The sequence below is a fragment of the Lissotriton helveticus genome, chromosome 4_1, assembly GCF_964261635.1.
Source record: "Lissotriton helveticus chromosome 4_1, aLisHel1.1, whole genome shotgun sequence".
NCBI classification, from domain to species: domain Eukaryota; kingdom Metazoa; phylum Chordata; class Amphibia; order Caudata; family Salamandridae; genus Lissotriton; species Lissotriton helveticus.
The window spans coordinates 1892524298-1892668476 of NC_136063.1; positions in this window are offsets into that span (position 1 = coordinate 1892524298).

Below are 144179 nucleotides of genomic sequence, written 5' to 3' on the forward strand. Positions count from 1 at the left end.
ATTACTTCTCATTCTCGTTATTGAATCTCACTCACTTCTTCAGATGCTTCAACGTGGCTTTCCTGTACTAGTGGTATAAAAGCATGGGCAGGAGTCCCTTTTAGTGGAGGCCCACTATGTTTAGATTTTTCAATACCTTTCACTGTTTCTTTTGCTTACACATACATAGAAAACAAGTAAAAGTCTCTGTTGGCCTTGTGGCCTGATGAAGGAGGGCAGAGAGAAAAGGTAAAACGGGTTAGTGGTTTCCTCAGTCATTTCCATAATTGATCTAGTAGAGGTGGGAAGGAAAGGTATTGTACGCTCATTCCCAAAGATCATTCGGACGACTTTCGATTGAGCACCGGTCGAGGCTAGCAAAGGAGCTGCTGCAGCTGGATTAAAGGGCCTCTTTATCTCATACATTCATCCTTTCAGAGCCTATGTTTTGGATCCTGGTGTTAATGCCTATCTTCCCTGTCTCTGCACTATTTCCTAGAGCACACTCGCTCAAAATCATGAATTTACACACACACACACACATATGCACCCATGCACCCACGCACCCACACACCCACACTCACACTTACACACACACACAGAGTCTCTGGTTTCCTCCCATTTCTACCTACTCAACTAGTCCAATATTCAATCATCTCCTACCCAGACAACTTCAATTGACCATTTGTGCACCTTTAACACATTACAGGCAGTGCAAGGAAATACGTGCACTGCAAATAAGCAAGCAAGTGAAATACAACAAGTCTTGTTAGACCACCTACATTTGTATCATCTTTCTAATGCTGTTGGAACCTCTTCTCATGTCCATTGATTGGTTGTACTCCACCCTAGTCCTCGTAGAGAAATTCTCCCATACCTCTGGTACTTGGTGTCATCGTGTAATGTTGGATTCAGCTCTCCCCTGTTCACCAAGCGAGTCAGGGGCTTATTTACAAGCCTCTTGCATTGTCAGTGTGTCACTATTTGTGATGCACCAGCAGCAAATTTTCCTGCCCCATATTTACAAGTCAAGTCAAAAACATCTTTATTCGGTTTAAAGAATCATAAAAGAATAAACAATACTTTTGTTGCATCAAATCAAACTAATACATTAATCGTCCAAAGATGTTAAAATACCATAAAAGAGTTTGCAGATCTTTACATTTGGTAGAAGTATATCATTCTGCTCTGAAGTGCAAGATATGAGAGAACATTGTCATCAAAATCAGCATAGAATTCAGTGCATAATTAGAATGGTAAAGTGCATAGGTGCCTTATTACATTTTCACAGTAGGTACCTGAGCCCCTTTTTCATTTACATAAAATCTATTGGATAAATAACTAAAATCTACTTTCACTAGATATGATAGACTTCAGATATAAAGTGCAAAGTGCAAAGTGCAACGAGCAAGTTCAACGAAATGATCCTACAGTACAAAATTAATAAAATAAAGTGCTCTAGTACAAGTGAATAGTTAAAACTTCAATCCTTTCTTCAGCCTCATAAAATTAATAGCCAATAAGAATCTACTGGTTCTGAATACAAAGAGCTGTGTGTTGTCAGGTTTTAGGATGCGTAGCATGTCATTGTACTTCCTAACACCCAGTTTCCTGCCCAGCGGTTTTATCCACTTCCTTCTGGCACTAAGGTAAGTGGGGCAGAAAAACAGGACGTGTGCTACGTCCTCCTGTTTGCCCAAATGGCACATTGTACACTTACTGTCTTCCCCCCCATTCTGTAGCTTTTCCCATTTGGAAGTAAAAGCTTTGACTGGGAGAATACCGTACTTGAATTTCAGATAGAGTATCTTTGCGAGTTGGGGTTCTATTTGATCTAAGAATATCTCAAAACGGGGAGTTGGCTTAAACATTAAAAATTGGGTTGTAAGTGAACCAGATGCACAACCTAAAATGGCTTTGTGCATTATAACATTCCAGTACACGTTTTTGATTTCCCTTTTTGATTCAACAGTCAGCATGTTGGGATAATCCCAAAATCTACTTAGGCCCAGGTCCAAGAGCCATTTACGTATGTTAGCCAACCAGGTAGAGGTGACATGTGTATCTAATGCAAGTAATTCATCCAATGCCTTCCTGTAGGTGGAGAGCTCATCAGTGACCCATATCCTTATTCAGTATGACAACGTCATCCAAACTGCCCTATGCTCAATACCTTTTATCCCCAGATCTTGCATAAAGGGGAACACTGGTGTATTTTGGGGGAGGGGGACCATCCCCCTTAAAGCCCTGTTTTCTCCCACAATTAGGGCCGAGAGCTGTCCCCCCACCACAACTCTGAGCCATACAGGGCGGCAGTTTGAGCCTTGGCTTTATACTACTCCAGTGCTGGTGTAATGGCCTTTGTTCCGGTTGCATGGAGTTTTTTCAGAATGGGTAATGAGTTTTGCATTAAGATGGTTCTGGATTTTTTTATATGTGGGTGCCATGAAAGTTTAGAATCAATAGTTACCTCAAAATAAACTAACCCTCTCTAAAATGGCACCATTCAACATTATGTTGTTCTTAAAGCTTTTGTGGGGCCTGATAGACATGTTTTGTTTTCACAGGATTTATTTCCAAGCCTTTTAGTTTGCAGTACTCGTCAAGTTTTTTCAATACATTTTGTACTCCCCTAGGTGTCTGTGACAACAAAATAGTGTCATCTGCAAATGTCAAGGTGCAGATATGAGTTCCTCCTAACTTTGGGGAATCGTGGTTTGTCTTTTGTAGGAACTCTACCATGTCATTGATGTACAGGAGGAACAAGGTGGGTGCCAGGACGCACCCCTGGCACACTCCTCTCTCAACAGGTACTTCTTCTGTGTGCTCCCCCCCTTTTCCCCAGCGCACTTTAGCGAACTTATCTTCATGGAGTCTGATGAGTTGGACCAATATATTTTTTGGGACCCCTTACTTCAACAGATTTAGCCATGATAGATCTCTGGGAATTGAATCGAATGCAGCCTTTAAATCAATAAAGGCCACATGCAGATTGCCCAAATTTAATCTGGTATATTTCCAAGCAATGGTTAGTAGCCTAAACACCTGGTCTATGGTGCTGGTTCTCTTTCTGAACCCTGCCTGGCACGGGGAGAGTATTTCATTTTCAACTAACCATTAATTTAACTTATCCAGTATCTGTTTGGAGTAACCCTTTGGGTAATATCTATCAAGCTGATAGGCCTATAGTTAGCGGAGTCGTCCCTGTTGCCGTGTTTGTATATCGGGACGATCTCCACGCCCTTCCATGATGGGGGAACAGGTTGCCCTCTACTTATTGCATTACATAAAAGGTTAATGTATGGGGCCCATACCTCAGGGGCATATTTAAAGAGATCACCAGGAATATTATCTGGATCAGGTGCTTTAGACGACTTAATAGTAGCTATAGCCTGCTCGGTATCTACTATACTGAAATGTAGCGGTTCAATCTCAATCGACATTATCAGCTCTTTGATGGTACATAGATATTCGTTTGATGGTTATCCTGGGCATGCATATAGAAGAGGGAAATGTCTAAACCATGTGTTAGGGTCCAGATTGTAAGGCTTACTTAACCTATTACCATTTGCAATGATTCGCCAGAATAAGGCTTGATCTCCTGCCTTCGCAGTAGCAATCAGATCCTCCCAACTTGAGTCACCCCATTCTCTGCGTGCTACTTTTAGTACATGGTTATAGTGTTTCCTTTCTTGCCTGATTATTTCAGGCTTTTTCAACCTTAAAGCCTTAATTAAACGCTTTTTTGCTTCTGTGCAGTCTTCATTAAACCATGGGTTAGACAATGGTGTATTATTGTTGTTGTGGGGCCCTTTCCTCCTCCTTGATTTAGTGAGATGAGGTTTTATACTTTTTTGCATCATCATTTTGAGGAGGGTCGCCTTCCAGAACCCCATTCTACATCGAGCACTAACTGCGCACCAAGGTTAAGAGCCGATAACATCAAGTACTAAAACAAGGAGGGACGCCCTTGAGACCCCCTAGCGAACATTTACATTGGCGAGGAAGTTAGCGCAACAGCTGACCATCACCTATCGTGGCATCAGTTTTTAAACGTAGAACCCAAGTACGGTACACTATGCAGCCCATTTATTAAGGTTGCAACTGTAATTTTCGTGCGGCGCCCTCCTGTTGTTCTCCAAATGGGATAAAAACATCGCTGCCACCCCAACAGGGTATGCAAAGATCTTACTGAGGTGACTGAAGACCTATATTATTTTATCAACCCCGTGAACCCAACAAGAATAATAAATATAAAATATTCACTATATGCGAAGAATCTCTTCACAACGCCTGAGGGCATTGAAAACAACGATTGATGAGTTGTAGTATCTAACCAAAATACCTACTATAGAAGAAAGTTGTGCCCACCGTTTTTTTGTGATGTATATGTTTTATTGCAAATGACGGACTCCTGAAGAAGGCAAATGCCGAAACGCGCGTAGAGACTCCACCCACCGCTTTGCTTACTCCAATAGCCCTATGTACCATCATTGTCATTTGAATATGTGTATTCTTTTGTTAATAATTCTTTCACTCATATGTTTTTTTGATTAGCTGTTTTTTTGTTGCACAATAAGTATAATATGAAAAGAAAAATATGAAAGATGTATCAACCCACAAGAAAATGATTAAAATAAAACAAAAATATATTTTTACATAAACACAATAGTCATCACTTTTGTTGTCTATATATATGTGGATTTTGCCTGTCAGAATAGTTTCCTAGGCTGCATTTGGCTCAATTAATTAGCTCACTATAAGGCACGTTACCAATATAGTCTAAAAGACTCTTTCCCTACAAATAGTGAGTCTATCATTAGTAGGGGTCCCCTTTTTTCTAAATTGTGTTTATACTTTCTTCTAACATTGAATGGATCTGGGTAATTGGTGTGGGATTCGAGTTCTCATTTAAAAGGAAGAAAGATAAAAGGTCGCTAAAAATGTTGTAAATAGAAGTAAGGGGTTCAAGTTTTCCTAATATAGATGGCCATTTGACTGCCCTTCTATTTTTACTCATTATGGGCTGTAAGGCCTCCATGCCTTATCTGGGTTCGTTCTGGAAGTATTTCCCTTTAAGGACTAAACATAGAGGACAATGGTCACTTTCTCTCCTGGTATCCACTCTAAATTCAATCACATAAGCCCAATATCATGATGTAATCCTTACGGGATGACGATTAGCCCCTTGAAACGGTATTTGAACATGCAAGATCAGAAGGGTATCTACCATTACAGGGCAGTAATCCTTTCTCAATAGTGAAATCAAGGATCTGTAGTGCAGAAACAGAACACCCCATAGATCTTTATGTTCTAAGTAACGGGATGCCCAATGCCTGATCTTCCTCCTCAAATATGGTTTCTAGGCCCATTAATGGTTTATAGCAACAATTGAAATTGCCACCAATTATAATAGGTCCATTGGGTGCAGAATTCCTTCAAACTGCTTAATTAATGGCGATTTTTTAGAGCGATCTCTCGGTCCTATGTGTATTTTGAATAGAGATATCATAGTTTTATTTGGGAATTTCAAACATAATCCCTGGATGTCATCTGTATTAGTAGGTAATATTTCACTTGAAGCATTTACATGATTTTTAACCCATATTAGGAGACCACCCGATGGTCTTCCTCTCTTTGGTTGTTGGGCCTCTATGACAAATGTTCTATAACCCACCTTATATAGTGGTTCCAACGCCCAGGTCTCTTGAAAGAGACAGAGATCATATTTATCTGTAAAGTCCTGCCAGTCAGGTTCCTGGACTGGATTTTTTTTTGTGAGCCCAGCTATGTTCCAGCACAACATTTTAACAGTTTGTTTTGGGTTCGCTATTCTCTCTAGTATTGGTCCCTTCTACCTGGGATTTGTTAGCTGTTTGGTTTGCACTGGGTCCAAACCCTACAATAGGAGCATCATTGCTATTTCCAATACAGCTAGATCCTGTTCCCCAGGCATACAATGCTGCATCTCTGTTCTTATCGAGGGCAAATCATTCCACGGATTTAGTCAATCCGCAGCTTCAACATTATTTTGGACCCCCAGAGAATCTGGGAGAGCACCACCATTATATACACCAGTTCTGTTTTGTCTAATACAAATGTTTTAATCGAATAGGGAATGGGTTCTTAAGTTCAGGGTTCTTAAGTTATCAGCAATAGTTTTTGAATTGAACGTTAATCTGACATCATCCAAATCCCCTTCCTCTTGCCGCAACCATACAGCACTCTTTATGTCTGTTCTGATTACAGAGAGACATTGTCGTTTAGTTCTTATCCAATGTATTACCTTATTAACCAAGTAGTCCTCTTCCTCCCTTGTACCTGCTCTTAGTCTTGGAACATTGGTAAGGAAGACATTATAAGATGTAGAACTCCCATATACCCGCTGGTAGAGTTCCCTATGTAGTTCCTGTTGCCACACTTTGTCCTTCTGTCCATTCCCATGGCCCCATTCTGCCTTTTGTGATCTAATTAAGGGTAGGCTATCTGGGTACCTTTTGGTATAAGGCAGTGTTTACGGTAATCTGTGGACTCTGTGATGTTCCTGCAGGTTAGTCACAGGATTCCCCAAGTTTAATCTAGGGCTGTGTACATGGTCTGTATTATTACGCAGGAGGACGGTGTGGGTTTGTGGATGATTCAATGTTCCTTCAATCTGTTCCTGGGCATATCAATTCTGGTGTTAGTATCACACAACCTGTTCTCTATCGGTTTGCTCACTCCAAATTGGATGACTGCACCCCTTTGGGCTGTATGCTGATTGCTGGTTAAAGCTTCCATCATCTTTTTGATCGCTCTAACCCCTTCCTCGATGATATTAAATTTTATAAACAAATCTAACATGAGTCTATGTTTGTCAGTAGAGAATGCCTGTGCGTGGGCATCTGGTGGAGGTAAAATAGGTAGTCTTTGCCTAACTGTGTTTTCCTCCATCGCTTTTGGCACTGGTGTTACTTCTGGGTTTTCTGCTAGCACCAAATACTTATTAGAACACTCGATAGTTATAATCTCCTCTTGCCGATCACTCTCATGATCGATATCTACATAGTCCGTGCCTTTATTATAGGGGTAATTATTTTGCTTGTACTCATTCCAGTTTTTGGACTAGGGGCAGCTGTTATGAGTGACAAGACCTTTTCATGGGTTTGGTGGACTATGACTATGGAAGTATTAAGCTCTTCAATAATCGCTTTATCCTTTTTCCTATAATACAATGGCATTTTGGTTCTCCCCTTTAGATTAGTCTCTTTGCCTTTTGACAACATATTTTCTACCTCTTCAAAAAGGTTGTCAATGGCGGCTAGTGTACAATTTTCAGCTGCTGATTTAGGTTGTTTCTGGGTTCTTGGCATCTTTTTCCTGCCTGTAATAGCTTCCGCTGCTTTCCTTTTCCCCATTGTTGCCCACTAGACACCCACAAGCAGGTTTTTTTTTCTGTTTAAGAACTAGAAGAATGCTATGTAGGCAGCCTAGGTATTCAAATGTAAAGAAGCTGTCAGTTTTTATCATAGACTGGTGTTAGTGCCTGTGCAACAAAAAGGAATAAAACACTACGTACCATTAATAGCAGCAAGGAATAATAGGGAGAGAGGGCTTATGTTCAATAGTTCGACCTGAAGAACCGGGCCTTATGGGCCTGGCGGCGCAGGGCACGCCTTAAATCTCCGAGTTCACCTGCCTTGTCGGACAGAGACACGAGACACTCTGTTAGGCGTAGAAAACCAGGTTTATTAGCTGCAGCTAAGCACAGTTGTCCCAGAAGTACAATGTAGGTTCTCATGAGACTGCCACTTTAATTCGTGGCGCACAATCTTTTATAGCACACATATTTACGATGTTTAGTCCCAATACATACAAGGCTAGCCAATAGGAAAAGTTGGAACACAAGCTATCAAATGTCTCAAATACGCCCTTCTTTCAGACCCGGCGTCTCACCCCTCCCCACGAGTTAATCAGTGCTAGAGCCTACAATCCAATTTGCAGGTGGCTGGACGTGTTTGTGTGCCTCAAAGGATAGTTGTGTAACAAGAGAATACAAGGACAGAATAGCGAAGGCCAGTCGGTTAAGATAAAGTGAAGAGAGAATAGAGAGAGCCAAACAGTCAGTCGAGACAGGGATCAATCAGCCTAGACATGGATTAGTGGACTCGGCCAGACCCTGACTTCGGTTTCGTAAAAAAGGGCAGGGGGTTACTTTTTAACAGAAGAGACACGTAGCAGCTGGAAAAGGCAAAAACACTCAGTTCGCCGTGCTGCCTGAGTGAGGGCAACACAAAATGGCGACGGGACACAAAATGGCGGCCCAATACGGGACGAAGTCAAAAAATTAAAGAACCTCAGACCACAGTACATTAGTGTTACAGAACTGATCTAATACAATCCTGGGTGAAATAAAATAATAAAGTGTCCGTATATTCAATCAATCAATCAATCATAACATTTGTATAGCGCGCTACTCACCCGGAGGGTCTCAAGGCGCTTGGGCGAGGGGGGGTCCGCTACTGCTCGAACAGCCAGGTCTTGAGTTGCTTCCTGAAGAAGAGGTGGTCTTGGGTCAGACGGAGGTGGATGGGGAAGGAGTTCCACCAGGTAGGAGAAGGATCTTCCTCCCGTGGTGGCTCTTCGGATGCGTGGCACGGCGGCGAGGGCGTGGCTGGTCGATCCTAGCTGGCGGGTGGGAGTGTAGAAGGTCAGGCGGTTGTTGAGGTACCTGGGTCCCAGGTGGTGGAGGGCCTTGTGTGCGTGGGTGAGGAGTCGGAACGTGATTCTCTTGCTGACGGGGAGCCAGTGCAGGTCTCTCAGGTGTCCGGAGATGTGGCTGTGACAGGGGATGTCCAGGATGAGTCATGCGGAGGCGTTCTGGATGCGTTGGAGTCTTTTCTGCAGTTTGGCAGTGGTTCCGGCGTAGAGGGTGTTTCCGTAGTCCAGTCAGCTGGTGACGAGTGCCTGAGTGACCGTCTTCCTGGTGTCGGTGGGAATCCATCGGAAGATCTTTCGGAGCATGCGTAGGATGTTGAAACATGATGATGAAACCGCGTTGACTTGTCTGGTCATTGAGAGGGAGGAGTCCATAATGAAGCCCAGGTTGCGTGCGTGGTCTGTTGGTTTGGGTGCGCTGCCCAGGGCAGGGGGCCACCAGGAGTCATCCCAGGCAGAGGGTGATGATCCCAGGATGAGGACTTCCATCTTGTCTGAATTCCGTTTCAGGCGGCTGTTCTTCATCCGCTCGGCTACGTCTTTCATCCCTTCGTGTAGGTTGGTTCTGGCGGTGGCGAGGTCGTTGGTCAGCTGGGTGTCGTCGGCGTAGGAGATGATGTTGAGGTTGTGTTGGCGTGCGATGGCCGCGAGGGGGCTCATGTAGATGTTGAAGAGGGTGGGGCTGAGAGATGATCCTTGTGGTACGCCGCAGATGACGTCGGTGGCCTTGGATCTGAACGGGGGAGGCGGACTCTCTGGGTTCTTCCGGCGAGGAAGGAGATGATCCACTTGTGTGCCTTCTCTTGGATTCCGATGTTGTTGTGGCGCTGCACTAGTGTGTGGTGGCAGACAGTGTCGAACGCTGCGAAGAGGTCCAGGAGGATGAGGGCCGCTGTTTCCCCGTTGTCGAGCAGGGCTCGGCTGTCGTCAGTGGCTGCGATGAGGGCAGTCTCGGTGCTGTGGTTGGTTCAGAAACCGGATTGCGAGTGGTCGAGGGATCCGTTCGTCTCGCGGAAGGCGGCAAGCTGTCTTCTCGATGACTTTGGCAGGAAAAGGGAGGAGCGAGAAAGGGCGGTAGTTTTTGAGGTCGGTGGGGTCCGCTGAAGGTTTCTTCAGTAGGGCGCTGAGTTCGGCATGCTTCCAGCTCTCCGGGAAGGTGGCAGTGTTGAGGGAGCAGTTGATGATGGCCCGTAGATGGGGTGCGATGACGGAGTCGGCCTTGTTGAAGACGTGGTGGGGGCATGGGTCGGTTGGTGATCCGGAGTGGATGGTATTCATCGTGCGGATGGTGTCTTCGGTGCTGACCGGGTTCCAGGCACGGAGGGTGGTGGTGGGGGGTGTCGGTTCAGTGGTAGGGTGCGTGGGCTGTGTGCTGAAGCTGTTGTGTATGTCTACGATCTTGCTGTGAAAGAACGAGGCGAGTGAGTTGCAGAGGTCTTGCGAGGGAATGATGTTGTTGTTTCCGGCGCTGGGGTTGGAGAGCTCTTTGACGATGCTGAAGAGTTCCTTGCTGTTGTGGGCGTTGTTGTCTAGTCATTCCTTGAATGCTGTCTTTTTGGTGGTGTGGATCAGCTGGTGGTGGTTGCGGGTGGCGCGCTTGAGGGCGGTCATGTTGTCTGTAGTCCGGTCCTTGCGCCAGGCTTTCTCGAGGGTGCAGCAGTTCTTCTTGGAGCCCTTGAGTTAGTCGGTGAACCAGGGGGCTTTCTTGCTGCCGGGTCTGCTGGGAGGGGTCTTCAGTGGAGCGAGGTCATCTGCGCAGATGGTGATCCACTGTGTGCGGTTGTTGGCTGCTTGGCTGGGGTCCATTGAGCTTGCTGGAGGGTTCTGGCTCAGGGATGTGGTGAGCTGGTCGGTGATTATCTTGTTCCAGCTCCTGCGGGGAACCTGTTGCGGGTGGTGGTGGGTCGTGGTCCCTTGGAAGCTGAAGTGGACGCAGCTGTGGTCTGTCCAGTGAAGTCCGGTGGCATGGCTGAAGGAGATGTACTTGCTGGAGGAGAAGACTGGGTCAACCGTGTGTCCGGCGTAGAGGGTGGGGGTGTTCACCAGTTGCTTGAGTCCGAGGTTGGCGAGGTTGTCCAGCAGGGTGGTGGTGTTGCTGTCATTGTTGTTCTCCAAGTGGAAGTTGAGGTCCCCTAGGAGGATGTAGTCGGCGGAGGGGAGGGCGTGCGGGCTGATGAAGTCTGCGATGTCTTCGCTGAATTGTGTGCGTGGTCCCGGGGGTCTGTAGATGAGGGTGCCTCTGAGTGTGGTCCTGGGGTCGGTGTGTATCTGGAAGTGCAGGTGTTCGGCGGCTGTGAGGGTGTCTTCGGAGTTGGTCGTGACGCGGATGGTGTTCTTGTATATTGTGTTCTCGTATATTGTATCTCTATGTTTAAAAAGATTTAAAGACTTAAGATGTTTTTGTATAGGATTATTGCAGAAGGGTTCCTTTAATCAAAAGTCTGTAAGAGTCACAATGTCTTACCAGTTCAGGAGTGCAGCAGGCTACTTTGGTAGTGGGAATGTCAGGGGGGTGGCCCAGCCTAGCCTTATCCGGGCTTTGACGGGCAAGGACGGGCCCACCCTTGGCCCTGGCTTCGCCTGGGCGCATCCCGCGCTGCGGGGGGCGCTTAGATCTTAAATAGCTCCTGTGCCCACGTCACTGCTGCAGGACTATCTCCTGAGGGCTGCTGGGAAGTGTAGTCTATGCCGTTCCCCTCATTGCGCGGTGTAGCTAGAAGATGCCGTTTCTCTCATGGCGCACGTGGCAGTGGCAGCAGCAGGAGACTTGCCGTTCCCCTCACGGCCCCAGTATTGCACTGGAAGAAGCAAGGTGAGCTGTTACAGTGCGGCTTGTTTGGGACTGGCGCTGCGGAAGGCTCTTAGATCTTAAATAGCGCCTGTGGTCGCAGGTGCCCACGTCACTGCTGCGGGACTATCTCCTGAGGGCTGCTGGCAAGTGTAGTCTATGCCGTTCCCCTCACGGCGAGGTGTAGTTTGAAGATGCCGTTTTCCTCACGGCGCGCGTGGCAGTGGCAGCAGCAGCAGGAGACTTGCCGTTCCCCTCACGGCCCCAGAATTGCAGTGGAAGAAGCAAGGTGAGCCGTTACAGTGCGGCATGTTTGGGACCCGTGCTGCGGGGGGTGCTTAGATCTTAAATAGCACCTGTGGTCGCGGGTGCCCGCGTCACTGCTGCTGGACTGCCTCCTGAGGGTTACTGGGAAGTGTAGTCTATGCCATTCCCCTCACGGCGCGGTGTAGCTTGAAGATGCCATTTCCCTCATGGCGCGCGTGGCAGTGGCAGCAGCACGAGACTTGCCGTTCCCCTCACAACCCCATAATTGCGCTGGAAGAAGCAAGGTGAGCCGTTACAGTGTGGCGCGTTTGGGACCCCTGTGTGACATTTCTTATCCTTGTAAATACAGCACTTTTACACGCAGCACTTTACGTGAAAGAGGCATTCCATGGGTGTGGCTGTGGGTGTTCCTACAAAACACCCATGGAACCTGACATATTTCCAGATTTACGATAAATCGTAAACCTGAAAATGGGTCTGAATGCTACGCCTCATGAGAGGCATAGGAAGGCGCAACACGGAGAAATGTATTTATTTCTCCTCAATTTTTCTTTATTCTAAGCGTGCTGCATTCTGCAGCACACATAGAACCAGGAAATCACCTCTTGTGATTGCTCATAAACAATTATTAAAAAATTAAATTTTGTAACTTCTATGTGCACTAATGCAGCACACATAGAAGCTGACAAACACCATTTCAGATTGTTTATGAGCAGGAAGGAACACCTTCCTAAACATAAACAATCATCCCCATGACGCAGGTATCCTTGCACCATGCTGCAAGGGTGCCTCCATCGGCGGGGAATGAAGAATCCCTGTGCTTTGAAAGTTCCATAGAGTGGCGCAGCCAAACGGCTTGCGGTGCAGCGCTGCAACAGTTTCTTGTAAATGAGGCCCTAAGATTCCCAGCATCCAATGCAACAGGTTCTGGAAAGATAAATACTCTAGGGATAGCGAATAGAAGTCTAACATGTGTTTAACGCAAAAATATCCAGCAAGCAAATGCTTCATTTATAGACTTTTTCTCCATGCAGGTGAACAGAAGCTAGAACATGTGACAAAATTAACCCTGGACGGTGAACTATGAGCCGCTCGCTGAGTTTGCGTAGTTTTGGTAACTTTGCGGTTCGCGCAGAACGCGTAGTTACCGAATACTACGCAATCTACAATGTAGCATAGCTGTTTTTCTTCTTCGCGTGCTCAATATGCGTTATCACTGGCGTGGTAATGACTTACCTTGATTCTACGTTTTCTGACTCGATTTTCTATCCGTTCGCGCTCTCCACGAGATTTGGAATCCAGTCGAATGATCCCGCGAGACTGTGCGAACGCGAACACGTCATTCAGACGCGCTATCTGCCTTCCGGCGGCAGTGTTGGTAAGATCGCAATCCCAAACATGCAGAAACTACAATCTGGTGAAGAATATCTCTCAAGCATCATAAAACGTTCTCGAAAATTATCATTCAGATTGTGATTTGGATATGTATGTGTGCTTGAGGTGTAACATTCCAACCTTTCGTAGTCCTGTTGATTTTCTTTTTTTCATTTTTGTATTAAAGCTGTGTTGTTTAACAGGCCTCCTTTATCTGGTCATATATAGGCCTGCTTCAGTTCATTGTTTTCCATGGCCTGTTGTGACTGTGAGTGACCATGTGGCTTGGGGCCATTTTGTGGTGGTAGTTTAGTAGTGTGCTACTTTTTCTATATAGGCCTGCATGTCTTTTCTTTGTTCCCCTTGGTTTATGCTTGTTGTTGTTGTGGCCTAGCCATGTGGATGGTGGCCATTTTGTGAAGGCAGGCAGTGTGCTTTTGGCTTAGGCTTGCAATGTCTGTCTTCAATTTCTTTTTGTTGTGCGTAGCTAGCGGCCATTTTGTGGAGCTATCCAGGCAGTGTGCTTGCTTTTGCCATAGGATCAGTTCCAAGATTGTGGCCTAGTCTGCCAGTAGGCCCAGAGGTATTTTATTTATTTTTATTTTATATGCTTATATAGCGCCTGAATAGACCCCCAAAGGGGTATCTCCGCGCTTTTGCCATAAGAAGGGAACATATACTGTACCAGGTCATAACAGGGAGTTACTGGGGAAGGAAGAGTGTTTAACTACTAATACAAAGGTGGGTTTTGAGGGTTTTTCGGAAGGATAGGTGATTAGTAATATGTTTAAGTGTAAGGGGGAGGGAGTTCCAGAGAGCAGGTCCAGCGTGCGCCAAAGCACGGCCTCCTTGTCGAGATTTTTTTATTTTTGGAACCTGTAATAACTGGAGGTTACTAGATCATAGAGAGCGGCCTGGGACATAGGGTAGAAAGGCCTTTGTAAGATATTTGGGGCCCTTTCCTATCAGACATTTGTGGATAGTACACAAAATTTTAAACTTAGTGCGTTGCCGCACTGGCAGCCAGTGGAGTTCAGCCAGTAGAGGTCGGGAGGGAGTCCTGGATGGAACGTTAAGGACTAACCTCGCCGCCGTGTTTTGGACTACTTGCAGTTTGTTAAATTGGCCTTCATTGGTTGATAAAAGAAGGCCATTGCAGTAGTCCAGTCTACTGATAACTAGTGCCTGGACTAAGGTCTTCCTGTGGTTGACAGGAAGATAGGGAAACACCCTTCTCAACAGTCCAATGGCCCTAAGGCACGTGCCGGCAACTTGGTTGACATGGTCTTTAAATGTCAGGGTTTGATCGAATAACACTCCCAAGTTTTTCACGGTCTGCTTTGGGATGGGAACAGGTCCCAATTCTAAGGGCCACCACTCATCAGACCATAATGTCACCGCATCCCCAAACAGTAATACCTCTGTTTTGGCCACATTGCATTGTAGGCAGTTCTCAGCCATCCACTTTGACACTGCCCTCATGCCTTCTGCAAAAGATTTTTGCAGAGCAGGTGTAAAGGTTTTAAAAGGGAACAGAAGTTGGGTGTCATCGGCGTAAGACACCGGGGTAAACCCAAAGGACCTCACTAAGTCAGCCAGGGGGGCCACATACACATTAAATAATGTGGGGCTTAGGCATGAGCCCTGTGGCACACCCCTGGTTAGCTCCCTAGAGGTGGATTTATGGGAGCCCATCCTGACTTCTTGAGAGCGGCAGGAAAGAAAGCTTTCCATCCAAGACAGGGCTACACCTCCCAGCCCCACATCCCTCAGACGGCCGAGAAGCACTTCGTGAGACACCGTATCGAAGGCAGCGGATAAATCCAACAGCACCAGAATCATAGACCCCCCACCATCCAGTGTCATCCTGATGTTATTGGTCACTGCTAGTAGGGCTGATTCGGTGCTGTGATTAGGCCTGAACCCAGATTGTGAAGGGTCCAGGCCTTCCGCTGCCTCAATATGATTTGATAAATGGGTGTTCACGTGCCTCTCTGTCATCTTACTGATGTAAGGTAGGAGGGAGATGGGCCGGAGGTTGGAAAGATCTGTCCAGGGGGAGGCCGCTTTTTTCCTTATTGGGTTTACCACCGCAATCTTCCATTCCCTTGGGACTTGTCCCTTAGCCAGTGAGATATTCATAACTGCCTGGATAGAGGGTCCCAAGAGGGAGATCAAAGGGGCCACCATTTTTGCAGGAAGGTAGTCATTGGGAGAACCGGTTTTCATGTGGTTGATGAGGGGTGGAAGATCTTGATCACTGACTGGTGGGATGGTAAGTAAAAAGTTTATATTCTGTATGGGTTGGTCATTTGGGAGAGAGGTCGTGGTTCCTACATCCCTAGAGGCCATAATTTTGTTGTAGATGAGATTAATTTTGTCCTCAAAGAACATAGAAATCTCATCACAGAGTGTTTGTGATACATCATTGGGGCTCTCACTAGCTGTGGGTTTTACAAAGCTCTGCAAGATTTTAAACAGTTCCCTTGGACAGTTGCCGGCCTCTGCAAGTTGTTAGGAGAGGTTATTTTTCCTCGCTTGCTTTATATTTTTGTAATAAATTGACTGGGCCTCTTGAAAGATTTTCCTTTCCTCTTCATTTTTTGATGTCCTCCATGCTTTTTCTAATCGCCTACATTTCAGTTTTTCTTTCCTAAGATCTAGAGTATACCATTTTTCTTGTTTGGTTGGAGGATACTGCTTATGAAGTTTTAGAGGGGCCAAGGTGTCAATGGCTAATTTAAGTGAATTATTAAATTTTTCCAATGCTGACTCTGCTGAGTCTGCATCTGTAAATGACGGTTTTTGCCAGTTTTCTCGCAGATTTTCCACAGATATTTTATGCCATTGGCGGCGGAAAATTGGCGGGGGCGGTGTTCTATACAGTCGTTTAGTCGGTCCAGCCAGATGGAATTCAATCAAAAAATGGTCTGACCAGTGGACTTCTTTGGCGGGAAAACATTTTATTTTAGTGCAGTTGGTAAATATAGAATCCAGGGTATGGCCACCTATATGTGTAGCACCATTATTTATTGCTTTTAACCCAAGATTAGACAAGTCAGCTGTTAGTTGGGTTGTTTCAGGATGTGCAGGATTATCCATATGTATATTAAAATCCCCAAGGAGGATAAAATCCTCCTTGGCTTTAATGTGTGGGGCCAATAGCTCAAGAAGGGACAAAGCAAAATCTGAATTGGGGGCTGGGGGGCGGTACACCAAGGCGCCTTTCCAGGAAATGTTACCTACCAAGTTGATCTTAAAGGTCATAATTTCTAGTAAAGGACTACACCCTTGTTCTAAAACTGCAACCTTATATGTGTCTTTAAATATGATGGCTAATCCACCTCCAGTTTTATTAGGCCGATCAGCATGTACGATCTTGTAGCCTGATGGGACCCCTAATGTGATTGCTGTTATCGTATGGGGTTTCATCCACGTTTCAGTAAAAAAACATATATCAGGCTGTTTAGTGAAAATAAGATCCCAAATCTGCAGTTGATGTTTAGGGAGGGACCGTACATTTAAAAGGAAACATTTAAGTTCCGTAGGGGATGTTACTTTAGGAACATTGTCGTGGGTACTATTCCTTACCGCATCCGATTGAAAACGACATTGAAGGCACGAGAAGCAGCCCTCGAGCTGTTTACACGATAACCGAGTCAAGTCAAGTCAAGTCAATAGATTTGTATAGCGCGCTACATACCCATAGGGTCTCAAGGCGCTTGAGGAAGGGTGGGGAATTACTTGTCGAATATCCAAGTTTTGAGTTGCTTTCTGAATGCTAGGTGGTTCTGAGTAAGGCGAAGGTGAGTGGGAAGTGAGTTCCAGGTTTTAGCTGCCAGGTAGGAGAAGGATCTACCTCCCATGGTGGTTTTGTTGATGCGAGGAACAGTGGCCAGGGCTTGGTTGGAGGATCGTAGCTGACGGGTGGGGGTGTAGAAGGACAGTCGTGTGTTGAGGCATTCGGGTCCAAGTTCGTAGAGTGCTTTGTGTGCGTGGGTGAGGAGGCGGAACGTTATCCTCTTATGTACGGGGAGCCAGTGGAGGTTTTTCAGGTGACCAGAGATGTGTTCTTTACGCGGGATGTCTAGTATGAGCCTGGCTGAGGCGTTCTGGATGCGTTGGAGTTTTTTCTGGAGTTTAGCGGTGGTACCGGCGTATAGGGTGTTTCCATAGTCCAGGCGGCTCGTGACCAGTGCGTGGGTGACCGTTTTTCTAGTTTCGGTGGGGATCCAGCAAAATGTTTTTTTGAGCATGCGAAGAATGTTGAAGCAAGAAGATGAAACGGCGTTGACTTGTTTGGTCATCGAGAGTGAGGAGTCCAGGATGACGCCCAGGTTCCGTGCGTTGTCCGTCGGGATGGGTGCTTTTCCGAGGGCCTCTGGCCACCAAGAGTCGTCTCAGGCGGAGGGGGAGGTGCCTAAGATGAGGACTTCTGTTTTGTCTGAATTCAGTTTCAGACGGCTGTGCTTCATCCATTCGGCTACTTCTTTCATTCCTTCGTGTAAGTTGGTTTTGGCGGTGTTAGGGTCTTTGGTGAGTGAGAGGATCAGTTGAGTGTCGTCAGCGTAGGAGATGATGTTGAGATTGTGTTGGCGAGCGATGGCCGCAAGGGGGCTCATGTATACGTTGAAGAGGGTGGGGCTGAGTGACGATCCTTGTGGCACGCCGCAGATGACTTCAGAGTAAGCATGGGCGGATTTTGCGGATCCACGATTCACGAATTTGCGAATTCACGGATCGGCGGATTTGGGGGCGGGGCTTCCTCGAGTGTGTGGGCGGGGCCAAACGGACGGGGCTTCCATGCGAGCGCACATGCCTCTTGTGTGTATACAAGGTCAGAGACCGATCAGAGCAGCAGATTAAGAGACAGAAGCTCCTGCTCACAGGAACAGCACGGGGATTGCGCTCGTGAAAGTCAAAGATGCAAATGCCTCTGGCCAGCATCACAGCGGATTTTCGATGGTATATTTGGGAAGAAGGCACACCTGCCCAGCCTCCACAACGCTCACGATTGTTTTTGGGCTGATGAATGAGTCACTGAATTTAAGCTTCAACTAGGGCACATGCTTTATTGATATCTGTAAGTGCTTCCTGTTGAGGTTTAATTTTTGTGCCAGGACCGTCGTGCCAGAATGAACCCTGCCCTTCATATTTATTCAAGAAGACACCACCGTTTTGTGCCTGCTGTAAATAATTTACGATGGCGCCGGCAAGCTGCCAGCGCCATCCTGAAAAAGTTACTTAATTAGCTTCAACAGGAAGCTCCAATTGGTAAAATAAAGCAGGCGCTCGAGCCCCTGCTTTATCTTATCTATTAGAGCTTCCTGTTGAAGCTAATTAAGTAACTATTTGAGGATGGCGCTGGCAGCTTGCCGGCGCCATCGTAAATTAGGCTTGAACTTTTGACCGCGGAATCCGCCGCTCGCGGATTGCGGATTTTCGGTAAATTCGCGAGAGTTCGCGGACCGCGAATTTACCGAAAATCCGCAAAATCCGCGATCGGAGCGGATTTTGCGCTCATGCTTACTTCAGAGGCCTCTGACTTGAATGGTGGGAGGCGGACTCTCTGGGTTCTTCCGGTGAGGAACGAGGTGATCCATTCCAGTGCTTTTCCTTGGATTCCGACGTTTCTGAGGCGCTGTAGAAGGGTGCTATGACAGACTGTGTTGAAGGCAGCGGAGAGGTCGAGGAGGATGAGGGCGACTGTGTCTCCATTGTCCAGTAGAGTTCGAATGTCGTCTGTGGCTGCGATGAGGGCGGTCTCAGTGCTGTGTTTGGCTCGGAAGCCAGACTGAGAGGAGTCGAGTGATTTGTTGGTTTCGAGGAAGGCGGCGAGCTGGTTGTTGACAGCTTTCTCGATGACTTTGGCCGGGAATGGAAGGAGCGAGATGGGGCGGTAGTTTTTGAGTTAGGTGGAGTCAGCTGTGGGTTTTTTCAGAAGGACGCTGAGTTCTGCGTGTTTCCAGCTTTCCGGGAAGGTGGCGGAGTTGAGGGAGCAGTTGATGACATCTCGGAGGTGTGGTGCTATGATGGAGTCTGCTTTGTTTAAGATATGGTGAGGGCATGGGTCAGTTGGGGATCCTGAGTGGATGGAGTTCATCAGGCGGATCGTGTCCTCGGTGGAGATTGGGTTCCAGTCGTTAAGGATGTTCAAGGGGGGTGAAGGTCCTGCGGAAGGTTGGGTGGGTTGGTCTCCGGGTCGGTTGTCGAAGCTGTTGTGGATGTCTGCGATTTTGTTGTGGAAGAAGGAAGCTAGGGAGTCGCAGAGGGCTTGGGAGGGGGTGATGTCGTTGGAGTTGGCTGAAGGGTTGGTAAATTCTTTGACGATGTTGAATAGTTCCTTGCTGTTGTGGGCGTTGTTATCTAGACGATCTTTGAATGCGGCTTTCTTGGCAGATCGGATTAGTTGGTGGTGTATGCGGGTGGCGTTTTTGAAGGCGTCTCTGGTGCTGGTGTTTGGGTCTTTTTTCCAGGCCTTCTCAAGGGATCGACAGAGTTTCTTAGATTTCTTAAGATCATCGTTGAACCAAGAGGCGTTTTTGCTCCCTAGTTTGCTTTGACGTTTTTTCAACGGTGCTAGGATGTCGGCGCTGTTGGAAAGCCATTGGGTGAGGTTAGTGGCTGCTTGGTCGGGGTTTGAGGAGTGGGCGGGGGGGTTTAGGAGAAGCGATGAGGAGATCTGGTCGATGGTGATTTTGTTCCAGTTTCTTCGCAGGGTAGGTTGAGGATGGTTGTGGATTGTGGTCTTATTGTAGGTAAAATGAACGCAGCTGTGGTCCGTCCAATGAAGAGCTGTGGTGTGACTGAATGAGACATGTTTGCTGGAGGTGAAGATGGGGTCGAGTGTGTGACCTGCAATGTGGGTGGGGGTAGTGACAAGTTGTTTGAGTCCGAGGTTGGCAAGATTGTCCAGAAGGGTGGTGGTGCTGCTGTCATTGCTCTTTTCCAGGTGAAAATTGAGGTCTCCAAATAGAATGTAGTCCTCGGAGGGGAGGGCGTGTGGGGTGATAAAGTCAGTGATGTCGTCACTGAATTGTGCACGGGGTCCTGGAGGCCGGTAGAGGAGGGTGCCTCTGAGTGTGGTCTTGGGGTCGGTGTGGATCTGGAAGTGGAGGTGTTCGGTGTTGGCAAGGTTGACGTCTGAGCTGGTTGAGATGCGGATGGAGTTCTTGTGGACGATGGCGATGCCTCCTCCTGTTTGCTTGATGCGGTCCTTCCGGATGATCTTGTATCCTTCCGGGATGGCAATGGTGATGTCTGGGGCTGAGGAGGCGTTCATCCATGTTTCTGTTAGGAAGGCGACGTCCGGTGATTTGGTGTCTAGTAGATTCCAAAGGTCGATGGCGTGTCTGTGGACCAAGCGGGTGTTGAGTAGGATGCATTTTAGCTGGTTGGTGTCAGGTCTCTGTTTGGTGTTGGTGGATGAGGAGTTGGTTTTGGTGCCGTCGAACTTGCAGGAGTTGCAAGAGAATGGTCCATGGGTGTGTCCAGGAACGGCTTGGACGCAGTTGGGGGAGCGACCGTGGTTAAGGGCTAGGAGGGTGTTGGCATCATAAGTGATGCGAGTGGGCTGGGACTTATGGGAACCAGGGGGTCTGGCGCTGGGCGCGGTCTCGGCGCGGACGGGCGTAGACGGGCTTACCTTTGGCGCACCTTCGGCGCAATTGGGGCGCGAAACGCTGCGCGTGAACGCTGCGCGCTGATGCATTAGTCATATATGGATAGTGGAGGGGCGGAGCGTGGGAGGGGCAGCAGGGAGGCGGGAGCGAGGTCCAGGGAGGGTCAGGGACGGTCAGAAAATCAACAAAATGGCAGTCTGGTAAACAGACGTTGCGAGCGTCTCAACCAACAAAAGCCACACTGAAAGTGGAGCGCTATGCAGGGCAAGACTATCTGAGGCCAGCAGAGGAAAGCGCTATATCAGGTGAAGCTAGAAAGCGCTGTGCAGGGCTAATAACTAATCACCACACTCGAGATGTAATTCTATTAGGCAGCACCACACTCGAGATGTAATTCTATTAGGCAGCAAGGCAGCAAGGCACAGCAGTGTCACAAAGCGCAGCGCAGCTTTAAATTCCAGAATACAATGAAAATGAAATGAAATGCGAGGCAGAATTCAGCATCAAAAATACGATACCAGCCAGGAGAGGAGAGGAGGGGGGAGCGACCGTTTCTGGTGTTAGCAGGGCGGTCACAGTTCACTACGAGGGTGTGGGCAGCCGGTAACTCTGTGGGTACCTGTGGTGTCAGGGTCCATAGTGATTGAGACCACAGCCCCTATGCCTCGTACTGTCATCATCATGGGTGCATAAAAACTGTTTCTGTGTTGTCTGTTGAATTTTAACATCATGTATGGCATAGATGGCATTGGATTGAATTGCAAAATGTGTTTTTTGGGGTGGAATTTCAGTTTTTGGGTGTGTGTTAAATAAATAGTTCAGAGTAATAAGTGTCTACAAGGGATTTCACTTATATTAAGTATCTTTTCTTACTTCGAATATTTTGAGTCAATTGTGTATCATCAGATTCCTAAGTGTCCAACCAGACAACTTAAATGGAAATAAATTACAAAGGATCAAGGAAACAAAGCACACGAGAGGTCCTATTCGTACAAAATCAATGTATCTGAAAACACATTGAAAATTAAGAAGGGTACATTTAGATAAGGTAAATATCAGCAAGTGATGTTGTGAGAAAGATGTACAAATGAATTTAGACAAACTGTTTGTCTAAATTCATTTGTACATCTTTCTCATAGCGTCACTTGCTGATATTTACCTTATCTAAATGTACCCTTCTTAATTTTCAATGTGTTTTCAGATAAATTGTTTTTATACGAATAGGACCTCTCGTGTGCTTTGTTTCTTTGATCCTTTGTAATTTATTTCCATTTAAGTTGTCTGGTTGGACACTTAGGATTCTGATGATACACAATTGACTCAAAATATTCGAAGTAAGAAAAAATACTTTACATAAGTGAAATCCCTTGTAGACACTTATTACTCTGAATTGTTTATTGCCCAAGCCTACAAGGGTATATTGGGTGTACCACCTTTCATACACAGGTTAAATAAATAGGGTTTTTCAGCCTGTAGGTAACCCTAGGCGTTCAGCTCGCGTAGTTTTGGCAACTCTGCACAGCACGACAATGCAGACTTACAGTTTTTGTCTTCTTTGCGTGCTCAAGATGCGTGTTCGCGCACGCAATAACGTCTTTTTGTAAAGATCGCGATGCTGAACACGCAGAATTTGCAATCTGGCGAAGAATATCTCTCGAGCAGCATAAAACCTTCTCGAAAACGATGATTTTGTTTATTTTGCTAAACAAACTCCTCAGGTTATCATTTGGCTGTAGTTTGTTTTAGTATGGAGTCATTTTTCTTTTTTTATAATATTTTAAAAGAGGAAGGAAGTTCCCCAGAGACTCCAACTTCCTGTTCCTGTCCTTTATATTCACTTTCTTGTTTTTGTGGGTGGCCTGACCATGTGGGTGGTGGACATTTCGTGAAGCCAGGCATTGTGCTTTTGCTGTAGGCATGCATTGTCTGTCTTGTCTTTCTATTCTTGTTTTTGTGGGTGACCTGGCAATGTGGTGATGGCTATTATGTGGGACCAACCACTGTGCTTTTGCCATAGGTCTCCAAGCTTGTGACATACAGCCAGATTCATCAAGCCAAAATCGGCTAGCAAAGGGCCAGATTCTCAGAATCTGGCCCTTTGCAAGTGCAATTTTTGCATTTGGGATTCATCATCCCAAATGCAAAAATCGCAATTCTAGAAATCGCTAAATTGCGAATAATTGCATTTAAGGAATCTCAATTTGAGATTCCTTACATGCAATTCATGAACCATTTTAAAATTGCGAATTCGCACTCTGGGGTCGCTATTTACCGCGAAGTCTAACTACGTGGTAAATAGCAAAAACTTAGAAAAATGCACTTTAGTGCATTTTTCTAAGTTGTATGTTACACACACACATGTCCTTTGGACATGTGTGTGCGCAACACCAGTGTACATAACCATTTCAGGGGTGCTATAGGGTGTCCTTTGGACACCCTGACACCCTTGAATTTGCTTCCTTATTTGCGATTTGCTAATTGCTAATCGCAAATAAGGAATGACTCCCCATTCATTCCTATGGGCCTTTAAGCCCATAGAAATGAATGGAAAAGCTATTCCTTATTTGCGATTAGCAATTAGCGAATCGCAAATAAGGAAGCAGTAGAAATCGCAAAAAATATTGTGATTTCTACATGCATCCCGTTTTGCGAGTCAGTCCTTAATAGCGATTCCTTAAAAATCGTTATTAAGGACTCGCGAAACAGTACTCTGATGAATCTGGGGGTTAGTCTTCCAGTAGGTCCAGAGGTACTCATCAATCATCATGGGTGCATGAAAGTTAAACAACTGTTTTTGTGTTGTCTGTTGAATTTTAACATCATGTATGGCATGGATGGCATTGGATTGAATTGCAAAATGTAGTTTTTTTTCTGGGGTATATTTCACTTTTTGGGTATGTTAAATAACTGCCTTTTTTGCATGTATATGTGTTGTTGCTCGCTGATGCTGCATCCATCCCATGTGATGCACAAATTTAGGGCAAACAGGCTCCACTACATTTAAGTTTTTGTTCTTTGCTATTCTTCTTCTTCCTGAGTGTACACAGTACACCAGGAAAGCCCTGGCCTTGTTGTCAAAGTCTCATAAATGGCTACACTGTTGTTGTTCACTGAGTTAATAAAATTTAATAATTGTGACCACCACACACAAAGAAGTTATATATTATATTAGTTTGATTGTACTATCGTTTGACTGATGTTCTTCTGGCTTTTTTGCTTTTAGGTGCACAAAAGACTGAGGAGGAGGTGTGTCATCATCGCCCATTGTGGTGCCAGACAGATGTCCTGCTGCTGTACACGACGTGACATGTGAGTGACCTGACCAGACATCTCTGCAACTTGTGCAACTGAGTGCTGCTGACATCTGAAGAAGATGCCCCCAAAGAAAGAAGGTACCAGGTCCTCCAGTACTAAGAAAGTTGCTTTTGAAAAGAAGGAACAGAAGAAGGAAGTGACACTTAAGTCTGGTGTGCCGCCCAAACCCTTTTTTGGGAAACCCAAAATGACGCCTCCAGCAGTGGTCCAGGGGGCAAGCTGGGGTCAGCACCTCCACATCAGTGGGCCCAACCCTCCAACCCAGGCCTAAGCAGATGAGTGTGGAAGAGGCAGCCCGCCTAATGGTGGAAACTAGTGATGCTGAGCCTGACCTTTGTTTTACAACACTCCATAGGGTGGAGAAGTGTGGCTCAATGGTTAGAGCGGCAGACCCTGATGCAGAGGTCTAGCCCGGGACCAGGGTTCAATTCCCCACCTCGGCGGGTCTTGGGCTCAAAAATTCCACGGACCTGATAATTCTCGTCTCGGTGCCTATTCCAATCATGGAGTCCCACTCTGCAACTCTAGGCAATAGCTTGCTTAATCTCCACAACGGCCCCCACAACGCTAAGGATGCCTGGCCTCCACCTTGGGGGTACCCAGGAGTGGACACCTCACAGGGAAAGCCAGGATGGGTTCCACAGCGGTATTCGTACAAGCGCCTTGAGACCCTTGCGGGTGAGTAGTGCGCTATCCAGGTATCAATTTACAATTTATCAATTTACAATTTACCTTAACTTATCGCTATCTTAAAGTAGTATACAATCAACGCAGGAGGAAACACAGCAGATAAGTGGTTAACAACAACAGCCGCAACCGCCACCCGCAATAGTAGTTGTTGTTCCTCCCAGTAGGGGCAGTTCAGGAAATTGAGCCTCATGGTTGATGTAGAAGAGCAGGATGATGATGATGAGCCAGTCATCACGAACATCACTCCCGGCCCCGGGGAGATGGAGACCAACATTATTACCCTATTAAAAATGGCTGTGAGGGATGTAGCACGCATACCTCCAACACAAGTAACATCAACACGACCTCCAGCTTCCATATTTACATTAGTAAAGGCCCGGCAGTGGCTACATCCAGCACAAGCACAACCTCAGTAGAAGTAGGTAGAGGTACTGCACAGAGTCAATTTCAACGCACACCCTCCGGTTCATCCGACAAAAGTTAAGCTCCCCAGTGTGGGACTTCTTTACGGTTAGTGAAAAGGAGGAGAACATTGCTATATGCTCAATTTGTAATACCTCTGTTAGTCGGGGTAAGCTTGGACAAACTATGGTACCAGAGGCCAAATGACCCATTTGAAAAAACACCACTCAATCAACTGGGAGGACCACCTTCGCCGCATAAAAACTGGAACCATTGCTATTAGTGGGGATAAACAAGTAGAAGGTGCGATCACGGTGCAACAGGAAGAAGAGGGAGACATTCTCTCTGGTAGGGATACACAAAGTAGCCCTGTCCCCAGCACTGCAGTGGTACCGCCCACATCTTCAGCAACATCTCAGTGGCACACAAGTAAGAGTCAGCCTGAGACACCAAGGAGTACTGCAATGCAAAAAAGTATGGCGTTGAGCCTAATAGAAAGGAATACCACACAGCCTACCATTATTAGCATGTTTACTAGGCCAGAGGGGCAGTACAAACGCAACCACCCAATAGCACGTTTGTACGATGCGAAGCTGGCTAAAATGTTAGCACTGGACCTTTTCCCTTTTTCTTTTTTTGAAGGGGTGACTCTCTCCCATTCCTTATCTGCAAGGACCCTATCCATGTCCCCTCCCAGGCTGTGCTGAGCGGTGACAAATCAACTTGTGTGTAGGAGCGGATTCCCACATATAACCCCCTTATGAGGGATGGAGGGGAGGAAGCTCAGAGTAGCACCATGACTCAGGCGGCGGACATCCAGAGCATCCTGCTGGAGGTCAGGCAGGGTTTTGCCACTGTCGTGGACAAAGTTGACCGTATGTCCTCACGTATGGATGCTATAGTACATAAGTTAGATCGCCATGCAGAATAGATAAAGGACACAGAGCAACGTATTTCAGATTCTGAGGACGTGACGTCTGGCCACACTACACAGCTGGCTCGCATGGATCAGTTATTGCGGGTTATAGCAGCCAAGAATGAAGACTTGAAAGCGCGCAGTAGGCGCAATAACATACATGTGATTGGAATCCCGGAATCCACCAATACGGGGAAGATGGAGGAGTACATAGAAAGACTGCTGCTGACGACGATCGGAACTGAGTCCTTCTCGAGCCAATTTATTATAGAGCATGCCCATAGGTCACTAGGGCCGTGCCCACCACCAGGCGCCTCTCCGCGGCCCATTATAGCCAGGCTCTTGAACTATAGAGATTCCGACGTGGCCCTGAGAGCAGTTCGCAGAAAACAGTCACTGTCATATGAGGGGAACAAATTCTCCATATACCCGGACTTCATGCCTATGGTGCAGGAGGAGCGGAGGAAATTCCTGGATGTTAAAAATAAACTACGGAAGGCACAAATTGATTATGCATTATTATACCCGGCCGCAACAGGTGGAGGACTTCCTCAAGCAAATAAGACGCACGAACCGGTCGGAAGGGGCTGAAGATGCGGCCCAACTGGCTCGATCGGAGGAGGGAGACGACGGCTCGCAGTGAGATCTGAACTATCTGCTTGGACATGATTGTAATGTTTGCTGTTCTTATTTTATTTGTATGGGAACTGCACAGACATAAAGCTTGAAGCTCGTTACAGTAAGAGGAATGGTTTGGTGAGGTTAATAGATCATAATTCCAGCGCACTGGGCACCCCAGACTTCCATGGGGCCCGTGCACACTGGTTGCATTGGGGCTCTGTGGGAGGAGGGTTTCTGTGGGGCCACCTTGTAATGACCCCCATAGGGTATACCCCAGGTGATGTTTGTTGCGGGTCTCGAAAGGGGTTTATGGTCCGGGTTTGGATGCACGCTGAGTTAAGGTTAGGGAGGGGAGGGAGGGATACTTATACTGGCAAATTGGGTATGCTGTAGTGGGAGGAGGGCAGGATGGGTGTGGTGGGATCAGGGAGGCAAAGGGGTGGGAGGTGGGGAAGGGGAGTTTTTTGGTTGAAATGTTATTTACTATGTCAAATTCAGAAAGGGCCTCTTGAAAGAGGTGCAAATCACACAACCCAGTTGTTACACAGTGACCAGGAGAGAATTCCAGGATTTTGCAATAACGGTACAGGTGGTATAAGTGTTATACACTGTAGGTTGAATCGACCAGGACGAGCCCCTTCATAGCAAGACTAATCGGGATTTTGATGCACTGAACATTCTCACCTGGAATGTTAGAGGCCTGGGAGACCCAAGAAAAAAAAGGCACATTTTGGCTTACTTGGACAGACACCGAGTACACATAGCGCTGATACAGGAAACACATTTCCCTTCGCTGAGGTCTACCAGCTTCGCCAGTAAATGGGCGGATTATAGGCTCTTTTCATCTTAATCATCTTATGCGAGGGATACAGCGATATTGGTGAACAAAGGGGTTCCATTTCATCCTGCGGGTTCTGCAGGAGATCCACAGGGCCGTTACTGCTTGATGTGGGGGAGACTGGGGACTGAATCTGTTAAGCTGGCCTGCTGCTATGGCCCGAACACTGAAGACCCGGGCTATTTCATCTAGCTGTGGGCCAAGATTTTTGTGCTCGGATCTACCCATATACTATTGGGAGGTGACTTTAATGTCGCACTCAACCCCAGTGTTGACAGATCGCAGTCTGCACCACAACACTACACCAAGGCAGGCACGGTGCTGACGGACATCATAGACACCCATCAACTGATTGATGCATGGAGATACACACTCACCCTGATAAACAAGAGGGCACACATTACACTGCCCATGCAGCATCATGTGCAAGGCTAGACTATTGGCTTGTCTCTCGGGGGCTATCCCCGGCAGTACTACAATCGCGCCAGCTGGCCAGGACATACTCGGATCACGCCCCCGTTTTACTTACGGTATCCTCCTGTGATTTTGCTACGCCGTGAAAAAGTTGTCGGCTCAATGCTTCTATCCTATTAGATACTGTGTTCCAGGAAGAGATGCGTTAAGAAGTGCAGGAGTTTTTTGCACGCAATAAGGGCTCGGTGAGTAATGTTGAGACGATCTGGGAGGCATTTAAAGTTACGATTCGTGGGTACTGCATCTCGAAAGGTGCGGGGGTACTTAAAGATATACTCAACTCCATATGGAAGTTGGAGCTAGAACTTAAGGCTCTGGAGGGGGAAATGGGGGCAGGCCCGTGCGAAGAAGTCCAAGCCAAGTTTTGGACGACACTCACAGAATATATGGATGAGGCACTAAGGGAAGTATGATTTCGGGGTAGACACTGGGTAGCTAGAAGTTATGGAGAAGGAGGACGTCCAGGCAAAGCACTGGCACAAATAGTAAGGAAACCCCGCTGCGCTAACTATGTCTTAGAAATTGAGGACCTCGATGGGAAAGTCTATAGAGACACGACCAACATTCTAAATGCATTTACACCCCATTACCAGCGACTGTACACCACAAATAGGGTGGATGTAATGGATCTTGATACATTTTTGGGAGACGTGGCACTGGGGTGGCTTAGCAATGGCCAGAGGTCATTTCTATGTGCCCCTTTTGAACTGGATGAAGTCAGAGAAGCGATCATGAGCATGCAATCCGGGAAAGCCACAGGGACTGATGGAATTCCGGTGGAATTTTACAAAACATACATAGATCTAATGGCCCCTGTATTACAAGAGGTATATGAGGAATCTTTAGAAGTGGGCAGCCTCCCACCCTCTATGAGGGAAGCCCTTATAATTTCACTGTTGAAACCAGACAAGCCGCCACAACACTGTGACTCTTATAGGCCGTTATCTCCCCTTAACTGTGCCACAAAAATATTGGCGAAAATAATTGCCACATGGCTAAGTCTGCTAATGGAAACATTGATCCTTCCTGATCAGTCGGGATTCGTGCCCGGGAGAGCCACCTCCCATAATGTGAGGATGCTTTTTACCATTTTAAATAACGTATCCCAGGAATTAGCAATGGCGGCAGTATTCTTGGACGCCGCCAAAGCCTTTGTATTGGGACTACATATTTGGTGTTATGCTTCGGATGGGCTCCCCCCCTCTTTTTCTCGTGGATTCAGCTTCTATATCATCTGCCAGAAGCTAAAGTGCTGATCAATGGGCAGACTTTGACAATATTTAGAATCTCTAGGGTCACGCGTCAAGGATGCCCACTTTACCAGTTGCTCTTCGCAATTGCAGTAGAGCCGCTGGCGGCAAAACTGCGACAGCACCATAATGACAAAGCCCTGAAATGTAACCTGCGTCAAATACTTATATCTTTGTATGCAGATGACATCACTCTTCACATCCGAGACCCGCAGCAGAATTTAAATCCAGTGCTGAGGGAATTTCTAGTGTTCGGGACATTATCGGGAATCCAAATGATTTGGGGGAAATCAAGCATTTTCCCGCTGACGGCGGCCACGGTTCGCTTCCCACTTGACTATCCGCTGGAATGGTGTGAAGACGAGCTGAAGTATCTAGGGATCAGAGTTTCTAGAGACAGGGACGGGCTAAGGAGATTGAATTATGGTACGACCATAACCCGAATCACGGAGTGCATTACAAGATGGATCGCTTTGCCGCTCTCAATGGCGGGTAGGGCATCATTGATTAAAATGGTAATACTACCCCAAATGTTATACCTTTTTCTAAATATCCCATTTTACCCCGGAGCCTTCTTCTTCAAACATTGCGATCTGAACTGATGAGACTCGTATGGGGTGGTGGGCAGCCGCAACTGTAGTGGAATGTACTGACCAGGCCCTACTCACAGGGGGGCTTTGGGATACCGAACTTTGAACTGTACTACTTGAGTGCGCAAGCACATTATGCCTAGTTTTGGGTAACACAGCCGCAATATATGCCACAAGTCGCGGCAGAACACTGGTTGGCACACCCAGTACCCATTTATGGTGTCATATATGAAACTGTGAGGCCTAGAGACAGGATGCCGAACACCCTTACATGCACGATTTCCGCATGGCAGCGCATAGGGCGAATGCTGAGCACTCCCATGCTTTACTCTCCACTGCTGCCTCTCACTTCCCACCCGAGCATGCCGCTCCTGGATGAAGCCATCCTCCATAATTTTAAAAAATGTACACATGTTTACAGCTGGGGAGACTTGTACCTTGATGGCCAGTTTCGTCCACAGGAACATATGCTACAGAACGTACAACAGACCTCAATGGATATTTTTTTGTATATCCGCCTTAGGCAGAGAATACGAGCTTTGACGCCGGAGTTCCCGGCCGAACCACAAGTCTTGACACCACTGCAGTTGATGCTACAATGCGGGACGGCTAGACGCCTGGTATTCTTAATATACCGCACGGTGCATACACAAAGGGTAGTCCCGGACGCTGCAGCCCGCACGAAGTGGGGGGAGGAGCTGGGCTTTGACCTGACTGACGAACAGTGGGAATTCTGCTGTCTGCAAACCGAACAGGTATCAGCCAGTAGTAGGCTGTGTATGATTCATTATAAGTTCCTGCATAGATAGTATTATACACCTGCTAGAATGCACAGATTTGGATTGAGGGACTCGGATAGATGTTACAGATGTCGTGCCGAAGGGGTAGACTTTCTCCACGTGGCGTCGACGTGTCCGGGAGTGAATGTGTACTGGGAGCAGGTCTTTCGGCCCTTAGCGGAGATGATACACATGCATATTAACCCAACTCCATTGATGGCACTATTAGGTTATGTTAAACAAATGCGTGCGGAACACCGTAAGTTTGTGGCTACAGCGTTACTTATGGCTAAGAATAGAGTGGCATGCCGCTTGGAGAGGGGGCGAGCGCCCAAGTTTAAGTCCTGGATTGATGACTTGGTGACTTGCCAGGAAAGGTTCCTGGATTATGCAGAACTGCTGCCTGTGACCTCTAGGCCCACGGACATATGGGCCCCGTTAACATGCTACCTGATCACACACCCACGAGACCCCGTGTGAGCTAGCTTGACCATACTAATGCAATGGAAAGACTGGAAGTTACGGAATTGAGGGTTAAAGGCAAACAGGTCGGGCGTATGAGATAGAGGAAGAAGTTATGTGTGTATCGTAGTACGGCGGTAACTGTAATCAAGTAATAGCTTCAAGTTCTGAGAAGTAAATATACTGAAGGGATAAAGATGGCATGACATCCTGATTAGATGTACAGTTCGTAAGGAGATGCCGGGGCACCACGGAAGGGAGGGATATTGCTGCATGCCTGTTTTGATCTGGGGTGAAGAGTACCTGGGGCTTCGTATCAACAAAGCTAAATAATTGTACCAATGTACCGAATGCATAGATTGTACACTGTATTGATGATTGTATGTTTGTTCTGTGAACAAATTTACAATAAAGAGAGTTTAAAAAAAAAAGTTATCATGATCCAGCAATATGCCCTCACCGAAGAGGTAAGCTACTGTAGTGACCGCCACATCCGTCCAAGGTGTAAGCCTGCGCCTCGAGAGGCGGCCGTCCAGCAATGGGATGCCAAGCAAGGGGATATTCCTGGCATCGGCGGAGGATTCCCTTGTATACTGGAGTGCCGCCCGCCAACACTGCAATGCCATACGCCGAAGTGGGGGAAGGTCTCGCGGTAGCTTGCTATGTGGTAACAAAAGGGTGTGGAGCACCCCTTTTCCTATGTCTTGTTCAGTCATCCCTATCTCCTGCAAATAACGCCCTGCCGTCCAAAAGGATAGACACTGTAGTTGACAGCCGTAGAAATACGCCCTAAGATCTGGCACCCCTAGATCCCCTCCGGACGTGCTGCTCTGCAATTTCTTCAGGCTGATCCTCCGCCTACCCGTCCTCCAAATGAGTCCGACTAGTAGAGTGTTCATTAATTTAAAAGTGGAGCACGGGACCATAAGCAGTGTGTTTGTGAAATAATAAAGCAGCCAAGGGCGGACCACCATTTTGGCGATTGCCGCCCTACCTGCCACCGACAGCGGCAGGGACATCCAAAGTGTTCTCTTCTCTTGTTGCACTCCACCGTAATTGATGAATTTTTTATTCATTGATTTTTTATATCCCATTTGTTTTTTCCATTTACACTTACAGGCCGGCTTTTACCCTGATCTATACTTGAAAAAATAACACACACTCACATTACCAATGAATCTACATCTGCCAGGCAGGCAGTGGCGTCTACCAAGAATGATGGATGGAGCATCCAAGGAAGGGACTGAGGACCAAGAGGAAAGCCGAGATGCAACTTCCAATTTTGAACAGGATAACACAGTAACAGTGTCAACTTTCATCATCTTTTAAATAATTTGATTCATTTTTTGTCTTCAATCATTACTGCTGTGTGTTGTTGGTATTACTAATTATGTTTGCTCTTTGCTTAGTTATAATTCATCCCTACAGCTATTTTTAAATTTCTTTGATATAAATGTAAGCCCAACAGAACATTGCATACTATTAATATACTGATTCCCTATACTGTCTAATTGTCTAGTAGTGGTTAGTAAGTTTTACTTATCATTAACCATCAAGTTATCAATCATCATCATGCATGCATTTCCTTTTTCACTATTAACCGATTCATGGATATGGTAGTCTACAAAGAATGTGTTTTGTTTTGTTGTTGTTTGTCCATGCATACAGTTTTATTCTTTGTCAAACCTTTCCCCAAACCCCCCTTCCCAACCATTAATCAAACCCTAACCCTCTTCCCCCGGGCTGTGTGATTTATTGAGGTGTGACTAAATTAAATGTACACCGATGATAGACCACACGCTTGCGGGGGTGGACGTGGCAAAAGCAACACTAATTCAATTTCAAGGCAGGGGAGGATCTTCTTCTGCTTGCCCACCCATGATGATAAGTATATTTGGAGTTAACTTTTTAAAGAAAGGAATCTAATCCATCATCATTAATTGCCAGCATTGATTGTCATCCTTCCTATTACACACAACACTAAAGGTTACGCTTGTGTCTAGTGTAGGCCTAGTTGAGTGACTCGAAAACAACTACAGTTTGTAACTTGTTATATTAGGCTATCCCCTCCACCATTGTGTTTTATTTACTTTGCTCTACTACTCCTCCCAGAGTCTTTCTCAGGCGACTGACTGCCTCATTTTCCTTTTTTTGTAACTGCTACTGCCAGTGTCTACTACTACTACTACAACAACCATGGTATCTGATTCTGCATCCTCTTTGGAAACCCAACCTGCATTATCAAGCAGCCATCGCTGTGCCTAACTTAAACATCACTCACAGGTAAGAAATGAGAACGATGTTTGGGGAGATATAATAATGGACTAGGAGGAGGAGAGACTGACCGAACTAGTAGGACAAGTCACCCAGTGAGGGGTACTGCATGTATCTGTTTGTTTCTTACAAAGTCAGCCAATTATTTAAATCAAACACAGGCTGTGGCCCTGTAGCAGCAAAGAAACAGTGTGACATAAAACAGAAACCCCACCCACGAAACATTAACAACATCGTATGTAATAAATATATATAATTTAATCCCCTAACAAAAATATACTACATAAAGAAAATACCACAACAACACCTGACCCACCCCTCTCCATAACCCCAACCAATGTCCAAAACAAAAAAAATCCCAAAAATCAAATGTCCAATTGTCCATAAAAACCCCAATGCCCGATTCCCACCCACCAAAAGAACCAATAAAAAAGGGGCAATTGAACAGGGTCTTTAGCGGCGGGCTCTTAGTCTTCGGATGTCGCTCTCCATGTCCTTGAGCCTCTTCTAGACCTTCTCTAGCTCCTCTTCCAGTCGCGCATTCCGGAGGAGCATGCAGCGCTCCTATGTCCTGGAGTTGCATCCACAGGGGGGGCAGCAGTAGTGCTGGATGTTGTTGGTGGTGGGCGGCGACGAGTGACTGTCTGACCGCGGTGTCAAACAACTGGAGGGGCCTGGCTGGGGCTCGGGGCATAGGAGGGGGATGCAGCTGATCCCGCCTCCTCCTCCTCCTCCTCCACCAGAGCAACAGTCGTCGGTACTCAGCGCAGATGGCCTCCAGCTTCCGGCATCTGTCCCTGACTGCCAACTCCTTCCTTGTTGGTTTTGGAGGAGCTATATCAAGAAAGAAAAAAAAAGAATACTTTACCAATACTCTTAGCAAAATAGTAACACAAAATTAAGTCGACACATAGTGGCAAAATAGCTGTAGCACGAGCAAGCACAGTACATAACATTTGTGGTATTTATCTGTCCTCCCACTTCCTCGGCCTCTAACATTTGTGGGATTTGCAGGCATTATACTAGCACTATGACACAGTACACCAGTCTTCTTTTTCTCTTTAGAAATGACAAAACCTTGTTGTAGCCGGCATGCCATCTCAGTCAGCTTGCACCCAAGACAAACACTTGAGTCTAACTCATGAAGCAGACTCACATTAGTTCTATTTACTACTGTCTGCAGGTGGGGAAGCTCATAATTTTCTATTACGGGTGGCACAGGACATAGTCTCTCTATTACATCAAGGGCAATTGCTCAATTTCACTTTCACCCTGCCCTGACTACAACAAAAAGGCAGATTATATATCTGATCCAATGAGCATTGCTTATATATGGGACGACACATGAGGTACTTTATTTTGATTGATTGTGTAACATGCAGATAGGCCACCCCCATAGCAGGCTGGTTGACAGTTAATTAACATAGGTAGGGAGTGGTCCTCTGAGTTGAAGGAAGGCGCTGATAACTACATACATACACAACATATATATATGATGTGCTTGCAAACTACTGTGAGTCAAGGGAGTATTCTGAAAATACAACTTATATATTCCCCTCGGCTTTGCTACTGTGGCGCGGTTTCTTTTACAATCTCTTCAAATACTCTGGTCTGTATCCAGTGACAGTGGCCACCTATGCTATGTATACATCCAGGCATCCATCTTTTCAAAGTAAAGGTCTAACAGTCTTTTTAATCTCTCAACAAACCTTAGTCTGTTTCACCAACAACCACCCATGCGTCCTTCCTTGCTTGCCTTGGCCTTGGGTTTGACCCAAACACCGCTGATGATTCTTGCTATCCTATCAAACCATACGGTGTGGGCACCCAAGCAGGCATCATTTCTTTGACCTTCCACCCATCTTTCAACAACCCATGCATCTGATTCCTTTCAGCTACCTATACTTCTAATGTATCTTTATCTGTCAGTCATATTACTTCCCGCCCGTCCTTCCTCCTTCCACCCTTCTTTCCCTTTTTGTTCAACACATCCATCAAGGTCATCTGTTCCAATCTGACTTTTATTCTTCTCTATAAAACTCACAGCCGAGTTGATCAGATTGGTTACTCAACTCACGCTGCTAATGCTATTGCTGCTAATGCCATTGCTAATTAAAGGATGTCTTCTTCAATCGTTGTCTAATGTTCACTGCAACTTCATACTTACTAAGTCTCAATAGTACAGTGACTGTACAGTGCACCCTTCCCGAATGTGTAAGTAAGGAACATAACTTACCACCGCCCGCCACTGCTGCTGGCTCACCCCCTGTAGTGGTAGCTCCTGCAGGTTGCGCTGCCACATCTCCTGCTCCTTCCGGAATGGCCGCATCGCTGCTGGCCCCGGCACTGGTGGTGGTTGGTAGTACGCCTAGAAAAAAACATTACACATTTATAGATGCCATACACCTCCCCCTATTCCTTCTTTTTCACTAGCAAGATTGAAAAAAAACGTTAATACATACTTATACAACATGCATCACTAGTCCAAATCGGGTACTAGAGTAGAGTAGACACTAGTAGTGTTATGGTCCCTAGGGTCATTCTACTCTACTCTTTGCAAAGTTAGCCTGAGCCGTGCACCATTTTAGCGTCATGTCTTTTGCGCACGTTACCTCGCAGCTTGTTGTGCAAGATGCCTTTGAGGCCACATGAGCTCATACAGCTACTGTCTGAGCGTTGCATACAAGAGGTCAAAAAACAAGCCACTTTGTTATGGAGTTCTGGTCAGTCCGTATTGCTTAGCCTTAATGCTACACTTTTTGGCATGACCGAGAAATGCTTGCATTATACTATCTAATGCGCACCATTTTTCTCATAACAGGCGGAAGATTCCTTTCTACGAACTAACCAGAGCTTTGCAGAGCTTATGATGTAACCAGTACTTCTACATTCTAAGGCAGTGGTTCCCAAACTGAGCGCCACGGCACCCCGTTGCACCAACAAAACCAGCCAGGGGCGCCATGCTCACATTTGCTGAGAAGAATCCATTAGGAATTCCGCCAGCTGCTGGTATGTAGGCCTGGTGCACTGCACCTGGCGCCCACTAGGAGGTACACATGCTGACTCTGAGAGGGAGGAAGGAAGTAAGCAAGAGTTGGGAAGCACAGCGAGGTGAGCGTGACATTATCGCCTGGTAAAATGTCCTTCTTATTTTGCTTCACCGACTTGTCTTATTTATTAGATTATGGCATGCTCATATATTACACTGCATGTTCTTTAATTCACAAATTTTTTGCTGGATAATTACAAAACATACATCTCTCACTTGCCTGTGAATGCCTAACTGCCCACGAGCCCTGATTGGAGGCGGCGCAACAGCTTGTCTTAGTTCACGAGGAGAGCAGTGCATGGGTCGGGTAGTGCGAGCACTGAGCAGCTGGAAATGGGTTTTAGAGGATTAATATGCTGAACAAAGGAATCCCCTCAGCTGTTCTACCTTAACCCATAAACCTGCGACCAAACAGACTGCATGCGTGCCCTCTGTCGTTATGTTCGAACCTTATTTCTCATGTTGTGTTTCATGGACAGAGACAAAGTGTTGTCTCCTAACGTGCACACATTTCCTCCTAAAAGGCTTTCTTTGTTATCAAAATATGAAAAGTAAACACACAGTAGAGCAACATGACCCCCCCTTTCTTTTGTTTGCCAAATATATTTATTTTGTACTAGCACCAGAATTTCGCTTTTTGTCAACTTTGATTATCTGGAGAGAAGAGGGGAGATAAGGCGGAGTAGAAGCAGGTAGAGAGCAAATGGTGATTATGATGGAGGAATATGCTGAAGTGATAATGTGAACACTCTTAGCCGACTTCCAGTTCCAGACATTTTGGTTTCCCATGCAGCTTCATGATACGCCAAACCATCTATTACACCTCTACAAGTTCATCTTTTTGGCTCACTAAATAGAGACACTATTGTATACTCCAAGCCTACTGTGGGAAAGGCAGAAATACCAAGACGCATACATTAATTACTGCAGAGCTGTGAAATACATGCATAAGTGCTCGTCCAGTTCAGCGTGTTTCTTTCCATTTTGGGACTTGTAGTCCTGAATTTAAAGTCTCAAACAAAACTACAAGCACCATAATGGAAAGAAAAGCCTATGCTGGAAAAATGACTTGTGCATGGATCTGGGAAATTCAAGAGCTTAGTGCGTTAGTGCTGGGATAAATTCCCTACTGGCTGCTGCAACTCGGCTCAACATCCTATGATTCTCGGCAAATCACTTAATCTCCATGTGCCTACAAAAAATATTAATGTGTCTTTGTGCAATATAAATGAAGCTCGTGTAAAGCGCTCCAATACCTTTGGGTCAATTTTGCGCTACATAACACTGCCCAAAAAAAGTTACAGCCCATGCCCGTTTTAATTTTGACTGCCATTCTAAGGTTGATTAAATTGGTTCCACTGTGTAGTAGTAAGTAAACCATTATTAATGAGTGCCAAAAATCAGTGCCGTTAATAATTATTTGATAGATAAATGGTTGAGTGTATATTTGTTTACATACCTACACTGATGGCAAGCCCCCAGCACCTGTTCACAGATAAGACACAACTTGGACAAAATACATTTTGCCTTGTCAATGCTGTGAGGAATTTCTGGCTGGGGGCTGTAGAGGGAAAGAGAGCATCCAATCCACCTGCAAGGGTAAATCTCCACACATGAAGCACCTCCTGAATGTAGTTGCCCTGCATGTGTCTGAATATTGGCATTCAGCTCCTGGACACAGCCAGGATGATTTACCCATGTTGGCCTTAAACTTGGCTTAGGCACAAAAATTATTGCTGGAATCGGAATCCTCACAGTTCCCACTGGAGGACTGTTCACTAAGGATCAAGAGCGAAGCCATCATCACTTTCACTTTATTTATTTTTTCAACAAAAAATAGTTTTAAAAATTCCATCTGCAGACCCCAGTGCTGAAAACTATGGTTTCTGACTTAATCAATTAAAGTTTAGTATTAAACAACTGTTATATCTTTATTTTGTTACATCTATGATTATAATACCTTCATCTGCTTCATCCCAATTATTTTCAGGGAGAAAAATGGAGGTACTCCTGAGGCAGGGTTTAAATCCCTGTTTACTTCCTCCTACTGTCATATTGATATGCTTTGCCTCCGCACTGTGTTAAGTTACCATGAGCTTATTAGGAGTTTAAACGCCATTTTACCTTTCTACTGCTTCTGCACAGGACACATATTGTTATTAGAGCTTTTAGCCCAGTAGAATATTTTGCTTCACATGAGAATAATATGTTTTGCTATTAGTATCAGCTTTGCTTGGTAAGCTATGTCTGTACAGTGAGTGCCGAGGCCTTCAAAGTTAGTTCAACACAGGGGTTGTTGCGAGGTTTGATCTTCGCACGTTCTAGACATAACATACATGCAGCTGCAGCCAAATTCTGGCTTTAGGCGCATTTAATATTGCACTACACAGAGCATGAGCAGAGTGGGAGAGGTGTGGTGCCGCGGCCAGGGCGACTGATGCTGGAATCTGGGGATCAGGGTTCGATCCCTGGCTCCGGCGGCAGGTTAGCCCAGCACCATGCGACTCTGGGCAATAGCTTGCTTAATCTTCCCGACGGCCCCCAGCGCCTAGAGACCCTAACGGGTGATTGTGCGCTATACAAATGTGGATTATTTTATTATTATTATACACACACACTTGATGATGCTTCGCATGCAGAGAGCTGGTGGAAGATGATGTGATCCCTTACCACTAGGATCAGAGGTATGGGGCCGCCCTGCTAAAACCCAAAGAGACCTTCTTAGATATAATATAATATACTAGCAAGGGAGGGTGAGAATTAGGTGTCTTTAGCCTTCTTCCCTTTAGCATTTTAACATGCTTTCACCCTTTGTATTCTATGGACTAGTAACTATGCTGATTACTTTGTTTCTTATAATATGTTTGCTTGTATTAGCTAAGATACTGCGCTTGAGAACACTGCATTAGAAAATAAACATTTCAAATGTGCACGCGTCCTCATTTACTCTTTGGGTCAGCTGTTGATAGGTGTTCTGGACCCCTGATTGCCGCCTGCTGCCAAGGTCAAGGGGAGGTGGCGCTGCACAAAAAAAACAAGGGCCGCCATCTTCGCCTCGCTATAAAGCTCCCAGGCCTGCACCCCTACAGGGCGCAGTCTGCCGCAAGGCAGGCGGCTCTTGGGCACAGGCTCCTTGTCCTTGGAGCCGTTTGTACCCTTAGGCATGATTCTGGAGTGAGCGGGAGGCGGAAAAGAAAATTTAGAAGGGAAAAATAAAGTTAGGGGAAGACGTAGGAGCTCAAAGAAAAAAGTAATATAAAACTGTAGAAAAGTGAAAAAAACGCAGTAAAAGTAGAAATAAAATGCAAAATATAGACTTAGGGACAGAGAGGCATAGATAATAAATAAAAAAGATCTGAAAAACATTGTAAAAACCTAAGGATGGCAAAGATAGAGGGAGTATCGAAAAGCAGACCCCAGAACCATAGCATAGAGTGAAAAAACAATATTGCAGCGCCTGTCGCTACCGTGTGGGTAAGTTTGCGCGACATGTAAGACGCATTTCCGAACATGAAATGCGCATCGCAAACAGCTATACGCGACCCAGAACAGGAAATAAGGCATCACGAACAGGCGGGACAAGTGAAAAACAAGATGGCCACGCCCATAGGTGACCGCATGGGTAAGTTCGCGAGATACTATCCCCGAGCATGCAAACAAACTCCCGAATACGTAATACGAGTTTGCGAGCAAGAAAAAACACATCGCGAATGGTCAGGACAAGCAACTACACACGCTTGCGTGGCTACGCGTAGCTCGTGAAGCGCAAGTGCAAGTTTGCGTAGCGAGACTACGCAAACTACGCCCAAGATCTTTTTGTAGAAACAATGCAGAAAGACCTTGGTGAACTGATACAGCTAACATCAACTAGAGCTGACTCTACTAAGTTTTCAAATCTTAGCTTCGCTGTGCCACTTCAGAATGAAGCTACGCTTTTCTAGAATGGCCCGGAAGACATGAGTAGTGTATAACATGGAATACCAGAGAGACTTTACATTTAAAATGTGTCTAAATGTGCAATGGTACTAAGGCCTTAGTGGTCTATATGCAGGCATCAAAACAAAATCGCAGTTGAGGCACAATGTGTGAGAGTACACTCTCTCATTTGTGTAATAAACATCATTTATGGCCATAAACTACTTACACCTCCTACCGCATTCCCTTGAGTTTGGGTCTTTGTAGTATTGGAAAAAAAAACTAGATAATATTTGAATTTTAGTTATGCGAATGTATGCCTTTGATAAAAAAAAATACTTTTCGGTTTTATTCATAAGTGTCTTAAAATAATTTGTGGCTTTATTCTGACGGAATGCAAAGTGCACAATAGGGCAAAAGTGGAATTGCACTCTTTTTTGCTGTTACGACCTTAACCGGATAAACATAAATACCTCTCTTTCCTGTGTTTTTAGGTCTCGCCTTCGCAGTGCACATGCGCTGGGTAGGAAAGAGACCTGTAGCCATTGTTTGCCTTTTTCATGCTAAAATGTCCACGCGTTCCATTGCCTTCAATGGTAACACGTGCACGTGTGGCGATTCCCTTCCGGGAGCAAGCGCCGCCATATGGTAGCAATTACCGCTCACGCAAGGGAATCGCGCAGGCCCCCCTCTGGTGCCGCGCGAAGCGTGCGCACCTCCCCCTGCTGCATAGCGAGGCGCGCAGACTTGTTGTTGAGTGTAACAGATTTCAATGTAAAACTTTGCAAAGCCCATGTCAAATAATACTCAAAATGGTATGCATTAAAGCCAATAAATATAGAAAAAAAAGAGCAGAATAGTACTGCAAAGCTCCCAACTGTGCCTGAAAACAGCACCAGGCTAAAATTACAAATGAGGGTCAGGGCGACACTTCAACTTGTCCTATTTATGACCTCAGCCATTACTTCCATTCGCGTAAAATGTATACTTGTTCGTTCTCCCCACCTCGGTCAGAACAAACAATATTAGTTTTGAATTATATGAGGTGTGCGCTGGGATAACTTGGTGCCGCGTCCATTAAGGGGTCTCCGTGAAGCTAGAGCATTCGGGGCAGTAAGAGCTTTACAGTAATTGCTCCGAGTTACGGTCCTCCCCTGAGACGCCCCATACTTGAGTCGGCGGCGCTCTAACATTTCAACTCCAGCCCTTTGTACATTAGCTTCAAATAATGTGTTTGTGAAGTGTAGTAATTCTAAACAGTGGTTTTCTTTTTACTGGAGTTTATGGGGAGAATTAGTAAGCGATGCTGGCATCTGTCGCTTTAGAATAAGGAGTTGGTTCCCACGTGCTCCGCTCGAGGTATCCTACTGGCACAAGTTTCTTTTCCTTCACTTCCTGTGTTATATATTTGTGCTTTGTTTTGCTAATACTCTCCTTCCATTTTATCCCTTCGTGTACTTAATTTTCTTTATTTATGGGGTTTGCTATAACGCAAATCTCACCCGCTTGGACGGACAGCAGAGCGCATAACGATATTAAAGCAAGCATTGGCATTGCCAATAGGTCTTGCTTTTGGGACCTTATAAGTATTTAGTTTTGCAGCATGATATCCTTGGTGCAACAACATCAGCTGTTGCATGGCTAATCTTTGTACCTTATAAGTGTTTAGCCATGCAACAGTTGATGTTGTTGCTGTATAACTAAATACTTAAAAGGTCCCAAAAGCGAGACCTATTGGCTATGCCAATGCTTGTTACATGTGCAGTTACCATTAAATTGTACCAGAACGGAATTGTCAGAGAAATCACAGGGTTAAGTGATGCGTTAAAGAGGCACAAGACTCCTGGACTTGAATGAAATTCCCATTTGCTCAAAAGGTAAGATAAAAAAATGACTAATGCAACAAATGTAATCAGCAGAAAAAAATATTTCAAAGTCAGACCCTCCTCCCCCCCCCCCCATCAGCTCGTGGCATAAACTGTAATTTCATCAGTTCACCTTGTCATTCAAAATACTTTTTAAACTAAGCACATTCTAAGTTTCTAATATTGTACAAATACATACAACTATTTATTCGGCAATTTGTATTCTTTCAAGCTATAAAATAAATGTCCCTTATATGAATTTAAATCGAAATTCTCACATAGATTCGCAAACACAACTTGTACATGGCACATTCAACAAATAAAATTAAATCAGGTAGGCTATTATTTATGGCACACTAGGTAAACCTAGAGCAGGCGAAAGAAAATATCCATAGTGAAGGGGTGCATTGTGACAGTAGGCTTCGAGTACAGATCCCATTCTAAACTTTTGATTGATATAATGACTTGTGGCAGAATGTCAATAAGATTTTATTGATGGCAATGTAAAATCTACAGTGCGTCTTAGCAACACATTGTTTGAAACAACCTATCACAAAGGGTACGTTTACTCTTCAAAGCCAGACATCAAATGCTACTATTATAACGACTAAAGTGATTGAATAATGAAAGCAAACTCGGCCTACAGCGTAGACAGCAAGCCTGAAAATGTTACCATTTAACTACCACAATTAATATGTCACCACGCACCAGCAGTTGCAATTGTGAAAGGGCTGCAGCGATCATCTACAGTGCAAATGTTTGCACAAGAAAACCCATATAAACTTCTCTCCAGTTAGATATCGTGGCAAGTCAACATACGAGAAGCAGAAGTAAGCTGAATGAACATAGGGATTCTAATGCTTTCTTTCTCAATGCAGGGCATAAACCGATGGAGGAAACTATATAAACTACCACGATGGTGCAAATGTCATCAATGTTCTATCTATGAGTGCTATGTAAATGGTGCTATTTTGCTCCATGTCTTTTGGAAGTTCTGTTTTGCGGCAGCAAAAATCAGTGACGCCAAAAACATAATAGAGCGAAATAGCACACACTGATCGGAAATAAAATAGTGGCTGATATACAGCCTGATTCATCATTCTCCCGTTTTGCGAGGCCCTAATAGCGATTCATAAGGAATCGCTATTAAGGACTTGCAAAACGGGATTCATGTAGAAATGTAGAAATTGCATAAAGAAATGCGATTCCTACACATTCCTTATTTGCGATTAGCAAATTGCTAATCGCAAATAAGGAATAACTCCCCATGCATTCCTATGGGCCTACAGGCCCATAGGAATGAATGGGGAGTTATTCCTTATTTGCGATTAGCAATTAGCTAATCGCAAATAAGGATGCGATTTCAAGGGTGCAGGGGTGTCCAAAGGACACCCTGTAGCACCCCTGAAATGTAATCTACATTGGTGTTGCGCACACACATGTCCAAAGGACATGTGTGTGTGTAACATGCAACTTAGAAAAATGCATTTAAATGCATTTTTCTAAGTTTTCGCTATTTACCACGAGGTTTGACCTCGTGGTAAATAGCGGTCCTAAATTGCGAATTCGCAATTTTTTAATGTTTCATGAATAGCATTTAAGGAATCTCTAATAGAGATTCCTTAAATGCTAATCCTCGCAATTTAGCGAATTCTTTATTAGCGATTTTTGCATTTGGGATGATGAATCCCAAATGCAAAAATTGCACTCGCAAAGGGCCAGATTCTCAGAATCTGGCCCTTTTGCGAGCGCATTTCGCTTGATGAATCAGGCTGATAGTGATGACAGTTTAGATCTCTCACAGGCTTTATCTCCACGTATCGCTCCAACAGCTGATGGTGGCTGAAAAGATGCTTGAAAAAGGAGAAAAGATAGCAAATATATATATTGACCAATAGAACTGTGACAACATCCCCATTTCACCTTCAGTGACGGGAAGATTTTTGGAAGTGTATACTTTTCTTTATAAATAGGTCAGTAGCTGTTTTACTCAAATATGCTTCAACTATAATATTAAATATGCTGATGGGCATTATCAGTGACTGTCACCCCGACTTTGGAAACACCCTGCTCTGCACTGAGAAGAGCATGGGCAGCAGCAGCAGCACTGCGGTGACCTTGAACCAGCATACTTGGATGTGACTTATGGCTAGAGATGCAGTTACATCCAATGAATTCCCCCGAGGAGTGAACAAAATCACATTGAGGGTCCTACACCTATGATCTGTATAGCATTCATCATTCTCTGACAACTTTTGCCAGATCAAACAATGTCCAGGTTCATTAATGCATGAGGCAGGCTGCCAGCCCTCATCTAATGAATGCAGATAGTGGGCGCAGAGCGCAGTCAGTTTTAAGGTTAATATGAATGTGCAAGTGTGCACTATTATTCCTTTTTTTATCTCCACATGGGAAACATATTTGAATGTGAATAAATACTTCCCTTGCCTTTACTACCCTATCGACGCCACTTACACATACCAGATTTGAGGGGTAAACTTGCTCTTGCTTTTGCAGATACTATGGGAGCCTCATTGTAAATATAACTGCCCACCCACACATATCCAATACGCAAATATGTGAAATAGGGACCAGGTAGTGGATCAACGTTAAGTTGGCGAGTGCAAGCGAGAATTTGCACCCCCTTGTACAATTTCTAGGTCGTAGAACGCCTCCCAGCAAGATTTGTCACGGAAAGTCATGACTGTTCACACTGAGAACATTTTTCACTCGAGTAGAAAGTCTACTCGAGCGGAAGAAAGAAGCAGTGCCCTCTGGTATACTGTGTGGTGCCTTTTGCACTTATTTTACAGCAAGGAATAAGCTCCCAGTGCAAAAAATCAGCATGAGCGGCTCTAATGTGCTAAATTCTGCTCGCTTGCTGAACTCCACAGAACCTTGCTGTGTTTTTATGTAACTCTGCAGAATTCCACGGAGTGAATCTCCACGAGTTCTGCCCACCCTTAAATTGTTTAGGTACCAGTGACACTTTTCTGCACACAAATGTGATTTAGACTTTGCAAGAATCCATGCTTCTCTAGTGTTTCTCGCTCACAACCACTGTGGACCAGCGGGCAAATCAGGGATGACAGCATTGGTTTGCCGGACTTCTCTTTCAATAGAGGTGGGATTGAAGTTGAATATTGCATCAGTGATGTGAGCAAAAATTTGTAAAATGCCTCCACCTATGACTGTCAAGCCCTGTGATTTCTGTTAATGACCATGGTAACTCGAGTACTCTTTAAATAATGTGATGATATAAGCGTGACAAGGATACCTATATGTCAGTTGTGGTTGAAGAGAGAGACTGCAGAAGCAGAGAGAAGTCTTGCATGTCCTTTTACTTGAGAATGCCTAGTTTACCTTTTCTCTCTAAATTTGACTTCTAATTGCATTTTACTTTACCTGCCTCGTATTTCTTCCAGCCACTCTATCCATCATTCTTACTTTCTTCCTTGCTTTGCCTTCTATCCTTGTTTCTTGATCTCTTTGTTCCTCAGTTCCTTCCTTCATTTTAATTGCTGTTCCCTCTCTGTGTCTCTTCCTTTTTATTTCTGTTGTTCTATTCTTCCTTTCTTCTTCTGTCATTACCTTCCTGCCTTCCTTCCTTCCTTATTTCATTTTTTCTTTTGTCATTCTCTTCCTTCCTTGCTTTCTTTTTACGTCTGTTGTTCCCTTCCTTCCTTCTTTTGTCATTGCCTTCCTTCCTTCCTCCTTTCCTTTTTCTTCTGTTGTTCTCATCCCTCCTCTCATTTCATTTTTCTTCTGTTGCTCCCTTTCGTCCCTCCTTTTTTCTTCTGGCCTTCCCTTCCGTTCTCTCTCCCTCCCTTCCTTTTTACTTTTTTCATTCCTCCCTCCCTTTCATATCTCATTTCTACCTTCCCCCTTCTGCCCTCCCTCTCAACTTCCATAACTATCATCAGGAAATGACACATCATGGAAAAGCATGGTGCTGCAAACCACCACCTTCACACACTTTCAAGGACAGGTTTTGTACATGGGAAGTAACTCATGGGCAAAAAGGATACCTTTAGCAGAGTTTCCCAGCATATGAAAGCTCAAGATGAACACAAATGGGTGTACTGTTTATTACTCTGAACCTTGAGTTTGTCTTAGTAGACACTGGGGCTGGGATGGCATAGGACAGACTACAAGTGCCAGGACTGAGACTATGTAATGCTTTTGACACACACCTAAGAGTGGAACCTTTCAGTACCAAAAGGCAATATGTAATTCAATTCAAAACTCGTAAACAAGTTAAAATAATTATAGATGGATAAGAATTGAATAACTGAGAAGATTTTGCACCTTGGGTTCGGTGTTACATCACATAGGCAATGTGATTGAACCTTGAGTTGTTTATGATATCACTAAAAACACTGTCACCCATCTACAATTTAAAATTATGTGTGGCCTATCCAAATGGCATACAGTCTGCCTTAAACAGCTATGCAGGGGTAGAGGTGGCATTGGGAGCCATATGCAACATAGACTAACCTGGGACAGTGAAAACCATTACTGATAATGTGCAGTCCACTGAAGGCAGTGCATTAGTGAAAGGTGGAGTGTCTAATTAAAGCAGCTGCTCAGCCTTTCAAAGTGGTCTGCACTTTCAAAAGGGATCCACCAGCAGGCAGGCGTAGGGACAGGATTGTGGGTCCATGGGACCACCTTTATCCCCCAGAGGTAACTCCACTTTGTTGCGCACAATAAGTGCACCTCCTGTTTGTCATTGTGCCTCCTACTGGTCTCCGTGCCTCCACGCCTGCTTCCATAATACAGCACAGGTGCACATGCAAGGGGTTTCTCTCATTTTCATAAGGCCACCTCCCCATTCAAATGAGGGCATCAACCTTTAGGAGAACTACATGTGAGCCTGCACTGTGTGTTTAACCCCTTCGCTGCTAGGGCTTCCTCCCCCCACCCTCCTTGTGCTTTCTTGTTGCTATTTTAGGTAGTTTGCGCTTAGGCCCCTGTAACTTTTTGTCCTCATGAGGTATCTATGTCAAATTTGCATCCTTTTCTTCCAACATCCTGGGGATTCTAGAGGTGTGTGGGGTTTGTGGATTACCTTAGAGGGGACCTAGACATTAGCCAAAAAACAGCTACATTTTGTTTTTTGGGGGAACATTGGGGAAAAAAGTGCAGCATGAAGAAAGCAACAGTTTTCCCCAGCAAATGGTATCAATGAAGGGTTTGCAGTGCTAAAATCACCATCTTCACAGCTGCCATAAACAGGCAGCCTTTTGTCAGAAAACCAAAATGTTCTATACAGTTTAGGCATTTTACTGAGCCATAGCCTTTTTCCAATTTTTGGTGCTTTCATCCCCATTCCAGTTAGTGGCAGAAATGGGTGTGAAACCAATAATGGATCCCAGAAATATATACTTTCCTGAAAAGTAGATCATTCAGCAAGGTATCCTTTGAGTAGATCCTTCAAGATTTTCCTATAGACGCTAACAGTTGAAGTAAAAAAATATTGAAATTGAGTTGAAAAACCCCAGATGTTTATGGCTACCTTTTTACCTGTAGCATCTGCTAAGTATAGCAGATTTTTTAAATCAATCTGCTGTTACATCTGCTGGATGTTTCTTGTTGCAGGGATATATAGGACTTGTAGGTTCACAGAGCACCATAGGTACCAAGAGCCAATAACTGAGCTGTTCCTCGCAATTGTTTTTTATTGTGCACCGAGTACACAACAATTAATTTGGTAAAATATATAGAGTGGAAAATAGGTATCAAAGAAACCTATGTATTTCCGAAATGGCAATAAAATATGGGGTTTTAAAGCAGTGGTATTTGCACATCTCCAATTTTGTGGGTACCCATACTAGCATGTGAAGTAGAAAGCATTTTTCAAAATGACTTCTTTTTTACACAGTCTTACATTTGGAAGGCAGAAATGCATAAAAGTCAATTGTAATAACACTTGTTCTACTATTATGTGTTGCCCTAAGTCTCCTGATAAAAATGTTACTTAACTTGTGTAGGTAGGCCTAGTGCCCACAACAGGAAATTACACAAAACGCAACGTGGACACATCACATTTTTCTAGGGACAACTGACCCTTCCTAGCTGTGGATTTGGAACCTAGCTCAGCCGGTACCTAGAGATACCTAGCAAACCCGTACATTGTTAAAAACTAGACACTCAGAGGAATCCAGGATGGGGTGACTTGTGTGGCTCTCATCATACTCTGTTACCCAGAATCCCTTGCAAACCCCAAACTGTGTCCAAAAAACACATTTTCCTCACATTTCTGTGATGGAAAGTTCTGGAATCCCTGGGGAGCCACAAACTTCCACCCACCCAGCATTCCTCCAAGTTTCCAGAAAAAATGGCATGTCTCTTGCTGGACCCACCCACACAAGCGAGGTACCCTTTTTATCAGGAGACCTGGGGGAACACTGGGTGGTAGGACATTTATGTTGGCCTAGTAATCCACAACTTTCCAGCACAGAAATTTGAGGTTTGCAAGGGATTCTGGGTAAGGAAGCCACACTTCCCTGGACTACCTAGGTGTCTAGATTTCAGAAATGTCTGGGTTTGGTAGGTTTCCCTAGATGGACACTGAGCCTGGGACAAAAAATTCAGATGACTCCTTTGCAAAACCAGGTTGTTTTGTGATAGAAAATGTTGATACCTCCACAATACATTTTGCGCCATTCTCTGTCGTGGGTACTTGGCTCACCCACACAGGTGAGGTAGCATTTTTATTGGGAGACTGGGCGAAATGTTAGGTGAGGAAAATGTGATTTTATTTTAGCTAAATTGGATGTTTGAGGGCTTCTGGGGTAGAAACCATTGGGGGATCCACACAAGACACACCTCCATGGACTCCCCAAGGTGTCTATGTTTCAGAAACTGTCTGGGTTTGTTAGGTTTGCCCTAGATAGTCAGTAAGCCCGGGACCCAAACATAGGATCCCCTTTTGCTAAAACAGTGTTTTTTGTGAAAGATAGGGGGGCACCAGGGTTTTTGTCATGCCCATGACGTTGAGACTTTGGAGATGTAACACAACATTTGCTGAGGGAAAGGATCCCATAAAGATGGGGGTTCACAGTGTGCCTCATATTCACAGTTACCAACAAACAGTGCTGAGCCAAAACCTCGGTAGACGCCATTTGGACCCTTTAGCACACAGAGCAGAAACTACAGGAGCAACAAACCTAGGGATTCTAAGAAGAAGGTAATTTCGAGAAAAGAGCAGGATGCCGGCTGAAAATACTCAACTTTGTTAGAACAAATAGAACTGTTCATGGGTGGGCAAATGGGTGTGTGTTTAGAATCTCAAGATAGGTAAGACTCTATGCCCTTGAAATGACACAGCTTGATGTCACATCCCTTAATGTTCAAGGCCTCAACTTGCCTATGAAATGTAAGGCCCACCTCAAATGGCTACATACAAGGGAAGTAGGTGTTGCCTTCCTATAAGAAACCCACCTTATGAATGCAAACACAAAAAGGCTGAAGTCGTACTGGTATCCACTCCAACTTCATGAGGGCAGCTAATATCACACACTACGGCTTTCACTAGATTGGTAAATGAAAAGAAATCAGATTTCGAAACCAAATTTGGGAAGTTAAAGGCTCGCCATGAATCCACATGTTCTCGTAAAACCTATATTAAACTACGTATAGCGCGAGAAGAGTTAGAACACCTCTTTATGATAGCTGCTACAAAAAATACTTTATCTTAAACATTAATATTATGAAAACGGAGATAAAGCAAAAAGGCTATTTGTCTACAAGCTACAACAAACAAGAAACCTTTTACAAAGTATTTTGCAAACACTTGCTAGACCACTTTGTCGAAAGTATTTGTCATTTCTTTCTTCTCAAGTTCTATCTCCTACGATGTTAGCATCTGTAATTGTATTTCTACTAAAGGTGGATAAATAAAAGACCCATCAATTGCACTATTAAGAGGCCTGTAGCTCTACTCAGTTTTGATGTAAGAATGCATACTTCTATACTAGTATTCAGACTCCAGACAATGTTGCCATGTGTAATATTTAGCTGTCAATCAGGGTGTATATGCCATACACAGGCCAGAGAAAATATGCTTGTAGCAGTTAACATCATTGAACTGGCAGACAGCTAAATCGGAGGAGCGGTACCCCCCCCCAAAAAAAAGAAACATAAAATTATATTAACTTGAGGTTATTATCATTTTGTTTTCCTGATGCTGCAGGTTTGCAGGTGGGGCAGTGCTGCTCCAGGGGAAAGAGTGGTTTGCCCACTCCAAGGGTGCACAACTGCCATGTGCATTTTGCTTGTTGTTCACACAGGCTGCATTACAGCCTGCGTGGTGAACATGCCCAGGCTCCAATTCATGGCTGAGCGCTGAACCATGGTGCTCAGACCAATCACAACACTACATTGCAGCGTTGTGATTGGCTCAGGGGAGCGTGGGTGCTTCCTGTTCTGACCCCAGGGAAGAGACAGTGGAGAGACATGGTGATCAGGTAAGTTTTTTTTCTTTTTAAACGCCCTTATCCCTCCTGCTCCCACCCTGATCGGTAATGGCTGCCACTGGTGGCAGAACGCACCAAAAGAAAAACATTGTCCTGTTCCTGAACCTGGAGAAAGCATTTGATAGGGTGGACTGGAAGTACATCTGCTTAGACCTTCCACAAACAGGTCTGGGTCCTAATACATCAAAATATATTTTGGGTAATTGCATAGCTTCCACCACGAGGATTAACGTTAATGGTGAAAAGTTGTTGGGGATGCTGTTGTGCAGAGGGGTGTGTCAGGGGTACCCACTGTCTCTTCTTGGGTTTACCTTAACTATGAATTCCTTGATTGAGCTGATTGAAAGTAATTCAGGCATCCAAAGTGCGATGATTGGAGGCACCAAATTAAGGTGGCTCTATTTGCAGATGATGTTCTTCCTTTCAAAAAGAAGTCTGAAACCTCTTCGCCGAATTTACTTTACGAATTACGCCAGTTGGATGCATGTTTAAGGATTCACATTAACTACACAAAGTCGGTGGGGATAGGACTGGCAGACCTAAAGAACAACTGAAAATTACTCCCCACGAAATTGCACTTGTCATGGGAGGCAACGTTGGTTAAAAATCTAGACCTCCAGCTCCCCAACTCTGATGGTAAACTCTAAGACTGCAATATTCCACGTTTACTTGAGGCTCTGTTTAAAGGACCCGACAGGGGAAGTAAACTGGCACTTTCCTGGTTGGGAGGAAAAGTGAGTGTGAAAGTAACTTTTGTACATAGATTATTTTATGTTGAACTAACACTACCCTTATGGTTTCCTATGGAGGTACTAAAAATGATCCAGAGGGAATTACTGCAGTTTCTGTGTACTAACGGAGGCCGAGAATACCCAGGGTCACATTACACAAACGACCACTGGAGGGAAGCTGGGAATTCCAAATATAGCACATTACACTAACGCATAACAGCTATCCTTGATCTCCTCTCATGTACTAAACAATGGGAAATGCTGGAGTAGGATTTTTCTCCAGTCCCCCTGAAGCACGTGATGTGGATTAAGCACGTGTAGTGGATTAAGCCTAAGCAGTGATTTCTTACCACATCGCCTTTCTGTTCTATGAGTATACCGTTGTAATATTGGGACAAACTGAAGAAATGTGGGATACTTATGTTTCCCTACCCCCATGTCATTTACACTTAACAATCCAAATTTCAGGCCAGGTCTAGAAGACAAATGCGTGTTGTGTTGTATAAGCTTTATTCGAAACAATTTTCATAAAAGCACATGACATATAAAACAATTACACAATAATACATAATATCAGTTAAAAAGACATTAAACTTACAGTGCAGCCCATACAATAATGCATCTAAAACCATAATAAAATATATTACATTATCCGTATTTAAAAGGGATCCCTAATTACACAATTCTCCCAAGAGCCCGTCGTCTAATTGCCCAGGCCCAACCTAGATATTTAGCCACCCCTATGACTATCGAGTCCTGAGTAGTTGTACATAGAATTCTTAAGGCCACAGTACTATCGCGTGTCCCTAGGTTCCTACATACCGGCGTAAGCCATTTAGCCCTAGGTTTCTTATAGGCTTGACATACGAATAGGAAGTGGCCTATACTCTCTTCGGCATATTCACATGCAGGGCATAAATTATTGGTCGATTTATTCCAGCCAGCTGTCATTTTCTTCAGGGGGATAGATCCTGACCTTAGCTGAAAAACCAATTTCCTATCCATTGGTACCGTGATGTTGTCCCAATAATTTTCTAAGGCGGGTAAAATTTTTGACTCCAGAAACCGGCCAGACATGGAGTCAGTCCTTGTATCTTTCAACAATTTAACACCCACCCAATCCCAGTACTGTTTTTTTAGGTTTTCCTTGCTGGGGAAAATCTCTCCTTCAGGATTATTCCAAAGATTTGAAAACCCTAGATTAACTAGCATAGACTGCAGATGTTTCAGCCATTTTATCTTATGGAATGTATCTTCCTGGATTATCCACAGAAAGCCCTCCGCATATTGTCTAATTTCTGGAGTCGTCCAGAGGCGCCTCCAGTAGAGAAGTGGACGCAATCGGGCTCTATCAATGATAGAGCGCCTACCCAGTTCCAAAAACAATGGAGTTAACGGGGTGCTCTGTGGAAGTCCTGTGATCCCTCGCAAAAACTTATTCTCCGAAATCTGTAATGCCGCAATACTTTCCCAGGCCCATAGCTCTGCGCCGTATAATGTAGCACCCAAGACCTTTGCGTCATACACCGTAAGTGCTGGTTTTATAGGTTTTGTCTTGGATTTACGGTGCTCGCCCCTAAGGGCACCTGAGAGCTGCTGATGTCTTAGGACCACTTTGTCCACGTGATGTGCCCAACCGGTGCCCTCAGCAATCTGGACCCCCAGATAAGTGAATTCTGCAACAGTATCCAGCCTGCTGTTATTCAAGGTTACTTTGGGGTGATTCCTACGGCCAGATGAAAAGGCCATTAATTTTGTTTTTCCCACGTTCACCTCTAGGCCATGCTCAACGCAAAAAGCATCGAAAATGTTCAGTGCACGCTGCAGCCCCATAGGGGTCTTAGATAAAATGAGAGTATCGTCAGCGAACATCAGGATGGGAACCCTGGTGTCCGCTAACGATGGGGCATCAACGCTCGCCTCCAACATTCTCTCTACAATCCCGTTGATAAATAACGAGAACAATAGGGGGGCCATGGAGCAGCCCTGCCGGACGCCCCTTTCCACTGGGAAGTCCATAGTTGTTTCCCCACTTCCACCCCACTGGACTCTTGCAAAGTTGGACTCGTGCAGTCGCATAATTAATGTAAGCAGATCTGCAGGAATCCCCATCTTTTGCAGAACCGACCATAACTTGCATCGGGGGACTAGGTCGAATGCCGCCCGTAGGTCGACAAACGCGACATACAGGCAGCCCCTTCCCAGTACGACAGTCTTCCACCGCAGTATGGTGAACCGAAAGACCTGGTCGATGGTACTGGTTGCTCGCCTAAATCCAGCTTGGTATGGGGAAAGGCCGTTGTTGTTATCAACCCAGTCCATAAGCTGGTTTGTTATCATCCTCCCCACAACCTTCTGCATGGTAGCTATTAAGCTTATAGGCCTATAGTTTGCAGGCAGCGAACGGTCGCCCTTCTTGTGGATAGGGATAATAGTTGCACATTTCCAAAGGTCTGGGACCACTTCCCCCTTTGCCAGGGCATTTGCTACGAGGAAAGTGTACCTCGCCCATCTTGTCACATCATATTTGAAGATGTCAGAGGGAATCCCATCTGGGCCTGGGGCCCTCCCACACTTCACAGTCTTGATGGCAATTTCCGCCTCTCTAAGAGAGAACAGATTGTCAGTTGCGTAAGCCGGTATTATACTGCTCGCCCCCATTGGGTGATTAACATTAGCATACTGTGGTCTAAAGTAATCGACCCAAGCATTTTCTGCCACGTTGTTATCAGGCTTTCCGGGACCAGCTCCTCTACCCCACTTAATAATTTCCCAGAACCTTTTAGAGTCTTTATTGCCTGAGGCCTCTTTCAATTCTGCCCAATGATCTTCATCCCATTTCTTTTTCGCTAAATAGATGGCCCTCTTGTACAGTTTCCTTTGCTCTGTTACTACTTCACGGTCCCTACTCCTTATGGCTTGTCCCAGTTCAAGTCGTGCCAATCTACACTGACTATCAAACCACCTTCCCACCTCTTTGGCTTTCTTCGCTTTCTTGTTTTTGGTGAAGAAGCACGGTCTTAGGAGGGAGAACAACTCGTTATGGATTTCCGTGATACCACTATCTCCCGGTACCACTGGGGCCGTTGCTTCAATTGCAGAAATTGCACTATCGACCACATTATTAATGAAGATCATAGTAACCTCATTTGCCACTACTTTTGGCCATTTTAGTCTCCGTTCATCATTACTCATGACCGGGATGTCATCATTGGTTACGAAAGAGTTTCCTGCCCCTGCATTCCACCACCTGTGAGTCACGCAGAGGGGGTTGTGATCACTTTCGACCATAGGCCTAATAATCATATCAACAACTCCCTCCCACAGCTGGAGACTACACAATATATAATCGATTCTGCTCCTGTGAATACCATTATCATAAGTGTACCCACCACCCTTGTCCCCTTGTGTCCTCCCATTGAGTGCTCTTAAGCCATGTTCCAAACAAATACCATTTAACATTAAAATCTCTTTTGTCCATCTCTTAACAGGTTTTAAACATAGAGAGGGTACTCCCCAAAGGTTATCCTCTTCGCTCCCTAATGGATCGTTTGTACAATCCAACGGCTCAAAAGTCCTGTTGAGATCGCCTGCTATTATCAACATACTTTCTTGTGACGTAGCCTCTATGGCAGCAGATAACAACTCTATGGTGGGTGTATTAATTTCTTTATTACCTCTCACATAGACATTATACAAATCTATTGGGGGACCCTTTCCTGTAGAGATTCTTAGTAATTGTAAATCACAACTACCCAGATCCAACATTTTAATATTAATATGCAAATCTTGTTTTACCCATACAGTAAGGCCTCCCTTTGGCCGCCCTCTTCCACCTTTTTGGGCTGGTATGCAGTAGTTTAAATAACCAAAACAAAAAAGAGAATCGCAAGCCCAGGTTTCTTGGAAACAGCAGATATCATATCCATTTATAAAATTCACCCAAGATTGGGAGTCCATCTTACTGCCCAGTCCTGCAATATTCCAGGATAAAAGGGTACCAATACTAGCCACAGAACCATCAAAGTTGTTGGTATTAATGGATACTTGGAGTGGCGTTAAACTTCCAATAGAATTGATCTGCCCTTCCCCTACATCCATGCGATCTACAATCATGTTATCATTCTTTGTCGGTAGTACGTTTACATTTGGGTTTAAAATTCCTAAACTATAGGCACTTTCTTCCACCAAATTCCCTACCACCATGTTATCAGACATTTCATTTACACTTGTAATATCAACTTTACCATCCCCAACCATTATTGGCACATTATGACTCTCCCGCTCCCCAACTGTGCTGGTTTGTCAATATCCCCATCCGGGGTCCTGCCATCCTACACAAGAGTTGTGGTTTGTGTATTTGTTATAATTGTAACCAACTAAAGGAGGTAATGGAGGTAATGGGCAATTGACTGGCCAAGGTACAGTTGGGGGTATTAGGGGTTCACTAAGCAGACTAGTTGTTACACTACTGGATCGGGGATAAAAAAAGGTAAGGTCTACAATTCCAATACCTCCCTTATTTATTCCCCATCCCTGCCTAGTTATCCATCCCGCCACCCTGGGGTCTTGAAAATTGACCACTATACAGTCTCCACCCAAAGTTTTTGCTGTATATCCCATCCAGTCTATTCTCCTTACCCCTATAATTAGCCCGTCTATATCACCAGGGAGGGGACGATTGTCCTTTAACCAGTGCATGGTCTTATTCTTAAGTGTCTGGAAAGTTTCCCTCTGCCCTGGCGCTAATGATGGTACATTTATAAGGACTGCAACATAGGGGAAGGAATCCGGAGTGAGATTAATCGGGGGTTTCCTGCAAGTAGGCTTTACTAAGGGAGGCGGGATAGATATAGAAACTTGGGGGATTGATTGGGAGGAGAGTCTCAACGCCTGTTGATTATTATTTTGTTGAATTGGTACTAAATTCTTATCCACCACAGGGCGGGCAATAGCCCTACTCCCTCCCACCTGAGTGTTTGGGGCAACTTGCATGCTAGCGGTTGCTTCTGCAGTTGGCAGTGCTTTGTCCACACTCATAGTAATTGGGGAATTTAGTACCTGCTGTGTTGAGGACTGTATATGGTGTATTATAGTCGGCTGAGTTGGAACAGAGCCGACTTTAGATTTGTCTGATTTTTCTGAGGGTTTTGTTACTACTGCAGCCAAAGATTTACCCTGCTTTGGGGGTAAGGGAGAGTTATTTTGGGGCCTTCTTCCCTTATCCTGATTAACAGGGTTATTAGAAACCTGGGGATTTATCCTTGCATCCACCCCAACATTCGCTTTAATCAGCGATTTTGTAGAATAGAAATTGTCTAGTGTAGACTGTTCAAAATGATTAAGCCTTTCTGAAAGCTTAGTAATTCTATCCTCTATAGGGTTAAGCAAGGATCTTAATAGTTTTTCTAACTCAGGGAGCACATTTACAAATGAGAACACATTATCATTGTTATGTACAGTAGAGCCAGTACCAGAGATGACTTCGATATCCTGGCTATCTAAGAGGGCATGATCAGTATACACAACATTTTCTACACTCTCTGTTTCTTTAATAACAACCTCTCCAGTGTTCATAATTTTATGTAGCTTCCTATGTTTCTGGGGTGGTTTCGCCGCCGTTTTGCATCTCCTTGCTGGGGCTGATCTTTTCCTTTTAGACCCCAGCTTAGATTGGGCCAATGTTGCCTGTGCACCAGAGTCAGGGAGCATAGTAGTTTGAATGTCACTCCCACAAGAGATATTTAAATCTGTTACAACATCCTTATTTCTTGTTTGAGTTTGGCCCTCAAAATACTCAACTGCAATAGGAAGATTCAATGCCATAGTCAATATCGAACTCAACCACAATGACACTTACTGTAACAAATACGGTCCAGCAGGAGTTAAGGGGGTAGCCCGGCCCGGCCTCCTGCGGCCCCGGACGGCCACAGACGGTCCCGCCCTTGTCCCGGGCTTCTCCCGGCGCGCTCCCGCACGCTCCCGCGTAGCGGGGGCGGCTCCCTCCTTTTGATAGGCGGTGGGGCGTGGCCAGCGGGGAGAGCAGCCCAGGTGTTGCAGGTTGGGCGCGCAGGGGCTCCTGGATACTGGAGTCCCTGCCTGCGCTCGCAGCCCCGCTGGTCGACTTGCCTTTCCCCGCGCTCCTCCTCAGCAAACAGCAATCACCAGCAGCAGATGGCGCGCTGCGGGACCCGCGAAGCGGGTCCGGCGAGGTGCTGGGAGGTGAAGAAGGTCCGTTTCCCTCAAAGAGCAAAGGGCAGAAGAGAGTCCACACTCCTTAGCAATCCAGGTAGGGCAGAAAGCAGCTTCCAAGGGTCCCACAGGGGCGAGAGCGAAGCCCGGTTTTCACTCTGTAGGCGGGGGGCGTGGCCAGCGGGGAGAGCAGCCCAGGTGTTGCAGGTTGGGCGCGCAGGGGCTCCTGGATACTGGAGTCCCTGCCTGCGCTCGCAGCCCCGCTGGTCGACTTGCCTTTCCCCGCGCTCCTCCTCAGCAAACAGCAATCACCAGCAGCAGATGGCGCGCTGCGGGACCCGCGAAGCGGGTCCGGCGAGGTGCTGGGAGGTGAAGAAGGTCCGTTTCCTGGTTGGGAGGAAAAGTGAGTGTGAAAGTAACTTTTGTACATAGATTATTTTATGTTGAACTAACACTACCCTTATGGTTTCCTATGGAGGTACTAAAAACGATCCAGAGGGAATTACTGCAGTTTCTGTGTACTAACGGAGGCCGAGAATACCCAGGGTCACATTACACAAACGACCACTGGAGGGAAGCTGGGAATTCCAAATATAGCACATTACACTAACGCATAACAGCTATCCTTGATCTCCTCTCATGTACTAAACAATGGGAAATGCTGGAGTAGGATTTTTCTCCAGTCCCCCTGAAGCACGTGATGTGGATTAAGCACGTGTAGTGGATTAAGCCTAAGCAGTGATTTCTTACCACATCGCCTTTCTGTTCTATGAGTATACCGTTGTAATATTGGGACAAACTGAAGAAATGTGGGATACTTATGTTTCCCTACCCCCATGTCATTTACACTTAACAATCCAAATTTCAGGCCAGGTCTAGAAGACAAATGCTTTAAGAGATGGCGTAAAAAGGAATCTGCCTTTTTAGGTGTACTTTATCAGGGGTCCTAGATAGATCATTCTGAAAGCAATACTTCTACCTGGCAACCTCTGATGAATTCCGACTTACACAACTCTTACACTGGGCAAACTACGGGCCCACAAAGACAAGGGGCAGGGGGGCCCTAACCTTAGTGGAGAACCCAATAACACAGGGTTCTACCAAGAAGGGAATCTCCAGCTTTTACGCAGGATTAAGCACCCAGTCACACTCAAAAAAACATTCGTATGAACAAAAGAGTGAGAAATATTTAACAACAGATATGGGCAAGGATTTCTGGACACAGATTTGGTCTAGGTCATCGAAAAACTTCATCTGCCTCTAACAAAAAGCCAATGCCTATAAGTTAACCACTAGATTGTATTTTACACGAGTATGTCTTCAAGCTATGCTGGAGACTGCTGATGTATGTTGAAGAGGCCATGGTGAAAGAGATAATTATATACATATGGGGTGGTCCTTTTTGCTCGTAGAACAATATCGGGCAAGGGTTCTTCAGCAGTTTCAGAATATATGCAGTTCGACATTACCACTGTTCCTTTGGGTCTTATTATTGGGCGATTCGGAGGAAGTATCCATCTACCACACCTAGGGATAGATGGATGACTCACCTTTTGGTGGCAGTACAATTCACCATCAATCAGACCTGGAAGGGGCCTCTTCTCTGAATTTCACTTTGGTGGAATAAAACATGACCCATTTATGCCATGGAAAGGCTCTCTGCTTTAATAGCTGATAAGATATTTACATTTGTTAAATATCGGTGCAATGTAACACAAATGTTAAGAGAAAAAGAGAATTGTTGGTTTATAGAATAGTAGATACTCTCCATGTGTCTTGAAAGGGGGAAGGTGAGGTGGAGAAGAAACTGGTGAGGCGTGGGTTCCAAAGGCGGTGCAAGGTCATCGAATCTTTGCAGCTCAGGGATGATTCATTGCGCAGAGAAAGTGATGCATTGGTTTCGGGACCTCAGTTCCGGAAGGGGATGCAGTGCCAATCATGCATCGATGTTGGGAGCTCAGTGCGTTGATTTTTCGGCGATGAACGCAAACTGCTGGGCTGAAGGCGATGCGTAGGTTGAAAGCCACACAGGGCCTGTCGATGTGTCAAAGTTGGGATGGGAACTTATGAATGTTGGTGGCGCAGTGTCTGAGACTCACCCACCCCCTTCTGAGGTGCTGCGCTGATGGAGCGGGTGAAGACAACATTTTTTTGTACCCCTGCAAAGTTGAAACCTCATAACAATAATATGTACTAACCGGTTTGAAGCATGAAAATGAATCAATCAAAAACATACACAGCAAAGTATTACACATGGGATACTAACTTGCGGTTTGGCAAAAACTAATATATTAATAATGTGAAGAAGTCATACTAATATAGTGCAATAATATTTTTGATGAATAAAGGTGAGTATTTGTGCTTTTGTATGTTTTTGTGTGGCAAAACGAATCGATTTGGTAAGTAATTTACGCCTATGTGTTGCTCTAAGCTAGGTAACTATTAACAGGGAACATTTTTTAGAATGGCGGGAGGTAAACAGAGGGTTAAAATTCTAAATCTAACATTTATTGTATTTGTTTTCATATTAGTTCCCATTGAGGCCCGCGTGGCCTAGTTAGAAATTCTCGGATTATGTGAGACTCCGAGAAGTATGGCTCTGCGCATGCGTGACTGTGCCAGAGATGTTCGGACGGACTGTGCTTGGCTAAAAGATGTCAGGGTAAGCTTGTGCCAAAGGATATCTAAATTTTGAAGCCTGGGAAAGTTGCGTGCTGCAACTACATGATGTATAAAAGATACAAGGACAGGATGACAGATTACAAAATGGACAAGTTTGACGGTGTGAGAATGAGTAAAAATGACAAGGCAAAACGAAAACCAGTTTGGACGAGGAGGACATTAGGTGATCATCACCACCCCTCTTATGGACCAATAAAAATTGAGAATGGACCCTGAAGTTACAAGTTTGAGTTAGGGAAAAAGGGTATAAAAGAGCTGTACGAAAGTAGGAAAAAGGTTGGTTCCGTGATTTTATAGCGCACCACAACATGCTGTCGGACTCAACGAAATTTGGTGCAGAAAGACTTAGAAAATATTTGGACTTTAATTTTGATGAAGCAGATTTGAATGCAGAGTCCTGATGGGAGGTAGACATCGAGGAGGTTAGAAAGTCAGTCAGCTGGGAAACCTGTTCCATGAAATTCTGTCAACGTCTTTGGCCGAATGGTAATATCATTTCTAAAATTCTATTTCTTGAATGTATTAACAAATGTTAAAGTTTTCCTTGATTTAAATGTCATTTCTTTCTTGACTAAAGTTTAGATAAACGCTTTCTATAAAAACAAAAGAGTCTATGTTTTCATTTTAAATAAAAGTCATGACAAGGTAGAAAAATAAATAATAATGGGAATATTGTGATTGAGCTGGTCTTAATTGCCATCAACTAACTTCTACTAGCTGGTCCATTGACCGAAACAGTGGGGTGTCTTGATGTTATTTCCTAAAATCTTAAAGAGAAGAAATCGCTTAATGGATGCATCTGTATATAATGTATACATTTAAACTTTAGGATTTTAGGGTGCTCTGCTGTCCAGCAGCTCGCCTTCTGTTTTCACCGATCCCTGGAGCTGTATGATGTGTGAATGTGTGACTTGCGGTGCTATGGGCCCCACTGATGATTAAGTGTAAGTTAGCTTCTGGTTTAAGTGGGATGAGTTGTGAGGGTTGTTTGAGAGCTGCTCTCCATCAGATTTCTTGGTAGCAGAGGTTTGGTTGCAATAGGTTAGTTTGGATAAGAAATGTATAGTTTGACCACTGTATATAAAATGTATATTCAAGATTTATGACTAACACTTTATGTTTAGTTGTAATATGTTATATGTAGTCGAATTTGAAACTTCCGGGAAGTAGGAAGTTGGCCACTCTGCAGGCAGAGGAAATGTGGGCGACAAGAGAAGTCGCACAGTACATAGCCTGATTTCAAAGTGGTAACAATGCTGTGTGTTATCGTTAGGGACATTTTCAATGTAAAAGTGGTGAATGTATAGCGACGGACACCTGTAAAATTTCAGCTCTAAGAACAGGAGTCAAATGTACTCTGACTAAAACTTAGCCCCGGGAGAGTCGCAGGTTTGTTACCGAAGCTTGTTAGAAGGGTAAAGTAGAGGGAAGTGCTGCTTTATCAGCAAAACTAAAAATTCTGTTGTAGAGAAGAGGTAAGCGCTGTTTACTGGAAATACAGAATTCTTGTATGTTTGAGTAAACTATCACTTTGGTTTTAGCGAAACAGACGAATGGAAATGTTTTGTATCGTAACTAACGGATTTAGGTTGTGTAAAATATATAAATAGCGTGCCAATAAATTTTGCAAGGGAGGGGTTAGCAGAAGCCGGAGAAGCCGGAGCTGAGCTGACGTTAGCAAGAGTTGCGCTGGGATAGTTTCACGTGACCAAAACTTTCTGAGTGCTGATTGGTGCGTTAGTGTGAACTGTGCAAGCATAGGTTGAAGTGATTGTGACGTATTCTATTATGATTGTGAATCTCGTTGGGATATGTCAGCATATCGGAGCAGTGTTAGAAGAGAATATTAAGGGTGGGCGGCCAGCTACGCTCCGTGCACGGAGTGCACGTAGTGCCGTCTCCTACGCATTTTGCGTAGCGGGCGTAGCCAGGCGGCACTACGTGCGCTCCGCAGACGGTGCGTAGCCGGCCGCCACCCGCCTCCCTCCCGCCCTCCCTAAATACTTAATAAAAGGATAGAAAGCTTTTAAAAACACTTACCTTGTCTGCCGCATTCCCTGGGCTCCCTCTTGCCGTCCCGTGATTCCCACCGCTATTTCAGATACTAATGCGCATGCGCGGGCGGCCGCGCATGCGCATTTCTCATGAGAAATGCGCATGCGCGGGCACCCGCGCATTCGCATTAGTATCTGAATCGGTGGCGGCGCGAATCGCGGGACAGCGAGAGGGAGCCCCGGGGACGCGGCAGACAAGGTAAGTGTTTTTAAAAGCTTTCTATCCTTTTATTTAAGTATTTAGGGAGGGCGGGAGGGAGGCGGGCGGCGCGTAGTGGGGCTACGCGGAGTGCACGGGTGGGCGTAGTTTTGCGCCCACTTCGCGTAGCTCCGCGGAGCCCCACTCCGCACACTACGCCCAGGGTTAGAGAATATATGGTTGTTATAATAGGAGAAAGTCCATAAAAATTTAATATTAATATGGACAAGATAGAGAGAAAACTTCATGGTTCAGGAACTTAAAAACCTATTCAAAAGGGATAAGGATTTAGTTACTAGAGAGGGAAAAATACTTCCTCCACTGCAAACGCCTGCATCATATATGATGACAAAATATGGCTATCATACTTGTATTTAGCTAGAAAATTGGGCGAAATATACCAAAAATGATGGAGTATTGGCGTTTCCAGAAGTAGGTTCATTCAGCCTAGCTGTATTACGAAATTTGAGAGAGAAAATGATAAAACTTGAGCCGAGACCTAGACCGACACAATTTGAAGCTTTTATGGAATGGGAAGATGAGATGCATGAATTGGAAAGAGAGAGATTTGATAATGCAAATGAAAGACAATGTAATCTGAGAGGCATATGGGGAACGACTCATGAGGGTAGAATGAGAACATGGAGAAATGCTGATATGTGGGATGGAATGTATCCGATGAGAACAGTTGATGAGACTGAAGGGAGAAAAAGCACAGATAAAAGGAAAAATGTAGAATAAGACAAGAAAAGTTGTGGGATCAGTGACACTGAGGATGAGGTGTTGGAGGAGATTTGAAATAGAAGACCCCCTCCGTATCAGCCAATTTCTGTAGTGGTAACACCAAATGCACCGCCAATGGAGACTAGATTGACAGGAACCCCAAAGCAAAATTCTGAAGTAAGAAGTAGCACAGAGAAGCAATAATTAAAACCAGTTGAAGATCCTAGTACCACTGAATTAATGCGTTCCACAAATAATCTTGCTGAAAAAATTCAGGAACTCACCAAAAATATAGAAGCTGTAACTGTACCAGTTACTATAGGTCCTGTGATACCACTATTTCAGAACCAAAGAATAAATGAGCCTTCGTTAACAATCCCATGAAACCCAAGTTTTTAAAAAGTAAAGGAAAATATTTATCCTGATTTGAATGAAACTAGGAGTATTACTAGAATGACACCACCTGATTTGACTATAAATCAAAGTCCCATATACTGAATTCCTATGGGAGCAGAATCGGCATCTGAGACTCCCGAGAGAAGTATAGACAAAATAGATGTGACAAAAACTCTGATAGGGCCAACAGCAGAAAAATTCAATGATTGGGTTAAAACCCTACAGCAATAAGATTTAGAACCTAAACTCCTAGATGTGGTTAGACTAAAAATAGATATGGAAGAATTGATTATTGGAACTATTGGAACTGAGAGACTAAAAACATACGAAGATGATTAGCTTATGTGTATGTGTAAGAGCATAACGTGGCAAGCTAAAATTATGCATGACAGATTAGAAGAAACAGCAATTGAATTTGCAAAAATAAAAATGTTACAAAAACCATACAGAGTAGATTTGACAGAAAAGGATATATATAGTTTGAATACAATAGGAAGACTAACCCAAATAAAAGAGTTGTTTGTGCTACTGAGAAAATGCGGAGATGTAGATAGGTGGAGAAGCAAGTGGACGAAGAAGAGGGAAGAGACCAGCGATAAAACTTACTTGGCATTCCATGTTAAAGAGAAAGAATCTGTAGCAACTGAATTTCCTATGAGAGAAATACCAGGAGGAGGTTATGTGCATGTACCATGGACTAGACAGGATATATTGTTGTTTACAAATGATTTTCTGAGATTACGAGAAAATCCTGTAGAATGGTATAGACAAGTAGATAGGTTTATGAAAGTTTCAAAAGTATTGTCGGAAGATTTAGATTGAATATTTGACATAGTTGTACCTGCGGATTTATGGACAGAATGTAAAATTACTGTTGGCCAAAAGAAGAATATCAGAGAGATGCTAAAACAGGTGCACCAGGTCCGGAGGTAATGAGAAAATATGATCAAGTTATTACATTTTTGAAAAATAAAATTCCTCCTAAAGAAACGGATTGGGTAAAAATTGATAGAACTTTACAAGAACCTAAAGAATCTGTGCATGCTTATTATGCAAGGTTGCATTTAGTTTTTAAACAATACGGTGGATACGAATCATTGAGTGATAAAGACATGAGTAATTTTGTATACAAGTTTGTATTTGGCCTAAGACCAGAAATAGGTGGAACGATAAAACACCCCCTTATAGATCTTCTGAAACACAGAATGGGATTATCAGGGTCCGTGCTAAATTGGTTTACCTCATTCCACCACAACCGGACACAGCAATTCAAGGTCAACAACTCCCTGTCCAAACCCATCCCAGTAACTCTGGGAGTCCCGCAAGGGTCCTCACTATCCCCGACATTGTTCAATCTTTTCATGGAACCACTCACTGAAATTCTACACACGTCTAACGTGCAATATCACATGTACGCTGATGACACACAACTATGCCTTTAGATATACACCCTAGAAGACATCAAAACGCTTAAAACAACGCTGGGGAATACCCAGACATGGCTGGCAGAAAACCATCTCAAATTGAATGCCCTAAAAACCTAATTCATCCTAATCGCTCCACCCGCCCAAGTCCCCATCGTGCAAGACTGGATCAAACATCTTACGGCACTCAACTGGCAACCAACCATCGTGGATGCAGCAAAACCACTGGGAATAACTCTTGACAGTAACCTCAATATGCAAAAACACATGAGCAACACAACAAAGGGAGCAAACTTCTGAGGAAGCTGAAACCCTTCCTGCCAGACAACGTCTTCAAGCAGGCAGTAGAAGCTCTAGTTATCCCTAGAGTGGAGTACGGAAGTGTCTCTCTTAGTGGCCTGCCCAAAGCGGCACCTCTAAGAGCTTCAATCAATGCTGCAGCGAGACTCATCACTGGTTCTAAAACAAGTTCCCACATCTCCCTGGAACTGAAATCCTTGAATTGGCTACCTCTGGAAGCCAGAATTAATTTGAAAATAGAGTGTATGACGCATAAAGCCATGCATCACAAGGCACCCAGCTATGTGGCACAGAAACTGACGATCTGTGGTGGGATCAGATCTTCAAGAAGTGAGGAAAACCTACTATTGAAACCGCAAAGATTCAACAAGAAGAAAACATATAACCAAACCTTTTCAGGGATGGCACCCAGAATCTGGAATGCCTTACCCCCAGAAACCAGACTTAACTCCTCTACTGCTTCTTTTCAAAAGGAAGTAAAATTGAATCTCATGGCCAAATTCACCTGAGCATGGTCTAAACATTTTTGAGACCAAACGTACCCTCGCTACTAACCATTATATTGACAAGGGACCATCTAGACAACCTAGACATTATATCTACCCTTTACCTGACTCACCGGGGTAGTTTTGTGATGTACTTTACTACTTTGCTTTTACAAGATGTTATGTATACGATCTTTGACTTGCATTTAACTGATGTGTAAAGAACTTTACTTACTGTAAAGCGCTCTGATATCCGCAAGGGTCTTGTTCACGCTCTATAAAACTTTCAAAATAATTAAATAAATAAATGATGTGCTGGCAATCCAGCTCTGTGGACGATGTATTAAGATATGCAAGATACTGTAGTGATGAAATTGATGCCAAACAGAGAAAGCTCAAAGAAAAAGCTATGTGGCACAAGTAAAAGTAGCTGAACAACAAGAAGAGCAGTTGATTAATCAAAGAATGAGATGAGTCAAACAAAAATGAAGGGCAATATGAATAAAGGGAAAGGACAATTCAATTTAGATGAGGCGAAAAAGAAGTGGCCATGTCATAATTGTGGCAAGATAGGGCATTGGAGGAACGAGTGTAAGTTACCCCCTAAGGTTAATCCAGAAAATAAATCATTGTACCCACAGGTGCAGAATGAGGTAAATCCACAATCATCGTCACAGCAACAGGAAGATACTCAGCAGAGTCAGTTACCAGTGCTACCTCTCCCCAAAGCGCAAATCTTCAGAAGTACAGCGCAGAAACGGGATTCTACTGAGGAGAGCAGGTAAAAAGATTGCCTCGTGCAGCTGCAATTCCGCAGTTTTGGTTGAGATCGGATGGAAATGAGTCAGAAGAGGAACACTGACTGTGCGTAGGAGAGGAAGTGGAGAGGAAGTGGAGTGCGTGCTTGGCGCAACTCTGGAGGTAGATCAGTTTTGTCCTTTTGTGAATGGTAAGGTCAATGGTGTAAATATTACCTTCCTAGTGGATACAGGTGGTACCCGTTTTACAGTTAGATCAGTGGAATTTAAAAATCTTCCTCTCTCAGGTGAGCATATCTAAGTTGCAGGTGTAACAGATTACACCTCCACTCACACAACCAGTGGAAGTAGAAATTGGAAATTTTAAAGAAATGCATCGGTTTGTAGTATGTGACAGCAGTCCTGTTAATTTGCTTGGACGCAACATACTCTGTAAGAATAATTGTGCCATTTACTGTTCACCAGATGGCATTGCTTTTCAAACAGCAGATGATGACATACTGTATAAAGTGACTATGTCAATAATAGATTCAGATCAGAGTGAAATGTCTCCTGTGTTTGACAGAGAGAAAATTCCAAGTGAGTTGAAGGAAATAGTCCAAGAGGAAGTTTGGGACTTTACTGGAGAAAATATAGGTCTGAAAGACGTGAGTCCTGTGAAGATTTCTGTAAAAGAAGGAGCTAATTACCCAAATGTACCACAGTATAAATTAACACCAGAGATAATTGAAGGAGAAACCCCTATAATTGATAAAATGATTGAACAAGGAATTCTGAAGGAAATAATGAGTAGCCCATGTAATTCACCTATAATGGGACTGAAAAAGCCTAATGGAACCTTTAGGATAGTGCAGGATTTAAGAAAGGTTAATAAAACTGTTGTCCCATGTTGTCCAATTTTGTAAAATCCAGCTGTGATATTGTATCAGATTCCACATGATGCAGAATGGTACACAGTCATTGATGTGTGTAATGCGTTCTTTACAGTTCCATTTCATCCTAACAGCCAGCCAATTTTCACATTCAGGTTTGGAGAGCGTATTTTGGCATGGTGCCGAATTCCTCAGGGGTATACTGGACTCCCTCCATCTTTATTCAGATGTTGAAGAAATCACTAGAAAGTCTAAAAATGCCTGGAAAACTGTGTTGGTTCAATACATTGATGACCTATTGGTGGCATCAAGAAATAAGGATGCATGTTTTTCTGACACTATAGCATTGCTGAACCATTTGTCAGAAGGAGGACATAAAGTGTCTCCATCAAAATTGCAGTTTTATCAACAAGAAGTACAATATCTAGGTCATAAGATTGGAAAAGGGATGAGACAGGTGACCTCAGAAAGAATTTAAATTATTAGAGGAATGAAACCCCAAAAAACATAGGAATTATTGGTTATTGTCGTCAGTGGATACGTGAATTCTCATTAATTGAAAAACATTTACAGGGCTTGACTAAAGGAGATGTGAAAGACCCTATAGTGCTGAATGAAAAAGAAATGGAAGCTTTTGAGCAGTTGAACTAGCTTGTCTGAAGCACCAGCACTAGGAATGCCTGACTATGAGAAAGAATTTGAAATGTATTGCAGTGAAAGAGAAGGATGTGCAATGTCAGTTCTAATACGGAGACATGGAAGAATGAGAAGACCAATTGCCTATTTTTCTGCAGTATTAGATCCAGTAGCTAAAGCAGCTGGGTGTTTGAAAGCAGTTGTTGCTACAAGTGTGAGTCTGGAACAAAGTGAAGGTATAGTGATGGGATGCCCAGTGAAGGTATATGTACCACACTCGGTTCAAATCCTTTTCACTAGAATGAAAACCCAGTATCTAACAAATAGTCATTTGACCAGATATGAAAGAGTAATTCTGGGTGCAGATAATGTGACAGTGGCAAGATGTGTAAATGTGAATCCTTCCACTTTGTTACCTGATACTTTTGATGTGGATGTCTAAAATGAGGTTGATCACAAATGTTTGGATGTGCTTGAAAACTTTACCAAACCAAGACCTGACATTAAAGACGGACCTTTGTAAGAATTGGATTTTGTGATGTTTGTGGATGGTTCATGTTTGAGAACTGATGAGGGAGTTTTGAGTGCTGCATATGCTGTATGTACAGTAGCAGATGTCATGGAAGCGTCTTATCTGAAAGGAATAAATTCCGCTCAAGTAGCTGAACTGATTGCATTGATTCGAGATTGCAAATCGGGAAGAGACATCCGAATTACCATAGTGACTGACAGTCAGTATGGATTTGGGGTTGTCCATGATTATGGGCAACTGTGGTCTCAAAGAGGATGTACGACTTCTGCGGGATCACCTAACAGAAATGCTGAATTTGTGAAAATGTTGCTTGAGGCGATACAGCTGCCTAGGAGGATTGCTGTAGTTAAATATGCAGCTCACAAGAATGGAGATGATTATGTCACTAAAAGCAACAGGTTTGCTGATGCCATTGCTCAGTACTGTGCCAGAAATGAAGCTTTATCAATCGAGCAAGAGAAAAATGACATGTTTCAAGTCCTTTAATACTTACTAACATTGTTGAGACTTGGCAGGAAGTGAAACATTTGCTGGAAGGGGCAAGTGATGAGGTAAAAGATACATGGACAAAAGCAGGTTGCAGATAAAGAGAAGAAGATGAAATTTGGATTTATAGAGATGCCTGATAGCATGATCTCTAACATGGCCCGAATGTATCATGGTCAAGCTCATATTGGCAGAGACGCTATGATCAGACTGTTAGACAGACTTAGTATAATCCCTAGTGCAGGGTGATCGCAGGGAGCTTATGCCAAAGATGTCTAGTGTGTTAACAATTGAATCCAGAAAGAAAAACTGTTGTAAGCATGGGAACCATAGGACGGGAGGGAGTTCCTTTCACTAGAATGCAGTTAGACTTTATCAAGATGCCACAGTGCAACAGATTGAGATATGTCCTTGTAATCATTTGTTTGTTTTCACAATGGGTTGATGCTTTCCCTACCAGGAGGAATGATGGAGTCACGGTAACAACGCAGTGTTTACATCGCACGACCTTTACCACGCTGCCATTACAACGCAAGTCATTACTACGACTTGCGCTGGATGGCGCTGTTAGTTAAGGAAAATTGTGATTTTCTATTCCAACACCTTCCCTACTGTTACGTGGGCTGGAGTTGGAATAGAAAATTATAATAATCCTCAATCCGCGCCCTCCAAAGCAAGTTGTTGTAACGACTTGCGTTGTAAAATCCGCGATGTAAAGTACCGCGATAAAAATGATCGCGTTGTACTATCATACATCCGGAGTCACAGTTGCAAAACTTTTATTAACAGAAGTAATTCCAAGCTTTGGTTTTCCAGGGACAATTGAGTCAGATAGAGGAAGCCACTTCCAGAACGAGTTGATCCAAATAATATGTGGAGCACTGGACATTTGTCAGAAATTGCATTGTGCTTAAAGGCCAGAGGCTTCTGGGGTTGTTGAACAAGCAAATGGAACAATCAAAATCAGACTGGGAAAATGTGTTTGGCCACAGGACTGAAATGGCCTGATGCTTTGCCACTTGTTCTAATGACATTGAGGAGTATGCCAGATAGAAAGACAGGATTGAGTCCTCATGAAATACTGATGGGAAGAGTAATGAGGCAAGCATTTGTACCGGTTGGCAAGCTATTGACTATGAATGATGATATCATACTGGGTTTACTGCAAGAGCCTGTCTGATGTGTTGACTTCCATGTTTCACCCGGTTGGGATTGATGCAAGTACAAATGAAAAGCATCCAGTTCATGATCTGAGTCCTGGAGACTGGGTTTGAATAAAAGTGAACAGAAGGAGAAACTGCTTAGTTCCTCGTTGGGATAGACCACCACAAGTTATCCTGGTCAGCACCACACCACACCAGTAAAGTGCGCTGGAGTGAAGAGATGGGTTCATGCCAGCCACAAATCAGAGTGCCCGACCTGAAAATCCGCATCTTGAAGAAGAAAATAGTAGTTCAGACTCTGATGTAGAGAGTGAACCAGACCTATATGTCGACATCTGGAAATATCAGATATAAGTTCAGCATCTGAAGGAGAAAGTGAGGTTATTGAAATTCCAGATTCTGAAGATCGACCTGAAAGTCGACATCTGGAAAAGTCAACATTGGTAAAGGTAACATTTCTGAAAGAAAAGCAGAAAACTCAAAAGACAGGAATGTGAATCTTGAAACTGGTGAATAGGAAAAAGCTCATGATGAGGATCAGATTCCAAGTACCAGTTCAGGAAGAAGTTCCTTACAAAATAACTGAACTGCCTAACGAAGATACAGATTTAGTTGATGAATCAGAAATAATAAAGTTTCAAAATAAAAGGAGGAGAAGAAAAGTCCAAAACTGAGACAGATGATAGTGAAGGAGAAACAAAATTAAGGCGAAGCTCCAGAAAAAGACCTTGGAGAGTTGAACGTGGAACAATAGAGCCTGAAAATGAAAAGCCACGTAAAGGAGACAACTGGCCTAAAGCTAATGAAGGACTGAGATTCAAGTTAATACATGTTAATAAAAATAAAGAGGAACAAGTAAATGAAATTACAAGCCAAAAGGTTCTAATAAGAGAAAATAAAGAGACTGTGCAAAGGGCAAAAAGAGTAAGGAGACCAAACCAAAAATACAAGGCACCTGAATGGACTACGACTTGCTGACTATTGAAGAAGTGGAAAGTAGGCACGAGATTCTGGGTGAGTGAAAAGACTGTAAATCGAAAACTGTGGAAAGTGGAGAAAAATCTAAACTAGAAAACTGAAAGGAGACAAAATAAAGAAGTTGTAAAATATTTAAGAATTAATATTGCAAGGACACATATTTTTCATGTGCAGAAAACTAAAGGAAAAGAATAGAAAAGAAAGAGACTGAAGGACATTTGTAATATGGTAAAAAGAGCTTTGTAAAAAATAAAATGCCTACTAATGAGGTTAACAGATCAAAATGTGCTATTTTTCGTAAATGGTGTAGAGTGTCATTAATGTGTACAGGACTATTGATGTTGATATGGCTCATTTTAGCAATAGTAATTCCTTTTAAACCAGATTTTGAGCATGTTAAGGGGGATGGGGATTTAAAGGTGGAAAACATCCTGCATTTCCTGGAATTTACTTTTTGTGTGGAAACAAGTCTTATTATAGATTGCTGGACCACTGGTATGGGTCGTGCTATGTAGGTCCAAAAATATTTCATGTAGATAGAGGAACTAATGGAATTTATGAGATAGGTAAACCATTACCACATAGAAAAAGGAAAGTTTCTTAGAAATTGTAGGAGACATTTTTGGAGCATTGATTCCAGCAGTGGGTATATCTTTTAATGGAAATAAAATAAAAAAATTATCAGCGATAGTAGATTGTTTGTCAACAGATACGGCTGGAGGATTTTTAATGGTAAACACTGAAATGGTTGTTGTTGTTGTAATACTTTATTCGATAACAATTTATCATAAAAGTAAATACATTCCATTCAGGGATAAAATTCCAATCAATACATATTTTTAAAATGTTCACAATATATACAATAAAAATATTATATACAATAAAAAAGAAAAGGCATAGAGGCTGCAGGAATAATGACAAGAGGGGCCATGCTCTTTTAGCCTATAATGGTCTGCATTTCTTTGTTCTATATTAACCTAGAACGTATCTGCCAGGCCTTCCCCAAGTACTTTGTAACCCCACATACAGTTCTCAAAGATGTATTTTCCGTGGTCATGATACGCATGGCTAACCTATGTTGTCTAACTCCCAGCTCTCTGCATACAGGTTTTAGCCATCTGCTTCTAACCCCCTTATACGCACTACAGGCAAACAGAAAGTGCGCTAAGGACTCGCCAGGGCTAGCGCATCCTGGGCAGCAAGCTTGATGGGGCAATGAATTTTTCCAGCCAGTTCTTTGTAAATTCATTTAATGGCAATGTCCCGTGCCTCAATTTTAAAAAAGAGAGTTCTATCTCTAGGCACTTGAATATATTCTAAAAAGGGCTCAAGCTTCCTTACAGGTTTATGCGCTAAGAATTCATCAGTTAAAGACCCCCACTTGGATCCCTGTAGTTCTTCAGCCTCCACCCACTCCCAATAGATTTTCTTGATGGCTTGTTTAGGTGGAGGAGACTGGGTTAACCAAGAATCTCGGAGCCCTAGGCTAATAACCAGCTGTTTCAGTTTATTCGGCCACACGATTTTGTTTGCGCTGTTCAGGGTAATTAGTTTGTCAAATACCACTGCATATATTTTACTAGCTCTGGTGGCCGTCTCATGCACACCCAATATAGTAGTGACCGAAGGCGGACTATATCCTTAATAGAGCGTTTGCCCATATCAAATAGCAGGGGTTTCAAGGGGGTTGAGGGTGGGAGGCTAACTAAATCCCTCAAAAACTTGTTTTCTGCCTTAACCAGCTCTGCCGTGTTCTCAAAGCCCCACAGTTCAGAACCATAAACTGCGGAGGCCAATGCCTTACCATCATACACTGCCAAGGACGGTTCTATTGGCCTACTAATGGTGGCCCGGTGGTCTCTTAGAATTGCTCCAGTCACTCTTTTATGATTGAGAAGCATTTTGGCCATGTGGGAGTCCCATTTCATTCTGCTATTAATCCTTACTTCCAAATAGTCAAAAGCATCTACAACCTCCAACATGACTCCATTAAGAGTAACACCAATCCTTTTAGGTTTTTTGGTTGTTGAAATTACCATTAGTTTTGTTTTGGAGGTATTGATCGTTAAACCTCGTTCTACACAAAAGTGACTAAACCTATCCAGGAGTTTCTGTAGACCAGAGGGGGGTTTTGACATCAGGAGCGTATCGTCTGCAAAAAGGAGGGTCGGTGTTTTTTCTCCCGCCAGGGTGGGGGCATCGGGGTTGTCCTCTCTCAAATGGTCTGCCACCCCATTTATAAAGAGAGAGAACAAAGTCGGAGCCATCAAACACCCCTGGCGGACCCCCCTCCTCACTGGGATCCTCCTTGTCAGCTGTCCCTGACTTCCCCATCTGGTGCTTGCATGGTTCCCATATCCTGCAACACCTGCCAAAGCTTGGCGCGAGGCACAAGGTCAAAGGCGGTCTTCAGATCTATGAAGACCAGGTACAAGGTGCCCTTTGCGATGGACACAGATTTCCAGTATACCGCGAAGAATCTGAAAACCTGGTCCATCGTACCCACCTTCTGTCTGAATCCCGCCTGCAGATGTGTCAAGATATTCCCCTCTTCTAACCAGGAGCCCATTCTAGAGAAAATGACCCTGCCAGCTACCTTCTGTGCCACGTCGATTAAACTAATCAGTCTGTAGTTGGCAGGGTCATTTTTAGCACCTTTCTTATATATAGTCACCACTTCGGCTCCCTTCCATGACACTGGGACTGAGTGACCCTGGGCCAATAAGTTCATCATAAGGGCCATGAATTTAGCCCATGGAACAGGGTCATATAAAAGTAAGTCGTCTGGTAGGCCATCTGGGCCTGCGGCCTTACCGGGAGCAATATTTTTAATAGCTAACTCAACTTCTTGGGTTGTGAACGGTACTACCGGCAGGAACTTTTCCATTGTTGTTTCTAGTGGGGCTTCTTGTGATGTAATGGATTCCTCCTCACCACAATACAGGCTTTGGAAATGTGAGCACCACTGCTGCTCTGTTATATGGTTTTGGATGGGCTCTATACCCCTTCTAGTAAGTGTGTTTATCAAATCCCAAAATAAGGTTGAATCCTTGGCAAAGGCCGCTGATTTGAGTTCCTGCCAGTGTTCCTCCTCCCAATCCCATTTGGCTGATGATAATGTCTCATAATACTCCTTTCTGGCCTGCCTAACTAATACCACATCTTTTTTCCGAAGGGCTGCAGTAATCGCCCCTCTTTTTTCCCTACATACTTGCGTATACCATAAATTACCCCTTTTTAGTGTTTTTCGTTCTGCCCCTTGGTGCCATTAATCTTAAAATAGGAGCCCAACTTTACTGTAAGATTGCTGTAAGATTCATTTAATTTGAATCCCTGTGGATTAGACTTGGGCCTATTAAATGCAGAGAGTTCAGCGCACTTCATTTCTACTTGTTCTCCTATACTATTCAGGACGTTCTTATTACATGCCACTTTATGCCATTTTACCTTGCGATTGCAATTAGATGGGACTACTTCTTTTGTTATTAAAGATTGAGAGTTTAATGTACTACCAATGCTCTCCCGTCTAAGTTCCATACAGAGGGGGTTGTGATCACTATCCTGTGTATGTTTAACCTCCATATCAACTACATTCCCCCATAATCGTGTGTCCAATAAAATGTAGTCAATGCGCGGAGGACCATTCAGCCTGTTAAATGTCATGGCCCCCTCTGGGTCAGAAATCGTCCTACCATTCACTGCTTGCAAGTTGTATTCCATAGTTAGGGCGTTGATTTGGATCGCCCTAGGTGACCATTTTTTAATAGGCTTCAAACTAAGTGTGGGGATAGACTGTTTTAAGCCTTCTTCTTGTATTCCCACTAGATCTTCCTCGCTTAGGGGTTCATATGTGCAGTTCAGATCGCCACCCAGAATGATGTTATACCGGGTGGATATGCCTGCTAAGGCCATTTCTAATGCAGTTATTGTGGGAGAGGTCTGTACCCCTGGGGTACCTCTGGCATAAATATTGAATAGCTCTACCCTGTTTCCATTCAAGGGGCCCTAAATGATAAATGCAGGATATCATCTGACATTGTACTGGGAACTCTAATGTCCCAATTCAAGGCCACGTTAATCCATATGTGGAGGCCCCCTGCTGGTCGTCCCTTTCCTAAGTTTGTCACTGGGATGAAGTAGGTAGAATATCCCACCTTATATAGGGGGGTCATACTCCATGTCTCCTGAAACAAGCATACCTCATAATCAGCGATGAAATCATTCCATTCTGGAATTGCCAATTTCTTTTGGAGGCCTGCTATGTTCCAGGAGAGTAGACGAAGAGCTCCCGGTTTACTTGCCCCATCATTATGTACACAATTAGTGCCCGTCTCCAAATTTTCCATATCTAGGATACTCAAATTTGGATTAAGAGTAATTACCAGGTTCTCGGGGGTGTCCATATTATGTGTTTCGAGCAGGTTGCTCCTACATTTATCCTGGGTTAGTCAATCTAAGCCATTTAGTTTGGAATCATCATTACTTCCAGCTATGGGCCACAAGGGTAAACGTCTAATCTGAATAGTAGATGACTTGGGGGGGCATGACCGATACTCTAAGGCCACCAAATTTTCCGCCAAAACGGCATTGGAGAACTGAATTTCAATACAATCTGTGGGGGAGCTGAAGAGGGATAGTCTTCTGACACTAATCATGTCGTCCCTAATGATGGATCTGCAACCCCTCACATGACGGAGCCAGTGAATCGCTTTATTGTGGACTGAATCACTGGATTCCTGGAAGGCCGTCCTGTTTAATTTGGGAACCCCGGTCATATAAACGGTTGCAGTGCGATCCCCGGTGGCAGTGCTATTTATTGCACGGCTCCGTCGATCAGCCACTAGCCTCCCATTTTTCCCCACCGGCATACAACAGACATTTGAATTCCCTAGAGAGAAGCCCTTATTTCCTACTACCGGCCCCCCAGCTTTCATTACTTCAGCATAGGTAGACAAGAGAGGTCAGAGAGAGCACAATCCTAAAGTACATGTCCATATGATACTAATATGTTGTATAGTCATAACAGTATTAGATCCGAATATAATCTGCAGCTTGTAGTGTAGGACAGAACAGATCAGTAGATAAAGTTCATGTTTATATCATCTTTTTCTTTATTAGGAGATCCATAAAAGTTTTTTTCCAATTGATAAAAAGACAGCCGACACGTGTTTCGTCCGTACTCACAATAAGTACTCAGACTTTTTCAAGGCTGTAAAAACAAGGTAAGAAGATATATACAAAACATTATAACATTATAAAATAATAATTTTTTGGAAAGAAAAGCATTAAACGAGCCTAAACATACATAAATAAGAAATGTTCTAATGGTGATAGGTAAAGCATAAGTCACCAAAAGAAGCAAGAAACGTGCTGAGTAGAAAAGAAGAAATAGACAATGTGGTCTAATAAGGGAAAGAGAGAAAAGAAAATCAACTACATAGTGAAGACAATAGTGTGTCAGGTCAATAATAAACACCCAAAGTGAAACTAAAGTAGAGTATAGTCAGTGCAGAGTAACAACATTCACCAAAGGAAACATCATATTTCGAGAAGAGAGACTGACCTAATAAGGCTGGATTATGCGGCGCATGTATCATCAAATCATACGATTGTGGCCATGACCATAAGGCTCCTGAGTCAAATGGGAAAGAAGGGGGTATGCATGAATACAAAATCAAAATAAAATGAGAGTAAACCACAACAGACACAAAAGTGTCAGAAAATTGAGTGGTTGCTACACACAAATAATAAATCAAAAGGAATTATAACTAGTCAGGGTCATATGGGTATACCTGAATACAAATTGATGAAGTTAAGAAATAATAACATGTTAAGTACAAGAACTCTCACCAAAATAAATAACAAGAGTCCAAGGTATCCGTATGAGTCAAGCACAGTGAAATAACAAGGTAGGTGGCAAGATGAGGTTGTCAATACGGACTCTATAAGACAAAATATAAACTTGAATAGAGAGCAAGATACATATTTTTGGGAAAGCGTGCTCTTGTGCGGTTTATTAGTTACTCTTGTAATGGACTGTCTATATTGCTTATACTCGTTATTGTACTTAGACTTGGTTGTCTTGTTTTCTTCACAGCCTCACATATAACCGAGGCGACTCTATAGGTAAGCTCGGTTCCCGAGTTTAGAGTCTCTGTATGTTGGGATTAGTTTACTTATGTCTTTCATTCTATTTGTTTTATATATTCTTTGCAGTACGCTTGTGCAACTGTTCACCTTTTACACGCCATTGCGACTCAGGATTGGGCTGTCAAAATGATTCTTGAAGTTTATTGACCTTTGCTTATGCGGTATGAATTTTTAGTTTGCAGTATGTCTATAGATTCCATTAGACACATTTATTTTGTGTCTTGCATAGTTACCAGTATTATATGATACATTGGTGTTTTCTGTCTCTGACACTGAGATTTAGTTCCATAGTGGCCTAGGTCTTTTGGCATTAATGCATTACTATGTTCAAGGCATTTGTTTAGCCTGTTACTTGTTGACTCCTCTGTGATTCAAGTTTTTTACACCGGTGGCGTACTATTGTCATTTTGTTTCTCCATACAGGAACATTATTATGCTCTTTTATGTTAACTCTCTATTCGAATGAGGGAAATATTTAACTTGTGCTGGTGAGTTTCCCACGCATGCTGGTTCCCTACACTTGACTATGAACACGTTCACGTTATGGACTTACCCCTAGCATGTTATTAATAAAGTTCCTTTACTATTAGATTCCTTAACTGGTATACATTTTGAAATAGCTATATGGCGAAAGCACATCCTCATTAAGACAGAACTGTAGAGCGGAGACATTCATGTTAGCTATTTATCTTATAGATGACTATGGTTGGATTGATTTGGACTCTTATCTCCAGTAACTGGTCATATCATTAGTACCTTTTGCTAGACTTTATTTTAACTAATTGTTCAGCGAATCATGAACCGATGTTCTTGGGGGATATATCCCAGTATATTTAATTCCACACCTTGCCCTCTATTCAAGTTTATATTTTGTCTTATAGAGTCCGTATTGACAACCTCATCTTGCCACCTGCCTTGTTATTTCACTGCGCTTGACTCATACGGATACCTTGGACTCTTGTTATTTATTTCGGTGAGAGTTCTTGTACTTAACATGTTATTACTATAGTCCTGTTCATCGAAACATGAACTGATGTTTTTGGGGGATATATCCCATTGTATTAAATTCCACACTTTGCTCTCTGTTCAAGTTTATATTTTGTCTTATAGAGTTCGTAGTGACAACCTCACTTTGACACCTACCTCGTTATCTCACTGCACTTGACTCATTCGGATATTTTGGACTCTTGTTAGTCACTTTGGTGAGATTTCTTGTATTTAACATATTATTACCATGGTCTTTTTTTAATTTGAGAAAAGTTTAGATAAATGCTTTCTATAAAAATAAAAGAGTCTCTGTTTTCATTTTAAATAAAAGTCATGACAAGGTAGAAAAATAAATAATACTGGGAATATTGTAATTGAGCTGGTCTTAATTGCCATCAACTAACTTCTACTAGCTTGTCCATCGACCAAAACAGTGAGGTGCTTTGATGTTATTTCCTAAAAGCTTAAAGAGAAGAAATCGCGTAATCTGTATATAATATATACATTTAAACTTTAGGATTGTAGGGTGCTCTGCTGTCCAGCAGCTCGCCTTCTGTTTTTACTGATCCCTGGAGCTGTATGATGTGTGAATGTGTGACTTGTGGTGCAATGAGCCCCACCGATTAGTAAGTGTAAATTAGCTTCTGGGTTAAGTGGGATGAGTTGTGAGTGTTGTTTTAGAGCTGTGCTGGATCAGCGCCAAATTCAGGACTGCGTTGAAAGTCGAGGTCATTGTATTGAGCATGTGGTGAGCGATTTCTACTGCTTCGGTGCAGGCAGCAATGATGTGTTGATTTCACAGGGATGCAGCAGTTCCGAAGTGACACTTTGGAGTTGACATTTTGGTTTCTTGGCTGCAGCACCAAATTCACCTCCAAGGGTCAAGGACTGGATTTGGCATCACTTGGCAGGTCAGGCCTCACAGCAGAGGAGGCCAGGTGCTGAAGTAAACTCTAGTCCTCTCACTCTAGGCAAGAAGCAGCAAGCCAACACAGCAAAGCAAGCAGCAAAGTGGCAGTCCCTTCTTGCAGCACAACAACTCTTCTTCCTGGCAAAATGTCCTCAGAAGTATTCTGAGTATATTGTGTCAGAGGTCCAATATTTATACCCATTTTAGCCTTTACGGTGGGACGCTTCAAAGAACTGTTGTTGTAGTGCAGAAGATCCTGCCGTTCTTGGCCTTGGTTCCAAACACTACATGTGGGATATGCAGCTCTTTGTGTGGGAAAAGGCACACCCCTATTAAGGTGCAAGTATCAACTCCTTTCAATACTCTAGCTGAGGAAGACCCATCAACTTGTGGATGGACCATCAGACTATGCAGGGCACACCTCAGCTCTCTTTGTGTGTGGCTGTCTACAGTAAATTCACAAAGCCCAGCTGTCACACTGACCCAGACATGTATTTTAGAGACAGGACAGGCAGGGGCACAGAAGGTTTAAAGTAAGTAATGCCACCTTTCTAAACGTGACATTTTCAGACCTTCAATTTAAAAACAAACTTCACTAAAAGATGTATTTTTAAATTGTGAGTCCAGAGACACCAAACTCCAATTTTATATCTGCTCCAATCCTAACCTATGGGAGAGATATGTCTTGCTGTAGTGAAAAACAAATGTAGCAGTTTTTCACTACCAGGACATGTGAAAGACAAAAGCACATTCCCTACCTATATACCTCATCATGCTAATGGGGCTACCTTGGGCCGACCTTAGGGGTGCCTCACATATAATAAAAGGTAAGGTTTGGGTCTGTCAAGTAGGTGAACTTGCCAGGTCGACATTGCAGCTTAAAACTACAAACAAAGATACTGCGGTGGAAGGAGTGAGATGTTGGAAAGGCTACTCATGTGGGTGGGACAATCAGTGATTCAGGCCCATTAGTAGCATTTGATTTACAGGACCTGGGAACATGTAGTGCACTGTAATAGGGACTTATCAGTAAATCAAATATGCTAATCATGGAGAAACCACAGCCATTACATTATAGACATGGAGCACATGCACTTTAGCACTGGTCAGACGTGGTAATGTGCCCTGAATCCTGAAACCAGCAAAAACGAAGTTCAGCTCACAGTCAAAAGCAGGAGGTCGGAAGCAAAACTACAGGGAAAATATACCAAAAGATGTTGTTATGAATCCCAATGTCCCCCAATATAGACCTAAGTAGTTACACAATCCTTTACCTACATCTGTCCTACCTTTGTTCTACATAACATGTCAGGCACTGACCTTTTACCTAGTTGGGTGCTACATAAATGTTGTGTGGTTTTTTGAGAAAACAAGCCTCATGGATGATGCATGAAGATTCTCAGTATCACAGCAGGATTACCATCTTCTGCATAATAACTCTGTATAAGGGTCAGCGCTATCTTCATCCTTGTCCAACATGCCTATAATACACTTCTAGGTAGAATCCCTGAGGGTACCTCTCTGGTATATAAGCACTACATCTTCGCTGGGCAAACCAGAAGAGAGAAAGACTTCCATGCTGATACGAGGCACTGAGGTCCCTGCACGCAGACACTCCAGCATGCAGTGGTCTGACATCCCTCGCGGGGTGTCCATCTTGAAACCAAGACGGGGTCCTTCGCGCTCCCACATAAGGTAATGGGGCTGGCTCTATCCTAAGGGGATTCTTGGCCATACACCTACATACATGCTAAGTACATTAAGGTACATCTAGTTAGGGTTGCATCGTAGGAGTATGCATTATTACTGTCATGTATCTTTATGCCTGGATACATCCATTGTTTTAGCACTATGGAAGAATTCTACCTTTTCTTTACTCTGGTGGTGCTCATAATCATATATATCTGTTTCTGTCTAATGGCTGTTGCAGTACGCATATTTTATACTAGAATGACGCTGGTTCAAAAAATGGTTATTGAAAAAGTCTCCATCGTTTATTCTGCATAGCTCTCTGAGACTGAGTGAGCACAAGTGACTGTGGCCAAAAGTACTGTATTGTTTCCACGGTCCCTAAGAGGCCAAAATTGTCATGTTCAATTGTTGCCAGAAACTATTCGCTCTTTGGTAAGAGGGGCTCATACTGGCACTGTAAGCTAGCTGGTCTACAGACTAACATATCCTCTGGAAGTGTTAGAAATCAGTCTGGAAACCAATCCCTTAATTTATGTTGTCTTAACACCCAGATCCTATATTGATTTGTAGGCACTATACTGCAATGTCAGGTCAAGCTCCATCCTTTTCAGTTGTCGCTCAACTTTTTGGGATTGGTGTTTGGCGGCACTCGAACTCTGTAACCTGTTTAATTGCCATTCATTGTCACATTGTGTATGATCTGCCCCTATAAACATGAGGTAAAGTTGGACACACCCAAATGTATGAAATGCTAAATATTGAAAAATTGAATATCCCTACAGTGAACAGGTAAAAAATGCTATTTTGTATATATATATAGGGAAAGAGGCGCTATTCGATGGCGAAACCTGAATATGAGAAAAAGTCTATGCTTCACAATTATTGGTTCCCGGGCACCCCCAAAAACTGATTTATATGTGCTGCGGTTTTGCAATTTAGTTCTGCTGGATCAGTTAGCACTCTGTTTAAGGGCCATTAAGTGGATCACTGAAATAATATCGACTACCAAAATATCGACTACCCAAAATATCGAGGAAAAAATATCTACAACCAAAATATCGAGTTTGTATGTACAAACAGGAAAGTACAAAAATATCGAGTACAAAATATCGTTTACAAAAATATAGTTGTAAAAAATATCGACTTTAATAAAAACAATGTTTAATTACATTAATATAAAAAATTAATTACTAAAATATAATTAACAATACTTAAAATAACTTTTAATAATTAAATATTTAATGAAAGTAAAAAAATAATATTTTTTTAATCATATTTATTAAAACATATATATATATAGTAACAAAATTTAATTAAATAATAGCCAATATTATTAACGTACAAATACAAAAGAGTAAAAATTACTATTCCCACTGCAAAGAGTGCAACAGTGGATAAATGACGTTACAACGCAACTTTTACAACGCACTACCATTACAACGTATGTATTGGTAAGTATATAATAATTTTTTTAATTTAAATTATTTAAAATTATTTAAATATAATTTAATTTAATTTAATTTCATTAAATTAAATTCATGTAAATGTAATTTTACTTTATTTTTACACTGTACCCCTGTACCCCAAAAACCCAAAACTGACCCTGAACCCTAAAAAAACCCTTTACCCAAAAACCCAAAACTGACCCTGAACCCTAAAAATACCCCTTTACCCAAAAACTAAAAACTGACCCTGAACCCTAAAAATACCCCTTTACCCAAAAACTAAAAACTGACCCTGAACCCTAAAAATACCCCTTTACCCAAAAACTCAAAACTGACCCTGAACCCTAAAAATACCCCGTTACCCAAAAACTAAAAACTGACCCTGAACCCTAAAAATACCCCTTTACCCAAAAACTAAAAACTGACCCTGAACCCTAAAAATACCCCTTTACCCAAAAACTAAAAACTGAACCTGAACCCTAAAAATACCCCTTTACCCAAAAACTAAAAACTGACCCTGAACCCTAAAAATACCCCTTTACCCAAAAACTAAAAACTGACCCTGAACCCTAAAAATACCCCTTTACCCAAAAACTAAAAACTGACCCTGAACCCTAAAAATACCCCTTTACCCAAAAACCCAAAACTGACCCTGAACCCTAAAAATACCCCTTTACCCAAAAACTAAAAACTGACCCTGAACCCTAAAAATACCCCTTTACCCAAAAACTAAAAACTGACCCTGAACCCTAAAAATACCCCTTTACCCAAAAACTAAAAACTGAACCTGAACCCTAAAAATACCCCTTTACCCAAAAACTAAAAACTGACCCTGAACCCTAAAAATACCCCTTTACCCAAAAACTAAAAACTGACCCTGAACCCTAAAAATACCCCTTTAATTTAACATAATTAGCAATTAATCAATTAAATTAAATTAATTACCAATTACATTTTAATTAATTAACAAATATTATTTAATTACCAATTAATTAAATATTACTACCAATTAATACATTTACATATTTAATAAATAATAATTAAATTACTTCCCACCCTATTCCCCTATAAACCCACAACCCGCTACAGGAAATACATTATTTTAATTTACATAATTAGCAATTAATAAATTAAATTAAATTAAATACCAATTAAATTTTAAATAATTAACATATATTATTTAATTACCAATTAATTAATTATTACTACCAATTAATAAATTTACATATTTAATTAATTATAATTAAATTACTTCCCACCCTATTCCCCTATAAACCCACAACCCGCTACAGAATAAAATTACACAATAATTAAAAAAAAATCATTAATTAAAAATAATTATAACATAAAATGACACTTTTCACACATATTATAACATAAAAAACACTATAAATAATTACATATTATTTAAAAAACGATATTTTTTACTATCTAGATTATATACTTGGATATTTTCACTTTCTATATTATTTACAGTCGATATTACTTCACTTACCTTAAAAACGATATTTTGGCTGTCGATATTCTGTCCTGTCGATATTTTCTCCAAACGATATTTAAAACTCGATATTCTGTCCAAACGATATTTTGGAGTCGATATTATGTCTGTGCACCCCATTAAGTATCTGTTAGATCGGTCAGCCTTAGGCTGGTCTTACCCAAAACTTTGTGCCTCCTTCCTCCCTTTTTTCCTGATCTTGTTTTGCTGGCCTACGGACTCTGTGCGATTTACCACTGCTAACCAGTGTAAAAAGCTTGTGCTCTCTCCTTTAAAAATTGTAGAAGTTTTACATTTGCTGGTAGTGAAAAATTCACACATTTGTTTCTCACTACTGCAAACCCAACCTCCCCCATAAATTAACATTGGAGTTACCTTATTGCATTAAATATGCAGTATTTCCTAATGGGAAGTGGCCACCAATTCATATTTGGTGTCTTTGGAATTTTAATGAAAAATCCTAACTTATGGCAAGGTCGGATTTTAAATTACAATTTTGAAATCCCCACTTTTAGAAAGTTGCCATTTTCCTGCCTTAGCCATTTAGGTGCTGATGTTTATGTGGAGTAAAATCTGTTTTTGGAGGCTGAAGTATTTCCTCCATAATTGGTATTTGCAGGCTATTTTATTCCTTAGAAACGTGTGCTTAATCTGCCCATTTCTCCAAAAATATTGGAAGTAATTACATTTCCTTCACCAACAGTTTATCACCAAAAATCTGGAGATCCTTCCATGGTTACCACTGCCTTTCGTGTTTACCCCAAATGACTTGTTATGAAGTTAATTTTGACCCCCCTTACCTACAGTCTTCTAGTGTTTTTATTGGAGGTATTTTCCTCCAGGAAGAATCTTGAGTTAGCAACTTCATTTTCTCTTCACTGAAGAGGATTGTGGTCATTTAATCTGGGGAAACTAGCTATATCTGTGTCATTTGTGTATTTTATGATAGAATACACATTTAGTAATATGGCAGCAATAGGAGCAGCTTTTACATCTTGTGCAGAGACAAGTGCCTCTTCAATCTGCTGTTGGCTCTTGGCAGGATGTGGCATACCATTTTGCACTACAAACCAGACGAAGGTACAAGAAGCGTATCTACAGAGTACAGTACATGTAGAGTTGATCTATTTGCAATGTCAAATAAACACATTTTAAAGAATTGCAGACTTGATACTCACACAATATTATTCATATTTGACCTTATAAAGTGTGATTTAGAAGCAATAGTAATATTAGAACTGCTGGGCCACCACTGGGTAAATTGTTGTCAGGGTTGAACTTCTGTGCAACAGGTTCTTTTCGAAGAATTGCTGCCATGGCTTTTGGACTCTCTCAGCCTATCTTCAGTAAAACATTGCCGCAAATACTCGGTGCTATGTTGAAACATATGCAGTGTTTCATCATCTTCCCAAAAACTGTAAGTGAGCTAACCAAAGTGAAGAGTGCATTCTATGGTATTGCTGGGTTTCCAAACGTTGTTGGAGCCACTGATTGTACACACATGTTCATTACCTCGTGCTCAAGAGCAGATGTTCAGGAATCAAAAGCTGTACTACTCCATCAATGTTCAAATGACTTGCAACACTGACCTCACACACTGCAATGCAAAGTTCACAAGATCTGCACATGACTCCTTTATCCAACGCAGTAGCAGTATTCCTAAGGTTATGACTGCTCTTCAACATGAAAGGAACTGGTTACTTTATGAGGGTTTTTAGTTTCTGTACATTTATTATTCTGGCAATCACATTTTGTTATTGGCTTTAGTTTATAATTTTTGTACCATCATATGCATGAGAAGCAAGGCACACAATATTGAAATCACTTGTTTATTATGGTAAAATAGCAAATCAAAAGTTTTTTTCAGTCTGCCTGTAAATAATAAGCCTTCTTTTTCTACATATATTTGCAGTGGCATGTTTCCAAATAGATTGAGAAAGAAGCCTTTTATCTGATAACTGGCCTGAGAAGCAATCTTTTGCACAGAAAATGTTTCTGTTATCTTCCGAACTAGGCTTCTCCAGAAGCAGCTATATTTAGAATGATTTATTGGCAGCAAAGCTCATAGGCCTGATTATCTGGTGCCAATTTTGTTCCGCAGGCAAATGCAAAAATGTAAACACCAGTGACAGGCTTTGCTTTTAACTCCATACATCCAACTCCATTTCTAATGGTGGATAGGCACGCCTTTCCAAATTATAGACGGGGCATCAACTCCCTACTGAACACTTAATTCAAACCTTTAAAGTAGGTTCACAAATAACATTACACTTCGGATGCTAATCTGTCGAATGGGAAATGGAGATAAATAATTGCACTTAACTTTGAACAAAAGCTTCACCTTAGTGTCTGTAGACTGTCATTGGGTCACTTACATTGGCATGGTTGACAGTGGGTTTTGTGTATTCCTCCAAGAAAGCCACACACACAACAGGGAGCTGAGGTGTGCCAGGATGGGCCATAACTGGCAAGATGGGAGGGAAGAGCTTGGTACAGTCCCACTTACACCTGCATTTGCTTGGTCTTTCCCCACACAAAGTTTGCATACCCCTACAGTTAGTCTGGAGCCAGGACAGTGAAGGCAGGATGTCTGGGGACATTAAAGGGAAACCTCTGGAAGCTTCTCCCTCCACTTTACAGTCACTACTGGGTATACATACTGCAAGTTAGAAACCAACTCTTCAGTACCCTTCTGGACCTGTAGATTCTCTTCCAGGAAGAAGGAGTGTTGTGCTGCTGAACGACCTCCACTCTGCTGAACTGCTGCCCTGCTGGATTTCTGCCTAGCTGGGCTGTCCTGCTTCCTGCTGCACCTTTGCCTGGATGAGAAGGATTCAACCTGCATCACCTGAGCCCAGAACACCAGAGTGACTCTAAGGGATATTAGGATGGCTTCCCGACTTGAGCCTCAGGGACAGAATACTCCAACAACAACCTTTACTCAGCACCTGGACACTGCCATTTATGAGTCTACCCTGAAAAGTGTTACCACTCCAGTCCTGGACCAATAGAAGTGGGCCTAAGGTGCTCCGCTAGCCCCTGTGGATCCAATGGAAACCAATGCATATCCTATGCTTCACGGTGCAACCTTAAGCAGAACAAATGCATTGCTGCTACTGCATGGATCGAAACATCTGTAAAGACATGCATAGAAATTAGCCTGTCACCGCATTGGAGCTGACACTGCATGACTCATCCTCTCTGCAGTCCCGTGCATCCTTTGTTGATGGCAGGTTTGATGACAATGCCAGAATCCACATAGCAGCTTTGCAGCTCCTCAGAACCGAGGCATCGCTCCAAATGTGCTTTGCATCCTTGACATTGGACTTGGCATTACAAGCCCTGGTTGACGGGATCATCAACGATGATGCAGGACCTCGCACTGCAGCCTCACTGCTTCTCGTATCTGATGCATCGCTTCGGTCATACAACATACTTTTGGCGCTGATCCTCGAAAACCTCTGCAAACCAGGATTTAAGGTTCTTTGTTCAGCTGGCCTAACTGGATTCCTGTATCTGTCCCACTCTCCATTGAGGTCAGCCTGAACTTGTGGCTTTGTCCCAGTCTAGTGTGACCAGATAACCACAGTTGACGCTTTACACCTTTTTGGCTCTATTTTCAGTAAAATACTTAAAATGTGATATTGTAATATCTCCAGTCCTGCTAATAGGATGTTTTTCATGTTGGTCTTGTTTTATATGTCAACAGTTACTATATGTTTAAAAATCTGATGTGGCATCCTTTTTTGGTGTCTTTTCACTGTTATTGTTTGAAATATTGCATAAATAATTTACACATTACCTCTGAGTTTAATCTAAGGTTTGGTTTTGACTTCACCATGAGAAGACTTGTAGTTGCTGCTTCAGAAGAGTGTCACACGCCTCTATCAACAACCCAATTTCTTACAGTATCTTTAAGCAAGTTATGGTCCCATTTCTGTTGATGCTAAAAATAAAATTGAGATACTTTAAACAATAAGGAACTTTCTTCTTTTCTCTCTTAAAGAAAAAATTTAATATTTAAGTCAATCACTGACTCTGTATCTATTGTACTACTATTTTCCTGCCGTCAATTGCGCTGTGGGGTTGACGACATTTCGATCCTATGAACTCAGGATCATCTTCAGGACAGGGCTGCTTTATGTGGGAGTGCTGTACAAAGGGGAAGGGTGAAGGGTCAAGGTGTGGAAGGGGAAGCTGGACGACGCACGTGGGAAGACCAATACAAGCGCAGTGTAGCCTGCTGCTTGGTCAGGCAGTTGGCAGGTCATGGTGCTGAGTACCCGGATGGCGTGAGAACACGGGGGAAGGGGAAGTTGGACGACGCTCGTGGTAAGATTAATGCAAGCGCAGTGTAGCCTGCTGATGGGTCAGGCAGCTGGCAGTACATGGTGCTGGGTCCCAGGAAGGCGCGGGAACAAGGGGAGAGTGTAACTGGCACTTATCAGAGATCCCTGAGGAAAGTGCTGATCAAGCCGCTGTGGAGTGTGACGTGGTCATGCCTAGTGGGCGAGTATGACGAGGAGGTGAACGCCCCGTTCCGCTGTTCTCACCTTGTCACTTGTGCCGCCACGTATTTTTGTCACGGGCACAGTTGTGCACCAAGTCCAAGTTGGGCTGTTTATGCATTTCCTGCTTACTGTGCTGTTACAACTGTGCCAAACTTTTTCTAAATAAATGATGAGATGTGCACTTTTGAAAAACTTTACGTGAGTTTCCCATTTTTTCCGTCCTTGTAATGTATTCTAAATACTAGTATATCTGACTCCCCTAATGTTACCTTTTGAGATATTGTTGCCTTTTATCGTATAATTACCCAGATCTCAATTGGTTTATGGGTTTTACTCATGTGGTTTTTTCTATGATCATAATGCCAGCATGTCATTTATTAGCACGCGGGCACAAGCAAGAATTCTCCTACCTGCTTGCATTTCACAGGAGTAGTCTACGGCTGTCTGCTCTGGACTCAGGCCATGCAAAGTGACCTGCAGGAAGTGGGGAACTGCCAAGAGATCAATGTGGCAAAAAGACGTGGCATCCAGGAAGCAGGAGAAAACAATAATCCACAATCGGCGTTGGGGCATGGCCGCTTAAATACATGCTACAGGCAAAATGGCGGCTGCGACTTGTGGTCTCCCATGAGGGACTGCCCGAAGGAAAATAAAATACACACAAATAAAAGTGTGGAATGTAACTAAAAGGTGCATATGCAATATGCTTTGGAAGTGTGAATTAAAGCACTGTGATAACATAATTACTGAGCATTGAGCACATCAAAGCAGTCAAAAGGCATGATGCATTATGTATAAGCAGTCATTGAGAATGTTACTGTCACATTCATGGGATTTCAGAAAATCATGCAGTATTGAATATAACTTGCTTGACACTGTTTAATGTTGATAGCGCACCAAGTTTGTGGTTCAACATTCAATAGCACACTAAGTGCACCCAACAGAGGTTCAAAGTTCAATGATCATTCATACAAGGTTAGTAGTGCCATAAAGCAAAGAAAGATCAGTCTCAAAATGCATTCCCAAAGAGAAAGAGAAACAGAGGTTGATAACACAATGAGGGTAAGGCTGGGCCATGAAAGCCATGACATTAGTAAACCCTGCCGCAAAATTGGACCCTCTTTAACCACATAATTATAGTGTGCCTGCCATTAGGTTTGTGCTCATGGTAAATTCAAAATAATTCCATTTTGTTTTTTATTTTTCACAATTCTTGATTTTTTCAAGAACTGGGAGATAACACTTTAATACCAAAGGAACAGATGATTGACGGAATGCTGAACAATGCAAACATTCACCTGTTACATGTTGTTTTGCTCAACATGCCACCCCTTTGTTAGGACCCATCCATATGCGAATCAGTCTTGATCCTGCTCCTCGTGAGAACAGTCCAGCCTGAAATGCCAAGCCAGGTCCTCCCTGATCCAGAAACAAGTATCCTGGGACCAGTTTCAGGGTAACCCCCCTCATCAGTCAAGCTAGATATAATTCAGTGGCCCAGTGAGCAAGGGACCCACACCAGGGCATACTCTTCCCACTTATAGCAACATAAGCAAAAAAAACAGATGATGGACGTAATTCTGGACAAGTGGGAAGGGTATGCCAAGGCATGGGTCCCGTGCTCGGTTCACGGATAAACTATTGATGACAAAATCATCGATGTTAAAAATATCTGAAAAAATATATAGAATACAAAAATACAGACTCCAATACCTACACAGGTAAGTACAAAAATATAGATGTAAAAATATGAATGTAAAAATATCGATTTGAATGTATATATAAAATAAAATAATATATTAGATATATTAAATATGAATATGAATTGTAGCAAAATAAATTACATTTAATATACATTTGAACAAAATATAACACAAAGTTCATAACAAAAATAAACACACACACATAATAATTTATACATATGTATATATTTACTTTAAAATAATTAATAAACTATTATCCTTAATTTAGTTTAAAACTTAAACATTATATAAAAATAAACTATATGTGTATATCAATAATTTAAAATATCAAAAAACATTCTATAATAATGTAAAACATAAAACTATTAAACAATAGATAAACTTACATTTGCCAATATAATGAGTGCAACAGTAGGGAAAGTGTTGGATAGAAAAATAATCAAATTTACTATTCCAACTTCAGTGAGTGCAACAGTAGGGAAAGTGTTGGATAGTGGAGGGGTAAAAATTTACTACTCCCACTCCAGTGAGTGCAACAGTAGAGAAAGTGTTGGATAGCGGAGGGGTAAACATTACTATTCACACTCCAATCAGTGCAACAGTAGGGAATGTGTTGGATAGCGTAGGGGTAAAAATGACTATTCCCATTCCAGTGAGTGCATCAGGAGAGAAAGTGTTGGATAGCGGAGGTGTAAAAATGACTACTCCCACTCCAGTGAGTGCAACAGTAGGGAAAGTGTTGGATAGTGGAGGGGTAAACATTACTATTCACACTCCAATCAGTGCAACAGTAGGGAATGTGTTGGATAGCGTAGGGGTAAAAATGACTATTCCCATTCCAGTGAGTGCATCAGGAGAGAAAGTGTTGGATAGCGGAGGCGTAAAAATGACTACTCCCACTCCAGTGAGTGCAACAGTAGGGAAAGTGTTGGATAGTGGAGGTGTAAAAACTACTACTCCAACTCCAATGATTGCAACAGTAAGGAAAGTGTTGAATAGTGGAGGGATAAAAAAATATTATTCCAACTACAATCTGTGCAACAGTAAGGAAAGTGTTGGATAGTGGAGGGGTAAAAATTACTATTCTCACTCCAGTGAGTGCAACAGTAGGGAAAGTCAGAACTGGACTGGCCATAGTGGGCATCAGGCGTTTCCCCGGTGGGCCGCCATGGTGCGGACCGGTTTTGGGCCCCTGGGTGGCCGTTTTTGCTATGGGGGCTGGCAATATCTTCCCCCTGAAACCGGCCCTAACAAAAAACTGGGCTGCACTTCCCCCTCGGAAGCCGGCTGAGCAATTTGCCAGGACCAGTTTTGGTTCCCAGTCTGTACCCTGGGGAAAGTGTTGGATAGTGAAGAGACAAAAATTACTATTCGCACTCAGTTAAAACACAAATAAAAAACATTGAAAATTATAGAAAATAATAAAAACAAATAAACATTATTTAGAAAGGAAAATCAAATATAATAAATATATAAAAATTTGAAATATTTTAATATTAATTACATATTAAAACCTAAATATGATAGATAAAATAAAATAATAAATCCATGTATAAAATAAAATTATTTTAAACTAGAAAACATTTACAAACAAATAAATGAATGAATACATAAATGTATTTATTGTATTTCCCACCCTATTACACCACACCAATAAAAAAACACTTCAGCATTTGTAATACATCTTTTCCCAAAATTAACATAATTCATAATCAATGTAAAAAATTATTATTAATAAAAAGAACTAATAACATGTATTGACTATACACTATGACCTCCACAACACACACCTAAATTAAACTCTAACAGGCACATGCATCAAAGCTTTTTGCGATCGCAAACGGTGCGAATCGCAAAAATCGGCCGTTTGCGTTCGCAAAATCAGCTTTTGGGATGCATGAAGGGTGAAGGCCCACGCAATTTGAGAATTCGCAAATATTTGCGAATTCTTAAATTGCGATTGCATTTAAGGAATCGCATTTTGCGATTCCTTAAATGCAATGCATGAAAGTTTAAAAAATAGCGATTTCGCAATTAGGGGGAGCAAATTACCATGAGGTTGAACCTCATGGTAATTTACGAAAACTTTGAAAAATGCACTTTTGTGCATTTTTCAAACTTTCATGTTGTGCACACACATGCCCTTAGGGCATGTGTGTGCACAACATATATGCACAGATTGATTTCAGGGATGCAACAGGGTATCCTTTGGACACCCCTGCACTCTTAAAATGGCATTCTCAATTTCCGATTTGCTAATTACTAATTGCAAATTGAGAATGTCTTCCCATTCATTCCTAAGGGCCTTTAGGCCCATAGGAATGAATGGGGAGGTATTCCTTAATTGCGACTCGCAATTTGCGAGTCGCAATTAAGGAATGTTTCGAAATCGCAACATTTTCAGCTATTTCTTCATGTATAGGCTTTTGTGATTTCTTAATTGCGATTTCTTAAAAATCCCAATTAAAAAATTGCAAAAGCCAACAATGATGCATGTGCCTGTAAAAACATAAAACACAATTAAAACGTATTTATAAATACAAAACTATTACTATTTACAAAGAATAAAAAAGTACTTAAAATGTATTTAATACCCACCCTTTACCCCGTTAAAAGTAAAACAACAGACAAAAAATTAAACAAATATCCAAAATACATATCAAATAATTAACATTAATTAGCAACTATATATTAATTAAATAAATACAAATTACTTCCCACCCTTAACACCTATAAACACCAAAACTCACACCTAAAATTAATGACACAATTACCATAATTAATTGCATATTAATTAATTACAATTAATTAACATCCAATTAGAAACTCATCAATTAAACATAAATTACTTCCCACCTATAAACACCACAACATACCAAAAATTAATTACACAATTACCATAAATTGGCAATTGATTAATTAAAATTAGTTAACAACCAATTATTAACTCATCAATAAAAAATAATTTACTTTCCACGCTTAACACTTATAAACACAACAACACACACCTAAAATGAATGACACAATCACCATAATTAAATACAAATTAATTAATTTAAATTAATTACCAACCAATTGTTAGTTAATTAATAACTTACTTTACACATTTAACACTATAACATCTCAATTAAACAAATATTAATACATAAAAAAATAATCAATACATGTAATATATTTAAATTCCTTCCCACCCTATTCCCCTATAAATCCACAATCCTCAACAGAACTAAAAACACAAAATTCAAATAAAATTATTATGAATAACTATTATATTAAAAATGTAATACATATTAAAAACACAAACAATTCTTGTACAAAAAACATACAACACATACATACAAAATATACACTAAAATACACAACATTAATAAACAAACAATATTTTTAACAACTATATTTTTGCAAACGATATTAAACACTTCAATATTTTTAACATCGATATTACTTAACTAAAATCAATATTCTTGAATCTGTATGTCAATTTTTCTGACCCACGATATTTGCAACTTGATATTTGTGCAATTCGATATTTTGGAATCAATATTCAGTCTCTGCACCCCCGTGCTCGCTACGCCACCGGATTTAATCTAGCCAATTTAATGAGTTGTAATACCCCAAAACTGGTCACAGGATGCTTGTTTCTTGTCCAGGGAAGACCTGGCCTGGCAGTTCGGGCTGGACTGTTCCCGTGAGGAGCAGGGTCAAGACTAATTTGCATATTGCAGGGTCTAAACTGGAATGATATGCAAAAAACGATGGCTTTAGCCCAGATGTGTGACTGGGGGTGAATGTTTGACTTGTTCAGCATTCCGTCCATTATCTGTTCTTTTCCCAATTTTATACTGTTCATGCACATTGTTGTAATGCTTTCAACTGCACCAATTTAATTTGTTTTTGCTTATTCTCATTATATCATTTAGTACTTCACAAACATGGCCTCCATAGACACCCACTGATTTATGTGACCTCTAGCTTGACACTTCAATTGTGAAACGCATTTATTTCTAATCAGATACAGAGTGTAGCTGCACACTTTAGGCTCCACCCTCATACGTCAAAATCTCACAATGAAATACTCATAACTGAGATTATATTCAGTGTGTGCCTTACCTTCATTAAAGAATGTGAAATATTTAAATTAATTAATGAAATGTAATCATTGTAGAGATTAGAGATTTATATATGTGTAACATGTAATCATGTATTCTTTTTCTCACGTTTACACTTATTCTTCAAGTTACACGCGTATGTATAATCATGTTTTCAAAGTTCATATTAATTGCTTATCTAACTGAGCTTGATTACAGGTCTCAATTGAAATGCACTTACCTTTGTCATTATATTCTTTCTTTCTTTCGCAGGTGCATTATGATTTAGTTAGTTAGGTTTATTGTTTGTATTGGACTGCTGATAGTGAGGGATGAAGGGAAGTACTCTGCAGTAAATGTAGGGGCGGAGCGTGCTTGTCTCCAAGATAGCAGCACACAAAGGGAGCTCCACCGATATCCGACATAATCCTGGCGCACATTGCAAGAACAGCTCCCCTACATGGGTTTAATGAAGCACTGAAAGTCACGGCAGCCCAAGGAATTCAATGATTCCGAGATTTGAGTCAGCCGCAATTGACAGAAGCCAGCGCGGCACCACGTTTGGGAGGGAGGGCGAGGGGTGGGAGAAAAGTAGACCAAAAGTTGTTTGTGTGTGTAAAAGGCCGCTTTATTAAGACACAGGTGCACATTACAAATACAAACCTTGGCAACGCCTTACAAAACGAAACCTCACTAAATAAATAAATAACTACCAAATCAGCCCCCCGAACCCTCCCCCACCCCTAAAACATTTGAACCCTCCTCCTCCCAACAATCCATCAATAAACAATATAACAGCATTATAACATTACGTCATCAATAAACATTACGTCATCAATCAAACATTTCGTCATTGATCAAAACATACGTCATCGTTAAAACTTTATTCGTCAAACCACAATTGCAATAACAACGGTCAGGTCCTCCATAACCATAAACCCTGCCTGACCCTGCACTCCTGCAGATACCCCCCTCACAAAACTGAACGGTCAAACCATGACCAACCTACCCCAGCACTTATCAAAGAAATACTCGAACTAATACTCAACCAGCAATCTGCCTAAAACCGTAATGATACACAAAAACACCGCACAGCACCTGTGTCTAGCGACGAATACAAATACAAGAAAGAAATCCCCTGCACACCGGTGGCCCACAAAACAGCCTTTTTCTGAAAAAAGAAAATTGGAACAAAACAACAAAAAATGGGAAAAAACTAGGAAGCGAGGGGAAAAAAGGAACATTAATGCAAAAAAGAGGGGAGGGGGGGTGGGCAAAAAAGCTACGAGCCCTCCTAGCCACCAGGTCACCAAACCTAAAATGGTGTCTGGTAGGCAGTGGAAGGAGGGTTTATAATTGGGCTATGCTGGTCCTACTAGACCAGCCCAAATCTAGAATCTTCTGGCAACTTCTTAAAGGAAAACCCCTCGCAGCCCTCCCAAACCGCCCGGGGGAGGAGACCTCCCGGCGGTCGGCTCCCTCCCCCAAGCCCCCCTTGGGAGGGAGGGCGAGGGGTGGGAGAAAAGTAGACCAAAAGTTGTTTGTGTGTGTAAAAGGCCGCTTTATTAATACACAGGTGCACATTACAAATACAAACCTTGGCAACGCCTTACAAAACTAAACCTCACTAAATAAATAAATAACTACCAAATCAGCCCCCCGAACCCTCCCCCACCCCTAAAACATTTGAACCCTCCTCCTCCCAACAATACATCAATAAACAATATAACAGCATTATAACATTACGTCATCAATAAACATTACGTCATCAATCAAACATTTCGTCATTGATCAAAACATACGTCATCGTTAAAACTTTATTCGTCAAACCACAATTGCAATAACAACGGTCAGGTCCTCCATAACCATAAACCCTGCCTGACCCTGCACTCCTGCAGATACCCCCCTCACAAAACTGAACGGTCAAACCATGACCAACCTACCCCAGCACTTATCAAAGAAATACTCGAACTAATACTCAACCAGCAATCTGCCTAAAACCGTAATGATACACAAAAACACCGCCACCCAGAAAGGTAGGCGAGGAAGACACGCCTCCCTTTCTGCCCCCCCAACCGCGAAGCGAAAGAGAAACAAGAAAATCAGTGCTGCATGGCCAATGCCCGGGCTAAGACCTCACGGAGCTCCAACAAGTAAAGATCCATGCCCACACGGGACAAATGAACTCCATCCTCCCTAAAAAACTCAACAGACTCAAACTTAATTTCCCTGTGTGAAATCCTGCTGAAACCAAGGCTCCTACAGCAACGAGACACCTCCGAATTCACTTTCTTCCTAGCCCGATCGACAGCCCTGGGATTCACCGCTCCTCTCCATATCCTGCGAGGTATTAACTCTGTCCAAAAAACATGACACCCAGCCCACAGGTCCTTAATGAGGCCTAAATCTCGTTTCATAGCTCGCAGCAAGACTACACCTTTCGTCGCACATAGGTCATTTTCTCCCAAATGAATAACTAAAATATCCGGGCATAAACCGCCCACCATGTTGTTGTTCAAACAAGGGATTAACTCTCTCCAGATCATCCCGCCTTTACCCTTCCAAAGAACGTTAAACATTCGATCATTGAAACCAAGTCGGTCTCCAAAGTAACTCCTCGCTGCCTGGACTCTGGCCCACTTGACAAAGGAATGCCCCACTATCCAGACCGTTACCACCGAGGAGCGAGGCCCAGCAACGGATCCTAAAAAAGAAAAAAGAGTTAGAATCATGTGAAGGAGGATGACGCATGCGCCTCCTCAGTCGAGCTCCTCACATAACGCTGAAAACATTTGGAAGACCAGCGCCCCAATCGCATAATATCCCTTTCGGACCAACTTCTGTTAAAAGCCTCAGTGGCTGCACCTATTCGGAAAGAGTGAGTACCATAGAGATTGCCATCGAGACCTATGTGCTGTAGGGCTTTGCGCAAAACCATTCGTAATTGATAAGGTGTTACAGGAGTGCCATTGATATGTTGGAAGACAAGGACTTCATCGCCACCCCCACATAATGAACACCAGCGCCGCGCCAGCAGTAGAGGGCAAGTAAGCTTCGGAGCACGTGCCTGTAACCACACACCTTTCCCTTTACCCGTCTGATCAGTTTTAGAACTGGCCAACCAGACGTGAACTCCCTCATCATAACAAAAAACGTCCTTCCAAAACAATCCACACTTATATTTTGACCCCAACAACTCCGATACCCTGAAGGCCCCAAAAAACATGAACGCCATCAGCATCGAGAAAACACATGCCTCAAAATCATCTGAACAAACTAAAGGCAAAACTGTGATTAGCCTGGCAAGAACTTGCCAAGATAGGGGGGCTCTGGATCTACCAACGTGCCCTTGCTCCCTGGCCCAACCCTCAAGCATCCTCCTACCAATTTCCCCCGCTGATGGAGGATAGCCCCACAACAACTTCCCCATGAAAGCAATCCCCGCCAGTTTCCCAGCAATGGTCACTTTGGTCAAACCCTTATCCATGAGGTCCAGTATAAAATTGACAACATCATCCGACCGACGCGACAGGTCCTCCCTTCGAACAGCACCAGATTCCAGGAATTCCTTCCACGCAAGGGAATACGCAGAACGCGTAGACACAGACAAAGAACCTACCACCAATTGTACGACCCGATCTCGCCGACGTGCCACAGATGACTCGGCATCGGAGTCGGGGATCTGTCTGCGTCCCTCGCCAGTCCACGGAATTTCCCCCACTGTGAACGAGACAGAGCATCCGCAATGTCATTGTCCACGCCAGGAATGTGTAAGGCACGAAAATGAATATCGTGTTTCAAACAACCCAGAACGAAAACTCTCATAAGTTTCAACACTTGTTCGTCCCTGGCAGATTGACGGTTCACTATCTCCACAACCGCCATGTTATCCACACGAAAAAGCACTTTCTTGTGTGCCAATTCCTCCCCCCACAGGGTCATGGCAACCAACAAAGGAAACAGTTCCAGGAAAGTGATGCTGCGACCCCCATTCAACCATTCATCAGGCCAACGTTCCGCACACCATTTGCCATTCCAAAATAGCCCAAAGCCATCACTGCCAGCAGCATCCGAAAACATTTGTACATCCCACTGAAAGTCAACCTCTCTGACCAAGGGGACACCATTGAAGGAGTTCAGGAAAAACTTCCACATTCTCAAATCCTCCTTAACACCAGCAGACAGACGAACACGATGGTGGGGCAAATGATGACCTGCCAAAGCCCTGCCCAGTCTCCTACAAAAGGTCCTGCCCGCTCTCACCACTCTGCAGGCAAAATTCAAATGACCCAAAAGCACTTGAATCTCTTTCACCAACACTTTTCTCTTTGCCAACATCACATCCAGTAATTCAATCATGTTGACCCTTTTGTCCTCAGGCAGTCGAGCAGACATAACCACAGAGTCTATTTCAATACCCAAAAAGGAGAGGACAGTGGCAGGGCCCATTGTTTTCTCGGGAGCCAAAGGAACTCCCAGGTCCTCCATGAGCCCTTGGAATGTGTCCAGAGCCTTCTGGCACTCCGCGGAGCCCGGGGATCCGACAAAGAAAAAATCATCGAGATAGTGTGTTACCAGTGTATGACCGGACTGATGAGAAAAGTACCATTGCAGAAAAGTACTAAAACACTCAAACAAGGCACATGATATGGAGCAGCCCATCGGCAGAGCCTTGTCCACGTACCATTTACCAGCGAACTGAATACCTAAAAGGCTCCAATCGTCCGGGTGGACAGGCAACAACCGAAAAGCTGACTTGATGTCACACTTAGCCATCTCAGCGGCTGCGCCCGCGGTCACAACAAGTGACATGGCCACGTCAACCGAAGAGTAAGAGACAGACACTGCCTCTGGGTCAATGAAATCATTAACAGACGACCCTTCAGGCCACGACAAATGTTGAATCAGTCTAAACTGTCCTGGATCTTTCTTCGGGACAACTCCAACCGGTGAAACAATCAAGTTATGGATCGGCCAATCATGAAACGGGCCAGCCATCCTCCCTTCATGTACCTCTTTGTTAAGTTTGTCTTGTACCACTGAGGCATATTCAGAAGCTGATTTTAAATTGGCAGACCACCTCCGTTCCCGAGAACCCAAGTAACCGAGCCGGAACCCAAACTGAAAACCTTCCAACAGTGTAAATTTTGCTGACTCATCTTCGAAACCATGTAGAGCAATGCGCAGCCTTTCTAAATTAACTGGCGTACGAGCCCTTGGACCCAGCACCCTTAGCACCTCTGTATCCCCTTCCCCCTGAAAATTGTGAAGTCGTATGTGATGTTCCTGAACCTGTTTGCTTTCCATGTGTGCTCTCCGATGGCTGATTGTCCCAACACTTGGACAACGGGTGTTTCCTACCACAACCTGAGCATTCATGTTTAAATTTACAATACTCCCTGGTACAGGCGCCCCTATTAAATTCCCAACAGAAACCAGACCCTGAGTGCAAGGTTGCAGCGGCCCCCACCCCTCCCCGGGTGGGCTTCCCCTGAAAGGGCCGATAAACTAACGGCAAACCACTGGCCGTGAAAATGGTTTTCCCCCCTGACGCTGACCCCATTGTGTGTTGCCACAAGTCATTATCCAGCTCCCCCCACTTAGCCTCAGGGTCCCAAGCCATCCTGGCCCTAAATTCCTCATCATATTGAGACCAAGCAAAACCACCCCCGGTGATCTGCGCCTTGCGAATGACGTCCATGTATTTAAAAAGGGACACGCTGCGCTCAGGGAACTTTTCGCAATATACACTGGCATAAATCAAAAATGCAGCTGTCCAGTTTTCAATATTCAAAGGCACTCTGGGGCGTTTAGCCAGCTCAAACTCCTCCTCCTTAGACCCCTCTTTAGACCGGACTTCCCGGTGCAGTAGCTTAAGTAGTTCCACATACTCACCATTCCAAATTCGTTCCTTGGTACTTAACATTAGATGAGCACCTAACGGTTTCGTAACCCCCATGTAAGGCATTTTCTTGATTTTTAATTCCTTACTGGCCACAGGCTCTTTAACTTTGCTGGAAGCACCAGCCATAACACCACTTTCCACCTTGTTCGTAACGTCTACCACATCATCTGTACCAACTGCAGTGTCTTTTACATATCGACCTTTGACCAGACGGCCATCACCAATAACCACTTCGGTTTCACCACCTGTACCCACAGACACCATTGTAGGTTTGGCCTGTGTGGCTGATTGCTCACCTGGCAACAGAGAGACCACTCTCGATGGCTCCGCCCGTGGCGCCGAGGTCAATGCATCCGGTCTGCGAGGCGCCCTACTCGATGGGCCGTGCTCTCCTCTCCCTTGCACTTGACTTTGGACCACTGGAGCCTGTAAAACACTACGAGAAACATGAGAGGGCACCCCCCCTTCCGTATCCCGCAATTCACCTTCTTCAGGACTCTCTTCGTCGTAGTCCAACACCACTGAATCGACACTGGTATGTAACAAATCACCACGGGTCTTACCCAACCCGGTATCAACCACCGTACATTTAAATGATTTTGAGACTCCAGGAGGGGGAGCAGACTGTACGCGCCTGTACCTCCCTGCGCGTTGACTCTGCAGCTCCATAGCCGCCGGCAAGGCCTGCCACCTATACCTGCTACTCGTTGGGGCCAGCGGAGTCACGCCAGACCCTCGTGTGCTGGCCGCGGCGGGATCCCTCGGTGGAACAGAGAGGGCCGCGCTAGGCACTCTCCTCACTTCCCCTTGGCGAGATGGGACTGGACCGCGCCCTGCCAAGTCTGGACCTCCGCACCTATTCCTATCCTGAAAAGAAAAAGTTTGGACTGGTGTGCTAGGGTCCCTGAATACAACACCTGAAACAGACCTAGGCCTCTGTAAATTAGCATCCACCATCGACCCCGGAAACCTCTCCAAAGAACGGCCCCTAATACAACTTCTCAAAGGCACTCCCCTAATCGGAGAGTCGCCTACCATCTCACCATCGTCACTCTCATCCAAATTACCGCTCGCTGCCGCTGAAGAGGAAGTCTGAAGAGGGGCCCCCTCACCCCCTACGTGGCCCTCAATATCCTTGTGAAAACCACGCTGTGCCAAACCTGCCGTACCGAAATGCTCCCATCCAGGAGAACCAAACATGATGTAAGGACCCCTAGCATCCCCTTGAATAGGCCCCCCACTCACCTGCTTGGAAATCCCCTCACGCTCCAAAAACGTGCTCGAGACACCCACAGCCCCTGAATACCTCACCACAGGAGGAGAAAACCTCACAAAATCATCCAAACCATCCCTTCCAAGACCCCCCAACCCTGGGCCATGCTCAGGACCTGACCCACGACTCTCACAATGAAAGGCTCCATGACCCCCTTGAGACACCCTCCTGCCATCACCCTGCAAATGGTCACTCCCCTCCTGAAAACCAGGAAACATAAAACCCCCTGATCGAGAAGAATCCTGGACCAAAACAGCGCCAGGCGTAAAACTACTTTCACCCATCTGTGCCCACTCCCCCTCCCCCCTGGAACCCCCTCCAACAGACAAAGCAGCACCCACAGAGGAACCAGGGGTAGAGAACAATAACGGGCTGCCCACATTGCTGCCCAAATCCCCAAGTGGAGAACCCACACCACGTGGAAGAACAACCTGGCCAGCCTGAAGCTCCAAACCAACATGCCTTCCCATGCCACCTGACACAGACTGACTGGAAACCCTAAGCTCAGACACATTATTCCCTGGTACAGAAGAGGTTAACAACCTGCCAGCGCATGTGTTAACATCAAACTGTGTCTCTGCCACAACACGCTGAGAAACATTCAAATCTGACATAACGTGTTGCTGAGCTGTTTCATGCCGACTCACCAATTGCACAGAGCCCCTGCGCCCCCCTCGCGCAGGCACAACCATCTCAGGCTCCAAGCGGCGCTCCCCAATGGGGTCAGAAGCAGAGCGCTTCTTACCCCCTCTACGCCCCCCCCTCACCCGCTTGGCCGCTATCACCACATCTGAATGGAACGCTTCAACGTCCAAACCGTGTCTCACATGCTCCGCGAAAGAAAACGCATGCGCGCCTGCCGCTTCACCCGGCTGAATGGGAGCCTTCCGCCCTGCCACCTGAGGACCTCCCGCCCCAGCCTGCAAATCCGGTCGAACTACCGGAGCCTGACGCGCGTCACCCACACCAGCAACGGGAGCGCCCACAGCTACCGGAGCTTCCCCATCCCCCGCCATAACACGCGCCTGCAAGGAAGGGGCCGGCTTCCTCGTACGGGACCGGCCCCTTTCACTTACCTGGCCTGCACGCCTCTTCTTAGGCGAAGAACACGCCAAAACCGCAGCGGACACGCCGGCGGAGGCCTGGCGCTGGGGGCGCGCCGGCCCCCCTCCCACCAACAAATCCATGCGACCTGCTTCCGACAGCAGACGCATGGCTTCCAAAACGCGATAGTCCTCCATGGCAATAAATGAACCGTCAAAGGAAACAATAAATGTTACCCAAAACACCTAAAAGCACCTCACAAATTCAAAAAAGCTACGAGCCCTCCTAGCCACCAGGTCACCAAACCTAAAATGGTGTCTGGTAGGCAGTGGAAGGAGGGTTTATAATTGGGCTATGCTGGTCCTACTAGACCAGCCCAAATCTAGAATCTTCTGGCAACTTCTTAAAGGAAAACCCCTCGCAGCCCTCCCAAACCGCCCGGGGGAGGAGACCTCCCGGCGGTCGGCTCCCTCCCCCAAGCCCCCCTTGGGCCCAGGGCCTACGCACCAGCCGAGCACGAGAAGTACACGCTCTGAAGCACCTACACAGCCGGAGGAGTGAGTGTGCAATCCATGACTGTGGGGGTGCCGAAGTACGTGAGCGGTGCTTGTCCCCCGGTGGTCCCACCCGGGCAAGGGATTGTGTGGTGTCCAGAAGCCTGTATGCCAGTGACAAGGGCACAGAGGTGCAAAGGCCATGAGAAGAAAATGTGGGGCCTGCTCTAGTGACCGGTTGAACCGAGCACACGCGGTGACGTGCGCCTCCCCTGGGCACCGGACCAGAGAGAGGAGAGCTGCAGACACCTGAAAACAAGAGGGCATGGTGCGGTGCGCATCGGCATGCTGAGGCTTCTGAAGATTACAGTGCCTGCCTCATTAGAGGCACAAGTGTGAGCAGACCTGAGACATCAACTCAGGTAAGCAGCTGAGGTCCGGTGTGAATGTTTGATCTGCCGGGGAATTATCGGAGGTATCATACTCTCCGTCGAGAACGGAACAGAGAACCAACCAGGAGCTACCTAAGGTAACACTCTTGCCGGGGTGAAGCACAGCACGCAAGTGGCAGTTGGAATCCTGTAGATCGTTTCAGGGGGGACTCACCTCTTCGTAGTGGCATGGCCTCAGCGGCTCCCTCAGCATACCACATGCCAGTTTGTACTCTGTGGCACACCTAAAACGCAGTGCGCACACACTTACTATCCGCAGTGGCCCCTGCTTGTGGAACTGGGGCAGCTCAATAGTGAATTGCACCCGATTGGGCGGCTCCACGCTGGTGTTCTCTTTGTGGTGTGGCGCCTTGGACCTGCTCTGACCCTTATCACTCTAGAGTCAATATCAACATTGCCTCCAGTAGCGCGCATAAGTGGCAAGCCTTTGAGATCAATTAGGGAATACTCTGCCACTACAAGATGAGTAAAATGGACAAGATTCAAACAAAACTGAAGTTCGACCTGAGCAAAACCCCCAGATCACAAGAGCCTAACCCGTCCGATCCCGAGGCTACAGCAGATGACCAGGAAGCGTCCGTTGACACAAATCTGAAATAGATCCTGTGCACCAGGCAGACAAGTTTATTAAAAATAAACAGCAAAATTGATGCGCTATCGTTCAGCATGGACAGAGTGTTTGAGTGCCTCGACAAGCATGGTGACAAGTTGAATGTGGTGGAACAAACAATATCGGACGTGGAGGACATTGTAAAAGCAGACACAGAGGCGCACAAGTCGAAGGATAAAATCCTCCAAGCGCTCCAATCCAAAGCAGAAGATCTCGAAGCGAGGTCGAGGCAAAAAGTACATCCGAGTTTTGGGCGTAGCAGAGTCGTCAAATATTGGGAATATGGAGCTGTATGTGGAGAAACTACTGATCGATCTCCTCGGCAGAGATACCTTTTCTGATATATTTGTGGTGGAACGAGCCCACAGCACCATGGCGCCCCGACCGGTCCTGGGGTCAGCCCCAAGACCCATTATATCAAGGATGTTAAACTACAGGGACCGTGACGTCTTTTCATACCAGCTAAAAAATGGCTCAGACAATTGAACCTGGAGTACAGCATGCAATACCCAGCCAAGTTGAAAGTCAAAACTGAAAGCAAGCTGCATTTCTTTACAGACCCTAAAGCAGTCATGTACTTCCTGAAGGAAAAGGAACAAGCTTCATACAGCGGGGGTCACCAAGCAGCCCTCGTCCAGAGGCAGATGCTACACTGGACACTGACGATGAGAGGAGAGGAGAGAGTGAGGGGGGTTGCGATCAGATTAGCACTCAGGCGTATTCCTTCATGATGGGACATGTGGCCTTCACGCGGATGGGAACTTTAGTGCCACATAAACTGTTGAATACTGCTGCAAGTTTGATAAGTAGCATACCCCCTATATGTCACCTGGCATGAAAGCATTGTAATAGACTTAGGTGGGATGCTGTCTGTGGAAAAGGCATTGCAGTTACCAGCTCTTTCTAGTATGTTCTTAAATGTATCATCTAGGGGTAACCAGAGGGGTGGGGAGGGGTACAGTTGCCGGGTAATACCTTCTGTGCGTATATTAGGGCACCGTAGTTGAGGTAAGTGATGAAATGGTGGCATTAAGACCTAGAAATGATGGCAACGTCTGTCCCCAAGTGTACCACACTACCTAGCATGGTTTGTTATGGGTTGTTAAGAAAAGAAGTGACGAAGGGAGGGGATCTTTGCAGCTATGGAAGTTGGGGTTACCCATAGAGTGGGAGGGATGTTGATGGAGATATGTACTGTTTTGTTCAGAGTAAGGGAAAAGAAGCATTTTAATCGTACGAGGCTTCACATCCATATTGTGATAAGTTTCTTTCCTCAACATGCAAATCCGATGGCACATGATGGTTCAAAGGCGCAATTCTGTCAACTAATGACCTGGAATGTTCGGGGTCTAAATGACAGCAGAAAAGTCAGGAAGGTAGTGGCATACTTCAAGAGGCACTTGATAGATGTTGTGGTCTTACGGGAGACACATCTCAAATCAGAAAACAGCGTAGCAGTGCAGCGCAAAATGAAGGGCCAGTGCTACACAGCAGACTACACATCCCATGCCAGATGGGTACTATTATGGAGAGACAGGCGGGCTGGGGTAACTATGACAAGACTTCTCAGGGACCCAAATGGCAGGTACGCATCAGCACTCTGCAGCAAGGGAGACAATAAACTCGTATTGGTGGGTGTTTACGGGCCAAACCATGATGACCCCCACTTCTATAACACGAAGTGAAACTGACGAAATGGACTGGGATTCCACAGGTGTGGGGGGGACTTCAACTGCATCCTTAATCCGGATATAGATAGATCCAAGGGGCAGCCCAGGTGCCCAGCTGCTGCAGCGTTAGCTAACGTAATGCACAGAGGGGGCCTTCTAAACATATGGAGACACAGATCCCCTAATTAGGGCGGCTAGACACACAACTCCTCAGCACACGATACACATACTCAAATCGACTACTGGTTACTGTCTCTGGGATTGAGCTCGAGGGTAGTAGCTTGCACCCATCTTCCCAGAACATACTCCGACCACTCCCCAGTCCAGCTAACACTTGAATACAGAGCACCCAGGGTTCCCGCATTCATCTGGTGATTTCTGCCATATTCACTTCTGGATGCTGTCTTCGAAGCAGAACTGATGAGAGCCATAGTAGAATTTTTCGCAAATAACTTAGGCTCGGTCAAAACATTTGCTATAGTGTGGGAATCCTTTAATGTGTACATCAGTGGGGTAGTGATTTCCTCACACACAGAAGTCCTCTGTTCTATATGAAGTAGGCTAGCGACCCTAGAAAAGGATATTGGTAGAATAGAAAGGGTGCTATTGACAGGCAAGGGATTCTACACCACTGCTGAGCTAAAGCAAAAATTTTGCAGAATGTCAACATTCAATGATGAAATCAAGCACATGGGAAAGTATGCTACCGCTCGCTCTTATGGGGAGTGGGAGAGACCAGGAGCTACACTAGCGGGGATATTGAGACATCAGAGGGATTTAGACAAAATGCCAGAAATGATGGATAACAAATGGCACACCTTCCACACTCCAGGAGAAATCGCAGAACATTTTAGATCCTATAACAAGATGTTGCACACCTCACAAATACCAACTGACAATGACACACTCACCGAATACCTGTCATATAAAAATGCTGTGGATAGCGACGGAACATAGGAAACATTTAATGGATCCTCTGCAATTGGCCGAAATCAGGAATACGTTGTGACGCATGGCTGCCGGCAAAGCTACAGGAGCAGACAGATTGACAGGGGCTTTTTACAAAGAATTTCAGGAGCTGCTGTTCCCACACCTCAAAACGCTATACGAGGAAATGGCGGACGCAGGTGTAATGCTGAACATGCCTGTAGCATTGCTGAAAACAGGCAAGCAATCCTCTCACTGCTCCTCATATAGGCCATTGTCCTTGCTGAATATGGATGCTAAGCTCCATGTGAAAATCTTAGCAAACAGGCGGGCACCATTGTTGCCAGGTATTATTCGGCTAGAACAAGCGGGATTAATCCCTGGCCGAAATCTAACGCAAAACTTGAGAACACTATTTCGCGTAGTGCAGAGATTGAATCTGAAGGTCAGGGCTGCAGCTGTGTTCCTTGATGTCGAGCAGGCTTTCGACTTCATGGAGTGGGGGTTCATATTTGCAGTCCTTAGCAAGTTAGGGGTGGGAGAAGTATTCCTACACTTGATCTCGGCTTACTACACATTGCCCACCACCAGAGTAAGAATTGGAAATGCAGTCTCTGATACCTTTAATATCAAACAAGGATCAAGACAAGGATGCCCTCTATATTCGCTACCGTACGCGATTGTAGTTGAACTGTTGGTGTGCGCAATTCGAGAATATCATGGTCAAGGAGGGCTGAGTTTCCTAGGGTATACTTTGAACATCTCTGTGCACGCTTACAATACCTTGCTGTATATTCATCAATCCAGACGTAAACCTCTCCCCTATATTGCAGGAGGTGGTCCTGTGTGGTGGGCACTCAGGGCTGTGCATTAACTGGGACAAGTCTATCATATTCCCTCTCACCCCCACCACCACATTGCCGGTCCTGCAGTTCCCTTTGCACAGGACCACATTCAGTGAGATACTTGGGCATCAGAGTCCACACAGTACCAGACGTTGTTTTACATGAAAATTATGGAACAGATGCGCTGTGTCTGATGGGGCGCGTGGCCCTAATGAAAATGGTTGTCCTGCAAAGATTTATATTCTTATTCCAAAACATACTGATTTCATTGCTGCACACACTATTTAAGCAGTTACACACACAGCTTATCAGATAAGCATTGGCAGGGAAGCAGCCCAAATACGGTGGAACTCACTCACTTTACCTTATGACTAGGCGGTCTAGGTGCCCCAGACTTAGAGAAATATTACAGAGCAGCGCAATGCATGTTGGCACACTATTGGGTACACTGCCCACATCCACCCCACCTATATTTAGAGAAACATTATGCTCACCCGCTCACATTGCCCCAGACACTCTTCCAACCACCATCCAGATGCCAACAAGTTTTTGACCCGTTAGCCACTAAGGCGTGGCAAGTGCTGTTACAAATGCAGGAGGGGGCCTTTATGTACTTATCAGAGATCCCTTTGCGCTGGTGTTTGTGGTTTCCTCTGGGTCAGGATGGAGGGACGAGGCAGGTTGGGAATCCAGCAAATGGGGTACTTCTTCAAAGACGGGTTGGTATGCAGCTGGGAAGCACTTCAGAGGCATAAGTCAGAGCCGTCAGGAATAGCCAGTTTCCACTTCTTCAGGGCCTGTCACCCCTGGCAAGCCCTCTTGGGTGACGACATGATAAAACCGCCGGCCATGAGTGCACTGACCACCCTCATCAAAGCAAGCACACCCTCCAAGTTGATTACTAGGTTTTATTCCACTATGCAAGAGACCCGTTGGGCGGGAGTGTTGAAAGGTAGGGTGGATTGGTAGAGAGATTTAGGTCCTCCACTGAGTGACAACGAATGGCAATACTGCTGTGCCTGCACTAAAACTGTCTCTCTGAATGGGAGGCATAGACTTATCCATTATAAATTCTTACACAGAGTCTACAGCACACCGGAAAGGCAGTACAATAGGTTGAGAAAGAATTCCAAGTGCCAGAGATGCGGGTGTGAGGAAGCAGACTTTTGGCATCTGGCCTGGCAGTGACTGGGATACAGTCATTCTGGTGTGCAGTATTTCAAGAGCTTGGAATCATCATTAGCGCTGATCTGGAGCCAGACCCTAAGATGGCATTGTTGGGATGGGATTTAGGTGTGGAAAAAGCTGCACGCCCCTAATAGCCATCAGCCTCCTCTTGGCTAAGCGAAGAGTGGCTAGGAGATAGGCAGAAGGCCCTCTGCTGACAATAAAAGAATGGCACACAGACATGCTCTATTGCAACACACAGGCAGACACATATACTGAATTACTCCCCACCAACAGTAGACCCAAGAGCTTTTGGGGTCCCTATCAAACATATCTCGTCATTACTGACGAGATATACAAGATAGACAAGAGTACAGGATCTCATGACGATGAAGGAAACAACAATGATATGGTACAGGGGACTAGTGGAGTGGGTTGTTCCAGAGCATGCAGGATCAGGGAGTACCACTGAAATAGGTAGGCGGCATGTTGATGCGGAAATGGGAAAAACTAAAATGGGACTGTTGTCATCCAACTCAAAAGCAATAGTGTCCGTTCTCAGACATCATGATAGAAATGTATATGTTCCAGGTGGGAATCAATTTCCTCTGTTGCCTTGCCAAATAAGAGATTGAAAGATGTATCATGTATTGTTATGCCTGGTCAAGATGTATCTGTCTTTATTCCATTTGTTCGAAAAAACCTTTAAAAAAGTTTTAAAAAACAAGCATCAACCAACATTACCTCTTGTGTACATGCTGAGATCTTCACTGCACAAAACAGTTTACGAATTATGCCAAGCAGGGAAAGTCGGGGAAAGCTCCAACATAGTTACACACTGCTTGTTATACTTTGGGTTGCCCCATTACATTATTACACGCCTCCCTAATACATCAGAAAATACGCAGCAATAGCCTGTAGCGCCACGACAAGCATGTACATTATTGATAGCAAGTGGGCACCAATAGCCACTGTTAAGGGCCTCTATATCAGTATTTCTGCTTTATATATGTTGCAATTCACAGATCGTATATGTAAGAATCTTTTGATATAGAACACTCACTGCTACAAACTCCACTGCATGTCTATCGCCAAGCAATCTGTGTACTATGTATTTGTGTACGGTTGTCGAAAAGTTGAAAACTTTAAACTTAATAAAAACAGATTGCAAAAGAAAACAAAAAAACTTTGCAATGAACGTGGAGAATCAGTGGTCGAAGAAGGTCTTCTGTTCATCATTTACCATGATAGAGAGATATTTAAGGTTGAAAATTACGGTACATCTTTCGATGTGACGGGAAACCGAAGAGATGTTGCAGTAACAATTGGGTTGGTTCCTGCTGGTATGAAAAGAGATAAGGACATTTCTGAATCTCTTGATAGTTTTAATTGGTGTTCTCACACATAGGGAGGGCAGATTCTCTTAAGATTTCAAGCAGGTAAAGACCTCTCTGCTTGCCTTATTCTTGCAAGTCTGAAGCTTTATGCTAGACACTTATTTCCTTCTTCCGAGACTTCTACTGAAGTCTGATCACCTTCTATGCTCCCTAAATAGGGACCCTTGGTAGGTGACCATATATTTGACCTAGATTCAAAAGAAAGAAGGGAAGTTATGTTATGGAACACCGGTTTGCTTTAATCTGTTTCTTTATTGTTGTCACTTTGACAATTCTGTATCTCATTACATTATGGATCAAGCTACTGAAATATTTTGCTTCTCAGCTGTATTGTTGTACCCATTGGAATTATTATTAGTTTGCTTAAATACTGGATTGATTGGTAATCCATAATAAAATCCATTTAATAATATTTGGTGATTTCTAGTTTTTATTGTAAAGTCACATTGGCTTCACATGTATATGTAATGTCCTCTCCCTTTCAGTGCTTCAAATCAACAAACAAAGGTCCTTATGGCCAATGGGAAATTTTTGTTTGACAACTTTACTAAGATATTGTGTTGTAAGTAACTTGGGGGTATTTGATGGTAGTAGAGTTCGATGGTTGGTTACTGAAGCAAAGGGAATTAGGGTATTCCTGAAGAAATTCTAGACTTGCCCAAACCCAGTACTAGCCCTTTATGCCCATGTCTCAATTGGGAGGATCAGTGGAGTTCCAGTGGTTCATTAGAGAGTTGTAACAGCAAAGGAGTGATTATTAATAGGGTTGACTATTGTAATTCTGTATGTCAAGTTTGTAGCATTTTGTTAAAAGTGTGCAGTGTGATGATACTTTAGTTTGTTGTGTTGATGTGAATGTGATTAATGCTGAGCACTTCAAGTTGTCATTAGGCAGGACCTAGCCTAAGATCATGGGATAAGTGTGAATGCAATGTATTGTAATTTGCCTGCAAGATTTTGTGGTGTTATTTGTGAGGTACCATCAGCTTCACATTCAGATCTAGAGCTATAGCTTTGTGTGACTAAATTGTGATTGGTGTGGTGGATCCTATTGCGCAAAGGAAAAACTGCACTAATCCGGGTGATTCCCTGCAGGTTGAGGTTTCACTCACATGTGTGTCTGTAAAGGGCGGAAAGAGTCTCTCTGGACCATTTCCTGAGTAATTGAATTCTTTGAATTCTTTAGTGGAGCAGACAAAATGTATTTGTTGAAGTTGCTTAGTGTTTTGTTTTATGCTTGCTTTGCATTGAGAAAAGGGTGCATGTGTAAAAATTGTAAAGGAAGGTGAACCGCTGGGAGGAGTGAGAAGAACGTCTTAGTGTGCCGCATTGGGATTGAGCGGTTGTTGTTAGTGCTGCACTGTTATTAGTCGATTATGTCACAGAGATCCACTCTAATATTGGTTGTGGTAAAGAGAACTGTGGTTAAAGAAAGTATTTCCTGTTTTGAAACAAAACTATATTTGTGATTGTTGATATTATTGCTGAGAAATGTAATATTTTACAGCTATCAGAGAACTGAATAGAGAAGATGTGAGAAGGATAATAAGTGCCATCAGAGAAACAGCAGGTCGTTATTAGGCAATAAATGTGGGACTCCACGGGTGCATTTTGCTGAGTCAATGGCATAAGATCACTGCAAAAGAACATGCTTTGATGTTTCCAAACTATGGCACATTTTATTTGACAATTACTGAAAATTTGAGTGGGGTATTGTACGAGATGAAGCCACCTCCTAGACCCTCACAGTATGAGACATATAATAACTGAGAGCATGCAGCTCATGTCAAAGAGAAAGATAAATGTCAGGGTAGAGTGAAAAAGACAATACACAGCTGTGCTGAAGCAAAGTAGGATGAGAAACAACAAATATGGAGAGCTGACATCATTGAAGGCACTAGTTAATACCCTGCATTGGTGAATGAGGAACCTCAGAAAGAGAAGAAGAAAAAGCAAGAAGAGGATAAAGTACAGAGTACAGAGTGTTCAGGTGAAGATAGCAATAGTGATTTTAGCAATGACTTTTTGAATGTGTTATTGTCAACCTGTCCACCCCTCCAGATTATCTTAGTTTTGTCTTGGACAGGCCTCGGAAAAAAGGATGGGGCCTGGCTGTCATCTACCATTCCTCCATCAAAGGGTCCTTCTAGCCAGTGCTCTCCGAGACATGTTAGGTCCTGGGTTTTAAGCTCATTCTGTCCAATCATCAATCATTCAGGGGCTGGCTTTTTTATCGACCCCCCCACCGGCACTAAGGCCCTGTTTTTACACACAGTTGGCAGCCTCTTGGAGGAAGCCTTGTGCGCAACATCCTTCACGGTTTTAGGAGATTTCAATTTCCATCTAGAAAACAGCTCAGACTTGGACACAATAGCTCTATCCAAGGGGATGCATGGGGTGGGACTAACACAGGTGGTCAGGGTCCACGCATTTGGCAGGCCACACCTTGGACGGACTATTTGCAAACAATTCTGATCTGAAATTTGTAAAGACTGATCCCGTCGCCTGGTCTGATCATGCCACAGTGCTGTTTAATATTTCTGTCACACCACCTTATAGGGCAAGACAGGACAGGAAAAGAGCTAGGACCTGTAGAACTTGGGAAAAGATTGAAGGAAGCGTGTTTGAGGACCTCCTGGTGTCTTCCATGGTCGCTCTGCCAGCAGACGTGAACAAAGCGGCGGCTGCTTACTCTAACTGGATTGATCGCGCCTGTACCACATTAGCCCCACCAAAAAACTGTCGCCCTACCCGCACCATTCCGTCAGCCCCCTTGTTCTCCGATGAACTCAGAGAATCTAAGCTGGTATGCAAAAGACTCGAATGGACCTGGCGCAAAAACTATTACGAGATAGACAAACAAAAACTTAAATCTAGCCAGGTGGTCTATAAAGACATGATCGAGAAGGCCAAACGAGCATACTTTACCGACCGCATTAAGGGTGCTAAAAACTTGCCTAAGGAACTCTTCCATACGGTCTTGAGCCTGGCTATTCCTAAGCCAGTGATGATTCCTCCTAGCGCGGAACTCTGCGAGAACTTAGCCGAGTTCTTTTTAAGTAAGGTGGAACACATCTTCACCTCACTTGAGCCTCATGTCAGGCAGAGCATGCTGGAAGTCACACCTAGGAACCGTAAAGCCAGCTCACAGGAGGCCACATTTTTAGCATTTGGCCCGGTGAGCTCCGAACAAATTAAAAAACAGCTACATGTCATAAAATCAGGCTCACCCCATGACCCCTGCCCGGTGTCTGTGGCGAGGCTGGCGGCAGTCCCTATAGCCGCCACCTTAGCTAATCTCTTCAATCAGATGTTTGAAGCAGGGTATTTTCCAGCGTGCTGGAAACGGGCTTCAATTGTCCCTCTGCGAAAGAAACCCAAACTAGATATCACCGATCCCAATAATTATTGACCTATTGCCAGACTACCGTTGCCAGCTAAACTTATAGAAAAAGTTATGAACTCTCAGCTCTGTGCCTTCCTGGGAGCCACGCATGGCCTGGATGTAGTGCAGCATGGGTTTAGGGAAGGACATAGCACTGAGTCTGCCCTGATCAAATCAACCGAGAAGATTAGGAGGGTGATGGACGCATGGGGCCGAGCGACCCTGGTCCTCCTCGATCTGTCCGTGGCTTTTGATACGGTCCACCACAGTATTCTGGTGGACCGTTTGGAGGACTGCGGGATCCAGGGGAGGGCCCTGGGCATCTTGAAAGCCTTTCTTACTAACAGGGTCCAGGTGGTGACCCTGGGAGAGTTCGAGTCAAGACCATTCGAACTTCCCGGGGGGGTCCCCCAGGGATCCTCTTTACGCCCCACCCTTTTTAATATATATGGCTCCTCTCTCACCCGGTTATCCGCTCATACGGGTTTGAATTAACATCTTATGCAGATGATACTCAGATTGTGGTATCACTGCTTCCAGGGAGAGAGGATGGCGTGGCCTCCAAATTTCAGGAATGTATGGCATCAGTCAGCACCTGGAAGGCCAGAAACTGCCTAAAATTGAACTCGTCCAAAACTGAGGTTTTACTCTTTGGTTCCGATGTCAACTTCTGGAGTCCTAAGTGGTGGCCCGAAGAGATGGGGACTCTACCCACTTCTGTACCGAAGGTCAAGAATTTGGGTGTCCTGATCGATAATAAGCTCTCCTTTAAACCCCAAGTAAATGCACTGACCTCCTCCATTCACTGGTCGCTGAAAATCATCCGGAAGATCCTCCCCTTCCTATCGGATGAGTGCAAGAAAACGGTGGTGACGGCCCTCATGCTATCCCGCCTTGACTATTGCAATAGTCTATTCTTGGAGGCCCAACAGGGGCTGGTTAACAAACTGCAGGTTCTGCAGAACGCTGCAGCCAGTCTCATCACAGGCCTACCAAAGTTTGCCTCCCTTTCCCCGGAACTGGTGAAGCTACACTGGCTTCCAGTGCGGAAATGGATAACTTTCAAATCCTTGTGTATAGTCTTTAAGGCGCTCTATGGATTTGGCCCATTGTTTCTACAACAGCACTTTCAGTGGTACAGACCGGGTAGGCATCTCAGGTCTGCCAGTCTGGGGCTGATTAGGACCCCACGCATCAGGAAAGCACGCTGGGGGGGCAGAACTTTTGTCCGAGGGGCAGCCACCGCCTGGAATGCCCTACCAACGGCTTTGAGACAGACCACAGACTTGCTGGCCTTCCGGAAAAGTTTGAAAACGTGGCTGTTCACTAATTAGTCAGGAATTCCAAGGCCAGGGGAGCTATCACTATAGCGCCAGGACAGCGTCTGGTAACAGCGCGCTCTATAAGTGTTATAAATACATAAATAAATAAATAATGTGACCCAATCTGAAAGGATGAGTGGTATTGTTTCCAGCAGAGACTCTGAAGAGAGCTACTACCCAGTGAATACAAGTCAGAACCCTTTGGGAGATAGGTCAAAGATTTGTGCCTCTGTTAACTCTACTGTTTGTAATGCCCCAGATGCAATACCTGCTCCAGGTACTATTAGTCCCCCAGTTCCCTTGTATAAACCTGAGTCATCAGGAACCGCAAATGCATTCTTTGACGGTTCCCACCAGGGTAAACACGTCAACTAGTCGTCCGTTTGCCTCAAGATGGGGAGGAATGGGAAGTACTCCATTAGTCCCGAATAAGGTGATTCCATCTTATGTCGCTCCTGTATCATCAATTGTTCTTTTTGCATTTGTCACTCCGAGTGGGATGGGTATGCCCAGACGTGGGTCCCGTGCTCTCCATGCCACTGGATTCAAGCTATCCTGGCTGATGAGGGCTGAAAGCACGAAATCGTTCCTAGGGTACTTGCTTCCAGTCCAGGGAGGACCTGTCCTGGCAGTTTGGGCTGGACTGTTCCCATTGGGCACAGGATCAAGACTGATTTGCATATGGCTGGGTCCAAACTGGAATGGCATGGTGAGCAAAAAAACAATGGATTTAGGCCCAGATCTCTGTACTGGGCGAATGTATGACATTGTTCTGAATTATGTCCATCAATTGTTCTTTTTTGCATTTGTCACTCCAAGTGGGACAGGTATGCCCAGACAAGGGTCCAGTTCTCTCCATGCCACCGGAGTCAAGTAATCCTGGCTGATGAGGGCTGTAAGCCCAAAACCGGTCCTAGGATGCTTGCTTCCAGTCCAGGGACTGGCCTGGCAGTTCCGGCTGGACTGTTCCCATTGGGGCCAGGGTCAAGACTGATTTGAAAATTGCTGGGTACAAACTGGAATGACATGGTGAGCAAAGAAACAATGGATATAGGTCCATATCTCTGTACTGGGGTGAATGTATGACATTGTTCTGCATTCTGTCCATCAATTGTTTTTTTTGCATTTGTCGCTCCTGTATCATCAGCAATGAAACAGACAGGACTCTTGCCTGTAGAGGAATCAGATCAGAGGTCACAAAATTCCCACCTATCCAGTTGGAGTTCACCTCAATGCATTTCAAGCAGTAGTCTGGGGAGGGATACGTTCCAATACCTCTAGAGTCCATAATGATATTAATTGATTGTAGTTGGATGATTTGATTAGGCTTTCAATGGGACCCCATGCGAAAGTTAGGGCTTTGAATTTAGCAGGAAGCGCTAGTCTCTGATGAGGAAGACTGCAGGGGATGCAGTCAAATTAAAATTGGAGGTGATGATTCCAAATTGGCAAGCCAAGGGCCAAACATTGGACTGTGCCAGTTGATGATGGCTGATGATTTGTCACTGGATCTCAGAGATGCAATGAAGCCTGAAGTTAGGGACTTCTCAAGAAAGGACATAGATCACAGAAGGGAGTTGAACATGTTCTTGGCATGGTGCTGAATTCCACAGGGGTATAGAGAGAATACCTTGATCTTTGACCAGATTCTTATAAAGAACCTTGAGTCCATGGTAATGCCATGTAACTCTGTCTAAGTTTATGTATACCAAAAATCTGTTAGTCGCATCAGATACACAGGGAGCTTGTAAACAAGACGCCATTGCATTGCTGAACCACTTGGCTGAGAATGGACCTAAAGGGTCCCCTTGTAAGCTGCAGTAATGTCAAAGAGAAGTTCTGTATCTTGGTTATGCTATAAATGAATCCACCAACCATTCAGAGAGAAGGCAGGATGTGTTAGGGAATGGTGGGCTACTTTTGACAGTGAGTACCCAACTTATCACTAATGGCAGAGTATTTGCAGATATTGCCACACAGGATATGTCGATCCAGTCCCGTGTGATAACGATTGCTTAATTGCCTTCCTAGAGCTGTGAGAAGGTCTCTGTTGTGGCCCTGCACTGGAAATGCCTGATTATAACAACGCTTGTATGTCTTTCTGCAGTTAGAGAGAGGGCTGCAATCTCTAGGTGCTACACAGATGCATGGTGATGCACAGAGACCTGTAGTTTATTTTTCAGCTACTTTTGGTCCTGTAGCTGAAGGACCGCCCAATTATATTAAAGCTGTAGCTGTAGTAGGTGTCAGCATTAAAAGATGTACAAGTATTGTCATGGGACACCCTCTTACTGTTGCAGTGGCCCATTCTGTAGAAATCTTGCTGATGCGTAGATGCGCATAGCATCTAACAGCTGCTTGACTAAATATGAACAGATTATACTTGCGGCCGAGAATGACACCCTTAAGCGATGTCCTTCTTTGAAACCTGCTACCGTTGTTTGACAATGAAGTGATGATTGGGAAGTAGAGAATGGCTGTCTCAATGTTATAGAGCTATACATAAATCCGAGATCAGATATACAAGATGAGCCACTGACAGAGTCTGATTACATACTGTTTGTGGATGGGTCCTGTCTAAGAGATGATAGGTGAACACTAATAGATGTTTGTGCAGCCTGGACAGTGATGGGGTACTGGAAGCATCCTGGCTTTGAGGGGTGTTGTCTGTACAAGTGGCTGAACTGGGAACTCTTACTGGAATATGCTTTGTTTCTGAACAACTGAGAGTGACTATGCTTGCTGGCTGCAGCATGGCTTGGGTGTGGTTCATGACTTGAGACAGTTATGGTCACAGAGGGAATTTATGATGTAATCAGAATCTGCCATTCACAACGGAGAACGTCATGAGATTGTTGGAGGCGTTGCCTGCAAAATCTGCTGTTTAAATTGTTCAGTCCACAGAAGAGGTGATGACTATGTAACAGATGGCAACTGAAATGCTAATGGGGCTGCACGATATTGTGCTTATCGGTCTCAAATATTTAATGGAGAATGTGTAAATGAACCTGAAAATTAGACCTTTTGTTCACAACAGCTACCAAAGGCAGAACAGAAGGGTTGGGTCAGAGCAGGTTGTGTTAAAAGAGAAGATGGCATTTGGGTTTCAGTGGATGGAAGACTCTGAACACTGGAATGGGCTATTCAGGCATGAACAGAAACAGATGACTTCCAATAACTCCTCAACAGGGGTTTGACTTTTGACACTGAGCTACCATTTTGATCATGGATTAGAACTGCTCTCCAGCATCTAGCCTCACATAGCTCTCTCAAGAATGCAGAAGGATGAAGAAGGTCCCTGTCCTGAGGGTAACCTAACCAGTTGAGAGTGAATTAAGATATAACTTTTGTTAGTCCTGGCATAAGAGAATTCTGGTCCAAGAAGCCTTCCTTGAGGATCCAGGAGCTGCATATGAGATTATGAGTGACATTCCTAACATCAAGAACAACTGGTAATTGTTCTGCCTGTAGATGACTGAGGGAAAACTCATTGAGAAAATTACATTTAATCAGTTTAGGATTTTTAGGTGGGGATGCTCTGAGCTCTTTCCATTGGAGCATGAGGCTACAAAAGGACCATTGTAAAGAATTAGCCAACCTTGTGCATCAGCTATAGGCTCTTGCCTTGACATGCCTAAGACATTCAAGAACATGAAACGCGGCTAAGGGGGGTATTTAGTATTACCATGAAACAGGACTAAGGGGATTATTTAGTGTTAGTAGATGCTGAACATCTGTCAACAATTGGTGGGTGTTCTGTCCAGCCCCTTTACGGTATATATCTGGCTAAATACTCTGTATAGGGTAGAAGTAACAGTCACCAATTTATGAGACATATGAGAAACATCCTACATCTGGGTAACATTCAGTATCCCCCAAGGCTTAATGTAGGGTTTGGGACCAGTCCATGGTGACAAATTAATAGCAACAGCATCACATTCTAAATGTCTTCAAAAAAGCCTTGTCCCAACTAAACCTTAACAGCCCCACATTACACAACAAAAAGAGTGAGGATAGAGAGTGAGCCTGAATTTGCCTGGGGGCAGGGAGAATTTTAAGTTAATCCGCTCAAAAAAATACTGCGAAAAATGTAGTCGACCAGTGAAATTTACAAAATGCAATGCATATATTGGCTATAACACATGAGGTGTTATGGGCATTTCTAAAGATGAAAAAATTAAAGATTCACTCTGCCAGTATGTAAAGCTTCATAGCCAGGCCACGTCCACAACACTATAGCATGCAACAGACAAAACCCATGGCCAAATTCCAAAATGCTCCAACATGTAAAGATCTGTGGCCGGGTCGGTTTCCACAATCCCCATTATATAAACAATCACTACCAAGCAAAGATTGCAACTGTGAAGTGTTAGACCTGGCATCATTGGCATGAGTCTCTCCTCCATTTTTTTCTGTTTGCCTCCTCTGTTTACGATGTTTTTGCTGGTAAATGCTTTGGGCACTGTGCCACTGCTGATCAGTGCCACAGTGCAAGTGCTCCCTATGTGAAATTGCTGTATTGATTGAATTCCATGTTTTACTTATTTGGTTTACTGTCAGTCCCTAGTAGAGTGCACCAGGAGTGCCAGGGCTTGTAAATACAAATGCTGCTAGTGGGCCTGCAGCACGTGTTGTGCCACCCACAAGAGCGGCCTAGTAAAAGTATGTCTGAAGGTCTACCATTGCTAGACCACGTGCAGTCTGGTACTGTCACGCAGACTGCGCAAGTACACCTACTTGCCAGTCCCTAAACCTTCCCTTAACTTCATGTTAGTCACCCCTATGGTAGGCCCACGGGCAGGGTGCATTGTAAGCATAAGGTAGGACAAGCCTGACAAGGTTGGCATGTCCTAATAGTGAATTACAGCCATATTCGTTTTTCACTATTGTAAGGTTACCTGCTCTCCATCAGTTAGAATGGGCTGCCAGGATTATTAATGCTATGATCCTAGCGGGCTCGGGGAGCATGGTGCAATGTCGAGTTTGGTATCCCTGAACTCAGGGTTTAATAACGCATCCGTTTGGGTGGATGGTTTTTGGACTCTGTGTTTGAAAATAGCACTTTTAGAAAGTAGCTATTTTCTTGTCTAACTGTCTACCGGTCTCTGCTGGTTCTGGTGTGCGTGTGACAGGAGCTGGGTGGCTCCAGAGGTCTGAATGAGTCAGTGTGGGATGAGTGGGACATTTGCATTGAGAGTAGGGGAAGAGTAGCTCCTGATAGCCTGCCCTGCCTGATACAATGCTGGCTCTGCCCCCCTGCCGGGCGGCTGATGACTCTGTGCCTGCCTGGGACTTTCCTGTCCCCCCTCCTGCCGGGCAACTGATGGCCCTGCCCCGACCAGTCACAATGCTGGCTCCGCTCCTGCTGGGCGGCTGAAGACTCTGCCCTGCCCAGTGAATAGGCCAGGTGCCTCGGCCTGGCAACACCCACAACAAACCCAAGATGGGGGGAAATTCCCCTGCATGGACAAAGGGATCAAAGCCAAAAAGGGGTATAAGAGAAGGACCCCTGAACCAAGAATTTAGATCACTTCTGACAAGGAAACCTGAACCAAGGACAAGAAGCCTGCTGATCTAAGGACTGCCTACCCCTTCTGCCAGAGTGCTGTTTGTTGGGGGAATCCTGCATTGCTTCTTTATTTTTGCCAAGGAACCAGGAGAGAGGAACTGTGTGTGTTTACTCTCAATCTTTGCTAAGAAAATCTCCAAGGGCTGGAAGAGTGCCAGTCTCCTGTTGAAGTCACAGGGCTAAAGGACTTCATCTGCTTAAAGTGCTATTTGCTGGAACTTGTGAATCCAGCACCTCTGAAAGAATCCAGCAATCTCAACGCCGACGGACGCTGCCGAATCCAGCTCGACATCGTGAGTAACGGCTCCAGTGTCCCGCTTCCTCGACGCCGGCCGCCGGGCCCGATCGACGCCAGCAACAACGCCAGTGAGTAGTGAGTTTGGCTCCAGCTCCAAGTGACCTCGTGTCTGCACCGCTGCTGATCGCATCGACTTCGAGCCCTCTCGACGCCGTGAGCGCTGCTCACTCTTGCAACATCGACATCGACGACGCCGTATCCTGCTTCATCTCGTGAGCGCTGCTCCTGCCTGACTTCGGTCGACGCCGCTGCAGATCGCCCCGACTCCGAGGCCCGATCGACGCCGAAGATGCGACGCCGGACATCTCGACGCCGCTGATCATCGAGTGCTTCACTTTTCCAAGGTACTGTGTTGTGGGGGTCTGTGCGACTCCGGGCTCGACATAGCGCTCCTCGCAGTCGACGCCGAACCTTTGGATTAACTTTGCCTCGACGTCGTGTGACTCCCGTGTGGGTTACATTGTTGCCAAGAACTGTGTTTTAAAGAAGAAGAGTTGCTTTTGATACTAAAGACTGTGTGCTAAGAAGAAACTACGCTTGAACTATTATTTTTCCTTCCAAGAGTATTTATTAAGATTGTGGTATATTTTTGTCGTTATTTGGTCTTGTGCTAAGCCTTATATAAACATTCTTATTTTTATAATACTACTGTGTTGTGTCCATTTGTAGTGTATTCACTTTATTACTGTAGGTGGTCATAAATGCTTAACGCACTGCCTCTGAGATAAGCCTGTCTGCTTTGCCAAGCTACCAAGGGGGTGAGCAGGGGTTATCTAAGTGTGTGATCCCCTTGCCCTGACTAGAAAAGGTGTGTCCCTATTTGTCAGAAGTGTATACCTCTGCCAACTAGAGACAGCCGCTTCTAACATGAAGCATTAGAGCTTGGCCAGTATTGCCATGTTTCCACCATGACCCAATTAGGTAAAACGCTATATATGAGTCAGTTTCCAAATTGTCACAATATGTAAAGCACCATAGCAGGCTAGCTTTTACAATGTCTGTGTACATCAAACACTGTAACCAGGCCAGGCGTTTCCACTGTCTCATTGTGCAAGGAACCACACCTAGGTCAGTATTTCCCTAGTCTTTACAGCAGCAAAGCGAGCACAGTAGCCGCACTTCGAAAAGCATGATCCGAGGCCGGTATGCTTAAGGTCCCAGCGTGTAAACAGTACCAGTTCACCAGGCCACAATCTACAAACCCACCATATATATAGCACCATCAAAAAGCAAGTATCCCCAACACCCGAGAACGGAAAATGTTATCCCCAGGCTAGAATCTACCATTCACCTGCATGTAACACACTATCAGCAGGAGGTGACTAAGCAAAGATACTTATAATTTAAAGATGGCCAAATATAAAGCTGAAGGTTGGTTAAAGATTTGAGGAGCACAAACAGACCTTCATTCAAAGGCTTGTCGTGGCTCCGTGCTCCCTACACAATCTCATTATCTCAAATGATCTCCCCCATTACATCTCAGACCTTTCAGGCTCATATCAAATCGGAAATATCCAAAGCTAATGATAGTGTGCAAAGAGAGCAAACCTTTGAAATAGAGAATGCTATCGGTGATCATATAAGAATGATAAGGAGGGAGAATGAATAGATTTGACAAGCTTTCCAAAACTAATGTGTGCTTTTGTTAGCACCATGTAGACAATTCCTATACAAAGTCAACTATTTCTGGAGCTGGAGTTGGTATTTTTACACATTCAATAGTCGTTTTGAAAGTATGAAGCAGACTTGCCTCTTGGTGAAGGAGAATGTTGGTTTGCAGTTAGAGGACACTCAGTTAACCAACGGATTTAGATCTCCCAAACACCTAGGGCCCGATTCACAGTACTAACCTGAGACAACAGCCTAAACTGATTACCATTTTGGTATTCACAGAAGGCACTTACTCATTTTGGTATTCACAGAAGACACTTACTCATTTCAGTATTCACAGAAGTTAGGAGTCCTACATTTAGGACTCCTAAATGCCTTCTGTAAATACAGAAAGTCTTAAAGTTAGGATTTTTCTCAGTTTAGGAGTCCTAAAGTTAGGACTCCTAACTTCTGTGAATACCGAAATGAGTAAGTGCCTTCTGCGAATACCAAAAAAAGTAGGTGCCTTCTGTGAATACCAAAATGGTAGTAAGTTTAGGATTTTGTCTTAAGTTAGTTCTGTGAATCAGGCCCTAACAACCAAATTCTCTTTGGTGCTAAAATCCACCAAATGTTATCATAGAAAATTACACCACACACAACCATCAATCAAATGTTTTGTTAATTGGAGGAACCTAACTTTTGTTTCTCCATGCATCAAGGATTTAGCCTGTTTTCACTTAAAGTGTTTTGCAATGGTGCACACTAAAATATATCACGCCAAAAATCGATTAATCAAAACTATTTCAAGGGAATGAGCCATGAGTCTTATTTCTCAACTTATTGTTTTGATTTAACGCCTTGACCGTTGCGGTTTTTCCGCCGCGGTGCCGGCGTTCTAAAGGGTGGGCGGGGCCACATTGGCGGTTGGACTTTCGCAGCACCAGGGAGATAGCGCGTGCGATGTCCAACTGTCATGCCTCGAGATCCCCAATGTGCTGTCCCTTTAAGACAAATTCCTACATAAGCCGTCAGAGCCCTTGGAGCGACGCTTTACGTTCTTGCGTCAAGCTCCCATTGCTGCAGTTCCGTCTTGTTTCCTGTTTTTTGCCTGATTTCCGGTTGGTCATTGTGAGAGGACGGGCTCTTGGCCGTCCTACTGCCCTGAGGCTTTTTCCTTGCTCCCCCTGTTGTTCCGTTTCGTAGAACCTTCACGGAACTTTGTTTTTGTTTATCCTGCTCCGCCCGACGGCCGGATTTTTGCTCCGCTGTCCGGCCGGGCAGCAGGTCAGAGTTTCCCATTCCCTACTTGCTCCGCCCGACGGCTGGGTGTTGCTCCGCCGTCCGGCCGGGCATATCCTCTGACTTCCCCATTTCATACTGGCTCCGCCCGACGGCCGGGTCTGTACTCCGCCATCCGGCCGGGCTACACTTCTCGCTGTCAGCCTAATCCCTTACCTGCTTCTCCAGTCGGCCGTACTTGTTCTCCGCCGCCCAGCAGGCATATTTCTTAGGTATTTAGTTTTGTTTACCCTGTCCTCCACCCGGCGGCCGGGCTTAGTCTCCGCCATCCGGTGGGTTCCTTTCATGTCGTTTGTTTCCTTTTTGGCCGTAATCATATTCCATCACTTCCTGTGTTCCTGGCCATCCCTAAAGTGTGTGTTTGGGGGCACTTGCGTGGACTCGTGAGGGGCACAGAAGTCTTCCACATCACCCAGAATCACGGTAACAGCGCTGTGCGCTACACTTATGTTATTAAAATATTTCTCTACTTTGAACTAATAGATATCTATTTTGTATCTTAGACATTCAGTTATACAGGGATGTTATCTTCTGATTCTGGTCCAATCCACCTCGATATAGATGTTTATTTAGGAGTCTTCTACATGTCATCAAGTAAGAACTCTACAATTCTAAACAGGATTATACAAGCTCACTGTCCCCATAGAGTAGTCATTATTGTTTTTTGTTTGTTTGTTCTCTTACTTTAGCTTGAACTGAACCCTGCAACCACTATACAATTATACTACAGCAAAGTTTAAGATATATTGTTATGTAACACTCAAGTACTACAATTGGTTACATTTTTATGTGTATGTTAACAGTGGTTAAAAGTTTGTGTTGTATTTCAGCTCCCACATCCACCAGAGGTCCTGACCGGGTGTATGTCCATTCACACAGAGGTCCTGACCGGGTGTATGTCCATTCACACAGAAGACTACGACCAAGATTATATTCTTTCCCCACCTTTCCTTGTTTTGTCTTCCTGTTTTCCCCTGGCGAGCCTCTCGGTACTGTAGTGTTTGATAGAGTCGGAAGGCCGTAGGGGAAGGCTGTGGATTATTCTTCGGATCCTTGACGCTCCTGCGGAACCTGCCTGGAACTCATTACACCAACGGCCGACGGCAGCAGGGAAGAGGTTAAATAAACATAATACATGAAGTGTTTTACATCCATTTGACAAAAATTATGTTTATGAACACATTAATTTGGGACAAAACGTGTAGAGACCAAAAACATTACATAACATGAATTGTTAGACATATGAAAGAACTTAATTCAAGAAAATACAGGAAAAAACATTCAGAGTTGGATGTCTATTGTTCTACATTATTGAATTAGTGGGGCATTCATCACTATAACCACTTTGATTGTGGTCTCCAGCAGTACTACTTGGCTCTATTCTAATAGTGGTTAGAGCGTAAATTTGTGTCTAGATGAGAGCATTAATTTCGTCATCAGTAGTGCACAATTTTATGCGCAGATATTCCTCTGAATGGTAGCTCTTGATCCCGTTTGTAAGTGCTCCGACGCGTTTCGACCTTCAGGTTGGGCCTGTGGTGTGTTTCAAGTAAGGTCTTCTTCATGGCTAAGAACTTTGTGGACAATGTGTGAATACTAAATCAGACAGTTACTGTTTAGGAGTTGTCCTTGTGTTCTCAATTGCAACTTTATGTGGAAAAAGTTCCACATATCAGTGAAGTTAAAATGGGCTGCAGGTGGGTGGTGTAATAAAGGTAGACGAATATTTTTCGTCTTATGAATCAAGTGACTGCTTTCACATACACTGTATTAAAGGTATGTAGCCAGTCCATACCTTATGGGTGTCTCATCATGTGGTGTGAGTTAGAAATGTCTTTATAATCACCCAAGTACGTGAGAAGAAAATAACGGGACAAATGGACTTCTGTCTCCAAACGGATATGGACTCCTTGTTGCGTCTCTAACGAACCCGTGCATTCACACGTGCTCGTGTGCATGCCTGACTCTTGTGTAGTCGGCTCATGGTCTCAGCAAGTATGCAATTTAAAAAAAGGGATGTAGTAATTCATGGGGCCGTTTGTAATTCTGCTTACAGTGCTTCAAAGATGAGGCACTAAATAGTTCACTGTGATTGATGTAGAGAAAAGTGGTGTAAACAGAAATAGAGATGACACCATATAGGTTGGTAAAGGCTTTCTGTGAACAAAGGGAGTTATCCCCTGGTGGTATTTACCATGGAAGTTCCATCCAGCTGAGCGGTTCACTTGGAAAATAATTCTATTTATATTGAATTTGCCACTGGTTGTTTAGCTCAAGTGTTATCTTTCTTATCCTGTTAACACTACTGCCATTTGGAATGTAATACATTTTAGCTTGGACTGTGTCTACCGCATAGAATGTTCAAAACTATTCAGACAGGAATTACAAACTAAACATATATATTTCTGTACCAGTCTACCAAAATACATTAGGCAAAGAACAGTCCACTCCAAAAAAACTAAGTCCACCCTTTGTCCCCAAACAACCTTTTGATTTATCCCCAGTGTATTTGGGCTATTCCATGCTTCGGTAATAAAATACAAATACCTTTACCATCTTGCCTAGTTGTGTATGCCACTCACGCATACTTCCACTGATGCTTTTGGTTACGCAATGCACGTGGTATTCTTGCTTATTGGTGCCCGGAAATGTTCCCCTTTCAGCAAACTAAATCAACGTCACCTGATAAGAAAGAGACTAGCCCATTTCCTCAATGCATATCTGTACCATGATGAATCTTCAATTGTCTAGGCGCCATCTTGTGTGAAACGTCCCAGTCAAAACAACACCATTAGAGTGTTATTTATTATTCTCCCATGTGTCAGGAGATCCAGACTATCAGAGGCGGAGGTGTGTGAAATACGATAAAAAATATAACTTGACTATTCGCTCACAGCCACAAATATTATCTGTAAATCTCTTTGATGTATTTAAAACGAAGGTCATAAACCAAAAATGATGGACAGTCTGTAGGACCCACGGGTCTTGAGTATAACTTTCCCAAACATGGTAAAACAATTTGAGCCTTCCCCCGACCTTTGGAGGGGAAGGAGGAAGGAGGGCACTTACTTGGGGTGTTGGTATTAGGTGCTCCACGGGAGGAGAAGCCTCTGCCTCGGGAACCACGACCTCCTCGTTGGGGGTAGAACTGCTTGTTCGAGGGGTAGTATCCTCTTCCTGCACCACCTCTTCCTCTGCCGGGGTTATAGGGCCGGAAGTTGGCACGGCCGGAAGAACGGCCCCTTCTTCCGGCCTGGTCAAAAACATTAGATGGGAATACTTTCTTCAGGTTGCTCTGGGCCCTGTCGAGCGCCGTAAAGGTCGCGACGTATCTGCCAATTGACTTGATCATATCTTGCCCAAAGAGTAGGCCATGGGGTTCGGAAGAGGGTTCTTTATCGGCCATATCCCCGAGTTTGGGGTTAATTCTGTTTAAGACAGTTTTCCTCCTTTCCATGTTGAGGCTTGAATTGGCGTTCCCTAGGAGAACGATGGCCCTCTGGCTCCATCCCCTGATGAGCGCAGTATCGAGGGGAGTATCTGAGATGTAGGACTCCTCAGCGAGATCAAGGATTTTGGTGAGGGGGCCTAGGATGTCTAGTAGACGGTCCTGGCAGGACTTGAATGCTCTTTCGAGCCCTTTCCTAGGGTCCTTACCCAGTTTAAAGAGAAATTTGATGAGGTCGGGGTCAAGGTTGGGGGTCTGGCAGACCTTATCCCCAATCCATGGTCTCGGGCATTCAGCGCGCATAATGTTCCTAGTATCAAACTCCAAGGAGTTTCTCAGCCATTTGGTTATAAATTTGCCAACATGATCCTGGGGGGACCACTTAGAGCTATTGGGGCGTGAGATGTTGACTGGGGAAAACATTTCTCCCCCTAGGGGGTCGAGGATGGCATCCTTGGAGGAGGGAGGAGGGTCTAAATCTGGGAAGGAGTAGGGGTCCGAGTCAGAGAGGTGATCACTAGGGTCGAAAATGAACTCGTCGTAGGGTTCCTCAAAGGCCTCCTCCAGGTTAGAATAGGTATCGGAAGGAGCACTAGCACCGTGACCAGACGTGCCGCTTAGGGCACCTTCCAGAGTTGTACCGCCAGGGGTACCCAACCTAGATGTGCCGCGAGGGGCACCAATGCCTCTTGGAGCGCTAAGGCTTCCCAAATCCAGAGAGGTGCTTGGACCTCCAAAGTTCCCCGCACGACTATCTATAGTGTGCTTTGTTTTCCTAGGTGCTTTGAGGCTTGGAGGGTCATTGGGGTGTTGTCCGAGGTCGCTGAGGGTCCTTTTACGCGACAATACCTCACTGAAGGTATCGAGCATGCATGCTCTCATTTCCTTCTTCAGAAAGTTTTTAAAGGAGTCGCTATTGTGAGAGGGGGAGGAGGTAGTGGCATCCTCGCTCTCCATATCGGACATCTGAATGGTAAGGGGCAACAGAGGGCTTAACCTGCTTGTTACCTTGCTCCTTTTATCTTTTTTTTTTTTTTTTTTTATAATGGGTAAATGTCACGTTTTTTTTTTTTTTTTTAAGAGAATGGCACGTTTATCTGCCTGCGCGAGTTTGTATTAGGGCAGGGTCGTTGTGGGATATTGCCGGAGCAGCAGCGGCAGCAGTTGGTCAGACGCGGGAGCCCCAGAGCAACTGACGTGCTCGAGGCAGAGGAGAGGAGAGGAATGGCCCTTGAGAGGCAGGGGGCGTCACGCCGCCGCTGCCGAGGGTCATTCCTCTAACGCGGAAGGCGCGAGGCAGCGGGAGACACCGGGATGGTGTCGGGGTTTTGGCAGCGCGAGGGAGAAACGGCAGCTAGGGCGGTTTTGAAAGGTAACCCATGTTAGGGTTGAGGCATGCTTGAGGGCCGACTCCGTCGTGGGTAGAGGACGGGGGCCGAGTTTGAGTGAGGCGGGTGTGAGCGTATGTACTGGGGAAGGTACAGGGAGGACACACAGCGCGGGGGAGACGACCGAAAATTGGAAGTCTCGCCCGGAAATGTTCCCCTTTCAGCAAACTAAATCAACGTCACCTGATAAGAAAGAGACTAGCCCATTTCCTCAATGCATATCTGTACCATGATGAATTGCGATTCTCCTATTACCATGACCAGAGAATCTGGATTTCATTAAAGACACGGAGGCTAACATTATGCATTAATCCTTTTAATGCAGCTCTCACACAGCCGCTTACGTCACAAAGAAAGAACAAGAACTAGGTGACATCACAGTGTCCATAAAGGCCAGGTGCCAAGGGAGATCAGCCTCTTTTAAATGCCTCGAGGGACAGGAGAAGTTGAAACGGAGGAACGAAGCTTGAACTTGAAAGAGGAACTGGAGACCATCTTGAATTCCAAGTAGATTCATCAGTTAGAATTGTCTGAAATGGAAAGACGAGGTAAATCAAGGAGAAGGAAGGAAAGTGACTTCATGAGAAGCATGAGCAAAACATCACAGTAATAAAGCATTGCAAGACTTAAATGATTGTAAACCAGATTAAATAACATTCCCAATTGCCCTCAGGGAGGGACGGGAGGGATAATGTTAGCCTCCGTGTCTTTAATGAAATCCAGATTCTCTGGTCATGGTAATAGGAGAATCGCAATTTCATTACAAGACAGGAGGCTACATTATGCATGTTGGTAGCCTTGAATAACTGCATCAGAAACATGTTCAATTGGTTTACAGTAGTGATGTGCAAAGGTATAGGCGTTAGACCAATCAGCGGATTTAAGGATAGCATCCAACTTACCACCGGACCAGAAAGATTTGCTGGCCATAGCGCTCCTGAGAGAGTGAGCCTGGAACTTAGACAGGTCAATACCAGCAAGGTTCATAGCAATCTTAACCCACCTAGCGATAGAGCAGGATGAGATGGGTTTAAAGGGACTAACGTAAGAAACTAAAAGTTGATTTGCACCAGGAGGACGAAGGTCGGACATTCTGGAATCGTATTCCTTCATGCAATCAACGACACATAGTTTTGGGTGAGAATCAAAACGAGGGTAGAAAATAGAGTCAGACATGGTTTTAGTTCTTCTAGATATTTCGAATTTAACACCAAACATGTCGTAGCATCTATTAGAGATGTCGAGAGCCTTTACATCAGAAACTCTGCGACAGGAGACTAGGCATAAGAGGGAGGCAAGCTTAATAGAGAGACATTTCCTGTTAAGGAGAGAATTATCAGGCCATGAACAAAAAAGATCAAGCAGTAATTTAACATCCCAAACTGATTGATATCTAGGACGAGGGGGTCTCTTGAGACGAATGCTTTTAAGGACTCTGCAGATAATAACGTTTTTACCTACCGTTTTACCATTGACAAGGGCATGGCCGGCTGAAATTGCAGATCTAAAGCAATTAATTGATCTATAGGAGAGGCCGTTATCATAGACTTCAACGAGGAAATTAACAACAGAGACTATAGGAGCCTCCACGGGATCCAGGTTCCTTTCCAGGCACCAACTAGACCATTTCTTCCAGATGTTATTGTATCTGTAATGGGTTCCTGGTGCCCATGACTCCCCGAGGAGAGTGAGAGCAGACGACGAAAGTCCAGACAGTTGGTGAGATTGCCTGACACTTTCCAGGCAAGAAGGTTCAAACTCCCCGCAGCGACCAGGTGATGGTCCTCTCCGTCTGCGTTTAGGAGGAGGCCCCGAGTCGCGGGAATCAAGAAGGGAACGTCGCAAGAAAGTTCCAGAGCAGTGGGGAACCAGGCTTGAGACGGCCAGAAGGGGGTTATCAGGACAAGGGAGCATTGTTCTTGTCTCACCTTCTGAAGAACCCTCTGAATCATCGCAAAGGGGGGAAAGGCGTAAGGGCAAAGGGGAGCCCAAGGTTGGAGGAAGGCGTTCACGGCTAGAGCACCCGGGTCTGGCATCCAGCTGAAGTACTGGGGAAGTTGGAAGGTCAACCTGCTCGCGAAGAGATCCACGTCGAAGGGACCCCAGAGAGTGTTCAGGGAATTGAAGATTGCCACATCGAGTTTCCAGTCGCTGAAATCTAGGAGGAACCTCGAGTTCCAATCCGCCGAGACATTGGATTTCCCCGGGAGGTATTCTGCTCTCAGAGAAATCTTGTGTTCTAGGCAGAACATCCATAGATTCTTGGCCAGGTCCGATAGGTCTGCGGACCTCGTGCCACCGAGACGGTTGATGTAAGAGACCGCAGACACGTTGTCCATTTTCAGAAGGACAGACCTGCCCTGAAGTGAGTGTCTGAAACTCATCAAGGCATAAAGTCCAGCGGTCAGTTCTAAAAAATTTATGTGGTGGGAGGACTCGGAAGGGGTCCAAACTCCGCCGGTGTCCTGGTCGAGGAGGCGAGCGCCCCAGCCGTGGAGACTGGCATCTGATTCCAAGACGAAGTCTGGGGTGGAGCCAAAGATAGCCCTTCCATTCCACGCATCCAAATTGTCCAGCCACCAGGCGAGTTCCAGTCTCGCTGGCTGATCCAGAGAGACCTTGTCTCCATACCAGAGACCAGACCGGAGGGCTTGGGCTTTCACCCTCTGGAGGGCACGGTAGTTTAGAGGGCCCGGGAAGATGGCTTGGATCGAAGAGGAAAGAAGACCCAAGAGTCTGGCTAACTCTCGTAGGGAGAGGGATTGGTGTTTTAGGACAAACCTGATTTCCTTTCTGATTTTCGCGATCTTCTTCTTCGGGAGTGAGAGAAGACAGCTTGAGGTGTTCACGGTGAAGCCTAGGAACTCCAGGCATTTTGAGGGAGTCAGGATCGACTTCTCTCTGTTTATAATGAAGCCGAGATCCTCTATCAACTCCATGGAGACCCTGAGGTCTTCTAGGATTTGTTCCTGGGTTTGAGACATGATAAGGATGTCGTCCAGGTAGATAATTAGGTGAACCCCTCTTGCTCTGAGGATCGAGACGATGGCCCTCATGACCTTGGTGAAGCACCAAGGGGCAGGGGAGAGGCCAAAGGGGAGGGCTCGAAATTGGTAGAGGTGTCCGTCCCAAATAAATTGGAGGAAGGATTGGTGTTCCTTGGCCATAGGGATGGTAAAGTAGGCGTCCTTGAGATCTAGCTTGACTAGCCAATCTCCTTGGAGATGAAGGTCCCTGAGGAGGTGGATGCCCTCCATCTTGAAGTGGCGATAGACCAGGTATTTGTTCACTTCTCGTAGGTTTATGACAGGCCTCCAGCCTTTGTCCTTTTTCTCTACCAAGAAGAGGGTACTTACAAAGTTCTTTTGTGACCAAGGAACCTCGATAATGGCTCCCTTTTTGAGCATAGAGGAGACCTCCTCCCTGGCGATAGCTAGGTGATCCGGGGGGAGGTCCAGGGGTCTCGGAGTCGTGGATTGGTAAGAAATGTCCACGAAATCTATCATGAACCCGCGGACAGTTTGTAGGACCCACGGGTCCTGGGTATAGCTTTCCCAGACATGGTAAAACAATTTGAGCCTTCCCCCGACCTTTGGAGGGGAGGGGGAAGGGAGGGCACTTACTTGAGGTGTTGGTATTAGGTGCTCCACGGGAGGGGAAGCCTCTGCCTCGGGAACCACGAGCTCCTCGTTGGGGGTAGAACTGCTTGTTCGAGGGGTAGTATCCTCTTCCTGCACCACCTCTTCCTCTGCCGGGGTTATAGGGCCGGAAGTTGGCACGGCCGGAAGAACGGCCCCTTCTTCCGGCCTGGTCAAAAACATTAGATGGGAATACTTTCTTCAGGTTGCTCTGGGCCCTGTCGAGCGCCGTAAAGGTTGCGACGTATCTGCCAATTGACTTGATCATATCTTGCCCAAAGAGTAGGCCATGGGGTTCGGAAGAGGGTTCTTTATCGGCCATATCCCCGAGTTTGGGGTTAATTCTGTTTAAGACAGTTTTCCTCCTTTCCATGTTGAGGCTTGAATTGGCGTTCCCTAGGAGAACGATGGCCCTCTGGCTCCATCCCCTGATGAGCGCAGTATCGAGGGGAGTATCTGAGATGTAGGACTCCTCAGCGAGATCAAGGATTTTGGTGAGGGGGCCTAGGATGTCTAGTAGACGGTCCTGGCAGGACTTGAATGCTCTTTCGAGCCCTTTCCTAGGGTCCTTACCCAGTTTAAAGAGAAATTTGATGAGGTCGGGGTCAAGGTTGGGGGTCTGGCAGACCTTATCCCCAATCCATGGTCTCGGGCATTCAGCGCGCATAATGTTCCTAGTATCAAACTCCGAGGAGTTTCTCAGCCATTTGGTTATAAATTTGCCAACATGATCCTGGGGGGACCACTTAGAGCTATTGGGGCGTGAGATGTTGACTGGGGAAAACATTTCTCCCCCTAGGGGGTCGAGGATGGCATCCTTGGAGGAGGGAGGAGGGTCTAAATCTGGGAAGGAGTAGGGGTCCGAGTCAGAGAGGTGATCACTAGGGTCGAAAATGAACTCGTCGTAGGGTTCCTCAAAGGCCTCCTCCAGGTTAGAATAGGTATCGGAAGGAGCACTAGCACCGTGACCAGACGTGCCGCTTAGGGCACCTTCCAGAGTTGTACCGCCAGGGGTACCCAACCTAGATGTGCCGCGAGGGGCACCAATGCCTCTTGGAGCGCTAAGGCTTCCCAAATCCAGAGAGGTGCTTGGACCTCCAAAGTTCCCCGCACGACTATCTATAGTGTGCTTTGTTTTCCTAGGTGCTTTGAGGCTTGGAGGGTCATTGGGGTGTTGTCCGAGGTCGCTGAGGGTCCTTTTACGCGACAATACCTCACTGAAGGTATCGAGCATGCATGCTCTCATTTCCTTCTTCAGAAAGTTTTTAAAGGAGTCGCTATTGTGAGAGGGGGAGGAGGTAGTGGCATCCTCGCTCTCCATATCGGACATCTGAATGGTAAGGGGCAACAGAGGGCTTAACCTGCTTGTTACCTTGCTCCTTTTATCTTTTTTTTTTTTTTTTTTATAATGGGTAAATGTCACGTTTTTTTTTTTTTTTTTAAGAGAATGGCACGTTTATCTGCCTGCGCGAGTTTGTATTAGGGCAGGGTCGTTGTGGGATATTGCCGGAGCAGCAGCGGCAGCAGTTGGTCAGACGCGGGAGCCCCAGAGCAACTGACGTGCTCGAGGCAGAGGAGAGGAGAGGAATGGCCCTTGAGAGGCAGGGGGCGTCACGCCGCCGCTGCCGAGGGTCATTCCTCTAACGCGGAAGGCGCGAGGCAGCGGGAGAAACCGGGATGGTGTCGGGGTTTTGGCAGCGCGAGGGAGAAACGGCAGCTAGGGCGGTTTTGAAAGGTAACCCATGTTAGGGTTGAGGCATGCTTGAGGGCCGACTCCGTCGTGGGTAGAGGACGGGGGCCGAGTTTGAGCGAGGCGGGTGTGAGCGTATGTACTGGGGAAGGTACAGGGAGGACACACAGTGCGGGGGAGACGACCGAAAATTGGAAGTCTCGTTTAGGGAACACAATGAAAGGGGGGTAGCAACAAGAGATGGGAACAGGCGGGTCCCTATGGGGTCAGCGCGAGCATGTAGGCAAAAGCGCAAGCAATATACAGTGTACAGTAAGCATATGGTACATAAGCATACATGTGTATGGGTAATAAACAGCTATAAAAGTTAATAAACAGCATCAAGAATTAACAATAAAAGTATAAAGTGCTAGCATTAAGAAAGCAAGGAGTGGTAAAGGCAACTTATCTGTCTGAGAGCCGCATTTAAAAGAGGCTGATCTCCCTTGGCACCTGGCCTTTATGGACACTGTGATGTCACCTAGTTCTTGTTCTTTCTTTGTGACGTAAGCGGCTGTGTGAGAGCTGCATTAAAAGGATTAATGCATAATGTAGCCTCCTGTCTTGTAATGAAATCTTCAATTGTCTAGGCGCCATCTTGTGTGAAACGTCCCAGTCAAAACAACACCATTAGAGTGTTATTTATTATTCTCCCATGTGTCAGGAGATCCAGACTATCAGAGGCGGAGGTGTGTGAAATACGATAAAAAATATAACTTGACTATTCGCTCACAGCCACAAATATTATCTGTAAATCTCTTTGATGTATTTAAAACGAAGGTCATAAACCAAAAATGATGGAAATAAAATGAAGTTATGCATACAATGCGTCACATTAAGTTATAGCAATACAGATAACCCTTGATGAATGAGGATGAGAGTTTACTTCTTGGCTGTGCTTTTGGCAAGTGAAATGGAACTTGTTTACATTAGACCTGGCATCCTTGGAGTGGTCCCCCTGACTTTTTGCCTCCTGGCCCTCTGTTTTACAGACTTCATTTTGCTGGCTTTAGATTTCTGAACACTTTATCACTGCTAACCGGTGATAAACTGCATGTGTTCTGTACTCTGAACATGGTAATACTGGCTTAGCCCCAATTGGTATATTAATTTGCCCATACATCCCTAGTAAAGTGCACTCTATGTGCCCAGAACCTGTAAATTAAATGCTACTAGTAGGCCTACAGCACTGTTTGTACCATCCACTTCAGTAACCCTTTATACATGTTTCAGACCTGCACCTCTGGGTTCAATTTTAAACAGCCATGTAGACCTGGCAAGATAACCCACTTGCCAGGCCCATACCTTCCTTTCTAATACAGATAGGTCACCCTTAAGGTAGGCCCTAGGCACCCCCAAGGGCAGGATGCAACAATTTAATTGGCTGGACATGTACTTTTACGTTTTACATGACCAGGTACTGACTGGAAAATAGATAAGGTTTTGATAAGTGGGACCTAATAGGGATCTCCACAGTGGGAGACATATGTACAACCAGAGGGGTGATTCCATCTGCTGACATACAACTTAGCCCCACAGAGGCCTACCGATATTTACAAATCAGACACGCCGACACTCATGTTGGCATTTCATGTTAATCATTACATGAGAAGCAACGCATAAGAAGGGCTTAAGGCCCAGTGGAAAGCAAAAGGAGTACAGATTGTGAGAGGTTCTTAAAACACAGTTTTTGTAAAATGACCATGTTTTAAACCTTCAAAACAGAGCCTAGAGTGGGTGCGTGAGTATTTAAAAAATCCCAGATGAAATACGACTTGCACGTTACCATACCAAACTGAAAGATACTGCACCTTACAGTTTATTAAATAATACATTTATCACAGGGATGTAACACCCAAAACACCCCTCTCCCCTGAAGCTATGCCCTTGCTTGCAGTATAAAAGGACGATAGCGATGGTGTGTGCTTTGAGGTAAACACAAGGAGATGTGCAAAGCTGGCCAGAATATCCAAATAAATAAACAGTGTTGAGACCTTTCAGGAGGCATTACACCCTATAATTAGTAAGCGCTTTGCATTCTGGGACGTGTTGTTTTTGTCTCTCTTTATATTCATCGGCTTAAATCGAACTGCGTAAATCGCTTTCTTGAGGTGTGGTAGAAGCACTCGTGGTTACTCGAAACCTGTCTTGTCAGGCTCACCGTTGTGTTGGAATGCCTTTTTCCTAGTTGACTCACCCACCGTAGTAGAACTCCTGATGCTTCCCCTGCCCCAGTGTGCCAGCTCCCATGACAACACCCCCCTTCCTGACAGGTGACTTTAATTTTGAAATTGTGCTTTTAAATGCCATCTGTGTTGTACCTTTTTCAGGTATCCATACTGTTTACATACCAGGAAGGAGGGGGCGGGGGCTACCGAGAGGAATGCGAGAGATAGATAGGAAATATGCAAAAACGAGGAAGGAACTCAGGAGAAATGAGAGGGTGGATAGAATAGTTGCTGGAATGGCGGGGGTTAAGAGACTGGAAAAATGCGGATACCGCCTGGAAAAGGAACACGTAGAAACAAGTGAAAGAATAGGACACCTGGTAAAAGGGTGTACGGTCAAAGTACGGGCCGTGAAGGTCTCATGAGGAAGGTCTGTGCATATGAAAGGATGTCACAGATGAAAGTAGGCAATAGTGAAAGGGGGGCACATATTCAAGGGGTGCATGTGTAATGTCTAGTAAATTGGGAGCATAAAAAGACAATGTGCCTCTACAAAGCACAGCCAGTAACATGCAGCTTACCAATCCGTATTGTATGCAGGGAGCTCAAGGTCTGCGTTTGTTGTAGCGATTTAACACGACCACTTGTGTTCAGGTCTTTATGGGCACTATTTCTAAACTTGTATTTTTGTTCGATACCCAAATGCATTCTGTATGAAGCGGTAGGGTAAAAGCAATAAATGAAAACAGCAGAAAGCAATTAACGGCGGGGGGGAAAGCAACTAATAAAAAAATGTGGGTAAAAAGCAACTGATAAAAAGATGCCATAGGGAATCGGAAGGGGGGTTAGAAGAAATAATGCCCACATTAAAGCAGACCGCCACTGATTAAGGGAATTTAATCCGTGGGTGAACAGTGCTCCTAAGCTCCAAATGAAAGTGATATATTGGGAGCGCAAACAAATGAGGAGCCATCAAAGAAGGGTGACGCTGGAGTTAACGTATGGTAAGTAGCATGCAGGCTTACTCTCCATATAGTGATTACAGCAGGTCTTCCAGATAGTACATGTGCGCTGCGTAGGTTCGACCTCAAAAAAGGGTCACTGAGGATAATGAGAAGATGGGCTGCATTCTCTTAAATGTCCACTGGTGGCAGTGAAGTTTAGAGCTCACATGTACATGGTGTAGGTTAGCTCGGTTTTCAGCATTTGTTATTGTTTACCTAGCAAGATCTTTTTTATGGCTTCATTACAACTGTCTGAGAAACACATATTTAACCATTTTTGCTGCTAGCCATAAAATCACACAATTAAATAATTGTTGGAGGCAGTACTTTCTGGTTGGCAAGGCTCTTGCCAGGCAGTACCTGCCACTCCCATCAGGGGTGAGTGATTAAATTCACTGAATAACCTGTGCTCCCCCTTGGGTAGCTTGGCTCTGAGCAGTCAGGCTTATCACAGAGGCAATGTGTAAAGCATTGACATAGCACTCACTCACAATAAATATATTGAGCATCATAAAAGAGACTTCACAGGTGATGTATTTAAATAACGTTTGCATTCAACACACACAATAATCAACACTACATGAAGATCATGTACTTCTGGGCATAAATCACACTTGGAAATATTACAACCATGTTTACAGGACATCAGTAGTATGGAAACTTGGGAGAGATCCTACTCTACCACCTCCAACCCCTTATGCAGTGCAACACATTGTCAACCAAAGGTCCACCCTGGCAATTCTTATTATTCAATACCACACAGTTATGGGCTGCTCCCAATACCACAACTAGTATTGGAAATATGTACATACAAGCAATTATAACACTTTTACATGGCACCATGGGCCGAGGCCACTCAGGTAAAACTAATGTCAAAAGTAGTGTACCTCTGGCAAGAAATCAACATGTAATGCGGCACCACCGGCCGGTGTCATCAATCCCAGCAGCCTGCAGACTGTCACTCCCCCACACACACACTCACTCAGCACCGATGCTTGGTGCCAGTGAGATCAGGCAAGTCAGCATGGAGCGCACTTGCACACATACACACACTCTAATGCAGTGTGACTGATATCTGAATGGCCAAGCAATAACACACTGCAGAGATACCATGGCCCAAACCTCTGTCCACCCTCCAACTCACCCCAACTACCCTAGGCCCACAGATTTGGAGATAGCCAGCTCTCCCCCAGATACTAGGCTGCACGCAGCCGAAGTTCCACTTAGTTAGGGTTCTAGGGAAGAAGGTTGGGGTAGGTAGCAAGACTAATTAGGAGGTATTTGTCAAATGGGGGTTGACCACCACTCGAAAAGTTCACCTACAGAATGCGGAGAAGGGGCAGCCTAAGGGCTACAATCGTTCCCTCAAAAAGGATCCACCACCGGCATTTCAGTACCACCCAGATCCGAAAACCACAAGAGGATGGGGGGAGGGGGGTCAAGCAGCCTCTCGACCCTCCTCTGATCTTTCTCAGATGTGTCCCTTAAACCCCATCCGTCCCTCTCAACACCCAGGGCCAATGCAGGCAACAGTAACTGGCTGCACAACATTGTCGAGGCCTGGGTGAGGAGAGGGCAGTTTGTCTAAGACACCGAGGGCCACAAAAGAACAAGTGATGAATGGGGCAGATAATTGAAAGGCCTCTCAGGACATGTTGATCCAAGTTGCACCCAGGCCATCCCAGGCACAATGTCATGTGTGCAGTGAGATGAGCCACAACAGACAATACCATTCTTACACAATGAGTTGCAAATCTGGTACCTCCCTGGAAAGGCACAGTGTCTGGTGCTCTTTGATATGGGTCTCACCAGGTGATTCCAGCCACACACAACAAAGAGTTGCCACATCTGTACCTCCCTGGAAATGAGGCAAGGAAATGTGTTGATACTGGTTCCACCAGGCAATTCTGGTCACACACAGTGATGTAAGTTCAGTGGTGCCACATGAGGTAGAATCCTGAATTACTACAGGTACACCCTCACCTCCAAGGGCCACACCCTGTGAATCGGACACCACACATAAAGAGTATGCAGTCGCCATGTCGCACAAGAAAGTTGTGGCAAGATCGATGAAGCAGGTCATGAGGGATCCAGCAACCGGTGAATCTGCTCACCAACAACAAGACATTTATGGATGATGAGGTCGCCATGATGCAGGGGCCCCACTCCTGAGATGTAGACAATACGTTTGAGCTCCGCGCTAGGCAATCCAGCCTCCAGGCACAATTCTTAGTTACATTCTCACACCGTGATGCTAGTTGGAAATCAGCAGAGGATGTGAGCACTTAAGAGGGCACAGCTCTCCAGGTATCACAATCAGACAACTTGGGTCCCTCAGGTTGGCCTTTGAGGTCCCTCGGACCTCCAAAGAGATCAGGGGGAATGCCAACAAGCCCTTGGAAAGAACACTTCAGGGTGCCACACAGCTGCAGTTAGTCACCCCAGGTAAGCCACTATTCAGAAAGCGTGTGCTGTCCTTTTCAGTGGCAGTAATCCTCCTTGTGCACAACAGAATACTTTGGCAGTATGCAACACATCATTCCAGATTCTCTGATCCCATGTCCCCGCAAGCATATCTCTGCCCTGCTGAAGTATTGCACCAGTAGATATATTGGAGTGTGTCTTTGAAGCCCTGGGGAGATCAGGGGATTCCCTTTGAACCACAGATGACTCCCCTAACTTTCTGTAATGTCTGCCAAGAGGCCGTGGAATGCAGATCTGAATCTTTAGTGGGGCCACAATCTGGCTCCACAGGCCAGGTGTCAAAAACTCTTCCTCCACTCTATCCGGCTAGGCCTTCAAGAGATCTGTCATTACATTTGCATGCCCAATGCTTTAAGCTGTCGCTGGTAAATGCACAGATGTGCCCCCCAGCCTCCACTGTGAGATGTAGTCAAACTGAAAGTGCACACGAAGACTTTCAGAGCAGGGGAATGTCCACTTTCTGGGGAATTTTGAAAACAACAAGGAGTGTTGACTGTGCACTGCTGAAGTTGAATCATATGTAAACCAAATTTATTGCGCTCCTGGGAATACTCCCCGCCCGGGAGTATATTGAAAAACTGCGCAAGATAGCATTGACACGAGATGTGCGGGTGTCTCCTAGGGCACTGATTCCAGTGCTGGAAACGTCCAGCAAATTTTTATCAATAAAGTTTTTTATCCAAATAAAGTATCCTTGGAGAGGTTTTTTGTATGTCTATTCAAAGTATTTTATTCATACTTCTACAACGTAGCACTCTGTTTTAAATTTTCATGATTCTCGAATTCATCAAATGATCAATCACAACAATCCTTCCAATGCATTTCGGCTCATTGCCTTCATCAGGGAAGTCTGTAACGTAAAATATATAGCTGTAACTCCTCTAAAACATACAAACAATAATATAATCGTCATCTATGTATGTTCAATACACTCAGTATAAACGGTGAGATAACCACCTTCGTATCAGTATTGCAAATCAATTACTAATGATCTATAGTGAACATAAATTACTGATTTTATGTTCACTATAGATCATTAGTAATTGATTTGCAATACTGATACGAAGGTGGTTATCTCACCGTTTACTTTGAATAGACATACAAAAAACCTCTCCAAGGATACTTTATTTGGATAAAAAACTTTATTGAGAAATATTTGCTGGACGTTTCCAGCACTGGAATCAGTGCCCCAGGAGACACCCGCACATCTCGTGTCGGTGCTATCTTGCGCACTTTCTGGAAATGGCATTTCTAAGCTAGCGATCAGGAAACCATCATTAACACAGCAGAGGGCTTGTCATTGTGAATCCAGTGATAGGAAACATTATGAGGCTGCTCCACCGAAATCCACTACTACAGTCTGAGGTCCTTTCCACTATTCTCCCATATTAACATATGGGAAGAGCAATCCTACTGGGCAATAAAAACACACCTGGGTATTCTTCACTACCTGGGCAAGGTACACACAAGCTTTGCTGCGCAGCCTTTCACCTACTACTTGCGTCGCCCCTCAGGATTTACCCCGGGTGCTCTTGTAGGGGTAATAGGTCCCCTCAGGACTGGTTTTAGTAAAGCCAGCCTGAGTATAAGTATTATTTTGCACTCCCAGGCCTGCAATGACAAACTGGACATATGTTTAAGAGCACCATAGATGCAAATGCTTGCACATTGTCCTGGACCTATATTTAAAAGCATCACGTAAGCACCATTTCCTACCATAGATAGTAAGGGTGCACACACTTTCACACTACATTTACAGGGAGAAAGTGCGCAGAGCTCTGAGGCAACTGCAAGCGTATCAGTAAAACCCAGGAGGTGTCACATGGGAGGAGCCAAACCCCCTAGGTTGGGAAAACTCACATGGGGATTCTTTCCCACCTGGGCAGAGAACACACCTGTGCACCTGCCCGGTCACCCACCTACCCCAGGCGTCACCCCTCAGGACTTACCCTAGGGGTGAGCTGGTGGTAGAATAAGAACCGCTCAAGGTTGGCTACTGGAGGGGAAAGGCCAACCTAAGTGTGATGCTTATTTGACAAGCTACTTTGGTAGGTGACACAATCAATGCTGCGTCCCGTGACTAGTCAGTGCCGTACCCCCCTTGGGTATGTGGTGTACCTTTTCACCAGTACAACACCTCAATCAATTAAGCCCCCCCTTCCTACATGTATAGGAAGGGTAAGCGTGCTTTCCCTCTGCAGTACAATGGGAAAGTGCTCAGAGTCTTGAGGCCATGGAAAGAGAGTCTACAAAAACTATGAAGTCAAAAAGCGAACATTTTTAGGGAAATCCCCGAACAAAGGGCCATGTCCAACATTAATGTGTCCACTATGTACCGGTAATGGCATTACTCCGAGTCCTACTTTCTCACCTTCCTTCTTTATCAATGTAGCACTCTTGTCTCAAATAGACCCCTCCCTCTTCTAAATGTGAATGCTCCTCACTTCATTCTCATCCTGTTGTATACAAGCCAACCCAGACACTCAGTTGCTCCGTATTGCGAGGGCGGGAGGGACCGAGAAGGAAGGCAAGAGAGTAGGACTAGGAGTTATGCCATTACCGGTAAGTAATGGATGCATTAGCTTCCATCGATTATACAATGTTACATCGCGGTGTTCAATCCGCGATACCTTTACAATGCAGGCATTACAACGCAAGTTGTTACAACAACTTGTGCTGAAAAGCGCTGGACCTAGGAATAATATGATTTACTATTCCAACTCCAGCCTACGTTACAGTAGGGAAGGTGTTGGAATAGTAAATCATGCTATTCGTTAGCTTAGAGCGCCATCAAGCCCAAGTCATTGTAATAACTTGCATTGTAATGCCCGCGTTGTAAAGGTATTGCGGTGTAAACACCGCGATGTAACCAATGTTTTCACCTCCTATCCTTCCCTTACCTTCCTTCATAACCAATGAGGACACAGTGAGTAAAATAGAAATGGACAACTGAGTGGTATGCAGCCAACAATAATAGAGTGCCTAGAGCACACACAGCAAGACCTCTACTCCCATATAGAGGACAAACTCAGTGACCCAACACATCATCCAGATGATCCAAATCAGCAATCCAATAGAGATGCCCAAACATGGTAGGAGCGGACCAAGTGGCAGTCTTACAATCTTCACCACTGCGTTACCCTCAAAGGCAGCCACCGTAATCGACTTCCAGCGCTCAGAAGGCCCCGAACACCAATGGGAGACACCACACCCAACCCCTTATAAGCTAACAAGACTGTAGTATACTTGTGTAGTATACTTGTAAAGCGCACAGCTGCCCCACCAACGGGGCGTCCCGGCGCTGTATAACTCTGGGGAACCCGTCCTGGCTTTCCCTGTGGGATGGTCCCTTGCAGGGAGTCCCCAAGGTGGAGCCAGGCATCCCCGGAATTGGTGGGGCCGTTGTGGAGATTAGGCAAGCTAATGCCGAGAGTTGCCGAGTGGAACCCCTGATTATAGTAAGCAGCGAAGCGAGAATTATCGAGTCCGCTGACCAAGGTCCACGACCCTGCCGCGTCTGGAATTGAACCCTGGTCCCGGGCTGACTTCTGCTCTCAGGCCTGCCGCCTCTAACCAGTGAGCCACACTACTCCACTAAGACCAAGATCTTATCCACCCACGTAAATAAGCTGTAGATGTCCGTCCCCCTTCCATCCTCTGAGATTGACGCTGTAGATAGGGCATTTCATCTTTCTTTTAAAAAAAAAAATCCAGCCTTTGCGAATTAGAGTACCATTGCCCATCCATGTAACTGAGCACTCGCCATCATCGAAACACCAGGGGCCTCATTTATGAGAAATTACGCATCGCTGCGTGAAAGCAGCATTGCGTCACTTCTCAGTGCGCACTCCTTGCGACATTCCTGATGCGTCATATTTAATGTATGACGCATCATGTCGCAAGGAGTTACAGATACGTCAGTATTTCTAACATATCTGTAAGCGCAAAAGTGATGCATTGCTGGAGTGTGTCACAAAAGTGACGCAACTCCAGCAATGCGTCCTTTCACATGGGGCGAGCCCCATGTGAAAGGGCCTGCATCAGTCTTACTCCTGCTGTGAGGCAGGCGCAAGATTTTGACGCAATGGTGTCCTAAAAGTGACGCGGTGAAATCTCATAGATTTCACTGCGTCACTTCTACGACCCTTTCTTGCGTCAATACGCCCCCCTTGCATACATTATAGCTGCCGCAGATAAAATGTGGCGCAGGGGTTTACAAAGAGACGCATCTACCTAGATGCGTCACTTTGTAAATATGGCGCAACAAGGTGCATTTTTTACGCCACTGGTGCGTCACAAAAAGTGACGCACCGGCGGCGTAAAAGTGACGCACAGCCTCATAAATGAGGCCCCAGGATTCAAGCACATAACCATCAGGGTAGGAGTCTCACAGCCTGATTCATCAAGCCGAATTGCGCTCGCAAAGGGCCAGATTCTGAGAATCTGGCCCTTTGCGAGCGCAATTTTTGCATTTGGGATTCATCATCCCAAATGCAAAAATCGGTAATTGCTAATTCGCTAAGTTGCGAGGAATTACATTTAGGGAATCTCTATTTGAGATTCCTTAAATGCAATTCATGAAGCATTTTAAAATTGCGAAAATGCAATTTTGGGCCGCTATTTACCGAGAGGTCAGACCTCTCGGTAAATAGCAAAAACTTAGAAAAATGCTTTTAAAAGCATTTTTCTAAGTTGCATGTTGCACACACACATGTCCTTTGGACATGTGTGTGCGCAACACCTGTTTCAATTTGCATTTAAGGGGTGCTACAGGGTGTCCTTTGGACACCCCTGGCACCCTTTAAATCGCTATCTTATTTGCGATTAG